This window comes from Gossypium arboreum, chromosome 8, assembly GCF_025698485.1.
Source record: "Gossypium arboreum isolate Shixiya-1 chromosome 8, ASM2569848v2, whole genome shotgun sequence".
NCBI classification, from domain to species: domain Eukaryota; kingdom Viridiplantae; phylum Streptophyta; class Magnoliopsida; order Malvales; family Malvaceae; genus Gossypium; species Gossypium arboreum.
This window is the reverse complement of record NC_069077.1, coordinates 117,773,831-117,918,009: the sequence shown is the minus strand read 5'-3', so window position 1 is coordinate 117,918,009 and position 144,179 is coordinate 117,773,831. Positions and strand designations below refer to the sequence as shown.

The following is a 144,179-nucleotide window of genomic DNA, read 5'->3' as shown; positions in this document are numbered from 1 at the left end:
AATTCAATTTGACATTTACTCGTGATCCAATTGAAAATGAGAATTTTAGTTTTCGATTTTTCTTATTAGAAAGGATGTCCGCTTTTTAACACAAGCCGACAAATTTCACCCAACATAGCGATGAAATCGATGGCTTAATATTAAATCGGTACATTGTCTTATTTTTAAATTAATTAAAACATGAGAAAAATATTCCTAAAGTGATAAATTAAAATAGATAAAGGACGAAAAAAATGATATCATTAATGAAAAATATTAACATGGAATACTAGAATATTAGAATAACAATAATAATGATATTTACAAAATAAAACAAATCATGTACTAATAATAAAATAGGAAAAATGATATATTTGGTAATAATAATATAAAATAATAATATGTACATAAAAATACATATATATATATATATGCATATAATAAAAGTATGTAACAATAATAATAATAATATCTACAATAAAAGAAAATATTAGGAAACGTACATAAAAATATATACATAAAAATTTACAACAATAATATAAAATAATGATATGTACAAGTATATATATATATACATATGTACATAAAATATACACTAATATAATAATAGTTATAATAATACTAGCAATAGTAATAATTTGTAATAATAATATATACACAATATGGTATTTAAAATATATATATATATATATATATATAATAGTATTTAAGAATATATACATAAGAAATATATAACTAATGGCATTAAAAATATATACATAATATATATAAAATACATAAAAAATTATTAATACACTACATAAGTAAATGAAATATAATAATAATACTAAAATAATTAATTTAAATAGTAAAGTAACTAAAAGAATTAAATTGAACTAAAAACAAAATATTTGGGGCAAAATTGAAATAAAAATAAAAGGAAAGGACTATATTGAACATGCATAAAACTATGGGGGACCAAAAACACAATTAATCCTCCCCTCAAAACATAACATAGCAAGAGGGACTAAATCGCAAAGCGCTACATACTTTAAGGCCAGTTTTTGACAAAAAAATCATTTTGAAGAGAGAAAAAAAGAAGGAGAAAGAAGAGAGAAGGAGGGGAAAAGGAAATCCGGCCAAGGGGGTCACCAATGATCGTCGATCACCACCTGTCGCGGCCTTGGCCACCACCACCACTGGCGAATTTTTTTTTTTCTTAACAATATATGTATATATAAAGAAAGAAAAAAACAACACAGAAAAAAAGAAAAAAGATTCGAAAGAAGAGGAAAAAAGAAAAAATGCAACCTTTTTATTGATGTTTCTTTTGTGTTCAAAATTTGAAGGGATTTTTGTGTTTGTCTCCTTTTTCAATCTTTGTAAAATTCCTCCTTACATGATTTTTGAATGGCTTTTTATAGCCATCTTTTACATGATTTTCTATTATTTCTTTTTCTATTTTGTAGGTGATGGTGGTAGACAATAGATATAAAAAATGGGAGGAAAAATGGGGCAAGTGGGAAAGTGGCTAGGTGGCTAGGGTTTCTTGATTTTTTTTGGGGGTTAGGTTTTTTTTGGGGGGGGTTTAATGGGCTTTTGAATTGGGTTTAATATTTGGGTTTTGTAATGGGTTTGGGTAGATGTAAATGAATCATGGGTTAAGAGTTTTAGTGGGTTTAGAGGTTTGGTTGGGTTTTGATGAAATCAGGCCCAGGCAATTTGGGCTTCTACAGCTGCCCCTCTTTGCTCATTGTCGTGCAACAGGAATAGAGCAAAGACTTTCAAGGAAGACCAAATTTTCCATGTCTTGCTAGGTCTTGACTTTCTTTGGAACTCTTCTTGTTTAGTTAGTCCCTTTTCAGTCCACTGCATCTTGTAGCTTTGGTTCACTCCACTGCATCTTATGATATACGCCTTGTAGCTTCAATCTATTCCAATGTAACTTCAAGGATATGAAATTTATGGCTTCGACCTACTTCACTGTAACTTTAGAAAGGTGAGATCTACAACTTCAATCTGCTCTTCTATCGCTTCAGTGAGATAAGGTTTGTGGTCTTTTCTTCTGCGACTTCAGAAAGGCAAGATTTGATGTCCTTGATCAACTCCACTGCAACTTTAAGGAGACAGAATCTGACGTCTTCAATCAACTTCAATCTTTAGTCTCTACTCGGCATGTGCTCCTGAGCTTAACTCATTTTCGCAATATGAATTGACTCTCTAAAAATAGACAATAAAAACAGAAATTGAAAATAGCTCAGCGCGTGAGCCAAGGCTCAACTCACCTCTCGCAATATGAGTCGATTTTTTTGAAAGGTAAAAATTGAAAAACAGAAATTGAAAATACCTCGGCGTGTGACCTGAGGCTCATCTCGTCTCTTGCAATACGAGTTGATTTTTTTTTTTTGACAACAGAAATTGAAATTACCTCAGCATGTCCTGAGGCTCAACTCACCTCTCGCAATATGAGTTGAATGTTTTTGAAAAATATAAATTTAAAAGTAGAAATTGAAATTAACTCAACGTGCCTTGAGGCTCAACTTACCTCTCGCAGTATGAGTTGATTTTTTGAAAGACAGAAATTGAAAATACATCAGCATGTCTTGAGGCTCAACTCATTTCTAAATATGAGTTGATTTTTTTTACAACAGAATTGAAATTACCTCAACGTGTCACGAGGCTCAACTCGCCTCTCGCAATACGAGTTGAATTTTTTTTTTTTGACAATAGAAATTGAAATTACCTCAGCATGTCCTGAGGCTCAACTCACCTCTCGCAATATGAGTTGAATTTTTTTGAAAAATATAAATTTAAAAGCGAAATTGAAATTAACTCAACGTGCCTTGAGGCTCAACTTACCTCTCGCAGATGAGTTGATTTTTGAAAGACAAAATGGAAAATACCTCAAGATGTCTTGAGGCTCAACTCATTTCTCGCAATATGAGTTGATTTTTTTACAATGAAAATTGAAATTACCTCGGCGTGTCCCGAGGCTCAACTCACCTCTTGCAATATGAATTGAATTTTTTGAAAATATAAATTGAAAAGCGAAATTGAAATTACCTCAACGTGCCTTGAGGCTCAACTCACCTCTCGCAATATGAGTTGATTTTTTGAAAGACAAAAATTGAAAATACCTCAGCATGTCTTGAGGCTCAACTCATTTCTCGCAATATGAGTTGATTTTTTTGACAACAGAAATTGAAATTACCTCAGCGTGTCCTGAGGCTCAACTCACCTCTCGCAATATGAGTTGAATTTTTTTGAAAAATATAAATTGAAAAGCAGAAATTGAAATTACCTCAACGTGCCTTGAGGCTCAACTCACCTCTCGCAATATGAGTTGATTTTTGACAAATAGAAATTGAAATTACCTCAGCGTGTCCTGAAGCTCAACTCATTTCTCTTAATATGAGTTGATTTTTGAAAAATAGATTGAAACACAAAAATTGACAATACCTCAACAGGTTCCCGAGGCTCAACTCACCTCTCGCAATATGAGTTGATTTTTGAAAAACAGAAATTGAAAATACCTCAGCGTGTCCTGAGGCTCAACTCACCTCTCGCAATATGAGTTGATTTTTGAAAAACATAAATTGAACAGAAATTGAAACTACCTCAACGTGTCTTGAGGCTCAACTCATTTCTCGCAATATGAGTTGATTTTTTTTTTAAAGACAAAAATTGAAAATATCTTAGCATGTCTTGAGGCTCAACTCATTTCTCGCAATATGAGTTGATTTTTTTGAAAGACAAAAATTGAAAATACCTCAGCATGTCTTGAGGCTCAACTCATTTCTCGCAATATGAGTTGATTTTTTTTTTACAACAGAATTGAAATTACCTCAACCGTGTCCTGAGGCTCAACTCACCTCTCGCAATATGAGTTGAATTTTTTTGAAAAATATAAATTTAAAAGCAGAAATTGAAATTACCTCAACGTGCCTTGAGGCTCAACTTACCTCTCACAGTATGAGTTGATTTTTTTTGAAAAGCAGAAATTGAAAATACCTCAATATGTCTTGAGGCTCAACTCACCTCTCGCAATATGAGTTGATTTTTTTGAAACAGAAATAAAAACATCAAAATACCAAAAGATGTCAACTGGTGGAACTCAGATGTCTTTTCCTTTGATTCAGTACAGCTATCATCACATCCTCTTGCTCTCTTCGGAATACTCAGATATGTCATGCATGATGTTATCATGATATGCACATTTTGGTCTTAAATGCCTTTATGCCTATATGGTTATACTATGCGCCTTGGGCTTGTTTGTCATATGTCCTCTTTCGTCATGATTTTTGATGATCTGTGTTCATTGCTTTGACTCTTGACTTTCTATTTAGGCCTTGTACCCATCCTCAAGCTTCATGAGTAATCTACATTTCTCAGATATCACTCTTTTGCCCCTGGTTGAACTTTGTCCTTGCGTTGAGGCTCTTGTACTTATCAAGTTCTTATCCAGGTAATGCTTAACATTTCTTTTGTTTAGAGTATGTCATTTCACTATTTATCATGAAAATAAACGACATAATGAGATGCATGAAAATGGTCAGGTAGGGACAAAGGGATACCTCACATTTATTTATTTCAAACGTGGCAATCAAAGAAAATTAACCAATGATAATGAGAAAGTGTCATAAAGAGAAAACGGATCGCATTTAATAGATACAGATGCTCTAGATATTCAACACACGAACTTTTCCACGTTCCTTCATCTAGAATCTTTTCGAGCATAGCTTCTTGTGTAGAAGATTTCGAGCTTTTCAAAAATGCTTCAAATGCTGTAGTCTCGTTGTTTGACCCACTGTTCAAAATGCCTTGCTCTTTAAGCCTAGTTTGCTTCATTAGAATGCCCTTTCGGGTTTTCATCCTAATCTTTTGTGTTAATTAAGACGTCCTTTTCAGGTTTTCACCTTGATCCCTCTCTCTTTTTCTTTTTTCTTTTCTTTTTTTTTAAGATGCCTTTTTTCGAGTTTTCATCTTGATTTTCCTTTTTTTAAGCATAAAATTTCTTCACAGCATCTGAATTCACTGAATTTGGTAACTCCTTCCCATCCATCTCAGTGAGAATCAAAGCTCCACCCGAGAATGCTTTCTTTACGGCGTATGGTCCTTCCCAATTTGGGGCCCATTTTCCTCGAAAGTCCTTTTGTATTGGGAGAATCTTTCTCAGCACAAGTTCTCCTTCGTGGAATTCTCTTGGTCGTACTTTCTTGTCATGGGCCGCGATCATTCTCTTCTGGAACATCTGTCCGTGACAAATTACCTTTAGACGTTTTTCTTCGATGAGGTTTAATTGATCATATCGAGCTTGAACCCATTCTGCTTCTTCTAGTTTCGATTACATTAAGACTTGTAGAGAGGGGATCTCATCTCGATATAACACAGCTTCCATTCCATATACCACAGAGAAAGGGGTTGCTCCCGTAGATGTCCGCACAGATGTACAATATGCATACAAAGCAAATGGTAGCTTCTCGTGCCAGTCTTTATATGTCTCGGTCATTTTCCCAATAATCTTCTTAATATTCTTGTTAGCTGCTTCAACAGCTTCGTTCATCTTTGGGCGATAGGGTGAGGAGTTATGATGTTTTATTTGGAATTGCTCACACACTTCTTTCATCATCTTGTTGTTCAAATTCAAGGCGTTATCTGAGATGATTCTTTCAGGCAAACCATATCGACAAATGATTTCCTTTTTTAAAAATCTGCAAACTACAGTCTTCGTCACATTGGCAAACGATGCGGCTTCTATCCATTTTGTGAAGTAATCAATGACCACAAAAATGAACCGGTGTCCATTGGAAGCTTTTGGAGAGATTGGTCCTATAACATCCATGCCCCACATAGAAAAAGGCCACGGAGAAGTCATGACGTGAAGGGGCAAAGGGGCTACATAAATTTTATCACCATAAATTTGACATTTGTGGCATTTTCGTGCGAAATTAATGCAGTCGCTTTCCATCGTCAGCCAGTAATATCTGAGTCTCATAATCTTCCTGGCCATAGTGAAAACCATTGGCATGTGTCCCGCAAATTCCCTCATGGACATCCTTAAGTATTTTTCTGGCTTCAACAGCATCTACGCATCTCAAGAGCACTTGATCTTTTCCTCTTTTGTACAGGATGTTCCCATCAAGAACGAATCCCGCTGCCATTCTTCTGATTGTTCTTTTGTCGTTCTCGTTTGCTTGTTTGGGATACTTTTGATTCTTGATATATTCTAAGACATCATGGAACCATGGCTGTCCATCTGTCTCTTTCTCAATGCTGAAACAATGTGCAGGGACTTCATATATGCTCATTTGAAAAGGCATTATTTCTATTTCCCTGTTTGCTTTGAACATTGAAGCCAAAGTGGCCAAGGCATCAGCCAATTGGTTTTCTTCTCGTGAGAGGTAATTAAAAGTTATTTCTTCGAATTCTTTAATCAACTCTGCCACTAGATCTCTGTATTTAACCAGTTTCGAGTCTCTCACTTCCCAATTTCCACGGATTTGGTAAATCACCAAGGCTGAGTCTCCGTATACCTCTAAAGCTTTGATGTTTCGTTCAATAGCTACACGGAGTCCCATGATACATGCCTCATATTCCGCTATGTTATTGGTACAGAAGAAATTCAGCCTGGCAGTGAGTGGGTAATGATTCCCTTCTGGCGATATTAAGACTGCTCCAATCCCATACCCCAATGCGTTCGATGCACTATCAAAGCTCATATTCCATGACTTCTCTTTTGGTGACTCGCATTCTTTTTCTGTAATGCACATCAAGTCTTCATCTGGGAAATCAAATCTCAAAGGCTCGTAATCCTCCGTTGTTCGAGTTGCTAAGAAGTCAGCTATTGCGCTTCCTTTTATTGACTTTTGACTCACATAGACGATGTCGTACTCTGATAGAAAAATCTGCCATCGTGCCATTCTTCCTGAGAGTGCAGGTGATTCCATCATGTACTTTATTGGGTCCAGCTTTGAAATTAACCATGTTGTATGATACAACATATATTGCCTAAGTCTCCGAGCTATCCAAACCAGAGCGCAACAGTATTTTTCGATAGATGAATACTTTGCCTCATATTCAGTAAACTTTTTACTGAGGTAGTAGATCGCTTTTTCTTTCTTTCCTGACTCGTCATGTTGCCCCAGTACGCAACCCATTGAATTTTCGAACACAGTCAAATACAATATCACTGGTCTTCCCGGAGTTGGCGGTACTAGCACTAGAGGACTAGACAAATATTGTTTTATCTTATCAAAGGCCACTTGGCATTCCTCATTCCATTCTCCCGGGTTATGTTTTCGAAGAAGCCAAAAGATTGGGTTGCATTGGTTGGTAAGTTGAGCGATGAATCGGGCGATGTAGTTTAACCTCCCTAAAAATCCTCTGACTTCTTTTGGCGTGCGCGGATGTGGTAACTCTTGAATAGCTTTTATTTTATCCGGATCAACCTCGATACCTCTTTCACTGACAATGAAGCCCAGCAATTTTCCCGAGGTAGCCCCAAACGTACATTTGGCCGGATTGAGCTTTAGTTGGAACTTTCTCAGTCTGTTGAACAATTTCTTCAGGTTCACTACATACTCTTCTTCCCCTCGGGATTTAGCAATCATATCATCGACGTAGACCTCTATTTCTTTATGCATCATGTCATGGAATAACGTCACCATAGCCCTCTGATATATTGCTCCAGCATTCTTTAACCCAAATGGCATCTCTTTGTAGCAGAATGTTCCCCACATTGTTACGAAGGTAGTTTTCTCTATATCCTCAGGGGCCATCTTGATCTGATTATACCCCGAGAATCCGTCCATGAAAGAAAACAATAAATGTTTTGCTGTGTTATCCACCAACGTATCAATGTGTGGTAAGGGAAAATTATCTTTAGGACTTGCTCGATTCAAGTCACAATAATCCACGCACATTCGTACTTTGCCATCTTTCTTTGGTACCGGGACTATGTTAGCCACCCATTCTAGATATTTGGAGGCTTGTAGGAAGCCAGCATCAAATTGCTTCTTGACTTCCTCTTTTATCTTCAACAACATCTCAGGCCTCATCCGTCTTAGCTTTTGTTGAATGGGCTTGCATTCTGGCTTTAATGGGAGCTTATGGACCGCTACATCTTCATCCAATCCTGGCATGTCCTGATATGACCATGCGAATACATCTTTGTACTCACGGAGCAAAGCTATCAAATTATGCCTGGTGCCCCCTGAAATAGAAGTCCCAATCTTCACTTCTTGCTTCCTTTCTTCAGTTCCCAGATTTATTGTTTCAACAGATTCTTGATGAGGCAAAATCTGTTTATCCTCTTGTTTCACCATTCTTAGCAAGTCAGGGGACGAGACATAGTCTTCAGTATTTTCTTCGATTTCAAATTCTCCTAAACAAGCAGCTTTCTTAAAATCGATTTCAGGACTCGTAACGGGTTTGTTCATGCTGTTGATATCTGAACACCTGAAAGTTGAATGGAAAAGGAAACTATAGAGGGGCATCCAAGTATTGGAACCAACAAACGAAATGTTATGGCATGGTATGAGGCAAATGTACAGATAGGCTATGAAATGAGGAGATGATTATGAAATTAGTGATAATGCGAAAGATCGTGATAAAATGCATCTTCATTGATATTCATTTAAATGATAAAGAGTGAATGCAAGCTCTTACAAAAGAGTTCTATTATATCTAAGGACATAATAGAGGGTTAATGTTTGAGCATTACTCTGAAGACTTATAAACTACAAGAAGGTCCTCGGCAGTCCAATTGTTCAACATGAAACCAGGAGGACAATGGCGTGTCGTTGAAACATCTTTAATAGCCTCACTTCCTTTGTCAATGACATTTATACTGACATTCTAAAGACCCCTTTCAATTAAAAATAGCATGCTTTGTATATTATCCTATCCGGGGTATATCATTCCCGCAGATGTAAATGTTTTTGACAAAGGAGGGTATGTTATGGGTTCCCATTCTACTTCTCGGCCCAAAGTTCCCGCAATCCTTCTCTCCTGATCTTTTTTCCACTATTTTCTTCTTTGACGCATGTCCGGCTGGAACCCCAAACAGTATCGGGCCTTGTGATGTACTGGTTTTAGAGCCCTGACTATTCCTTGCAGGTACCTTCCCAAACCTTTCCTTACCCGGGCTCCCTTTCCTACAGTCAACTTGACACCCATCTTGGTATTTCTCGACGATTTTGGCTCGGGAATTCTGTTTCCCTCAGCGACGAATGTGGCATTGACAAATTCAAGAGATCGGAAGGAACATTCTACTGCGTCTTTGCTTACTTCAAGGTATGGTGCATCAGCAGAGATAGATGCGACGATGTCTTCTTCTCCCTCGACAGTGACCAAACAACCATCCATGATAAATTTCACCTTTTGATGGAGGGATGATGGGACTGCTCCAGCAGAATGGATCCAAGGTTTTCCCAAGAGACAATTATATGATGGTGTGATGTCCATGACTCGAAACTCAACATCGTATATGTAGGGACCCACTTCTAGAGGGATCTCGATTTTTTCCCATAACTTCTCGTCTTGTTCCATCGAATGCCCTTACTGTAGAATGGCAGGGCCTTAGATAGGACAAATTTATCGGAATCCTGGAAAGTGTGGCCAAAGGCATGACATTGAGTGCCGATCCATTGTCGATGAGCATGTTCGGTATTATATAGCCCTTACAACGGGTTGTGATATGCAATGCTTTCACTGAGCCTCTACCATTGGGCGGTATTTCATCATCACTAAAAGAAATAAAATTATCCGCATTCAAGTTGTTCATCCATCTATCCAGTTTTTCAACGGATACATTGTTTGCCACATAAGCTTGATTTAACACTTTCGGAGAGCGTTAGGTGTGGTTCGAATTCAACAAACAGAGATAATACCAAAATTGCTACTGGTCGCTTACTCAATTGTTCTACCATGTTGTACTCACCGTGCTTGATAAATTTTAAGAATTCCTGTGCTTCCTCCTCGTCCACAGGCTTTTTAGCTTCTTGTTCAGGCATAGTTTCATGCTCATCTTCGGTCACGTGCATCGGTGCTTTTCCTTTCTGCTTCAAGTCAACGTTCTTCTTTATCTCCTTGAATAATATCTTCCACTACGAGTGAAATGACCTACTTCCCGACGCTTCAAATATGGCTTTGGGTTTTCATCTTCGGTGTGACGATATTAACGTCATATTTCCGTGGTACTGCTTTATTGTCCTTGTAAGGGAAAGGAGACGGTACTTCAATTATCACTTTTGGTTTCACCGGTTCCTTCCTTGTATCGTAATAAATTACGAATGGTCGATCGGCGCTATACGGACAACCTGACGATTGATTGTCGGAGGCACATACTTCTTTCTCATTGGCCTCTCCTTCATTAATGATCTCAATCTCCTTATTATCTATCCGATCTTACAGTAACCTTTTAAATTCCTCACATGATTGAATGTTGTGCCCTAAAATTCCATGAAAATCACAAAAAAATTGACATTCTTTTCTGATATTATCGTCGGGGCGATAGAGCAATCCATTCTTGACCAGTGCCTCCCAGATTTTCTGCAAAGGCGTCCTTATTTTTGAAACACATCTTCTGACTTGCCATTCATCTTCTTTCCCCACTGTGCTTACATTCCCTTCAGTATAGTTAGGGAACGGGTTCTCAGTTGCATTACTGGCACTATCGAATTGTAGGATACCCGCATCAATTAGTCATTGAACTCTCCTCTTAAAGGCTAGGCAATTTTCCGTGGAATGTCCCTGGTTTCCCGCATGGTATTCACAACTAGCGTTTGGGTCGTACCATTTCGGGTATGGGGGCCTCAAGGGTGCCATCTAATGCGGGGATATCAATTGCTTCTCTAAAAGTTTTGGGTACAGTTCCCCATATGACACAGGAATAGGGGTAAATTGTAGTCTCTCAGAATTGGGTTTTGCTGGCCTCTGCTCATTTTTGGGTTGACCTTGGGCGGGTATTGTATTTTGTTGGAATGTGGCGGTTGGTCTCGGGTTACTTATGACGTAAACTGGGTAAGAAGTGTAAGGAGGCGGTGTTTGGTAGTAAGGGGTTTGAGGAGGGTAATAGAAATTTGGAGGTGGATAATTTCGAGGTCGGGGTTGGTTTGGATATGGGTTAGGGGCATAACGGCTTCTCATTCCCACCATGTGGGCTTCTAGCTCTTTCTTCTTCATGGGCGCTGCCCTTCTTGAACTTTCTTGACCTTCCATTCTACCGCTCTTGACAGCATTCTCTATAAGCTCACCGGATATTACAATATCCGTAAAGTCTTTCGTGGCACTTCCCACTAGTTTGTCATAAAACGGTGCTTTCAAAGTGTTGATGAAAAGAACAGTTATCTCCGTTTTTGTTAGTGGGGGTTCCACTTGGGCTGAGACATCCCTCCATCTCTGCGCATACTGTCTAAAAATTTCTGACGGCTTTTTCTCCATCATTTGCAAAGTCATCCGGTCTGGCACCATATCCGATACATGCTTGTATTGCTCACAGAATGCTGATGCCAAGTCCTTCTAAGATCGAATCCTTTCCCTACTAAGCTGGTTGTACCACCGAAAAGCTGATCCTACTAGACTATCCTGAAAACAATGTATGAGTAGCCGGTCTTCATTCACGTAACCAGTCATTTTTCGACAAAACATGACAAGATGCGCCTTTGGACATCTCGTGCCATCGTATTTTTCGAAATCAGGCACCTTGAACTTCGAAGGCAGAACTAGATCGGGCACCAAACTGAGCTCTTTGGCACTTAGTGCAGAGAAGGCTTCAATACCCTCTATTGCTTTGAGTCTTTCCTCTAAGCTCCTATACTTCTCTTGAGCCTCATGATCGTCCGTTCTCAACCTGGCTATTTCCGCTAGATCATCCAAATCTGGAACAATTGGATTGGCGTGATTAGCCCTGAATTTGATATGAATATTCCTTGCCCTAAATGAGTATGTGGCACCGGCCGCTGTTCGGGTCCGTGGGTTCTCCTTGGGTGTACCCTCTTTGTCTTCTTGCAAGCGTCGGTGGAGTGAATCCAGGGGATAGGCGGGTCTTGATTGTGATTAACTCTTGATCGAGATTCCTCAATGTCAGGGCTCTGCATGGGTCCCTTTCCTTTAACTAAAGCTGACATCATCTCTATCATCTTGGCCATTTGATCCTTCTGTTCGAGCGATTCTTCTTGTGATCTCACCATTAAGTCTCTCGTCTCTTGCTGTGACCTAGCCAACTGCTCTTGTAATTCCTTTTGAATTCTCTCCATCCTTTCAATCCTTTCATTGAATTCGGCCTCTATTACTCTAGTTTGTCGGCACGTTTTATACGAATGACGTGGTTCTAGTCTTGTGGTATTGCAACTGTGAATTGTACGTTTTAACCTCAGCAAACGAGTATGGGATATGCAATGAATGAATGGATGCATGAATGAATGCATGAATGTCAAATGAATGTCAATAATGAATGAATATGCAAAAATTTGGTGTTAATTTCAAGATAGCCCCTATTTAGGCATTTTCTTAATCAAAGGAGTCTATTACACAACATTTCGGTCACTCGTATAATTGACTCCTCCATTAGAAACCCATTTTTGGCAACCAATCTCTAATCAACACCTTCCTAACAAGATGCCTTCGATGCATGATGAAAAATAGAAATACAAACAAACGACCTTGGTTAGCGCAACACAAATAAACAGAGAAAAACTGTGGAAAATCTAACAAATTAAGCTACTTGGTCCAGTGGACTCGATTCCCTTGCTTAGAAAGCACAAATGTAAAAGAAATAGAAGGTAAGATGTGCTTTTCCCGTGTACTTAATTCGGTGACTACTAAATGAGTAGAGGTTCGACATGGCTCTAGTTGGGTGGCTCGTACGGTTCACTATATGTGGTTTTGGTTCTAGATGGGTACTCGAATCGTCTGTACTGTCATCTACTAAGGTTAGTACAGAGCCTCGGTCATGGCCCATCATAGGCCTATGAGATCAATTCGAGGGATTACATTTACTTATGCCTATGCGGAGGGACAAGTTAACTCACGAAAGTATAAGTCATATGTAACCCGAAAGTATTCACTAGCTGTCATGGAGGAACGAGTTAACTCACGAAGGCGTAGCGTTTACTTTCACTTAACAGGGACGGAGCCCGGGTATAGAGCTCATGTTATGCAACAAAAATGCCCGTGCACGGTGTGTGGGGAGAAACTTGCAAACCTTTACGTTTTATTTAAAAAAACTAAACCAAAACTAAAATCACAAAAATTTAAAGCTGAAAAACAACCGGATGAAACAAGTTAGAATATATACAACACGATGCAAATGCATGATTTTTTTGAAAACAAAAAATTTGAGGATCACGACTAAATGTTAATTTGAACAAGGAACTTTGAAAATTTTGACAACGCGAGTTTAATTCAACTCGACTCTCAAAAAGGGTCCCCAGTGGAGTCGCCAGCTGTAGCGACGTAAAAAAAATTTCTCTTTCGGTTGGTCGCTAATTGGGGCGATTTATTAAACATTTGAAACCAACTTTCGATTTTATTAACAAAGGGAGTCGCCACCGATCCTTTTTTGTAGGTGCGATCGGACACCTAATAAAATTATTTTAAAACAAAAAGAAGGCCAAATTTAGGTCTACGTGAAAGTCCGAGAGAAAATTAGGGTTCGAGTCGATTCTGCGAGGAAGGTATTAGCACCCATGACGCCCAAAATTGGTATCTCATAAACATGTGTTGACTTGATTTTCAAAAATACGAATTCAATTTGACATTTACTCGTGATCCAATTGAAAAATGAGAATTTTTAGTTTTCGATTTTTTTTATTAGAAAGGATGTCCGCTTTTTAACACAAGCGCACAAATTTCACCTAACATAGCGATGAAATCGATGGCTTAATATTAAATCGGTACATTGTCTTATTTTTGAAATTAATTAAAACATGAGAAAAATATTCCTAAAGTGAGAAATTAAAATAGATAAAGGATGCAAAAAAAATGATATCATTAATGAAAAATATTAACATGGAATACTAGAATATTAGAATAACAATAATAATGATATTTACAAAATAAAAACAAATCATGTACTAATAATAAAATAGGAAAAATGATATATTTGGTAATAATAATATAAAATAATAATATGTACATAAAAATACATATATATATATATATGCATATAATAAAAGTATGTAACAATAATAATAATAATATCTACAATAAAAGAAAATATTAGGAAACGTACATAAAAATATATACATAAAAATTTACAACAATAATATAAAATAATGGTATGTACAAATATATATATATATATATACATATGTACATAAAATATACACTAATATAATAATAGTTATAATAATACTAGCAATAGTAATAATTTGTAATAATAATATATACACAATATGGTATTTAAAAAAAATATATATATGTATATATAATAGTATTTAAGAATATATACATAAGAAATATATAACTAATGGCATTAAAAATATATACATAATATATATAAAATACATAAAAAAATTATTAACACACTACATAAGTAAATGAAATATAATAATAATACTAAAATAATTAATTTAAATAGTAAAGTAACTAAAAGAATTAAATTGAACTAAAACAAATTATTTGGGGCAAAATTGAAATAAAAATAAAAGGAAAGGACCATATTGAACATGCATAAAAGCTGTGGGGACCAAAAACACAATTAATCCTCCCCTAAAAACATAACATAGCAAGAGGGACTAAATCGCAAAGCGCTACATACTTTAAGGGCAGCTTTTGACAAAAAATCATTTTGAAGAGAGAAAAAAAGAAGGAGAAAGAAGAGAGAAGGAAGGGGAAAAGAAATCCGCCAAGGGGTCACTGGCCGATCGTCGTGCATGCAGTCTTCGATCTCGACCACACGCCCACCACCACAGTGGCAGAAATTTTTTTCTTAACAATATATGTATATATAAAGAAAGAAAAAACAACACAAAAAAAAAAGAAAAAAGATTCGAAAGAAGAGGATAAAAGAAAAAATGCAACCTTTTTATTGATGTTTCTTTTGTGTTCAAAATTTGAAGGGATTTTTGTGTTTGTCTCCTTTTTCAATCTTTGTAAAATCCCCCCTTACATGATTTTTGAATGGCTTTTTATAGCCATCTTTTACATGATTTTCTATTATTTCTTTTTCTATTTTGTAGGTGATGGTGGTAGACAATGGATATCAAAAATGGGAGGAAAAATTGGGCAAGTGGGAAAGTGGCTAGGTGGCTAGGGTTTCTTGGTTTTTTTTTTTTTGGGTTAGGTCTTTTTTTGAGTGTTTAATGAGCTTTTGAATTGGGTTTAATATTTGGGTTTTGTAATGGATTTGGGTAGATGTAAATGGATCATGGGTTAAGGGTTTTAGTGGGTTTAGAGGTTTGGTTGGGTTTTGATGAAATCAGGCCCGGGCAATTTGGACTTCTACAATTTCAATTTTTAAATAAAAAATAAATACATTTTAACACATTTGAACCTTCGTACTTTTACATTGATAATAATATCGATATCAACTAAACTAAAACTCGACCGGCTATAATGTAAATTTTTTTTTTATTATTGAGGACTATTTTAACTAATCTAATGTTGTAGCTAAAGTCCTCTTTTTTTATTTTCCTTTTGTTTATTACTTTCAAAGGAAATCAAGTAAAATTTCCAAATATATTGTTTAATTAAGGCAAATAAATACAGTCAAAACTCAAAACTATCCCATTTGGGCATTGGCAAAAACAATTAGTTATTTTTCCATTTTTACATTTTCAAATTTTAAGAATATTCTTTAATAGATAAAACTAAACTAAATCTTAAAAAAAACTAATGAACTTAAGATTTTTGCTATAAAAGTTACATTTCAAATATAAGTAGTAATGATCAATTTGAATAAGTTCATGTATAACATTTATAGTATCACTAGTTATTCTAAATATGTTATTCTAATTACAATGCTCACGTAAATTTAAAGAATTGATAACACAGTTAAGTTTTTTGTTAAGTTTAAGTTCATTATAATGCCATTTTTATGACATGATTATCAAATGAGTACTTTTTATTAAATTTTAAAATGTCACATCAACAAATTTAATAAAAAATTTATAGGTGTTGACAATTAAACTTAGATTTTTAAAGTTAAAAATTAGAAAGATTAAATTTCTAAAAATAAAAACTTGAGATTAAATTCCAAATATACATAATATAAAATTTTAAAATATATTATAACTTTTAAATTTTAACTATTTAATTCAAAATAATTAAATCAACACAAAATGTGAGTCAAATACCATACTAGTTTTGTATAATGTTAAGACTTCAGATTATATTCCCCATAGTTAACTTGCCTACTTTTCGAATTTCTAAACCAAAATCTAATAAAATAATAATAGTAATAATATTTAGTTATTGCTTTCTTTTTCAAATTAACTTTCATTAAAAAGGGCATTTACAGCGTAGTAGAAAAAGTTCATTTGGAAAGTCAATGAGGTATTAATTCAATAGTAAAGTTGAAGTTTTAAAAATTTTGAGATTTTATGTTCGAGTCTAATCCCATGTAAATATATGGGTTCACCTTCATATTTAATTTGGTTGGTTAGCTAATTAGTTAGGGAAAGTTAAGTTAATTGTTGACTTAATTATTCAGTTTAGTGTTTGTAATGATCAACTATACTTGAACTGTTGTAATATAAAATTTTATTTAGAGGAAATTCGTCACATCCTAAGTCTGGCGAATCCAAGATGTAAGCCAATTCTAGTGAAATAATCTATTTGGAAAAGTATAATACATCCAATTTCTTCTTTTGGCGAACAGGTGTGGACGTATAGTAGCAGCTGTGTAAGTAAGTGAAGCTTACATTTCAAATTATTCTGCTATTTAAAGAGAAAGGTTTTGTTAAATGAAAATGTAATTATGGTATGAGTTATCACCAAATGTATAGTACGCCCTGTTTGTATTAGTACTGTACCAATTGGGTTGTAAAGTGACTTGGTTAGAAACCAACTGGGTAGACTGGTCTGATTCTATTATGCAGGGTTTTCATTTATGTTTCTCTTGGAAACTGTAGACCATTATGGAGGATATTCTGAAATTTGTTACACTTGTTAAACTCCACTAAGTAGGATGAAGCATATTCATATGTGTGAGAAGAGTTCTGTAAAAGGTTCTTCTCTCTTGAATATGCTACTCTCTGATTCTTTTTTTTTTAGTTCAATGGTATTTTTTTCCTTCTTAAGCTAGAAGCTAAGGTTCTTATTTTAATTAGTGGTCATTCCACCTTTGGGTAAGTATTACAGCTTTACATGTTAAGTTCTAAAAGAGCAAGTCTATAAGGGGTAAATGAATAGTAAGTTGTAAGCATAAGGCTTTGCATGGGAGTTGCTAGTAATTGAGATGTGTGTGAATGATTTTTTAATTTGGTAATTCTATGTTCTTTAAGTAGTTGTTGTTGCTAGTTTGAGGAGGATGCCTTGGTTTGGAACTTCGAACTACTGTAAATAAGTATTAGGTGAGTCTCTACATTGACTCTTATATGTGAAATGTTTAAATATAAGTATATATATATAAAAGGCGATGAGATCTATGACAATTGGTAAGTGTATGATTATAGTAAATATGAGATATGTGTTGTAATGATATGTACAAAGGTCCGTTGAAAATAATGTTAGTTGGTAAGCATGCAGGTACAGTTTGATATATGAAAAGTATGAATTAGTTTGGAATGCAAACAGATCTGGGTAAGTGAATAAGAAGCAATTCCCTCTGTGATGCCTTTGGTAAGGTAGTTATATTGCTAACCAGACTAACATATCACGATATGAAAACAAGTGTAAGACCATGGGGTTGAAACCCATTGCATCGTATAATATGAAAATATTCATGGTGTAGCCTCTAGAAAGATAAATATTAGACTGGAAAATCATAATATATAGAAGTATGCACATCTATATGGCTGATACCCATGTCAATATATGATTATATGAATGTTCATGGTGTAACCTTCAATAATGTGTAGATTGAACCAGCAAATCACGATACATGAACTTATGTGTCAGTCTATGAAGGAAAAACCCATAGCACCTTCTATAAAAGTCTGCCAGGATAGTAAACACGTGATTCTGTTTGGCCCTTTTGGCATATTCTGTTTGGCGATTGTGGCATACTCTATTAAGTTTGTTTGGTGGAATATGATTGTCTACCCCTATAGTAAGTTCTAGATAAATTTTGATTGCTTTATACTATTATGATAAGGTTATGATAAGTCTGAAGTTAAAGTAGTTGAATAATATTTGTGATGTAATTGAATAAGTCTTAAGGGAGTTTCTTGAAAAGAAGTGTGTACTTGTATGTTCAGAAAGGGGTATCTGCCATAATAACCTGATAGTTTGGGATTTGGGCATGTTCGTAGTTATGAATAAGATAAGTATCCATTAGTCTAAGTTTATCTGTACCATGTAGGGTCGAATTTGAGATATCTGGTATCCGTCATATTTGAACAGTATCATGTCTTCTTCTGAAATCTTACGAAATCTGAATCATCATATTTCTAAATATCTGGGGTTCTGTAATAAAATTGTTATGGAATTCATTTAAATGATCTATATAATTCATTATCAGTAGGAGCTTGTAGGGTATCAAATAATAATATGATTTGACTAGTAAATTAATAGTATTCAAATCTGCATGAGTATCCACCAAATGTGTATGTATCAGCCAGTGAACAATATTTGTAATCAATCATTTTGAAATCTATGTATGTATGAAGAGAAGATCTATATGTAACGGGCTTAAAATAGATTAAGGTAATGTCTAGAAGGATCTTAAGTTAGTCAGGTAGTTATAAGAGAATTGGTACGATTAAGAGTATAGTAGTTGGTTGTGTAAGTGTAAGCATGAAACTGTGATAGTATCCACCTAAACAGAAGTAAGTCGTTAAGAAGGGAAGCTGGCGTTCAGATGTTCTTCAAATATTTTAAAATGATATGCCAAGGTATTCTGTATTAACTCTCACTAAGTTCTCCTAAACTTACAATTTTTGTTATTGTTCCAGGTGATGTAGTAAGAGAATGTTCCAGGAGGGATTATGCCAGGAGTACGCCAAGATAGAAACAAAATGGATTATTATGCATACAGGGGAAAAATAGTGTATTGTAGGGTTACGCCCTAAGAGTCTGTCTTTAGTAAATTTATGTGTTGTAATGTGTTATACTAAGTGTGATGTAATAAATCAAATTCTAAATACTTTCTTTTTTTTTCTTTGAAATTAAGTCTTTAAAAGAAATGATAAGAAAAAAGTTTTAAGTAAAGAGTGTTTATCTACTGTTTCAAATTTTGTTAAGTGTTATTTGATGTAACACCCTAGATCTTAACTCGATGAATTGGGTCAGGTTGAGGGCATTACAAAATTCCATCCAAAAATTAGAATAACTGTAACAGCCCGATTTTGGGCTTAGTTGGAACAATGGTTTCGGGACCACAAATTCGACGAAGAAAAAAATTATTTTTCTTATATTTTTATGGTTTACAGTTTTATGAAATGATTCTGTGAAAATTTTGTTCGAAAATTTTGACATATGAGCACTCAATTTAGTTAAGAGGACTAAATTGCAAAAAGTGCAAAACTTGAGTTCTATATGCTAGAGGTGTCTAATTGCTATGAAACTTTAAATTCAAGGTCCTTAGATGGTAATTAGACCATTTTTTAAGTTAGTGGACAAAAATGGACATGAGGTAAGAGAAATTTTATGTTTTAAGTTAGGAGCAGTTTGGTCATTTGGTAAATAAATGAATTAAAAAGCAAAAATCAAGCCAAAAACCTTGTCCATCTTCTCCCCCTTGTGCCAAAAATTAGAAGGAAGACATAGCTAGGGTTTGTCCAACTTTCAAGCTCGATTGTAAGTCTATTCTTGTCCCGTTTTTAATGCTCTTTACATTTTTTGAAGTCGTTGACACTCGATCTATCTATTTCTACCACTATTTTGAGATATGATTAAGGTCTAAGGTTTGACCCATGTTAGACATGTGTGTATTTTGATGTTTAATGGTAGATTATGCAAGTTTGATGTTAGATAAACAAGTTTTGCTAAGTGATTTTTGATGAAACAAAAAGGGACCTATTTGTAAAAAGTTATAAAATGAGTAATTAGACCATTTTTTAAGTTAGTGGACAAAAATGGACATGAGGTAATAGAAATTTTATGTTTTAAGTTAGGAGCATTTTGGTCATTTGGTAAATAAATGAATTAAAAAGCAAAAATCAAGCCAAAAACCTTATCCATATTCTCCCCCTTGTGCCAAAAATTAGAAGGAAGGCATAGCTAGGGTTTGGCCAACTTTCAAGCTCGATTGTAAGTCTGTTCTTGTCCCGTTTGTAATGCTCTTTACATTTTTTGAAGTCGTTGACACTCGATCTATCTATTTCTACCACTAATTTGAGAGATGATTAAGGTCTAGGGTTTGACCCATGTTAGACATGTGTGTATTTTGATGTTTAATGGTAGATTATGCAAGTTTGATGTTAGATAAACAAGTTTTGCTAAGTGATTTTTGATGAAACACCTAAAAGGGACCTATTTGTAAAAAGTTATAAAATGAGTGGTAAAAAATATGAAATAATGGAAAATGTGGGTTGTTATAAGCATGAAAGAGGTTCAGCTAGGCTTGGGAATCAAAGAAATTGAATCCGTTTCATTTTCCGAGCCTAGGGACCAAAATGTAAAAATGTCAAAGTTTGAGGTGCAAAATATAATTTTTCCAAAATGTAAATTTTGGGCTGAATTGAACAATGTGAATATTAAATGAGTTAAATTTTCTATTCTAGATCAAGAGAAACGAGGTTCGAACTTAGATCAAGGGAAAACAATGTGTTTGACAAATAGGCCCTATTTCTACTATTTTTGTATTGAGGTAAGTTAGTATGCAAATAATGCATTATTTTAATTATGTTTTAAATGTTTTATTATTGTATGAATTGTGATTAACCTTGGCCGTATTCAAAAAAGTTCCGACAAGCATGAAATTCCAGTTGAACCTTGGGAATAGATAGGATACAAATGTCATGGCATTAGGGTTACTGAGATTTACGTATAAGACCATATCTGGGATATGACATCGATATGAGGCTTTGTATAAGACCATAGCTGGGCTATTAGAATCGATATGAGATCACATGTAAGACCATATCTGGGATATGGCATTGGTATGTTACTGTGTGTACGAAATTCCCAAGTATCCTTTAGTATTCCAAGTGGTTCAATAGGTAATTTAATGAGTATGTCAAAGGTAAATTGCGTGCAAATCCAATTCGAGATGACTTAGGTATGAACGTAAAACTCATATGTAATGAACTCGATATGTAATGAACCTTCGGTAAGGTTATGATTGAGTAAGCTATGATTACGAGATCTTAATAATATTTATACCAATTATTATCATGTTAATTGTATGTTAAATGTTTGGATATGATGCTTATTATTTGCATAGGAACTTACTAAGCTATACAGCTTACTCCCCTTTCCTTTCCCTTATCTTATAGTGTCACCAAGCTAGCTCGGGGATCGGAGACTGTCGGAGATGCACTCACACTATCAACAATTATTTGGTACCAATGATTTCAACATTTTGAGTTATGGCATATATAGGGGACTTGGTTATTTTGTTATGTGTCATAATTGAATTGGCCAAATGTGTTGGCTCATATTGGTTGATAGTTCATTTTGTATAAGGCCACTTGAAATTAGCTACAATTGGTATAAGTAATTTATATGATGATGCTTTTCATGGATGTGGAAGTTTACAAGATTTGAATTGATAAGTATGTGATGTTTTTGTATGATAAATGGTAGCATGTGAACGTTGTGTTAATGTTTTGGTCGTGGCTGAATTGGTGGTATGTATATGCTTGAGTTGGTGCTATGTTGTGTTGTGTAGGTGTATGCATCAAAGGGTGGCAAAATGGTTTGGTGAATAGCTTATTTTTGTCCACACGGGTAGACACACGGGCGTGTGTGACACACGACTTGTCCCACTGGCATGTGTTTAGGCCTTGTGTCCCCTACACCCTAATTTTTACAAAACAAAATGCTCAGAATTGAGCACATAGGCAGAGACACGAGCGTGTTCTCAGTCGTGTGGATGACATGGCCTCAGGCACGGGCATGTGTCTTGGGCATGTAAAGTCTGCACCTATTTTATGAAAAATCAAAAATTTTAAATCAACCACATGGCCTAGTACACGGGCGTATGACTTGGTTGTGTGACTTCAATTTGTTTTTGGGTGACAAATAGAGAGTTTCACGGGTTCGGGACACAAGTTTGTGTGACCACACGGGCGTGTCCCATAGCCATACGGGCGTGTGACCCTTGTTTGGTGAAAAATTTTTATAAGTGTTGAAAAATTTTCTAAAGTTCTCGGTTTAGTCTTGAATCGTTTCTAAAGCATGTTTTGGGCCTCATAGGCTCGTATTAAGGACTTTATGATTGAATGAAAAAAGTTTTAAAATTTGACAAAAATTTATGACTCGAAAATGTGTGGTTGCTTGTGTTTAAGTCCAGTAATGCCTCATACCCTATTCCGGCGTCGAATACGGGTAAGGGGTGTTACAATAATCTCTTTTATTATTATTCAATCTTGAAAGTGGAGGATACATGCACATTAAAATTCACATCCTTCAAATTAATGTAATATCAACTGAATTAAGACTTAATTAGTAAAAACTAGAACAAATCGAATAAACTTAAAACTAAGAAGGTAAAGTCTAATATATTATCTCACAAGATTATATAAAACTAAATTTATGGCACACTTATAATGTAAGTGAAAAAATTATGTAACAAATATATTTATTAAAAAATCGCATAAGAATTAATTTATGCTTTGGCAACATGAGTAAGTTAATTGTTTGTCACACATGAGTATAAATACTAAAAATAATTAAAATATAATAATATAATATATTTATTATAGAAACTAGAAACTCTATCACATACATATGCAAGGACGGATCTAGGATTTTACTCCAAGAGAGGTAAAACTTTTAATCTGAACGACCTTTATTTTAATGTAAAAAGTGTCAATTCTTTTCGGATACTTTTTTTTTTCTTATCAAACAAATCAATTTAATGTTCTTTTTTAAAAAAAAGCATGAACAATTTAATTGTAAAAAAAATTAAAAGAAAGAAATCACACTATATAAGATTAAATATTTTTTTCCAATATGCAAAAAAGAAGGTTGAGGAACCGGTTGATCATTATTGCATTCTGACACCCTTTTCTTGAAAAAAGATCCAATTTTTTTGTTGACCATAATTTAATAAAAAAACTTGAAGACTGTAATAATATATTAAATAACATAATATCAGGAAAAAGAAAAACATAATAAGTAAAATAAATAAAGAACATAATTTATTCAAAAATATTTACTGAGAGCTGTTGGAAATCAGGTTTGAAAAACGCAGCGGAAAACAAATTTAGGGAAAAAAAGTTTTAAAAAAAATTCCAAAACAAGAACTTGGTTGTGATATCTAAAATAATAAGTACTTAATCAAAATTATACATTTTCGATTTGTCTGGGATGAACACCTCGACCGAGTAGTATCCTTCGCTATCCTCAAGCTCACGTCTGCCGAGTGTGCATTCGCTTCGAATAAAAAAATTCACAAAATTACCAATGGGGTAATTTCACAATTTATCTAAACTTTTAGGCCAAGTTGTAAATAAGAAAATATTTCTAGAAATTTTTGAAACAATTTCTTTAGAAAATTTTCTCTCTACAACTTTCTCTTGAATTCAAATGTGTGTAAATAATTATCCAAGACTCTCTTTATGTAATACCCCGAAAATTTTTACAGTAAGATATTATCCTTGATATAGTAAAATAAGAAAATAAAGTGACAAAAAAGAAAATTTTGAGTTGTGTCAACCTTGGGAAGTATATTATGATATATCAATTCAAGAAAGGATTAAATTGTAAAGATGAGAAAAGTCTTGTTGCACAAGAGTAAATACTCAAAATTTGAGAGGTTAAAGTGTAAATATGAAAAAGTTAAAGGACCAATATTGAAAATATTTTAAGGGTGGAATGATCTAGAAACTAAGGAAAATGGATGAATTAGGACCAAATTGAATAGGTGAAAAATTATGAGGGACTAAATGGCAATTTTACCAAATTAAGTGATGACTCAATTATGGAATTCTAAAAGATCATGAAGGGCAAAATGGTCAATTAGTAAGAGAGAGAATTCTAGAATGTAATGATTATGTTGATGATATTTTAAATTAATTAATTAGATAAATATTATTTTATTAATATTTTTATTTAGTATATAAGGAAGGAAAGATGAAGAATTCTCATCATCTTTCCATGCATGCAAATGTTAGAAGAGAAGAAAAGAAAGAAAGTTTTCTTTTCTTTACAATTTAGTCCTTCCACCAAAAATTTACTATTTTCATCTAGAAATCAAAAGAATTTCCATAGCTACCAAGAGAGAAAAATGTTAAGGAGACTATGGGGAATTAGAATATCAAATTGGATTCAAGGAATAGAAGCTGGAGGAGAGAGAAAATCAAAATGAAGATTAGAACAAGGTAAGAACATCATGAATATTTTTAAGTTTGATATTATTGAAAAAGCATGAGATTGATGTTAATGTAGAGTTTCCTTACATATGGTCCTATGTTCTTGATATGTTAGTGAAGAGAAAATAAGAGAAAGTGATGAGAAATAGTGTAGAGAAAGAAAATAAGGTTGTTACACTTTATATTGGGAGAGTTTAGAGAGTTCAACTATGATTAAACTTAATCACATAAATATTAAATTAATAGAATATTTATCTATAAGATAAACACTAAATTAAATTTAATATTAAGATAATCACTTTAATATTAAATTAATAAAATACTATTAAGATAAGTATTTAATTTAATTTAATTTAATTTAATATTAAACCTATTAAAATAATATTATTTTTGAAATAGTTAATCTAAAATTAAATTATCGATAGAGTCCCAATAGGAGTGTAATTCTTCCACTGCTTAACCATCGAAGACTCACCGCCACCGACCATTTTCTGGCCATCGGAATGCTATTGTTGCAATCGTCATCACCCCGAGCAGGTTAGATTGTTATCACTTTGGTATGGGCTAGTAACAATTTGACCGATTCGGTCTAGAGACTGATTGGACTGTCAGCCTGTTTTCACATACCAGGCCCGATTCGACTAGTTTTTGGGTCTTGGTCTTGGTTTTGGGCTCCCAAACCCAATTTACGATCCCAAGACCAATTTTTAAGTTCAATTACCCATTAGAGGCGATAGAGTCAAACCGTGAAATGAATCTATAAATCGGTTTTGGGTAGATAAAATTCTTCCGGTGTCGGGGGAAAGCTCAGATTGTGACTGGTCTGGTAAGGGTAATTGTCTAACTTAAAAAATAATTTTCAAAAATATCATATTAATTTTAATTAATTTGATTAATTTAATTTTATTTGATCAAAATCAATTTTCTCAAAAATCACTTAGATTTTCCAAATTAATTTTTCAAGAAAATTCTCTAGTTGAACAATTCTTACGATCGCCCAATTTAATTCCACATCGAATAAATCGACTCAATTAAATTATTTCTAAAGTCGTAGAATTTTCTTCTGATTCAAATGTAGTTCGACCGAGCTTTTGTTAAGCTAGTTTTGGGACTGATAGGACATATATAATTAGAATTTAGTAATTGCAATTATGTCTAGAAGCATCATTTAGATAATTCGTATTACTTAATCATGGAGTCAGGCCACAAAAGTACTATAGTTGAAAACTCCTTATTGTATACTCTTTACGAAAGCAATTCATCAAACTACTTTGTTCAATGACCTTGTCATGTGTGTGTTACCTTCATATGATATCCTTAATTCCTTTGAGTTAAATTTGTTCACTCAATACAATAGTATTTTATCTCATTGTCACCATTATGTCTTCTTAATGATTAATATGATCACTATCAACAAATGACTGCGATAAATTGCTCATTCGAGAAAAAACAACCCGTGGTAACGTTTCATATTTATCAATCCACACAATCCCAATGAGAGGATAGCGTTCAACTCTATAATTGAGTTATGAATTCCACTTTTGCTAGTAAAGCCATTCCATACACAAGTCATGCACCCAACATACCGGCTATCAGCTCGATCATCTTTAGAACATAATCTTCCATTTATATCAAAGCACATGAGTTACATACGCATGGTCAGTGACTAACTTAGAATTTAAATAAATCACACCATGAATGTCACAAGTGAATTAATTCACAAACAAATTCAAAATTAATTCATCTTGGATCCAGTCTAATGTATCATTCTACTAATGAATACATTTATGTCTCCACCCGTGGAGTCAACTGCTCCAGTAGCTAAGACTAGTCATCTCCTCAATTGAAATTGTAGATGACATAATAATCCTTCTTAATATTTGGATCAAATGCTCACTTTGATTCTTTTACGAAATTACAAACTCGTTTAGATTACATACCGAAGTAAGTTGTCTTTCTCGTAATGTAAACGTTCTTACAATGTCACTTATCATCAATTTGGATTTAGACAATCAATGAGCTAATATTTTATTGTTACAATTTCGGTATGCATACAAAATATGAAAGAAAGAAATACAAACGACATAGCAGTGAAATGTGAACTTTATTTATTCATCGTTCAAATACATAGAAAACAATTACATGTTTACTATAATATGAACACATTTCCCAATAAGAGTTCTTCTGTGTAAAGAGCCGAGAGGAAGATAATTTGTATATTTTTTTACTTTGTGCTCTCGGTCTCGACATCAAACTCTTTTCTTTTTCTCTCGACAGTATCGACACCTTACCAGAGGAAGATAATTCTTTAGCAAGGCATACAAATCAAAATGTAGAAAAGTCATTAACCTAATATGTATGGGTATAGGCCAAATCAATTAATTCTGTAATTTAACTTTAAAGTCTATATTGAGCTCTAAGTTTTGTCTTTCAAGGCCCATCATATATTAATATTTAATTATTATTATTAAAGTTATATAATTAAAAACTGAAAAATATTTTGTTAATCTAAAGTATAACCTTATGGCTTTAGGGGGTGAATTATATGAAATACAATTTGGCCTAGGGAGCAAATGTTATACAATGTGGATACCAAATTAAAATACATGATTTATATATAAAATTCAAAAATATGAAAATTCCAAGGGGGCGGCTGCCCCCTGGATCCATCCTTATACATATGCATGTGGAAACCACGTATTTAGAATGCATACATGTGTTTAAAAATAGCATATAATAAACAATTAAATGTATGATTTGAGACTAATTAATAATAACACATGAAATATATACAATATTAAAATAAAAATTAAATTGAATTGTAAGTAAAATAAAATTTGAATACATGAATACATCATATTAAGATTAATAAATGAATAAAATTATCTATTAATGTGTTGTCATCAATTCTAAGTAGGTGTCAAGTTAATTTATGACTGTAAAAATTCATCAAGATATTATTATAAAATTACAATTATTAATGTATTTATACAACTCATACATGTATAACTGATTCATAACAAAAGAAACTAACTATTCTAACCGCTTCAACAGATTCCAACTCTTTCTACATCCCCCTCAAGTTGGAGGTATAAAATGCTTTTAACCCCAACTTGGAAATCGATGACCATGTTGTTGTGACCCCAAGGCTTTTGTCATAACATTTGCCAATTGTTCTACTGTTGGTACATATTCAGAGCTATAAGCCCTCATTGTATTTTTTCTCTTACAAAATGGCAATCAATTTCTATGTGCTTAGTCTTCTCATGATACATGTGGTTTGCTTGCAATTTGAAGGGTCGCTTTGTTGTCATAAAATAGTTTCACTGGTTCAGTTACACCTATATCTAGTTCTCTGAATAAACCTGAAATCCAAACCAGTTCTGATGTTACAGCTGCCATACTTCTGTATTTTGCTTCAGCAGAAGACTTAGATACAGTACACTATTTCTTCAATTTCCAAGAGATAAGTGAGTCTCCTAACTGTACACAAAAACTTGAAACTGATCGTTTTGACATTGGATAAGAAGCCCAATCTGAATCGCAATATGCCACCAACTGGTGTTTATTATTAGCCTTCAAAAAAATTCCAAGCCCTGGATCCCTCTTTATATATCGCACTACTCTTAATGCTGCTTCCATATGTGATTATTTTGGATTTTGCATAAACTGACTAAGATGAGTAACAACAAAGGTAATGTCTGGTCTTGTATGGGTTAAATAGATCAAGCTTCCAATGAGTCTCTGATAAACTATTTTATCTTCTAACAACTTATCTTCTTGATGCTGCTGACTGGCTTCATCAAATTCTGTTGTCGTTAGTTTTTTATTCTGCTCAAGTGGTGTAAGAGCAACCTTTGCGTCATTTAAACCAGTGTCTTGGATGAGTTCTTGTGTATACTTCAGCTGATTTAGCAAAATGCTTTCCTAAGACCTTAAAATTTCAATCCCAAGAAAATATCTTAGTTTTCCTAAATCCTTCATCTTAAAACTCTGATTTAGAATCCCTTTCAAGTCAGTAATCATGTCCATGTTATTTCCAGTGATAAGAAGATCATCAACATACACCAATATAATAACCATCTTGCCCTCTTTTTTTTTAACAAAAAAAATAGTCATGCTTACTTTGCTCAAAACCAGCCAAAATAAGAGCATCAGTAAGCTTGACATTCCATTGCCTAGATGCCTGCTTCAATCCATATAATGATTTCTGCAGCCAACACACCATATGCTCCCCCTGGCTGCGAAAACCCTCAAGTAAAGTCATCTGTATCTCTTTAGAAAGATCGACTTGAAGAAAGGCATTAGAGACATCCATTTGATAAAGTGGCCAACTGAAAGAAGCAGCAGGATCTAAAATGGTTCGAACAGTGACCATTTTAGCAACAGGAGAAAAAGTTTCCAAGTAATCAATCACAGCTTTTTGATTGTACCCTTTTGCAACCAACCGAGCTTTATATCTCTTAATTTCACCAGAAGCTCGAAGTTTAACCTTGAACACCCATTTACAGCCAATAGGAACTTTTACCCGAGGCAAAGTGACAACAGTCCATGTATGATTAGATTCTAAGGCTTGGATTTCCTCTTGCATGGCTTGAATCCAGTGGGAAGACTTTCGAGCCTCAGAATAAGAAACAGGCTCAGTAATGTTGGCAAGAGAAGAAACAAAAGCATGAGTATGAAAAGGAAAATGCAAAAAAGTATAAGTGGAAAAAACACCTGCGGATAAAGTATATTGGTAGGGATGAATGTAACCTTGTAATCAAGAAGGAGGCCTAATGGTTCGGCTAGATCGCCTAGGATCAACAACGGGCAGAGTAAGAGAGGTTGAAAGGTGAGATGTACTTATCGAAGCCGGAACCGAAATTGGTATAGCAGAAGGGGGATTTGGAGAAGGATTGATGGGAGAGGAACAAATAGAAGTGGGAGAAGGAACAATGAGAAAATCTGAATCGGATATTTCAGGAGTAGGGGGAAACAAAACAGGAAATTCAGCAAGAGTGGACCGAAAAGGAAAAACATCTTCAACAAATTTAACATTGCGGCTGACAAAAAACTTTTTAGATTCTAAACAAAACAAAATATAACCTTTTTGAGAAGAAGAATAACCCATAAAAACCGAAGGAAGTGATTTGGAAGAAAATTTATCAGAATAATAAGGTTTTACTGCAAAACATAGGTAGCCAAAAACAAGAAAGTGGGAAAAATCTGGAGGTTTTTTATAGAGCAGCTCAAATGGCGTTGCCCAGCTAAAATAGAGGAAGGAAGGCGATAAATGATGTAACAAGCAGCCAAAATACAATCACCCCAAAATTTGGTTGGAACATTCAACTGAAAAAGCAAAGCGCGAGTAATTTCTAAGAGACGCTTATGCTTACGCTCAGCAATACCATTTTGCTGAGGGGTATCAACACATGAACTTTGATGAATTATCCCTAAGGACTGAAAATAAGATGAACAAGCGGAGTTAAAAAATTCAGAACCATTATCACTCCTGACGATTTTAATAACAGCAGAAAATTACATTTTGACCATAAAAAAAATTGTTTAAGAGCTAAAATAACATCAGATTTAAGCTTCAGTAAGTACACCCAGGTCATTCTAGTGTGATCATCAACAATGGTTAAGAAAAAACGATGACCACTATGAGTAGACACTCTATAAGGTCCCCAAACATCAAGATGGATTAGACTAAATAGAGTCTCTACCCTAGAAGTACTAATGGGAAAATACAGTTTAGATAATCTTGCCATGGGACATATAGAACAAGTAAAGTCTTTATTAAATGTCAAGGTATTAAAGAAAGATAAACGATGTAACTTGTGCATGGGCACATGCCCTAATCTTGCATGCCATAATGGAATTTTAGGTGCAGTAGATGTCATATAAGAGACAGAAGCAGGTAAAAATAAGGTGGACAAAGACAAAGAAGAACCAGATGACCTAACCAGGAAAGGAGAAGACTCAAATAAGTAAAGGCCATTCGAGTGTCTACCAATCTCCTTCATCCTACCATTGGAGAGATCCTGCAAAAGGCAGAAATCAGGGTAAAAAATGACTGCACAATGCAAATCGTGAGCCAATTTGAAAACAGAAATAAGATTGTAATGAAAAGTGGGAACACAAAGAACATCAGTAAGGGTAATATAATGAGATAAAGCAAAAGAACCAGAATGAGTAATAGGAGAACATTTACCATTTGGAAGCTGAACAAAACAGGAGTTAGAAGGGTAAGCAATAGACAAAGTCAAACTCTTAGAATCAAAACATATATGATTAGTTGCACCAGTGTCCAAAATCCAGGAAAAATTACGCTCAACTGAACAGGACATAGAAGGCATACCTGCACAATTCACAGCAGGTGCAACAGGAACTTGTTTTTTATTTAACAACTCCAGGTCTGTGAATATTGTTGAGGAGTGAAAGTAGGAGCACTCTGAGGAGTAAGGGAAGAGTCATTAGAGGAAACATCAAGAGCAGATGGAGGAGCTTTCTTACGATTGAACTTAAAATCCGGTGGGAATCCAATCAACCGACAACAGGACTCTTTTTTATGGCCTTTCAATTTACAAAAATCACAGATGCCAGTGAACTTCTTACTGCTTCCATATGTAGTAGAAGAAAAAGCCACAAGATCGGAAATAGGAGTCATAACAGAGGAAAAACTTCTCTGAGCTTCTTCTTGGACAATCATGGAGTATGCCCGATTTACCGAAGGTAAAGGCTGCATCAAAAGGATCTGACTTCAAACTGCAGCATAGGTCTCATTGAAACTCATCAGAAACTGGAATAATCGCTGTTGACGAAGATGATTCGAATTTTGTTGGGCAACCTCACATGCACAGTTGGAAAAAGAAACAAGAGCAATGTATTCATCCCAAAGCAACTTTAACTGCGTGAAATAAGAAGAAACAGAAGCATCACCTTGAGTGAGATGCGCAATAGACCGATGGAGAAAGAAAATACGAGAATCGTCCACTTTGCTAAAGCGATCCTTAAGATCTTTCCAAACTGCAGCAGCATCAGAAGCAAAGACAAGTCCCGTAGAAATATTTGGACTGACAGTGTTGAGAATCTAGGAAAGTACAAAAGCATTACATCGATCCTATTGAGCACGGAGGGATTCAGGATAAACCGAATGAAGGCAAACACCATCAATGAATCCGAGCTTGTTTGTGATAGCCCTAATTTGGCCCTAGTCGAAAAGTGGTTTCGGGATCACAAAACTGAGTCAAAAAAATAATTAAATGTTATATTCTGTGGTTATTATATGTGAAAGTGCATGTGTGAAAATTTCATGCTTTGATTTTGTCATTTGAGAGTAAAATTATGAAATAGGACCTATGTGAAAATTTTTGAAAATGCTATAGGCCAAATTGCAGTGGCCAAATAATTTGTAGTGTAAAATAGGAGGATTTGCATGTCAAACCTCCCATTTTACATGTAGTGGCCGGCCATCATGTTGGTGGTAGACAACATGTGTAAATTTTTTTATTGAAATTATGGCATGAGTATGGCACAAATATTATATGCCATTTTGTGTCATAAATTGTTGGGTAATTAGAATAATAAGAGTAACAAAAGGAAGTGAAGGAAAAGTTTTGTCCATCCTTGTTCATGGTAGCCGAAAATGGAAGAGAAAGGAGAGGAAAAGAGCTCTTGAATGTTCAGTCACTTGGGGAAGAAAATCCAAGGTAAGTTCATGGTGCTTTGTTTCTATTTTGATGTTCATGGGTTTTTCTTGTTTCTACCTTAACCCATGAAGCATATTTTTTATATTTGGTTGTGTTGTGAGCATTTGGTCATGAATGGAAATGAGAGAAATGGTTGTTGTTTCATGTTCTTTTGATGAAAAATGGAGAATAGATGAAGTTGAGCCAAGCAAATGAGCATGCATGTGCCTTAGATGCTAAGGGGAAAAATCGGCTAACATGTTGTGTGTATTATGGCCGGATGTGAACTTGGATAATATTGAGTAATGTTGTGCTTTAAAATGATGAAAGGAATATTATGCTTAAGTGAAGTTATAGGTATGTGACGATTGATTTGTGATATGCATGTTTAAATAACATGCATGCAAGGTATGTGTGAAAGAGTGAATTGGTAATAAATCTGCTTGGGACAGCAGCAGTAACGTGATTTTGGAAAATCACCATAAATTTTGAGAGATGAGTTAGAAGCTGGATAAATTATGTAATTAAAGCTTAATTAGTCTAGTTTCTTATAAAAGAAACCGTGTAAGCAAAATAATTGCCGATCATGAGATATTTGAAGTGATGTGGGACAGGGTCAGAATGACTTCTAGATCCTCTATTCTGTTTTTATAAAATCATTATAAATTGTACAAAAATGGTTATAAGATGAAGTTTATATGCTTAGACTCCTTAATGAGTCTAGTTTCAAATGAAATAAACGATAACATATTTTGAATTTTGTACAATGAGAAATTTGATTCGTAGTGAAGAGTGGTCAGATTAGTCAAACAGTGAAATAAGAGAAACTTTAAGAAAAATCTGGTATTGATTGGCCAAACCAAAAATCCTTAAAATTTTATGGATAAAATATATATGGGTCTATTTTCATAGAAAATTAACGGAACTTGATTTGGAGTTTCGTAGCTCCCGTTATAAATGATTTAGTGACTGTTGCTCAGGAAGACAGCTTGCAGTAAAATTATGATTATGTGGTAAACATTGACAAAAATTTGTTAATGAGTTACTTATTGATTTCTTATAAGCTTACTATGATCAGTAGGTGTGAAAGTTGAATATATATATTATATTTTGAAAGTGATGCTTGAATAGTCGAATAATGACTAGTTTAAAATCTTTAAATTTTAAGCTCAAGAGCATAGAGGGGCAAATTCGGATAAGAGAAAAGAGAAAGTAATCGAATAGCCGTTGTAATCATTCGGCAATATTCGAGGTAAGTTCTTAAGTGTTTAAGCTTGATTCCTTTTTATATGCCCAAGAGTTAAATTAATATGGTAAAGGGAATGTAAATTTTATTTAGTTACTGTGCCGAATATGTAATGATTTAAGGCTATAAGCCGATATTGGCTATTATGCTTAAGTTGAATTGGATTTGGAAATTTGATGCACTAAATGAGTGTTACAATGAATAAACTATGCCGTATATGTGCTGGTGGAGATATCATGATTTGTGATTATTAAATACCTAAAGGAAACCATGATGTGTATAAAATTATTATTATTAGTCCTTTGTGATAGCCGAATATGGCTTGGCACTAAAGTGGTTAAATGTGAACTTCGATGAGGTAAACCATTAAAAGTGTGGTGCTATAAGACTATGGGCTAATACGATATGTGGATTCGTTCCGTAAAGTAAATTATTCAGGTATGCGATATGTACTTAGGCATGTTAAATTGATTGGAATTGAATCATGAATGTGAATTGAGAAGCATAGGTAAAAATGCCTATGACATATATGTGAGTAAGGGTAAAATCATCGTACATTATCGATATGGATGGGCTATGTGCGGAACCATCTTATAATTACTAATTTGAAAGGTTGTGTGCGAATCAGTGAGCAATATGTATATATTAGATGAATCATGACCTTTTGGTTCTACTTGAACTAAGTTGCGCGATAAATAATTTATGCATATGACTTATAGTCGAATGGTCACTATGGGTTAAGTTTGAATGGTGAAATGGAAATGTGATATGTTGAATGAAATGTGTTAATATATAATTAAATATGCATGATATTTGATGTGTATCCGGCTTAAAGACCCATGAAGCTTCGTCTTGGTGAAATATCCGAGTTAAATCCCGCAGCTTCGTCTTTGGTATTATATCCGGATAAATCTCACGAGCCTAGTCTTTGGTATTATATTCGCCTTCGTGCCTAGCGAACTTCGTCTGGTGATGTGTATTCGACTTCGTGCCTAGCAGCGTAATACTGGTGAAATGATATGTTATGTGAATTCGTGTTCCTTGTAAGATAAGGGTTTAGCCGTATGTTAAAGATGAAATGATAGTGTATTGTATCATGCTTATATGGCCTAATGGCAAGTATAACATGTTGGTAAATATGCAATGTGCTTTTATAATCGAATGATAAGTTTGAAATGAATGTGAGTGAAATGTTATGCATAAGCTATCAAATGTTAAGTGTGAAAATGAGATGAAAGAAAAATGTTTGAGATGTATAATTATATATACGTTCGAATGATGTTAGTACTCAATTGATATGAATATGTTATATGGAACATGTTGATTTGATTATTCGGGCCTTTAAGCTTAGCAGACTATAATGTCGGTAAGATACTATTCAAGCTTCGAGCCTAGCAGCTATAAAGCCGGTGAAATGATATCGAGCCTCAAGCCTAGCGAGCGAAATGCCTATGATTTGAAAAAGCCTATGACTAAGGTACCTCGTGCTAGATTGTCAAATGAATACATTTAATACGTAAAGTGGGCAGTGCACGCAGATGTACTCATATGTGAGTTTGATTTGAAGAGAATCATAAGGGAGTAATGTGATACTTATGTGAATAAATGTTAAAACTATACCTATGATCATGATACACCTGGTCAGGGTGTGAAAATATGTGAGGGTATTTGATAAAAATATGTTATATGAATTTAGATTAAGTGTGATAAGAATGCTGAACGTGCATTATGTGCTTGTGTATATTCGGCCGGATGGCAATATCCCTAGAATTTGGCCTCTTAAGAAATTAAATAATCGAAGTATAATTGCGTTTATTTGTTTGCATTGCTTAAGACTTACTAAGCTTATGAAAGCTTACTCCATTGTTACATTTCTCTGTTTTATAGATTGTTGACTTCAGTTACCGGCTCGGGTTGGAGTTCATCGGAGATATTATCACACTGTCGAGCTCACGTTATCGGTGTAAGTAAATCCTAGTATTTCGAGTCTATGGCATGTATAGGGTTTTAATGTTTTGGACCTCGTAAGCTCATATATGGGATAAATTGCATGTGAAAAGAAAAGTTTTAAATTGATTGAAATTTTTCAGCACGGTTTTTGTGTGATTGATTGAGTTTAAGTTGGGTAACACCTCGAACCCTGTTTCGGTGAGGGATACAGGCGAGGGGTGTTACATTGTTCTTCGCGAGCAAAGCAATTCGAAGCGAGCGACTCCAAACAGTGTAATTTTCAACACCGGTCAAATGATGAGAAACAAGAATCGTTCCCGGTGTATCAGAAGGATGAAGAAACAACGGGTGATGAAAATCAACATCCTCCATGAAAAACGCCAGCAAAAAAAAGATAACAGGAAGAAATTGGGGAAAAAATGTGTGCCCTAGACGAAGAACGGTCAAACAAGACAAAGAGAAAAAATGGGGAACCAAAAAATCAGTACTAACCCAAGAAGAGAGAAAAAATGATACCCAAATTACCTAGAAAATGGCTCATATGATACCATGTAAAAATTTATCAAGATATTATTATAAAATTACAATTATTAATGTATTTATATAACTCATACATATATAACGATTCATAACAAAAGAAACTAATTATTCTAACTGCTTCAACAGATTCCAACTCTTTCTACAATGACATCATTTCACCAACAATATTATTAGTATAATATATACAATTGATTGAGATAATAAAATATGCGTAATAAAATTAAAATGAATGAAACTATTTAAAGAAAACTTTAGTTGAGTGATAAATTTTAGGTTTTGCTAATCCAACCGACATAAACTCAAATCCCTTGCATGTGTATTTTTATTAATTTTTTAAAAATTAAAAAAATTAAAATATCCTCAAATAACATAAATTATTTTAAATATAAAAGATATTAAAGTAATTTTCCTTCCAATTCCTTTAGATTAATGTTTTATTCTAGTGTAGTGTATTTAACTTTCTTTTTATCTTACGATACAATATCATTGCAATATCTAATATTACTGTAATTACTACTTTTACATTAACGCGAACCATCTATTTAAAAACTTAAACTTAATTGATTGGTGGTGTAGCCAACTCAAAACTTATAAATAAATAGTATAAATATAAATATTTAAAATTTATATAACATGAATTATTAATATATGTTAACTTAAATGATAAATAAAATGAAAAGACAGGTCAACATAATAGCTTACGCAGATAATGGTGGCTGCTGTTAGTTTTATAGTATTAATAAATAGAATGGTTTTATTCAAATAAATAAATAAATAAATAAAATGGTTTTATGGGAGGTTTTTTCTTTTGGTTTTTTGTGCTTGCAAACAAGTAGAAAAGTAAAAAGGAAGTTGTAATTTCCTATTAAATTTCTGTATTTTGTTTTTCAACCATTTATCAAGAAAAAGGGGGAGAGAGAGATAGAAAGAAAACGGAAGCTAGGAATTTTGGTAAAATATAAACACAGCAACTCCTCCCCTTTCTCTGTCTTTCTTGCTTCTGCCAATAATTTTAGATCGAATCCCAAACGTAACTCTATTCTCTTTTGTGTTTTTTATTATATTATTTTTTTGTTTCGTTTCTTAGAAGGAAAAAAAAAAAGTCATTTATAAATTCAAGTGTTTGGGTACTTTGGGTTGTTTACGAAAAAGAACATGAGCAAAGAGATTGTAAAGGAAGAAGCGCCTTCGTCGTCCCCTGTTGTTTCGGGTAGCTTTGCTTCTCTGAGAAGCGTCCGATGGCGTATTAGTCTCGGTATTTTGCCTTCTTCTTCTTCAGTTGATGATCTTCGCAGGGTAACTGCTGATTCTCGCCGAAGGTGATTTTTTTTCCTTGATAAATATTCTAGTATTTGATTTATTTTTGATTTTCTTTCCTTGTAAAGATTACCAGATTTTTTTATTATTATTTAATTTTAAATCCGGAACTTTTTTTTAACTCCTATTTTGATTTTTTTGTACAACACTCGAGCTGATTCTAGGTTAAAATTTACCCCCCAAAAAGAGAGAAGACAACTGTCTTTCTTTTTTTCTATTCCTATAACTTTTTTTTTCTTGTTCAAATTAGTTCTAAATTTTGCTCCTTAAATTGCAATTGATTTTTTTTTTCGTTTTTCATTTTTTTTGGAGTTAAAAACCAACAGTTATGGCCTCAAATCTCTGGTTTTATTGTAATTTAGATATGCTGGGTTGAGAAGGTGGCTGCTAGTGGATCCACATGTTCCAAAGGATGGAAGAAGTAAATCCCCTGATCTTGTCATGGACAATCCACTCTCTCAAAACCCAGGTAATTGCCAATGGTTCTTATTATTTTTCTTCATTATATTGGTTACCTATTTGTATTGTTGATTCATCAGTTTTTGTTTTGATAAGTAGTGCTATGTTTACCTCGCTATCTTATCTTGATTCACGTTGAACTTATGTAGAAAGTGTTTATGGGTCCAATGTTCGTTTCAGTTCCACAAAAAGGAGGCAAATCTCTTTGCCTCCTTTTCCAACCCATCCTGGTTGGTTGGTTGGTTTTGAAGCCAGGACTTGGAACTCGTCTTTGTCAATGGAAAATGTTCCATTAAACTCTCCAATACGTTAGGAATATTCTTCTTTGAGAAACTTAATGTTTTTTCATCATAATATACTCCCCTTTCTTTTAAAACTCTTCGTTGCTTGATCTTTACTGAAACAATATATAATTCTTAATGCAGACAGCACCTGGGGGCGATTCTTTCGGAATGCTGAGCTGGAAAAAATGGTTGACCACGATTTATCACGATTATATCCAGAACATGGAAGCTACTTCCAGACTCCTGGATGCCAGGGAATGCTGAGAAGAATATTGTTGTTGTGGTGCCTTAGACATCCAGAGTATGGTTATAGACAAGGTTTTTTCCTAAGCACTTTTCCAGCATATTTATTAGTTTCTGTTCCTTCACATTTTAGATTTTGCAAGATTAAATCAGCAATGTGTTGCTGCCCTAATTATTGAGTGTTTTCTAGTACCTGAATCACTGCTTTTCATGGTAAGACATAAAAGTAACATGCTTGCCTTTACCTTAGGTGAAAGCCAGTTGGACCTGATAATGAAAATTTCTTTTTGTGGTCTGCAACGAAAAAGCCATTGGAAATTGTGTCACAATAAAGTCAACTAACTAGTAGTTCTTGCTATTTTATTATCCGAATCATCAAGCTGGCTCTTCATCTGTTTCTCTTTCCTGCTTGTTTGTAGGAATGCATGAACTCTTGGCACCTCTTCTGTATGTTCTTCATGTCGATGTTGAGCGTCTTTCGGAAGTGCGAAAGCTACATGAACACCATTTCATTGACAAATTTGATGGATTGTCATTTGAAGAAAATGATGTTACATACAATTTTGATTTTAAGAAGTTTTTAGATTCTATGGAAGATGAGATTGGATCTCAAGGTAATTCAAAGAAAGCTAGGAGTCTTGATGAGCTTGATCCTGAGATACAGACCATTGTATTGCTAAGTGATACTTATGGAACTGAAGGTGAACTTGGTATTGTCTTGTCTGAGAAATTTACTGAACATGATGCCTACTGTATGTTTGAGGCTCTGATGAGTGGGGCTCATGGTTCAGTTGCTATGGCAGATTTCTTTTCTCCCATTCCTGCTGCTCAGTCCCAGAGTGGCTTGCCCCCTGTCATTGAAGCCTCAGCTGCATTATACCATTTACTGTCAATTGTTGATTCTTCCCTGCATAGCCATCTCGTCGAGCTTGGTGTTGAACCCCAGTATTTTGCACTTCGCTGGTTGCGGGTTTTATTTGGACGGGAGTTTTCACTTCAAGATCTCTTAGTTGTATGGGATGAGATCTTCACGGCAGATAATAGCCCACTTGAAAAAGACTCTGGAAATGATGAGAATTCCAGTTTTAAAATGTTCAATTCATGCCGTGGAGCATTAATAACTGCTATGGCAGTCTCTATGATACTTTATGTGAGATCTTCTCTGCTTGCCACTGAAAATGCAACAACTTGTCTTCAGAGACTCTTGAACTTTCCGGAGACTATAAATCTGAGAAAACTTATAGCGAAGGCGAAGCCACTGCAAATTCTTGCATTGGATTCTAAAATTTCACCTTTGTCATCTATATTTGATGGTTCTTATAACCGTAGCAAATCTGCAGTTAGTGGTTACAATCTTTCATCTCATCCAGTTTCTCCAAAAACTCCTCTATCTCTTGTGCCCGACAGTTACTGGGAAGAAAAGTGGAGAGTACTGCATAAGGCAGAGGAACTAAAGCAAGATAGTTTAGACAAACTATCTCCAAGTGGGAAAAAAAGATGGTCGGAAAAAGTAAAGCTGGTGCTATCTAGAACTGAATCTGATCCATCGCCTGCAAGAGCAGAGAAATACAAAAGGGGCCATAAGTCATCTGTTAGGCGTAGTTTGCTTGATGATTTGACTCGGCAACTTGGCTTGGAGGAAGAAGATACCGAAAAGGGAGGCTGTTCTGATGCTTCCAACTTAGGAGATCATCATTCTACAGAAGCTCAGGTAGAGGGGCAGCAAAATGATACTAACATAGGTTCAATTTACAGAGCTGAGGAAAGATGTGAGTGTGGAAGTGGAACTGTTGTCAGTGAAGAAAACTCCTCTATTTTTTCTGACCCTTTAAGTTCTGGAAGTGGTACTAATGACCATGAAAATGACACAGAAAAAAGTAGCTTTGCATCGAATTTATCGTCAGATGAAAATGATGATCACCACCAAAGTAACCCTGAAGATTCACCTCTTCCAGTTTCCTCTCCTCCTCCTGAAGGTGTCCCTTTAAATTCTCCACATGAGAATGAATCTTCAGGGAAGCTGGTCTCAGCCATGAAAGAAAGAAGACATCTCTCAGGTAGATTTCAATGGCTTTTTAGGTTTGGACGAAACAATGTCAGTCAGGAGGCATCGGATAAAGGAGGTACCAATGAGACTGCAAAATCTCTAAATCGTGATAGCAAGAGCAATACAGCAGACTCATCAGTTGCTGGTGCTTCTCGTAATTCATCTCTTGCCAGCCAAAGAGATGTTGTGGACCAGAATGTAATGGGAACATTGAAGAATCTGGGGCAGTCTATGCTTGAACACATTCAGGTAATATTTTGGTTGTTGTAATTGTGCAGAGCTTCAAACTAATGTGGACAATACTTTTGTTGTTGAACAAAACAGTCTAGTTTTGTCTATTTTTCATGCTTTCCTGAATAGTGTGTGTTTGGATTACATGTGAAGAAAGCTGTATACAACTTGATCTATAGTCTTGTGAAGATTTGTAGATGGGTTTCGTAGATTCACGCTGTATGCCTAATTAACCTAGAAATTGAAAAGGATTGTGGGATTAGGGGTAATAGCCATCCTCAATGGTATTAAATGATGTTGGTAGTTTCTTCTGTATGTACTTATGTTATAGATCCCTCCCTTTCATGTTACACTTGTTTTCATTTTAGGCGTTCTTGGCCTTTCTGCTAGTTTATAGGTTAGGGTAAATGATCAGGATGTTTAATATGTAAAAGATATTGTTGATTGACTTCCTTTGCATATTGAAATCAACATTTGCAGGTTCTCGAGTCTGTTTTCCAGCAAGATCGAGTTCAAGTGGGATCAGTGGACAACTTGGGTAAAAGCAATCTAGTTGGCAAAGGACAAGTTACAGCAATGACAGCTCTGAAAGAGCTTCGGAAGATCAGCAACCTTTTGTCAGAGATGTGAGATTTGTTGTTCTACTTATAAAATCTGTATATACATTTTGTAGTTACATTGGTTTTTTAAATGCAAATAATAAAATGATTTTTGTTGGTATTTTTACCTTTACTAGTGAGGTTAGGTTGGTTGTAGGGTTTGCCAAACCGATGACTTGTAACCCTTATAGAATCATCCTCTTTTCATTCATCCTTGTCTGGTTATAGCTCAAGTTGTCATATACACATGGTTAGTGAGATATGAAGTACAGCCCAATTAGCCATCGCAAACCACAGATGAGGGTGCAAAAATCTTGTTTTTGTTGGTTGGTTGGTTTAGGGATGGAATGCTTTTGAGATTCATATTGTTTGACAATGACAAACAATGTTAAGGCTCCCATTTATAGCCGGATAGGAGGCCCGCATTTGATGGAGATGGTTGATTGAGAGCCTCTGACGGAATGGTAGGGTTGTCTGAGGTTGAAGATGTATGTAGACTAATACGTTAAATATGGTGGCTGTCTTGTTTCTCCCTTCAGGGTGGTTATGCTAAGATCATTCTTGCACTCCCAAAATTTCGGGAATTTTTTTAAAATTTTAATTAGTTTCCTCTAAAATCTGTTGAAATTGTTGACAATTTTAATTACTTCCAAAATTTAATATCAAAGTCCGCTGCTTTCTTGACTATGTATTATAAGGCTTTAGCTATCTTTGTCACAAGGGGTTCTCAACACATGTATTGTGATGTGATTGGCAAGAGTTCATTAATCTATTGTGGATCCTATTGGCGAGAGCTTAAGATGTCATGAGTTAAATAGATTCAGCTCAATTAAATGTCTGTTATTTGAATAAATTCAAAGGATTTTTAGACAAGTGATGAATTTTATTATCCAAAAAGAAGTTGAATTCTGCTGCAAAGTACAAAACAATAAAAAAACAAGTGAACAAATCAATACACTACCCCAAACACTCTATAATATCCCAATCCCTACAAAGTTGAAAATTAGCAACATCAACCCTATTGATCAATTTCCTTTTAAGTCAACGCCTTACAAGATCCTATATCTGATGTTAAAAAAACTTGCTCATTGTTACTCAAATTTTGAAATTGCCTTGGGTCCCTCCTTCAAGATGAAATAAATGTAAGCATTCCAACCAATTTTCAAAATCAAGATAGTTAGAGATCTCCCCTTAAGCTTGAAGCAAGGCCAAGACATCTTATGATGCCGACCAAGTACCTGTTTTTCAATCTTGCATAATCTGAGTATAGATTCCCAAATTCTCTTTGAAACAGAACATTCAATGAATGCATGATTTCTACTTTCTATTTTTATCCCACAAACAAGCATTTTTCATTAGTTACCGTCCCTCTTCTAATAAGATGATCTTTAGTTGGAAGTCTATCCAATAATGTCATCCATGTAACCAAAGAATGCTTAGGTATGGGCAATGGAAACCATCCGAAGCTATGCCAACTAACTTTATCTCTTTGAGACCTAAGCTTAACCCAGATTTTAGAGACATTAGGATCCTCCTAACTACGAGAAAAAGAGCCCAAAAAGGAAGAAGCTTTACTCCTAAGCTTCAAATTCTTCCTCCAAATTCAACTAGCCGTAGACTTAAGACTCATTCCAAAAATCAACACCCTTCAAGATATATTCTTTAAGCCAGACAATCTAAATGGATTCCTCTCTTGCCAAAATACATCGAATAAGCTTCAAAATGCAAGCCCTGTTCCAACATTCAAGTTCCTTTATCCCTAAGCCTCCTTCAGACTTTAAACAACAAACTTGATCCCAATTGACTCTAGCACATGCAGCTGCAATATCATTCCCCTTCCTAAAGAATCTAATGCATGACTGGTTTATCTTTTTAATCACTGATTTAGGCAATATGAAATGCCTACACCAAAATTTTTGAATGCTAAAAATTTCTAGACGACCAACAAAACTCAGTAGGTTTGCTACCCAACATGAAATTCTAGTTTTTATTTTCTCAAGCAATGGAGAACAATCAGTCTCAATTAATCTTCTAGTGGCTTAAGGTATTCCTAAATACCTTACAAGGAGTCTACCAAGTTTAAACCTAGTGATATCTTTAATCTCCTCCGGTGTTCCTCCATCCGTACTATCACTTTTAGCTGCATTCAAATGCAATCTAGAAAGCTTGTAAAATTGAGAAAAACACACCAAATACCCACAACAGATCCCAAATTACCTTTCGAAAAGACCAACAGATCATCAACAAAGCATAGATGAGTCAACTTAACTTTATGGCACTTAGGATGATAGTTAAAAATACCATGACAAGCTGCAGCATCTAGTAACTTAGAACGAACATTCATGGACAGAACAAACTAGGTAGACAATGAGTGTTGGAAAATTTCAGTTAAGAAAAGGGTTTTACAGGTATAGTGGAAGATTAAAATTTTTCAAAATCAAAGTTAGTTTATGATATTTATAATAATAATTTTTTTATCGAAAAGTATCTATATTTTGTGGGAGACGGATTCTGATCCCTTTCAATCGAAAAGTATCGAGTAACACGAAACAAACACAAAATAAGAAATTATATAATTACTTTTAGTAGAAAAGTAATTCTCTCAATAGAAACAGATAAAAATAGTAATTCTTGTTATTTTAATATAATATACACTCTCTCTAAGTAGAGTAGGGGTGGGTGACCCACCCTAGATTTGTCGCCCCTCTTATCTATTATAAGAGAGTTTTAGGCCTTTCATTTATTGAGTGTAATTATATGTGTTTCTTAGACTTTTAATCCAATACTTTATAAGTTAATCCAACCCAATACTTTTTTTATTTCAAAAATAAATCTTATTTATTTAATAGTTTAATTAATTATATTAATTAAATAATTTTCTCAACCTAATTATAATTCCGTTAAAGTCGTGAAAAATTTACCATAAAAGAATCTATGAAAAATATATTTAATTTCATTTTTGAACGAAGTCATAATAACTAATTAATTTAATTCCATTTTCTAACTTTAATTATTTAATTATAATAATTAAATAACAATTCAAAAACTTTAAATTAATTTTGTCATTTCTATGCTCAATGAGAAAACGCATTTATTTGTGAGTGTGACTCATTTCTCTAACTCCATTATTTACATTTATTTTTATTCATTTGGTTCTACATGAAATTCATTTTTTGTTTCAATAAACTAGCAAAAGAATCGATTGGGCATAATTAAGGCTCAAATAATTTAAAATTAAGTTCCAGCTTTTCTAAAACGACTTAATTTTCAGTGGTACCAGAAAATACAGTTTGAAAATCCTGGAAAATATTAATTTTAATATTTATGTGTATAATATATTGTTACATCAAAGTTTGGTAAAGAACCCTGATAAACCATAAAAGTAACACATTTTGATCCCATGTTTAGCATGTTTTTGGATGATTTATTATTTAATTTAGTGAATTTAATGCTCTTAATCCTTTAATTTCATGTTTTATACTTAAGAGAGCATAGGGGAACAAAAGGAGCAGAAAACGGGTCAAAAACGGACAAAACGGGCTGATTTAAAGATCCACACAGCCAAGACCATTTCCACACGGGCTAAGCACACGCTCGTGTGAGCCACACGGACTAGCCACACGCCTATGTGGTAGCTCGTGTCGATATCGCTCCTTATTTCTCAAACATGAGGAAAAAGCTAATTTTTAGGGTTTCGAGTATTCTAAAGTCTATATAAACACAATAGAAGAAGACCTAAAAGGGGGCGCACGGAGTAGAAAATAGAAATTACTCAAAGAAAGCTGTTGGAATCATTTCGGAAGCAGATCCACTTCAAGATTGAAGATCTCCATTCAAATTTCTCTAGAAGTTTATTTGAGTTTTTTTATGTCTTATTGTTTTTCTAAATTTGAGATGTTTTCCTTTTACATTATGAACTAAACTCCCTAAATACCCAGAGAGGATGAAATCTACGATGGATCTTATTATTTAATTATCTAAATTACACAATAAATATTTGTTCTTGTTCTCAATTATGTGTTCTTAATCCTTGCCTTAATATTTTCAGGATATTAATCCAAGTTAGATGAGCTTCTTTAGTGGATCAAAAATCCTTATTTAAGAGTAGATCTAGCATAATTGAGCGGAGTCGATTGCAATCCTAGATAGAACGACATGAATCTACCGGGTTAGAGTCGAATCTAATAGGGGAATCTATAGATCGAGTTAATGAGACGATAGGGGTTTTAATTAGAAAGAGATTTCAATTAATCAACCGAGAGTCAGTTGTTATTAGTCTCGAAAGAGATATTAATATAATTTAGGGATTTCTAGGATCAAGACAAGCAAACAAATAGTTTGATTCAGAGTCAGAATAATAAGTGAAGTATAGGTGGATTATTTCCTGGGTATTTTCTCTCTCATTGGTTTTCTTAAGTATTTTCCCAATTCGATCTCTGTCGCGTTCATTGTTAATTAGTTTAATTTTAGATTAAAACACCTCCTTTAATTATTAGGCTAAATAATAGAAAGATAGTTGTTACTAGTACTTTTAGTCCTTGTGGATACCATATTCCGGACTCACCATAGCTATACTATTATTCGATAGGTGCGCTTGCCTTCAAAGAAATTTTAGTTGGTTCATGAGCCATCAAGTTTTTGGCGCCGTTGCCGAGGACTAAAATATTAGGAACACTTAATTTTTATTACTTTAGCCATTTTTTTTATTTTTGTTTTTACTTTAATTTACTAACTTTTTCTCTTATTTGCTTCTGGCAGGTTCTTTTAGTTTATGACTAGAAGAAACCCGTCAGGACCTCTATTATTTGATAGTGAAATTGAAAGCACATCTCGTAAAAATCATAGAGAAATAAGGCAGAGTCTACAGTATATAGAGGAAAAGAAAAAGAACGATACCAATATTACCGAGGAGATGGCTGAAAATCATAATAATCCACTACCTCCTGTGGTTGTTGTGAATCTTGTAAATCAGAATCCTGCTCCTCGTACTATGTACGACTATGCCAAGCCTAATTTAGTGGGCCTGAATCGAGTATTGTGAGACCTGCTATTGCTACAAATAACTTCGAATTGAAGCCAAACACCATTCAAATGATCCAACAGCTTATTCAGTTCGATGGTTTGCAAAATGAGGATCCGAATACTCATTTGGCTAACTTTCTGGAGTACTGTGATATTTTCAAAATTAATGGCATTTCTGATGATGCCATTCACCTTCGGTTATTTCCCCTCTCATTGAGGAATAAAACTAAACAGTGGTTGAACTCTCTACCACGAGGGTCCATCACTACATGGGAGTAAATGACCGAAAAGTTTCTGTTGAAATACTTCCTTCCGGCTAAGACAGCAAAGTTGAGGACTGATATCTTTTTCTTTGTGCAAATGGACTTAGAGACCCTATACGATGCATGGGAGAGGTATAAAGATTTATTGAGAATGTGCCCTTTTACCCTTATGGTTACAGGCTCAGACTTTCTACAATGGTTTGAACCCCTCAACTAGAGAACTGATCGATGTAGCCGCCGACAGTACCCTAAATAAAAAAACACCTGAGGAGGCCTATGAGTTCATTGAAAAAATGTCACTAAATAATTATCAGTGGCAAGTCATGAGGACAAAGCCGAAAAAAAGCCATTGGTGTTTTCAATCTCGACATGATCACCATGTTATCAAACCAGGTAGAGCTCTTAAATAAAAAGATTGATAGTTTATGTGTTTCTGCACAGGTATATCCGATAATGCAATGTGACGTAAATAGATGAGGGAACCATCCAGAAAGTCGATCCTACAACCCTAGTATAGAAGACGAACATGTTAACTATATGGGTAACAATTCTAGACTTCAGAATAATCCCTATAGTAACACATACAATGCAGGTTGGAGGAGCCATCCCAACTTCTCTTAGGGTGGTCAAGGAAATCAGAGACCATAACCCCCTCCAAGCTTTCAACCACCGTACCAGCAGGAGAAGAAGCCGAACCTTGAGGAGATGTTGACGAAGTTTATTTCGGTGTCAGAAACTCACTTCTAAAACACCGAAACAACACTTAAAAATCAGCAAGCGTTGATTCAAGGGCTCAAGAATCAAACAGGCCAGCTGGCTAAGATAATTTCAGAAAGACCCCAAAGTAGCTTACCAAGTAATACCGAAACTAACCCAAGAGGACAACTTCATACAATTACAGCAATAGATGAAAGAGGGTTAGTTAAGTCTGAACCAAAATTGAGGCAAGAGACTATGGTAGGAAAAGATAAGGTTGAGGTGAGCCACAGTGAACAGAAACCAGTAAGTAAAGAGTATAAACCTCACGTGTCATACCCCAACGCGACGAAGAAAGACCATACCAATGAACAATTTGGTAAATTTCTTAAACTCTTGAAAAAGTTACATATTAACTTACCGCTTATTGAAGCTCTTTCGAAGATACCTAACATAGTTAAATTTTTAAAGGAGCTTTTAGCAAAAAAACAGAAGTTAGATGATGCGTCACACGTAGAGTTAAATGCAGTTTGCTCGGCCATTCTATAGAATAAACTACCCGACAAATTGAAAGATCCAGGGAGTTTTACTATTCATTATTTAATTGGTAGTTTAAATATGAACAATGCTTTGGGTGATTTAGGGGTAAGTATTAATGTCATGCCCTATAAAATGTTTAAACAATTAGGTCTTGGAAAACCCAAACAAACTAAGATGAGTATCCAATTGGCAGATAAAACTATTAGATTTCCTAAGGGTATTGTAAAGGATGTGTTTGTAAAGATTGATAAATTTATATTTCCAGTTGACTTTGTTGTTTTAGACATAGATGAGGATAGTGATGTACCCTTAATTCTAGGTCGACCCTTTTTAGCAACTGGTAGAACGATTATTGATGTTGGTACAGGTGAACTCATACTTTGTGTAGGAAATGACACAATCACTCTTCAATCTCGTGATTCTGCTAAAATATCTAGTGATAGAGATGATATTACAAGTTCTATTGATGTTAATGACCTTGTGGCTCAACATTCTTTGCAGGAAACACCTCAAAAAATCGTTATAGAGCCACGGTCCATCTCAAGCTTCAAAGACAGAACAATTCATGAAGAATGAAGGCTTCAAATCGATGAACTAGATGAATGGCAATCACATGTCAAGAAGAAACCGAGAATACACGATGTAAAACTGAAGTAACTCTTTGATGAGCTTAAGGATGGAATGAACCACTTCAAGGTTCGGGACTAGGTGTTATTAGATGGAACTGACCCTCGAATAATCACTTCAGAGCTTAACGCAAATGGAGCGACTCCTTTTATGGTACTTAATGTCTTCCCATATGGTACAGTCGAGGTAACCCATTCCCATTTCGGTATTTTTAAGGTAAACAATACTCGACTTAAACTTTATTTCAATAAAAGAAATGACGATGAAAAATAGGAGTCTCGACTCTGCAATCCACCGCGACCATGCGAATGCGAGGTAAGTTGGGCTTAGAATTTAAATAAACACTTCTTGGGAGGCAACCCGAGTACTAACATTGCTAATTTCCTTATTTTTACTTTATATTATTTCTTTAAAAATTAACTAAACATTAAAATGCAGGTTTTTGACCTATACAGCCTGGACACAAGGGCGTGTCCTAGGCCGTGTGACTTAACATGGGCGCGATAATGAGTTACATGGTTGTGCGATATGGCCATGTGACCCATACGGCCTAGACACACGGGCGTGTCCCTGGCCGTGTGAACTTTGAGACTTTTTAAAATTTTAAGGAAATCAACAGAGAGGTACACGACCTAATGACACGACCGTGTGGACCACACGGCTTGGACACACGGGCGTGTCCTAGGCCGTGTGAAAACTGAAACTAAAATTTTCAATTTTAAAACAAGTCAGAGAGCTACACGGGCAAGGCACACGGTCGTGTGTGCGACCACACAGGCGTGTGGGAAGCCACACGGGCGTGGAAGAAGCGAACGAGATCACATACGGCTGTATGACACAACCGTGTGAAAACTGGGCCTAAATTTTTTTATCAACACAGACTGAATATACAACACAGGCGTGTGGCATGACCGTGTGGCCGAACACGGGGCTCACACGACCGTGTCCCCCATAAAACTGTAATCCCCTTTTCTTTTCTTTTTATTTTTTTCTTTTTCCTCTCTTCATCACCTCTTAGCTGCCGCCATTCCCTCTCCTTACTCAATCACTCCTCTTCCGGCCACCAATAACCCCTGCCCCTTCACTCACAAACTCTCTCTTTCTCCTCTCCTCTCCACCAACAAGCCTTAGAGCCCTAAATTTGACCAGCCACCACTGTCGGCTCGCTATTTCCCCGTTCTTCTTTGCGAGTGCACATTAGCCTCCTCCTTCACTGCAGCTCCCTCATCGCACGACCCCTACCTATGACCGTACTAGCACAACCCAACCTCGCCTCCCCCATACTTTCTTTTCCTTCCACAACTGCCGCGCCTCCGACCACCACCACCCACCGTCAGTTTTTCTTTTTTATTTCTTATTTAGATTATTTTATTTCTTTATTGTTTATTATTATTAATTAATTATTTTTATTTTTATTTCTTTATGTGTTTCTTTATTTTTAGGTGTTACTGATTTTTAAATACTTTCTTATTTTATTCTTGCCTAACTAATTTTATATTCCTTCTTGAATTCTGAACAATGTTCATATATACTTTGATATGATTTTATCTTCTTTTATTTTGTTTTTCATTAGGACACATTATGCATATAGTTTTTTCTTTGATTTTTTTTCTATTTTATTTTTGCTAGTCTTGCTTCTGATTTTTTTTTAATTTTTGGTCATTCTTAGTTTATTTACTCTCACTAGGTTTTTGTTTGCTAGTTAGCAATCCGATTGTTACTGTTTTTCTGCTCATTTCATCTAATTGTTTGAGCTGAACTTGGATGGTTATTCCTTATTTGCTTGCTTATTCTATTAGTTCGACAATATTAAGTAATTTGATTGTTTTCTTGTAGGCTCATTATGACAAACACTCGAGGCAAGTCTAAAGTCGCCGTCCCCGCTTTGAAAAAATGGAAGGGCCCCGGTGAGACCTCCTCCTAGAGCGCATCGGGCGAGATCCGCCATCCTTATCTTCTATTTCTGGCGGGCCCTTAGGAGGATCTGTACTAGCTTCATTGAGTGCGACCACTCGATTTGGGTTGCTGTATTGATTGGGCCGCATTAGAGCAGGTCTATTTGGCTGATGATGTGCATGCAATTATTACTACAGCCCCGTAGGATAGATTTTTCACCATCATCGAGCCCACCTACATGGAGCTCACCCTAGAGTTTGGCACCATATTTTCGGTCCAGCAAGTCATGTCAGTCCATAACGAGCCAGGCACCATCACCTTTCACCTTGGCGGGCTGATGCAACATATGAGCATCCCAGAGTTTGGTGCTGCTTTGAGACTTTACACAGAGGAGTTCATGAGTGCCGAGGACTTTCCTCAGCTACATCGGTATATTCATCACTCGCCTTCACGTTGTTGGACTGATATCACGGGTGGCCTGACAAACTATGACGCGAGTCGCTCGAAGGCGATGTCTCTCTCTCCGGCCCTACAGTACCTTCACACCCTCCTAGCTCATACTTTGACAGGACGGAGAGAGAGAGCACAGGAGTGGTTAGTACTTATGACGCCTATTTTCTATAGAGCATGGCTATCGGACATGTTTTTGATTTGGCGTACCTCATCGCGCTCACTTTTCACCATCAAACTGAGCGCCACAAGAAGGGCTCCATCTGACTAGACCCTTACGTGACTCGCCTCTATTAACACTTCGGTATTCTCAACACACTGGAGTAATCCTTGACACTTACCCTAGTCAGTCAGATGTCCCCTCAGGGCATCTCAAGCATGATCCACATAAGGATGATTGAGTGGCGACGTAGAGTGGACCTCCCTCAGTACAGACTATTCTAGTCTGACATTCAACATAACCCAGAGGACTTCACTGATGATGTTCCTCCCTACCACGATTATCCACCTCCACCACCACCTTCGAGTCACCACCCTACTCATTCTGCTGCGACCTTTGCAGACCTTTCCGAGCGATTTACTCGCTTTGAGCACTAGTGTTTTCAGAGGTTCGACAGCATCGATGCAACTTTACAGCAGATATGTCAGCATCTCCACATCTCCTCTCCAGCGCCACCGGCTCGCAACATTGATCAGTCTGATGATAAGGGGCATTGAGTCCATTTGTCTTTAGATTTCTTTTTCTTTTTCTTTTTATTTTCTTTTAATTTTTGTTTTTATGTTTATTTTCTCTTTCTATTTTGAACTTTATTTTTCTTTCTAATAATTGTTCCTAATCGAGTTTAATCCTTTGCTCATCTTTAGTATTTATGTTTATCTTCTTATCAGTTGCTCATAATCAGCACTCTCTCTACATTTATCTACAATTCCGATTTTCATTATTTTAGGACTTTCATCCATTATTCAGGGTAGTTTCAGTTTTCTCCCTTTCTTATGATATTCTGTTTATATTATGATTATATTTGTTTGTACATTGAGGACAATGTACATTTTAAGTATGGGGAGGTTATTTATATGATTATTTGAAAACCCTTGGTAATTTCGTTATATTACTGTTAGAAAGAATTTTTTCTTGATTTATGATTCTTATTGATATGTTTTAGATTAAATTCATAGGTATTTGTGCATTGATAGTTTAAACTTTAAGACACTAAAGAATCAAGCATGATAAGTCTATTTTCAGAATTAAAATTTTTTAGGTTGTTTCCCTAAAATTGAAGTATTACCTTGAAGTTTGAAATTTGCAAGATTGACATCAAAAGCCATAATTTTTGTGAGATTTTGAGCCTTTAGAGCATGCATTTTTCTTGCTTACTTTATTATTGATTATGAGTGTGTTAATATTGATTTGTTATTCTAGAATTTGCTTCGATTATACATGTCGAGACCACATATTTGATTTGATATACTGAGATGATAAAGGCACCTAAGTTTTAACCCACTTATCTCATAAAAAGCCTACCTCAATTAACCCTTAGTGAATCCTTTTAAGCCTAACAAATTGTTTCTTGATTTACCCATTAATATTAACCCATAACTCATTTTTTATTTATTGAGAATTGTTTCCCGTTTTATTGACTCCTTTTTTGCCGAGATTTGATTTGGTTAGTTGCTTAACTATGTTCTTTTGTTTCAGTTGTTAAATTTTCATTTATTATCTATTGTTCTCAAAAAAAATGAAAAAAAGAAGTAAAAAAAATACATTATTACTAGTTCTATGTTTTTGAGCTTAAGTAGTAAATTTCATATTCTGAGAAGAAGCTCGTGTTATTCTTTAATAATTTCAATTGATGTAATTATTTAGTATTAGTTTATTTTTCTAGTTAGGTAATTTATCAATTCGATCTTGATTCTAACATTCTTTTTTAGCCTTTATCCACACCTTTAACCTAAGCCCCATTACAACCCTTTGAAGACATTTTGATTTGTGTATCATCTCATTTTGTAGTGGTAGAGTTTTGATTTTCATGCAAGCCTATGGTAATAACTTTTCATGTTTGACTCCTGAGTGCTTAATTTTTGAACCTTAAACACTTTGAGTGATTTGAGTGAATCTTTAGTGAGGATGTCAAATCTTGTCAGTTTTGGATTAAAGGTAATTATTTAGATAAAGGGAAATACTTATGTTTTCATGCTTTAAAAATGTGAGACTTGGATTGTTTGAATCTTTAGTGCTCTTTTAGTTGAATTATCAAAGTGTGATTATGTGTGAATTATGATAAAAATATTATTGATGAGAATTATGAATTGAGAAAGTTTAATTTTAATTATGGGTTGAGGATTTTGCTTGAGGACAAGTAAATGCTTAAGTGTGGTGATATTTGATAAACCATAAAAGTAACACATTTTGATCCCATGTTTAGCATGTTTTTGGATGATTTATTATTTAATTTAGTGAATTTGCTGCTCTTAATCCTTTAATTTCATGTTTTATGCTTAGGAGTGCATAGGGGAACAAAAGGACCAGAAAACGGGCCAAAAAGAGACAAAACGGGCTGATTTAAAGATCCACATGGCCAACACCATTTCCACACGGGCTGAGCACACGCCCGTGTGAGCCACACAGGATAGCCACATGCCCATGTGGCAGCCCGTGTCGATATCTCTCCCTGTTTCCCAAACACGCAAAAAAAGCCAATTTTTAAGGTTTCTAAGCATTCTAAAGTCTATATAAACACACTAGAAAAAGACCTAAAGGGGGGCGCATAGAGTAGAAAGGAAAAATTACTCAAAGGAAGTCGTTGGAATCATCTCGGAAGCAGATCTACTTCAAGATTGAAGATCTCCATTCAAATTTCTCTTGAAATTTATTTGAGTTTTTTTATGTCTTGTTGCTTTTCTAAATTATAGATGTTTTCCTTTTACATTATGAACTAAACTCCCTAAATACCTAGGGAGGATGAAACCTATGATGGATCTTATTATTTAATTATCTAAATTACAAGATAAATACTTGTTTTTGTTCTTAATTATGTGTTCTTAATCCTTGCCTTAATATTTTCAGGATATTAATCCAAGTTTGATGTGCTTATTCAGTGGAACAAAAGTCTCTGTTTAAAAGTAGATCTAGTATAATTGAGCAAAGTTGATTGCAATCCTAGAAATAGGACAGCATGAATCTGCCGGATTAGAGTCAAATCTAATAGGGGAATCCATAGATCGAGTTAATGCGACGATAGGGGTTTTAATTAGAAAGTGATTTCAATTAATCAACCTAGAATCAGTTGTTCTTAGTCTCGAAAGAGATATTAACATAATTTAAGGATTTCTACGGATCAAGACAAGTGAATAAATCGTTTGATTCAGAGTCAGAATAATAAGTGAAGTCTAGGTGGATTCTTTCCTGGGTATTGTCTCTCTCATTGGTTTTCTTAAGTATTTTCCCAATTTGATCTCTGTCGCGTTCATAGTTAATTAGTTTAATTTTAGATTAAAACACCTCATTTAATTATTAGGCTAAATAATAGAAAGATAGTTATTACTAGTACTTTTAGTCCTTGTGGATACAATATTCTGGACTCACCATAGCTATACTAATATTCGATAGGTGCGCTTGCCTTCGTCGAAATTTTAGTTAATTCGTAAACCATCAAACCCCACACGGCCATTCACATAAGTGTGGGATAAGTGAGGGGTGCTTTCGCACGGCCTATACACAAGGGCGTGTCTTAGGCCGTGTTGAAACTGGGCTAAATTTTTTTAGTTATTCGATTGACACACGGGCTGAGATAGAGCACACGGGCAAGAGACAAGGTCGTGTAGCCCAAAATGGGCCTTTACACGGTCGTGCCCCCCTTTTTTTGTCACAACTAACCTTAATCATTTTTTTCACTTTTACTTTTTCCCCCTTTTTTTTCTATTTGCATTGTTTTTCCCCCTCCCTTCCCACCGATCTCCTTGTCTTCGATTCGACCAACAGCCTCCCACTTCGCTCTTTTCTCCCTCACACGAACCTCCCTTTCTCCAATCTCTCTCCTTATCTGCCCCCTTGTCACACTAGCCGTAATACCCAACCTCTAAGACTTTTCTGTCATCACTTCCAGTCTCCGTTTACCCCTCCTCATTATCGATCGATCAACATCCTTTTACAGTCCCTCACATCACCGTTCTAACATTCTACAACCACCAAACCTGCACACCATAGCCTGAATTTTCCTCTTACTTTTTCCTCCGTCCCTTCACCGACGTTTCCACCCTTTGCTTCCATTCCACATGCCTTCACATTCCCTTTTCAGCCCCTCCTCTTTGAAACACAACCAGCGCCCCTGTCGTTCCTACCGTCACCACCATACTCGTCTCCACTGTCATCTGCAAAGCCACCCACCACCGTTTGGTCCGTTGTTCTTTCTTTATATTTTTTATTTATTTTATTATTTTACTTTACTTCATTTTTCTTATTATTTTTCTATTATATTTTTCTTTTATATTTATTATATTTAGTTTATTATTAATGCAATGCTAGTTTTATTAGGTTGTCGGTTACACTTTTGTTTAGGATTAGATTGCTAGATTCGTGTATATTAGTTATTTACTATTTTCATTATTATCTTATTATGACTTTGCTCTTATTTGCTTAGTTAGTTTAATTAATCGTCTTATTTAATTCATGTTAGCTTCGATTTAGATTTTATTGTATTTCATTTTTAGGTAGCATCTATTAGATAGGTGTTTATTGTGCGCTCGATTGGATTGGGTAACTAGATTGGGTAACTATGTTCATTGTGTATTTCATACTTCGACTCTTGAAATTTGTTTTGGGCTTGCTCTGATTTGTTTCACTCGTTCACTAATTGGTGTAATTGCTTAATTAACTTATTGATGCAAATGATTATTTCGGTTTTTTGATATACAGACATTATCAGTTATTGTAGGTACACCATGACAAACACGCGCAATAAAACTAAAGTTATCGTCCCCGCTTTGAAAAAGCGAAAGACTCTAGGCGCTACCTCATTCTCGAGCTTGTCCTCCGATGCACGCCATCCTTTTTTACAGTTTCTATCGGGTCCTCACAAGGACCAATATCAGCTTCTGAAGTAGAGACCCATGGGTTTAGGGTGTTGCACAGACTGGGAGGCATTACAGACAATACACTTTGTCGATATAGTACGTGCACTAATCGATATAACTCCATGGGACTGACTTTTCTCCACTATCGAGCCCACCTACTCGGAGCTTACATTAGAATTATGTTTGACCTTTTTCTTACAGTACGCGATAATGACACATGATGACCCACGCACCGTCTCATTTCGATTGGGTGGTACGATGTGTTATCTGAGTGTCCCAAGCTTCAGAGCTACCCTTGGACTTTACTCCAAGGAGTTCATGAGCTTCGAGGAATTCCCCACCTTATATCGACATATCCATCGCTCACCATCTCTTTGTTAAACTAATATTTTTGGGATGACGATACCATATAATCCGAGTCAGTCGAAGGCCACATGTTTACCTCCTACCCTTCGTTTCATTCATGTTATTCTCGCATATACACTAACAGGTCGTAAGGATGGTATTGGGGTCGTTAGTACGACTAACGCCTACTTTCTTTGGTGTATGACACAGTGGAACCCCATTGATGTGGCCTACTTTGTCGCTCTTGTTTGCCGCCACTAGACCGAGCTTAGCCAGAACGGTCTTATCTTTTTGGGCCCTTATGTGACTTGTCTTGCACGATACTTTGGCCTCATTGATTCTTCAGAGTAATCATCCTCATTTACATTGGCTAGACAGATGATCCCGCAGGGATAATCAATTATGAGTCACATGAGGATGATCTAACGACAGTGTAGTGTGGGTCCTCCTCGATATAGATTGTCTCATTCCAACCCTCAGAATGAGCTTGAGGACTTCCTCGACGATGATCATTTTCTCCATGAAGATTTAATCCTCGTTCTCCACCTCCGAGTCACCCAGCTACTGCTTCTACCATTATACTCAAACATCTTTCTGAACAGTTCACCAGTTTCGAGTAGTGAATGTTTAAGCAATTCGATAGCATTAACATGACTTTGCAGCAGATACGTCAGCAGCTTCATATTTCTCTTACTAGTCATGTGCCGCACGATCCAACGCACCTCACAATGATGATATCTGATCTACTTTCATTTTATTTGTTTGATTTATTTTATTTTCAGTTAGACTTCTCTTTTTATTTTCTATTATTTTATTTTTTATTTGTAAGACTTCTTTATTTTATTTTGATTTTGATTTTGAACTATATTTTTATTTTTCTTATTTTGATGGTTGTTTTTATTCCAATTTGTAACATCTAAATATTCTTTTTTATTTGTGTTTATCTTCTTATTAGTTTGCTCGGAAACATGCACTACATTTAGATTTGCTCACAATTCCAGTTTTCTCTATTCTGGCAATTTCATCTATATTCAAGGTAGTTTCAGTTCTCTCACTCTCTTTTCATATTGTGCTTATCTCGTGCTTTTATCTATTTTTACATTGAGGGCAATGTACATCTTAAGTGTAGGGAGGTTGTTTATATATTTGTGATAAAATCCCTAAATTACTTGTTATGTTTAAGTAATTTCCTCATACCCTCCATTAGAGTGAATTTTAAAAAAAAAAATTGGAATTTTTATTTATATTGTTTTGCATTTATTTGTTTTTTTTTTTTTTTTTGCATTGGTTGATTCAGTCTCTAAGACATGAAAGAGTTAAGCATGATAAGCTGTTTTTCAGAAATCATATTTTAGGTTGTCTCCTTGAATAGAATTATTATCTTGAAATTTTGAAATTGCAAGTTTGACATCAAAACCATAACTTTTTGTGAGTTTTTGAGCCTGTAGAGCATATATTTTATTTCATGATCATTTTATTATTGGTTATGAGTGTGTCAACTTGATTTGTTATTCTAGAACTTGCTTTGATTATCCATGCCGAGACCACGCCATTGATTTGATATACTGAGATGATATAGGCACTTAGGTTTTAACTCACTTAACCTGTAAAAAGATTACTTATTAAATTAACCCTTAGTGAACCCCATTGATCCTAACTCATTCTTTTATTAACCCATTAATGTTAAAATTTGTTGTAATTTTTTCCCATTTTATTGACTCCCTTTTTGTCGAGATTTGATTTAGTTAGTTTCCTAACAATGTTTCATTTTTTTTGAAATATTGAATTTTATTCTTGTTTTAAAAAAATAAAAAAATGAAAAAGAAAAAAAAAACATATATATTTGATTGAGCTTGAATCGTTAGTTGCATATTCTATTGAAAAGCTAGTTTTTATTCTTGATTAGTCTTGTTGATGTTAATTTTGTTAATTCAACAACTGATTATTTTTTCTAGTTTGGTAACTTATTAACTCGATTTCTATTATAACCAACTTTTTTGGCCCTTTTCATACCCTTAACCTAAGCCCCATTACAACCTTTTAAAGACCTCTTGATTGGTGTGTCATCTCATTTTATAATGGTGGAGATTTGGTTTTTAAGCAAGCCTATGGTAATGACATTTCTCGTTTAACTATTGAGTGCTTTCTATTAGAACCTTAAACACTTTGAGTGCTTTGAGTGAATATTTAGTGAGGATGTCAATTCTTGTTGATTTTGAATTTAAGGTAATTATTTAGATAAGGGGAGAGACCTATATTTTTGCACTTTAAAAATTTCGGCTTGAATCTATTTGAATTTTTAGTGTCCTTTTAGTCGAATTTCCAATACATAGTTGTTTGCAAATTATCTTGAGACATCAATCACACTTCTTGTATTTTGAGTCCCCTTCCTATATGCAATGGAGAAATCATATCCAAGCATCTTTGCCACCCATTTTTGCTGGTAAGGGGTGATGGCATGTTGCTAAGATAGAAACCAAAGGCTTTGCTGATCAGTCCTAATTTGGAAATGGTGACCAATCAAATAAGGATGACATTTCTTAACTGCTAGAATCACTTCCATCATCTCTTTATCATAAATAGACATGGCTTGATGCTTTACACCTAAAGCCTTGCTGAAATATGGTATAGGCTTCCTCTTCTGCTGGAAATTTGCCCCTACCCCTTGCCCACAAGCATCAATTTCCATACAAAATTCTTTCTGAAAGTCAGGCAGGGCCAATACAGGTGCTTGGCAAATAAATTCCTTAAAGTGTTAAAAGGAAGATTGGGTAGCTTTACCCCATTTACAAGGAGCTCCCTTCTTGAAAAGAGTTGTTAGAGGAGCAGTTATAACCCCATATCCTTTAATGAACCTTCGGTAGTAACTAAAAAGACCGAAGAACCCCCTTAAGTCCCTTATAGATTCAGGAGTTGGCCAAGTAAGAACTCATTCTACCTTGGACTTATCAATGCTAACAGTGCCAATAGAGATGATGTGGCCTAGATAGTCCACTTACGTGGTACCAAAGCTATATTTAGACCTTTTGGCATATAGCTAATTATCTCTCAACAGATGAAGAACCTCCCTCAACTGGCTCAAATGGTCTTGCCAGTCTTTTGAATACACGAGAACGTCATAAAAAAATCAATACTGACCTCCTAAGAAATGGCTTAAAATCTTGGTTCATCAATGCCTTAAAACTGGATGGAATATTAGTCAAGCCAAAGGGTATGACTATGAACTCATAATGTCCCTCGTGTGTTCTGAATGTAGTCTAATGGATGTCTTGTTCCCACATCTGAATCTAGTGGTATCTTGACCTAAGGTCTAACTTAGTAAAGAAATTGGCTTTTTCCCATCTTATCCAACAGCTCTCCAATCACAAGGATAGGAAATTTATCCTTGATGGTAAGCTGGTTGAGTTGTCTATAGCTTTCATCTTTCTTCTTAACCGTAACATTTTGGGATGCAAAGGGACTGTTGCTGTCTCTGATCACCCCTGCTTGCAGCATCTCTTGAACTAACTTCTCAATCTCAACTTTTTGTACAACAGGGTACCTATAAGGTCTCAACTTTTTGTACAACAGGGTACCTATAAGGTCTCATCCTTACTACTAGTTTTTCATTTTAAAGGGGTATCTTATAATCATGTGATCTGTTAGGAGGAAAGCCAGTAGGATTTTGGAAGACATCATTAAATTCTCTCAAAAGATCCTGCAAGTCTGGAAGTTAGGTAACCTATGGAAAGGATAAGGCCACTTGAGTGCAAGAAGAGAACAATATTGGACAAGGGCTATTTGTTACCATACTCAAATATTTGGAAAAGTGGTCACTAGATACAAGCTGAAGAGCTCCATGTGGTATACCCTTGAGATTACATTGCTAGCCTTGATATTAGAATTGCATGGTCAAGGAACTAAACTTCCACACTATGGACCCTAATGAAAGTGACCATTGAATACCAAGAACTAAGTCATAGTCTTTTACTATAAGTGCCAAAAAAATTGTAGTAAACTGATACCCCTGTGCTTCCCAAGTAACAACTTTACATAGCCCTCGAGTGAACAAATCCCCTCCATTAGCAGTCATAACTTTCATTTTGTTAACCGATTCCACTAGTAAGTGTAGTCTTTTGGCCAATTTGGAATCAATGAAATTATGTGTACTTCTTGAGTTAACCAACAATATAATTTCTAGCTGATCAATTCAGGCTACCAATCTCATAGTCAGGTGACCTTGAGTTCCCTTCAGTGCATGCAGTGATAACACTAGAGTAGGGGTGCCATTGTTAGGTTCCTTCATTCAAGTTGTTCAGGACAGTCTTGGAAGTCCTCAATGGTTGGACTTCTCATAATATCATTGACATCAATGGAAAGTTCAATCACAAGCTAATACAATTGTGCCTTGGTATATTTATGACCAGGAGTGTATTTTGAGGCATATAAGAAGCAGAGGTCATTTTTCCTCATTTCATCCATTCCTGCTTAACAAAGGGATTTGGTAGGCAACTTGGTACTAACATTTTCCCTGGGAACCCTCTGATAATATTAGTTCCATTCATAGTACCATGTGATTTGACCCTTTGGTAAAGTTACTTAGGAAACCCTACACTAACCCCTTGTGGAATTGGAAACAAGGTTTTTTGAAGTCCTCCCCCTCCACTAGGAACTATGTACCTCTTGTGATTTATCCCTAGTATATTCTCAACCTGTTTAGCTATTAAGTAGCCATCAACCAGGTTATGTGGTTTGAACAACCTAAGATATTGACCAATCTTAGGTCTCATATTACTAACAAATATACGTAAGGCATAAGGTTATGAAAAATGGAGTTGATTCAATAAACTCACAAATTAATCATAGAACTATTCCACTGTTCCTCGCTACTTAAGGGACACCAATTCCTCCATGGGGTCCTAATAGATCTTAGACCCAAACCTTTCCTTGAATTCTCTAGCATAAGCTTCCTAAGTCAACTGGTGCATCATTGCCTTTGAGCAAAGAAATGATGCTAATCTAAGGCTTTTCCCACCAAATGTAGTATGACTATTAGAACTTTAGCATGATCTCCCACACCTTCTACTTCAAAATGATGTTCCAACTTTGACCACCAACACCTAAAATCCAAGCCATCGAAATAAAGGTAGTCAAACTTGACTCCAACGCACTGACACAAGAGGAGGTTCCCCTAAAATGCCTTTTCCTTTGCTTTTACCCGAACTAGCCACTCTTGTCATTCTTAAACCCGGTATCCATCTTCACATCAATGTCCACTCGAAGCTGTGACATATCTTCTGCAACTGAGCCATGTCTTTCTGCAGTCTGGTGGTAACTCATTCACTACCAATGAGGAACGTAGAGGCTCTGATACCTTTGTAATGTGTCGAGCTGAGAAGAAGTTAGATGATGATGATGATGATGATGATGATGATGATGATGATGAAATTATAACAAAGAAGAAAAGAGAAAGAGAAATTGAATCCTCCAATTTCATAGCCATCAGCACCTCTCTTATCCATGCTAAAAGGAGAGAGAATAATGACCTAGTACAATTTGTCAAGCTGTTAGCCAACTATGACCATTTCACTTAAGGACTAATACACACGGTTTTACTAAACATTTCCCTCTAAACACAGCATTTGATTAATGCAATTAAAACATTATTTAAAAGTAGAAACATAATTAACGACAATACAAAGTATCAACAGTCAATTAATTTACTCCATAACATCGCCTGAATGATAGCCCCACCAGTTTCGACACGACGCTAGTAAGGACACTACTATTGGCTTTTGAAGAAGAAGTGGCGGTGGCTGATGAAAGGAAATGCACTGGAAAAGAATAAAAATTAAGTTGTGCGACTAAGAAAAAGAAAAGAGAAAGAAGCTAGGGTTTATGGGCACACTTGTATGGGCTGAGGGTTTATGTGCTTTGGTCTGGGCAATATTTGGATTTTAATTAGATAATAAGACATTAGCCCAAAAAAATTTCAATATGTTTAATAAAGAATTATTCATTAGTTTTATCAATTTGTTTATGTTTTCATTATGGCTCATGTTAAATTTGAAATTAATATTTTAAATTTAAAATGTAAATAGTTAATCATGATATTGGTTTTGACATATTTGTGAACATTTCAAGTTTATTGATACGAAGTTCAATGTTTGATTTTTGTGTTTGTAAATCTTTTCACTCTTCTTTTACATTGGAGAAATTATTTTATGGACTCTTCCCACCACATCATTAATGGTCCCTTTTTAATTATTTAATAAAATTTTAGAAATTTTTTTCGTATCATTGACACATAATTTTGTACTTTTTTACCCTAAACCCTAAATTTCAAACTCTAAACATTGAACATTAAACTCAAACCTTAAATCCAAACCCAAAACCTAAATTTTAACTTTAAACTTAAACCTCGAACCCTGAACTCTGAGTTCATGGTTTGAGGTTCATAATTTGTGTTTGGGGTTTGGGTTTAGGGGCTCATGATTTAGGATATAAGGTTTGGTGTTTAGGGTAAAAAAATTCCAAAATTATGTATTAATGATATGGAAAAAATTTGTTAAAATGTCCTTAAATAATTGGAAAAGGACCATGGATCCTGCTAAGGGGGAGCTTTGGTTGATTGCCTATTAAGTTCGTTGGCTTAAAATTGTTCTGTTCAAAAAATTGAAGGGGGTATTTGAAGTTGCTGCAATGTATCGAAGGAAGTGCCCACTTCTTTCACCACTACGATAAAACGTCAACTTGTCATATTTGGAATGTTGACAATTTATTGAGCCAAATCTTTGAGTTGTGTTGATATTGTGGAATGATTTAAGTCCATCAATAGAGATCAATTCATTTGGAAAAACATATCTAGAAGATTGGATAGAATTGATTCATTTATATCGAATCCCTTGGATCAAGGAAATTGGATCGAATAGGTTCTAGAAAACTTGTCTTCTAATAGTACTATTATATTGTATTTAGCTATTTTAGTTACAGTTTAGAAGGGATTGTGATTAATCTTCATTATGTTAGCAAGTCTTAAAAATTTATATAATTGAGAGACTTTTATAGGTTATTGCATTGATTTTTGGGAGCACTTATCTGTTTAATTAGGAACATTATTTTGTGATTGTAAAACTTTTGCGTGGTTAGTTTTACAAGCTAGTTCTCAAGGAGAGAATTTAGTGGGAAGAGATTTAGTCTTTAAAGTACAAGAGTGAGGATTCCTCATTAGGGTGTGTTAGAACTAGGACCACTAGTTATATTTGTTTCGAAGATAATGAATTCAACTCACTGAGTTAGGCTTCGCAAACGTAGGAAAACTGAACTACATAAACAATTTTGTTGTCCTTTGTTTTCGTTATGCTTGTTGCAATTATTGTAGCCCACTTTTGCATTCACTTTTGCTCATATTTCCTTTCTTGTAAATTTAATAATTGTTTCATCTCAAAAAAAAAAAAAAAGTAGAGAAATGGATTTGAATCAAATTGAATTTTGTGATATCATTTGTTTTTTTGGTTTTTCACTTGCTTTAGAGATTGCAATATGTTTAAAAAATTGAATGAAATTATTTAAAGATGGTTAAACTACAAAAAGATCTAAATTAGCTATTTTTCGTTAGACCTATTTTAGAGAAAGGGATAGAGTCATTTTGTTAGCTTTTGTTTTTCGTTTATTTGTTAACAGAAAATCAAAACAAACAAACAAACAAAAAGGTCAAACATATAGAAACATCGTAACTTTATCTGTATTTTCCAGACAAAAATTGTAGACATTTAATTGATCCTTCTGCCACTGTTAAAATTTTGTATTACAACTTCTTCTTTTTCTTATTTCTTTTTTAGAAATAAGAAAAAGAAGAAGAAAGAAATACAACGATGGGAACATTGAATACTCTTAGAAAGGCATATGGGGTTCTCAAAGACAAAACCAAGATTGGCCTTGCAAAATTCAACAGTAATTTCAAGGTGTATAATTTATTTTCTCTTAATTATTTTTAGGTTTAATTATTAATTGTTTTAATATATAATTTGTTTGATATTCATGCAGGAATTAGACATTACAATTATAAAAGCGACCAACCATATTGAATCTCCTCCAAAAGAACGGCATGTTCGAAGTTAGTTTTCCATATATAAAGCAATGGCTCTTCTACATGAGTTTATGTTTATTTTTTTAATACATTTTTTTATTAATGATTCTCATTTGGTATACGTGTTTTGTTTTTTCATTTGGAATGTTGGTAGAAATATTTGCAGCAACGTCAGTATCACGACCACAAACAGATATAGCATATTGCGTTCAAGCTTTAGCAAAAAGATTATCCAAGACTCGAAGCTGGATTGTAACATTTTTTTTTTACCTTAATTTCCTCTTTTTCTTATATTTTACATTTTTGGTGTTTTTCATTAACTATATATACATTCACAAAATTGGTCAATACAAAAATGTTTTTTTTTTATCGTGGGAATTTTCTTACGTGTTATTGTAAAATAAATTTTAAATCTTCAAATAAAATAATTTATTTTTCAATGAAAACAAAAGAAATTTATTTTCATTTAGAATTTTGAAAAAAAATTTGCAAATAATTTTTTTTCTTTCATTTGCTTATCCTTTTTGTTTTTGGTTTCCATGTGGTTTACCAAATGAAAACAGGTTGCTACAAAGATATTGATAGTTATTCATAGAACATTAAGAGAAGGAGATCCTACCTTCCGAGATGAGCTTCTAAACTACGCTCATAGAGGAAATTTTCTCCAAATATCTAACTTTAAAGATGATTCAAGTCATTTTGGTACGTTGATATTTCCAATGTCATATATCAATTTTATGTAATTTTTAATGTAAATTTGATTTTGAACCTTAACGCTGAGGTTACAATATTTTAAGTTTATTTATAGTATATACAAACAATTATATTATCCTTAAAAAATTTATTGGCCTAATAATATAAAAATATTTGAGTTTATTTGTATCAAAATTACAATTAATGCACATAGTTAAATTAAAATCAAAGTTATATATAAAAAATAGATTTATGGCACACTTATAATATGGGTGTAACAAATATACTTACTAAAATTTTATATAAAAATTAAATGATGCTTTAATTATAATGATAAAGTTAAATGTTTCATATGTATGTGTTCTTAGTTCATATTATTTTATGGTTAATTTTTCATTGATTTATAAAATATAATAGGACATAAACACTTTCATATAACTTACTTTGTATATATATATATATATATATAAGAGTTTTAGTAATTTTCCGATTGAATTGGCTCGTGACACAATATAAGTAAGCAATAGATTATATAAAATCAAAATTCACATATTATATCAAATTAATTTACTCATTTTACTTTAATATTTTTAGTCAATAAATTCTTATAAACTCTAATAAGTACGCTGGTTTTTTTTTTTTTTGAGGATTGTCACACAGTATGGGTTAAGACGTATGTAATTTTTCTAGAAGAGAGACTCGATTGTTTTAGAGTGTTACAATATGACATTGAAGCAGAACGATTGATAAAATTAGCATCCGGTGGCTCAAGCAAGGTTCTTATTTTAGATGTTATAATCAAAGTTAATATTAATTAATTATAGGATGAATAAATTTTCTTTATTTTTACAGGGACAAAGTAGAAGAAAGAGTACCGAGGAATTAATAGAGCAATTGCCAGCACTACAACAACTTCTTTCTCGTCTTATCGGCTGTCAGGTATTTGTTTTTATTTCTCATTTTAAATTAGCGCAGTATACCTTTTCATTATTAAGAGGTTAAAAAATATTTAGTATTCTTTAATACTTTGTTTATATCAATTATAAACTCTTGCAGCCTGAAGGAGCGGCTTCTGATATTTACCTTATCCAATATGCATTAGCTTTGGTATGTGCTCAATACATAGATATCCTCTCTTTTTTTAAAAAAAACCTTTATAAAATTAATAACACGTCCATGAAAAAGAGAAATTAATTTATTATTTAAGGTCTAAAGGTTATGTATTTTATTAATCAATAAATTTCAACTTTAAATTTTCAGTTGCATTTTGTATAAACCTTTTCTTGTCTGTATTATATATTGTTAATGCAGGTATTAAAAGAGAGTTTCAAAATATATTGTGCTATCAATGATGGAATTATGAATCTCATAGACGTGGTAGGTTATGTTGGCACTGAGATAAAAATAATAATAATATTATAAGTTTATATTTCATTATATATTAATGTCAAACTTTTTTTTTTTACAGTTTTTAGAATGTCACAAGATGATGCAATCAAAGCTCTCGAAATATACAAAAGAGCTGGTCAACAGGTTGATAATTTTTTATTTAAAAATACTTTTAATTTTAATATATTACTACTTGGAGTAGAGTTTCATTTTTATGTTTTTTTTTTGGAATATATATTTTTTAAAAATGTACGCAGGTAGAAGAACTGGCTGAATTTTATGAATATTGCAAAGGATTAGAACTTGCTAAGAACTTTCAGTTTCCAACATGAAGACAGGTTAAATTCTTATATATATATATATATATATAAATTATAATGCACATAGTGTCTTACACTTGTTTTTCCAATGCAATGAGCTGAAGCAGCCACCACCATCTTTTCTTGCAACAATGGAAGAATATGTAAAAGAAGCTCCACAATCGGGTTCTGTCCAAAATAAATTAGTAAGTTGTTTCAAAAAAAATTATTATTATGTGCAATTTTATTTACATATAAAATTTAAATTTTAAAAGGATTTGTTATAATGTCTAGAGTTAAAAAGAAAAACCTCAAACTAGTCAACACATTATAATAGTAATTACTATATAGTTAAAAAGAGATTGAGAGCAATAATTTAAAAAGTTGTATTTTATGAGGTGTTGAAGAAAAATATAAATTTCAGAATTTGATTCTAGGAAAATGAAGGGCGAGAGCAAGTACCAGAAGTAGCGTCAGATGAAACAAAAAAGCAAGGAGAAATTAGAATTAATAAATTATTGATTAATGACCAAGAAAAGAACAAACTGGAGGAACCCCGACAACTTATACCAATGGAAGATTTGTTGGTAGGTTTTTTTTTTTAATATGTATTTCAGTTTTCATTTAATAAATGTAATATATGTAGGTTGAGGTTTTTTTACTAAACAACTTCTTGTTTTTTCTTAAGGGTCCATATGAAACAAATCCGACAACTCTCGAAATAGAGAAAAACAATGGAATGGCTCTTGCAATTGTTCCGTCAGGTATTTTCAAATATTGCACTTTGATTTATTTGCGAGTTTTTTAAGTTTGATTTTCAATTTCAATAATCTGTTTTACAAAATTGAAAAAGTTAAATTTTTTTTTGTTTCTTGTACTTTTGAAAATAGAGAAAATAACATTATTAAACTTTATTGTTAAATTAGTGACTTGAAAATCAATTATGTAGTAATTTATATGCAAGTAATTAACAAAAATAGTATTCCAATCATTTACATGCAAAAAAAAAAAAGGCAAAATTTAACTATACAAGTTCATCTGTTTACCATCAATTGGAATAACTTTTCAATTCTCATAAAATACTGAAGATTAAAATTTGATATATAAAACTATCTCTATTTTCGTAAAATACAGAGATGAAATTAAAAATTAAATCAATGTTTTATCCAGATCAATGGTTTTTGTTTTTAAAGATTTAGGTTTCAACTTTTTTATTTAAAATCCATAAATTGATCATGTCAACTAACTTTTAATCTTTTTCTATGAAGGAACTAATTTAGCAAGTCATAATTTAAGTGAACAATGGGACCTAGCGCTTTTTACAGCACCGAGTAACAACACAACTCATGCGGTAGAAAGTGAATTGGTTAGTTTTCTTTACTCAATGTTCATTATGCTACTATTATGGGGTAGGGGGTGTGACGTGTCTGTTTTAGGGCTTAATCTCTTGACCGCATTAGTTGAACTATCGGTTGAATGTCCACATTTAACTTTATAATAAAAAACATTTACCCAAAAGATTGTGTTATTACATCCATTTAGTGGTAATTGTAGTGAATTGTTTTGGACAGGCGAATGGATTCAATAAGTTATTAGTATATAGCGTTTATGAAGATGAAGCTATTAGAAGACAAAAACAGCTGACAAATGCAAGATATGGATATGAAGGGGTGGCTATTGTTCAAAACCCATTTCAAGATACATTTATAATGCCCAACCACATTGCAGCACCAACTAATGTACAGATGATGCCAATATTGACTCAACAACAACAATATCCACAACAGCAGCAACCAATGATGATGATAGTACCTTACCGATACCCTCAACAGCTACAAGTGCAACATATAGGTCATTTTAATCCCTTTGGAGAACCTCCTCTTTTTAGCATCCCACCAAATTCAATTTTACTGCAATAGAACCATCCTACATTATTTTAAATTTTATTTTTTCTTCTTTAATTTAATTTATTCATGTATATGTTTTCACTAATGCAAACATTTAATAAATGGTATTTGAAATTATTTGGACCATGAGTAAGTTCGTTGTAATCTTTTAGACTATATTAAAATTTTTATCATGTAATCTGATTCAATTAATTCAAATAAAATTTTTAGATACAATTTATTAATCAATTTTTAAATAAAATACTACTTTTATAAATGAATCAATGTGGTACATGAAACATTTATTACATCCAATAATATGGTGGGGATGTCTTTTATCTAGATTTCATCCATCCTCTTCACTAAACCATGCTCTACAAGAATATGAAAGGGCTAGATTATTAGCCTTTGAAACGATAAAGTTGTTAGAGGCCTTCCTTCGACAATAAATGATCCAATTCAAAGACAATAGTTGCCAGATTTCTTTTTGTACAAAATGCCCATAGAATAACCACTCCAATGGCTACTTTTTTAAACCCATTTCCTTTATAGATATTTGAAAGCCATGGTACGAAGCCCTAAAAAAGTTATTTACTCATCCAATAGTAACCCATTTCCCTCCAAATTACCATTGTCGTAAGACAACCCTAAATATGATGTAATATAGTCTCAATCTCCATCGTGCATATGAAATAACACTCATCAACAATTACCAAACCATTGGTAGTGTGGTCTTAGCCTCCATCCTATATATTGAGGTTGCTTACAGTTCCTTTTAATTAATTGAATTTCTATGGGTTGTAAGTTCTCTTATTTGCTACAGGGTTTTGTTAAAACACCAAATGAAAAGCTGGTTAGAAACTTCGATTGTTATACTTCATTGTTGAACTTTATGTTATAACATGAATAACAAGAAGTTTTCTATGACATTCAAAGTAGTTTGTATTCGTGACCTTGACTTGTAAATGCTTAATGTTTTCTTTTCTTTTTTTATTATTATTAAAGGATGTATTAAGTAGCAAATGCAAGATATTTAATGTACAAAAGGAACTAGATAAAGTTTGGATAATGTCTAATCTTTTGTAGGAATTTTGAAATGTGTGAAAATTTTCAAATTTGCTTATACTTTATTTGATAAAGTTGGGCAGCTCACTTGTGCAGTAGATAACATTTTGAATTTAAAGTTAAGTATTTCAAAATTGGAGCTTTATCTAGCATAAATCAAGTTCGAAATTCAAAGATTACTTATCTTCTTGAGATAAGCTAGAAAAAAGTAGCCTATAAATATAACTATCGCAAATGATGAAAGCAGATTTTTTGAGTGCTTTATTTGTACTTTTCAAGAGTATTTTCTTTGAATTACTTGAGGCATTCTTCCGAGCATTTTACTCTCCAATTTATTTAGATATTATTCATAAAGAGATTTTGTTTGTAAAAGAGATTTTTGGGTGAGTAATTGTAATAATTTGAAGATAACTTTAAAGTTGGAATTATCCATTAGAGTGAAGGTAGACTAAGCTTAAATAAATAGTTGTTTCAAATTAATTGTTAAGTAAAATCATTCTTTGATATAGGCTCTACAAGGTACGACTATTGAATCTAAGTTGTGTTAACACAATTGGTATCTTTCTACTCTTTACTTTATTACTTAATTCACACAATAGTATCGTTGCATTCTTTGTTATAACAACAAAATTGACCAAAAACTTCATCAAAGGCAAACTACGAGTACTTTTTCAATTGGTATTAGAGCAGACTTTAAACATACTTGAAGAAGATCCTGGTCTCACTTAGCTAACATAAGATCCATGAAGGAAGGTAGTTCAATCACTTGAGTACTATTGATACTTGGTTCATTAAACTATTTGTAGTGGAAGCCGACTTTCATCATGTCAATAAATGAATGGGCTTGGAAGGCTTTAAAAGATGGGTGGACTCGACCAACAACCATGGCTACTGACGGCACCATACTTTTAAAGAAGAGAAGCAAATACACAACTAATGAAGTGATAAATGCACATAGCAATTCAAAAGCCTTAAATGCAACATTCAATGAAGTTGATATGGAGTAATTTAATATCATCTCAATGTGTGAGTCAACTAAGGAAGCATAAACAATATTGCAAAATCAAGATTAAGTAAATGATATCATACACATGTCAGAACTTTAGATTCTAAAAACCAAGTTTGAAATTTTTAAAATGCATAAAGATGAAATTTTTTTTGAGTTTTATGTGCATTTATGTTAACTTTATAAGGAAGTATTTAGTCTTGTAAACATTTCTCTAATGTTAAACTAGAGCATGAGGTTATGTGATTCTTACTAAAGAGGTTTGCTATTAATGTTACATCAATCGAGGAAGCTAAAAATTTCACCACACTCAGGAGAGACAAACTCATAGGTTCACTTAGAACCTTTAAAATGAATGTGGAGGAGACTAAAATAGATAAGATCAAACCTAAAAAGTATATTGCTTTCAATGTTCAGAAAGATGTTGTACCAAAAAGAATTAAACAATTGGATCCATTGTTGAAATTAAAGAGCAATTGGATGAACTTACAAAATATTTCAACAGGGCCTTTAAAAAATTCTCTAAAAATGAAAATGAATTCAAATGTTGTAAAGGACGGTAGTCAAAACAAGATCCATGTGGAAAAGAGTTCTCAAGCAAAGAAGACGATTCAAGGCTATAAATGCAAGGTCTTTGGACATATTCAATCTAAATGTGCTAACATCATCAAGAAGCAAAAGTCATTTGCAATAACTTGGAGTGATGAAGAAATGTTTCTAATTTAGATAAACTAAGAAACTATGTTACACTTGTTGCATCTGTTGAAAATCATGTTGTAATAAAGTCCAAAATAGTGACAAAGTTAAATTCAAATAATGAAAATGCACCCTTTGAATCGCTGGAGGAAGCTTACTACCATATGTTGAAGAAATGAGAAATGGTATGCCTGATGAATGAGTCTTTAAGGGAAGAAATTATCACGCTCAAACAACCACAAAGCTCAAATTGATTATCAAATAACAAGATGATGTGATTACTGAAAAATGTGACTCTGAAAGAAACCAAAAAGAATTAAATGATGCAAAAGTTGAGTTAAAGAGATTTGAAGGCTAAAGTGTGAAGCTTCATGAAATTTTGACATCTACAATATTCGAACTAAGCCATTGAGGATTTAATTACACTTACTTACAATGATAAGAAATTTAAATCTTTTATAATTCTTGTTAAAGCTAAAGATGTATGTTCTTCATTTGAGGAAGTGAATAAGAGATATAGAAGATTTATTTGTCACAATTATTGGATAGAAGGGCACATTAGACCCTCCTATTATAGAATGATGAGTGACTATGACAAGCAATTTCAAACTATTAAATGTAATGTTGCAACAACAAATTTAACAGGAATATTTCGATAAAATCATATTTGGGTGAAAAAAGATGAACCACTTTTTAGTTATAATGATCAACAAAATATCAATGGTCAAGAGAAACATAAATTGCAACTTATATAAATCATATTGAAGATATATCTAATATTAAACATATTATATCTAGATTTCATGAAGATCCTTATTATTCTACGAGTTACAACCCCTATTATTGATGATGTAGCATTTGATTTCATCCCTTCTAAACAATTTTATGCAATCTAGTAAGACGTAAATAGAGTAAGGGAGAGTAATATCGTTCAACTGGTGTTAATGGTTACTTATACTATGTCTTATATTTATGCTAACTATGGTTGATTTATTTTTGTTTTTTGTATGATAAGATTTGACATGATGGTTGAATTTGTTTGGCAAGTTTTTATCAAATTTGGTTTCTAGCAAGATCTAACGGTGAATAAAATTACATGTTAAGGGAAGATGAATTTTATTGTTGATCTTATTTTGGGACTATTTGGTGATCAAGTGACTATACCTGTGCATTATGCATTTGACTTGTAACATGTAAAGTATCATGATTGAGCTCTCCTTTATTATATATCATCATGAAAGCTACTTATCAAGTGCTCATCCAATGACCTTGTCATAAATGTGTTTCCCTTATAAAATATCCTTAGTCTCTTTGGGATAAATTTGTTCTCCCAATATGATCCTATTTTATTTCATGGTAATCATTGCATCTTCCTTCATCAAATGCTTGCTTTTTTTGTGTTAGAGCTTTCATACTCCTGCCAACAGCTTACTGGATTCTCTATTTTTGGGACTTATACCTCCTAATTTCTGCTCCATGTAGAGCTTACCGTAACCGTCCCATCTTTAGAGCAACAAAAAAGATGAAATAAGGGAAGAAAATAAAGTAGAATTGAGATAAATCCTCTCCTGGAAGTGACCTCTCAGCTATTTATAGCCCTTCTCGCACGGTCTCCAACTGTGTAAAATTCGTCCTTTGACAATCATTATGTTTCCCACTTACGAGTCAACTGGTTTAAATCCAACCAAACCGACCTTGGATTTCAACCAGATCCTAAGTTGGTTATTTAATCCTCCTAACTTTCCAATAAAATTCACCAAATGATGTATTCTTTCAATTTAATCCCTCAATTATTTCTAAATTTCTAGACCTAATGGAAATTAGGTGTGACATTTATCATAATAGAATCTATGAGAAAAATATATTTAATTTTCTTATTCAACAAAGCTGTGATGACTAATCAATTTAATTCTTACTTCGAACTTAAATTATTTAATTATAATTAATTAAATAATAATTTAAAAAACTTAAATTAATTTCTAAGTCATCTTTTGTACTTAGTAAGAAAACACATTCACTATGGACAGTGATACATGCTGTCTATTTCTCTTACTTATTTGTTTTCATTCATTTCATATTGTCAGTTTTACATGCAATTCATTTATGGTTATTCGAGCTAGCAGAAGGACTGATTGGACATATATAATTAGCGCTCAAATAGTTTGAAATTAAGTTTTACTTCTTTTCCTATTAAATACAACATTATTTAGTTATGAAGTCATTCCATTAAAGTATCATGACTGAGCTTTGTTTTATTATATATCATCACGAAAACTACTTATCAAGTGCTCATCCAATGACCTTATCATAAATGTGTTGCCCTTATAAAATATCCTTAATTTCTTGTTCTCCCAATATGATTCTATTCTATCTTATGGTAATCATTGCATCTTCTTCCATAAAAAGCTAAAAAGCTAAGTACTATCAAATAGTAATTAAATCATTTATCACTAAAAAAAATGACCCGTTGTCACGTTACTTTTCATATATCATGTATCATTAAGAAGATACCATTTACTTTTATTGGGCTATGAATTCCATTATTGTGGAATGATGCTACATGTTGCAAAAGTTGTATATCCAACATATCATTTTTTAGTTTCGTATCTATTTGAACTCAAGCTTTCATTTACATCAAAATATACGAGTCACGCATACATAATCCATCATCCACTTAGGATTAAAATATATCACACTATGAATATCACAAGTAAATAAATTCATAAATTGATATATAATATATTCTACTTGGGTCCTGTTGATGTACTATCAGTTAAATTAGACACATTTATATCTTTACCTTTTGGGAGTTATTCACTCTGATACCCAAGATAATTTATCTCCCCAAGTGGACTTGATAGACGAGATATTAGTCTTTTAATTGATTTTCTTAATTCTGATTAAACTTAAATTATCTACTATTACGCATTACGATCTGACCACGTAATATCGCTTAATATTAGTTAAACATTAAATAATCAATAAGCCAATATTTGCTTTTATTTTGCTTTACATGGAAAAACTATTGAGGATAATATATTAAGATATTGATTATTCTGATGGATATATTACTAAACCAATTTGTTTGAAAAATTACAAATCCATATAAATGAAACCACTTCACTAAGAGCATTAGATCCTAGCAGTTGATTCTCTGTTAAATTTGGGTTGAAAGGTTCTTTGTCATGAAATTGTTTAATATATGATAGTTTTGCATATTTCAGCTGGCCAATCTATGATTATTTGATTGCATTCTACTCCTCTAGGTACCTTTGTGAGAAAGTTGAAGCATATGTTGCTTTAAAGAAGTAAGTTTTTGTTTATTTTTATGCTTGTATTCTATGTGCAAGTTTAAAATAAGTTACCATTCCATTTTTAAATTGTAGGAGATTTTACCTAATTTTCCATTTTAAATTAATTAATTAATTCTAATTCTTAACATTGAAAACATGATATAATGAATTCAAAACTTTGATTGCTATGCTCATACTATAACATTGGGATCAAACCTTCTCCGTAGACTTCATGGATATTTAAGCTATTAATTAGGCCTCTTTATTAATAAGGAACATGTTAAATGTTGGCCAAATTACATTTGAAAAGGTGGGGAAGATTTTCAAGACAGGAGACTAGAAGGAGTTTCTAGTAATTTGTCTTGAAAGTTCAATACAGATCTTAAATGAGAATTTGTAGTTAATGTAAGAAAAGAAATTATTTATAATACTTCTGATTGAATCTAAATTGCCAAGTACCAGCATACAAAGATTGCATTATCAATCTATCCATATGGAGAAAATTGCCCCCTCTACAAGTTTTGTGGCTGATGACTCGTAACCTCTAAGCCAAGGTTCACGAGCTAACGATACAAGTTTAGCTAGGAGTAGTTATGAATCTAACATCGCAAGCTGTTGATGATCATTCCTCCCAATACAATGTTAGAACGATTGATGCGACTCTAATATGAAGTCATGTGATAGTCTTCGAGATCGAACCATTTAGTCCATCATACCATAAATTACTTTATGTTACTTTCAACTATAAGTTGCATTATGTTTTTATTCCGTGGCTTTGTATTTTACTTTTTGAACCTTAGTACTTGGGTTTAACTTTTTGTTTGGTAGATTTTATATATTTGCAATCATTTTGTTACTTTATTTACATTATGACTTTTGGTTACTTTTAATATTACCATCATGACTTTTGATGATTTTTCATTTCTTTTTTTTTGTGAAGTTTTCATTTCTTTCTTTATCATTTAGCCAAATAAAAGTAACTAAAAGCATTTTTTTGGTGACGTTTTTTATTATTTCGTTATCTTTTAGTCAAAAAAATAAAAGTAACTAAAAGTATCCATTTTGTGACGTTTTTATTCTTTCGTTACCTTTTAGTAAAAAATAAAAGTAACTAAAAATGTCTTTTTTGTGACGTTTCTAAATCGATTATATAAAAGTAACTAAAAGTGTCATTTTTAAACTATTTGTTCATGATGCTTTCTAAACATCACAAAATACACAACATTTCGCAACATTTTTAAATCATTTTTCGTGTTGATTTGGATTGATTTTTTCATGATGTTTAAGGAAATCATTTTGTAACACTTGTGTTAGGTCAATATGATGCTTTAAAAAGTAATGAAAGATAATACTTTTCACGACGTTTTAAAAAGTCACAGAAAAGATACCTTTTTGTGAAATTTTTAAAAGTCTTAACTTTTAGTTATGCTATATCCATGACGTTTCACCAAAAAGGTCATAAATGGTTAACATTTACTTTTCATGACATTTTTGGTGTAGTGAGAGTGAGGGTTAATTGAGGTTGCAATTATCCACTAGGTTGAAATCAATAGCTGTATCGAGTTCATTGTTCAGTAAAATCATTCTTTAAGCTAGGCTCCACAAAGATAAGATTGTTGAATTCGACCAACATTGACAAAGTTGATGTCTTTCTGCTATTTACCTTCTTATTTAATTCACATACTAGTATTATTGCATTCCTTGTTATAACAACAAACTTGATGGAAAACCTCAACAAAGGCAAACCGTGTATGCCTTTTCAGGGTTATTTTCAATGAAGGATAAGGATGAAAGTGGTGATTAACTAAGGCTTCAAGATGCAAATTTACTAAGGATGTTTAAATTAATGAAGAGAGAGTCATTTGAATTGTTGCTTCATACTAATCTAAACCGAAATTTGAGATCCACCGTAGGGTTCCACTTAAGAAAACAAATGTTATGAAATTTTCTAATTAGATGAAGTGGTTATTATCTCTTTAGCCTAATTTTCCTCTTTCCATCAAAAAGAAAGGGGAGAGAATAAAGAAAGTTCTCAATTCTTCTAATTGTAATAGGCAACTAAAAAAAAGGCACTGAGAAGTGAAAAAACCTCGTTGTAGTTGAGAGCCTCTATTGTCATTTCATGGAGAAATAACTAATTTTAGAAAGTGATCCTTGTCCTAAACTCATTTGGACCCATTAAATTAATCACAATTATTAGAAGGGATGGAGCTTTAAAAAGTTCTTAAGCTTTCGATTTAGTGTTAAAAGAGCAGGGAAGTATCCATTTTATGCATCCATGAATTTTAGTTGAATAATTGTTGTTAAATGTGTATTGAATATTTATTTAAGCTAGAGATCAGAACATGGGTGAATGAAGTACAAAAGGTAAAGAGAAGCTAGTGGATTGAAGTTTGATGCGATGCACCTAGTGTTTTAGAAGCTTATCAACAAATTTTGATGTGATTTATGATCTATAACTAGGAAATTAATGAGAGTTTAATGTGCTTAAGAATTAAATGATGAAAAGTGGCTTAGTGTGAGAATGTAATTGATTGCAATTAATAATGTAATTATTATTAGAAATGACTATATTTAAAATAAGACATGAAAAGATATAAAAGAACATGTTATTTGATGACTAATAGATCATGTTCATGTATGAGAAACAGAACAATAATAATGATGAAAAGTTGATAATTGACAAAAGGAGATTTAAAAATGATATGCATATAGTCAAAATATAAAAGAATAGATTATAGCCATGAAAGCTCAAGTAAGGAACCTTGAATGGAGATCGTTATAATGAAATTTTGTGACTAGTCATGTTTCTTAATTGAACTTGGAGCTTAAATTAAATTTGGTTTGCTCTTATGCTAGCTAAGTTAATGTTAATCATGATGTTTGTTAAAAGTGTTATTGATTTGCTTAAAAACAATGTTTACACCAAGCAATTACCAAATGAAATGTATTAATATTTTTTAATCATGTAATACCTTCATAAATCATAATATGAGGTTTTGAAATATAGATGGTATGCCAATAGGACTATAGCAGTACCACATTTTACCATTATGATATGTTGGTTTGTGTATGAGTGCTTGTATGAGTATGATAGTTAAAGGACATTTTTTTCATTGGATTCGTTAGATGGGGTGCAATGATCCATTAGTATCATCGAGTGGGGCACTTTGTACCAATATCGTTATTAGATGATCGTGATCTATATAATTAACTAAGTTCTATTATGAGTTACTAAAAGTGAAATTGTATTAAACAATAAAACTATATTACAGGAGCTTAATTAAAGTAGCAATAATCTAAATCATAAATACATTAACAAGCCATAGAGTTATGTGACTTAATTGTGATATATGTTCCTAAAAAGTGTTTAAAAAGATTATATTGTAATAATGGTGTATTAGTGATGCTATCTGTTGGGGTGAAAATTTATCTGAAAAGTGTGTGAAAGATTATGATCCTTGAGAAGATCACTTGAGAATGCAACATATAAAAATGATCCTAGAAAGGTTCAAAAGTTATTAGATCAAGCCCTTGACTAAGCCCAAGCCCAAAGCTCTTCTCAACCTCAACCCCTACTAGCAAGAATCACTTGCTTATTGGTTCAATGCATCTTTACAGATACTTTCATGCTAGCCACCACCAGGACATCCAACACCAAGTTGCTTCCCTATTGGTTATAAATTCAATACCACTCTAGCATTCAAGGACAAGCCTTTCAATACCAACAACTCAGTTCTCACTACACAATCCAATCTACATCAAAAAAGTCTCCTCTATCCTTATATTTCAAAACTTTTCCTTTCATATAATGTTTGAGTCCAATTACTAACTTGAACATCAAAGTTTACCTCAAAGGGAAGCCTTCCAATGCCCACTAACCTTGCCCCATCTTTCGCAAATGTCATTAGCTCAAAGATCAACCTCAACGAGCACCAAGATCATCCTCAGGTCTAACTTAGCCGATCCATTATGCTGGGTAGACCACAAATCACACCTAAATCATCTCTAGAGACTAACTCAGTTGATCCACTACCTCAGGTGAACCTTAGGTCATGCCAAGATCATCACCCAAAGACTAACTCAATTGATCTACAACATCAAGAGGACCCTAGTTCTTCTCAGGATCATCTATGCAACCGAATGTCCTGCTTAGGATCATCTGGTCTAAGATCATCTATCGAGATTTCAAGAGTTCACCACCATCCCAACATCTCATCCTTGATCATCCCTACATCGTCGTCATCGTCCGAATCAACTTTGATGACATTCCATCTTCACCCACCAGTATCCCTCCACACTTGAGAAACTATGCTCTTAGTGTTGTAATTCGAATACTTTTCCACCCTTAACACTATCAAACCGCTATACCATATTAGATTCTAACTATTTTTGAAATTAGAATGCATGATAAATACATGTTTACAAGTGAATAGAATTAAAAAGAGCATTTAGTATGATTGTTGTATTAAGATTCCATAATTAAAAGTATGGTTATGTAACAACCCTACACTGGACTTGATTGTCGGGTCAAGATATCGAGATACTATATTTGTTGTCGAAGCAACAATAGTCAAATTCATTTGGTTTTGAATACTTATTTAATTAATTTGATCAATCTAAGCTTTTGATATGCCTTAGTATCATTTTCAAGTCTTATACGGGTTTATTGTAGCCTTTAAAATAGTATAAAGAGGAACAGGGACTAAAGTGAAAGATTTTCAAAATTCTGGGGTGATTCGCAATATAGTTATTTTGTTTTCGCAATGAGAATTCTATTTCCCATGTTTTATCATATTTCAAGTTTTTTTAATATCCAAGTCCTTTTTCAAAGCTCAAAATTTAATCAATTCAACTCATTTCACATATATCATTCACATTTACGCATTTATAATCTCAAGTTTTGTAACACCCCTAACCCGTAACCGACATCGAATTAGGGTTACGAGGCATTACCAGGCAGACAGAACATTTTGGACCAATTCAAAATCACAGATATTATTTAACATCATTTCATAAGCAATCATCACTTAAGATAGTCTACGAGACCAAAAACATAAATTTAAGAACGGTTAGAACTAAACCGAACACATTCATAAAATTCAGAACATAGAAAATTTTCAGTTCTGTTAAGGTCACACGCCCGTGCGTTCAAGCCGTGTGCCTCACACGGGTATCAAACACACCTATGTGAACCAGCCGTGCCAAAACAGGGTAACTATATTGACTTTCACCCACGGCCAATAGACACGCCCGTGTGCTTTGGCCATGTGATATTTAGCTAGCTATTGACTCTAGCCCACGACCATATGACACACTCGTGTCAAGGCCGTGTGATTTTTAAGAGAATACTGTTTTGTTTACACGGCCACAAGGCACGCCCGTATTCCCTGACCGTGTGGCACAAAGTAGGCTTGATTTAAGCCAACTTGCCACCCCTAAATAGGTATTTTCTACTATCAATACTTACAACATTCATGTGACCATTAACAACCAATTTCATGCTCAAAACATGCTTCATTATAAAAAAAACATATTAGCTCATAAAACACTACAAACATACACCATTTGGCACCATCAACCAAATACCAAAACCATATACAACATTTCATTTGCTAGCCAACTCTCATGGCATAATATATACACATCAAAACTTATAAACATAGACCTTCTAGCCTATACATGCCATACTTTAAAATACTTACACTTTCAAAAGTACCAAAATGAGATCGATAGTGTGGTGACAATCCTCGACTATCCCCGAGTCTTCAGTGGCTACGATAACTGTAAAACAGACAGTAAACACACAGAGTAAGCTACAAAGAGCTTAGTAAGCCAAATATAATTGGTCTAACTACAAAAGCATATAAATACAATTCAACCATATAGATCCATAACCATTTCATAAAATAATTCATAAACTTAACCATGCTCCTTTGTTTGCATATATGTCATGCTTCATTTCCATACATATTTCATAGAGACAGAGTTTTTCATATTCATAAATTTAGTACGATACAAACGTACCTGCATAGGTTATACATTTCATATACTTAATCTCAGATTTCATACGCTATCATCAGACGGGTCAGAAATGATATAGATGCTCATAAACAAGTACAATGCCGACGTCCCAGACGTGGTCTTACATGTAACTCAATATCGATGCCTCTGTCCCAGACAGGGTCTTACACGAAATCAGATACGATGCCGATGTCCCAGACATGGTTTTATACGTAAATCTCAATCGAGGCCTGTGTCCCAGACACTTCTTACACGATGTCTCAGACAGATGTCAACTTTGCTTAGGAACATACACAGCTTTTCAAATATTATCATATTATCATACTTTACTCCAAAGATATTCATCAAGCACTCAAGGCCATCCAATACAGATTACAGTTTATACGTGCAGAATTTATTTCAATTATCACGTAATTGTAATTTGACTTACCTCGGACAGATTTCAGATAAAACGAGTCGTCTATTCAACTATTTTGGACTTCCCCCGATCTAAGTCCGATTTTCTTTGTTCTTGATCTAATACAATACAAATTCAACAATTCAATCATTCATTTCATTCAATTTAATCCATATACACATATTTAGGGCACTTTACATTTTAGCCCTTACATTTTCACACTTTGACAATTTAGTCCATTTTTCACAAAATCACCAATATGCAAAATTTCTTTGCAACAAGGGCTAGCCGAATTTTTATGGCTTCTATATAAGCCCATACAACATGTTTATTTCACAATTTAGTCCTTCAAAACCTCATTTTCACAATTTAACCCAAATAGCTCAATTTCATCAAAAACTCAAAGACAAAACTTATGAACCATCTACCAAGCCTTCATAATTCATTCAAAAACATCACAAAACTCATGATATCAAAAATGGCATTTCATGAAATCTTTAACAGAAACAAAAATTCAGACATGGGTTTTGAAGAACACAAAGCAATGATCACAGAAACGTAGAAATTATCAAAAACGGAACAAAAATTCTAACCTTAATCAAGCTTGGACAAGGCCGAACTTAGCTTGTTCTTTTTCTTTCTTTTTCCTTTGAATTTTCGGCCAAAGACGAACTAATATACATGGACATTTCATGTTTATTTTATTATAATATACATTAATATGCATTTTCCAATTTTGCCCTTTAATTAACAATTAAAAACTCCATCCACTAGTGTCCATACTTGTCCATGCATTAGTAGAATGGTCCAATTGACATGCAAGGACCTTTATTTTAAAAGCCAAGCCAAATAGGTGCTTTAGCATCTAGCACTCAACTTTTACACTTTACGCGATTTAATCCTTTTTTATAATTAAGCACAGAAACAGACAAATTAAATCACAGAAATTTTTACAGATGTAAATTCACATATCACAGACACAGAAAATAATATTAAAATATTTTTATACTTGGATTTGCCGTCCCAAAACTACTATTCCGACTAGGGTCAAAACCGGACTGTTACAAGTCCACATAATAAAACATTATATTCAATCAAAGATAGCAAAGCTATTAAAATTAACACAATTATCAAAGTTTTACAAATAAGTCCATTAGAGGACTTACACATACAAATACAGTTCACTTTTTTTACATACCATAACTATTGTCAACATATAACAATCAATTTATCAATTAGGACTACCTTAATTCATTTTATAATCATCACTCACTTAGTACCTTAACAATATATTTGAACTTCTTTTATGTATTAGTGAATCCATTATTTGCAACAACTTAGCAATATCACTCTTCTATCATTGTTCCCTCCTCCTCCTCTCCATTTCACTTCTTTAATTTATATATATATATATATATATATATATATAAATCTTTTGCTCTTAACATATGATGCTTATATCTAACATTAATTAAGGTTTCTCTAGTTACATACATACTCTTATCAAGGTTGTCCATTTGAGTGACAGTCACTAATTTATTTATATCTCAGTCTATATAATTCAAAATTAATATCTGCTTATTGTTTTTTGAAACTAGATTCAATGAGTTTTATACCATAAAAGTTTCAGAATTAAATCAATCAATACATTTTTTCTTCAAATTTTCCTATGTTCTATTGCTAGTCAACTCTAAATCTTCTTTACTAAAGACTAAATATCTTTTAGTGCAAGTCTTTTATTATGTTTCCATTTGTTTCAATTGAAAATAGATTCATTAATATTTTAGGCATATGAATTTCATCTCGTAAACATTTTTTACAATTTCTAATGAATTTTCAAAGTTAGAACAAAAGAACCTGAAATAATTCTGACATTGTCTTACAAAATTTATTATATCTTATAATCTACAATTTCATTACTTACAATGTTTCTTCTATAAAAAACTAGACTCGGTAAGATTTAATTTCATATTTTATTCAACCTCTAACTCGATTTAAAATTTTTTTGGTGAATTTTCAAATTGAATTACTACTACTAGGAGTGAGCAAAATTCGATTCGACTGAAAAAATCGAAAAAATTTGAATTTCGAATTAAACGAATCGAGTTATTCGAGTTATTTGAGTCAACTCAAATTTTTTTTGAATTTCGAGTTCGAATCGAGTTGAGTTTTTGAATTTGAATAACTCAAATAATTCGAATAATTCAAATATCAAACTATAATATTTTACATTTTTACCCTAAACTCCCAAACATTTTTACTGTTCCCTTAAAACTTTTATTCCTTCCCATTTTCCCCCCAAAACTTTTACTCCCCTCCCATCTCAACCTCTGATCTATCCAAAATCCATTTCCCACCAAAATTTTACTTTTCTATTTACTTTTTCTCAAAATTTTACTCACAAAAACCCTCAAAACTTTTTATTTTTCCCCAAAATTTTTACTCCTTCCCGCTTTCCCCCTAAAACTTTTACTCCCTTCCCATCCTACCTCCCATCTACTCCAAACCTATCCCCCCCCCCAAAAATTTTTTTAATATTTTCCTCCAAAATTTTACTCCTCCCATTTACTTTCCTCAAACTTTTATTCCCCAACCTTTTTTTTCCTCCTAAACTTTTACTTCTCACCCTTTACTCTCAAATAAAAATCAAAATTATCCAAAAAAATCAATAAATAGTAATAATTTTATTTATACATACTATTTATATTATTAAATTAAATTTCATATTTTATATTATTTATATTATTGAATTATTTAGTCATATTAAAATTGAATTATTAATTATGCCATAAAATATTCGTGTTAAAATTTTATATTGGTATCAATTTCACATTTTATCTTTAAAATAACTTTTATTAAAAATCACATTTTACATTTAAAATATTTTTAATTCTAAAATACATAGTGACAAGAATCAAAATAATTGAAACAACTAAGCAAGCAAAGAAGCTAACCCGTATATAAAAGATTAATAAATAAATTATGAGGTGAAGTTAATAAAAAAAATTGATTAAGGTGGACAAATTTTATTATGATAGGTGACAGTGGTTATAAGAACCCAAAATTATTTTTTAAAACTTAATTTAAACAAATATATTAAATTTGATTCGATTCGAATTCCATCTCACTCGACTCAATTCGAGAAAATTTCAAATCAAATCAGGATGATAAAATATGATTCGTCAACTCGATTAACTCGAAATTTTTTCGTTCGAATAGATTCTATTCGATTGAACGCTCACCCCTAACTACTACTATCCAAAAGCTATTTTAATGCTAATTTTTACTCTTTCAAGATTCTTTGTATTAATTGTCATTTAAACATACATAATCATTATACTTTTAATTATTTTAATTTAATCCTTAAAACTCACTCATCATCAACATATAATTTTATCATAACTTCTCTTATTTCAATTAAAAATTTCATAAGTTTACAATTTAATTCCTATCATTGTAATAGCCAATTTGGGTCTAAAACCCAAATTAATAAATCAAAAATAAACCCCAAACATAAACAAGTCCAAAGATTTTGTTAATAGTCCATAACCCAAATTAAAACCCAACAAGCCCAAAACAAAAAAACAAACCCTAGCCCAAAAGAAATACAACTTTCAGAAACCCTAGCCCCCTAAACTTCAGCCGTCGCACATCAGCAGGCCACTTCGCATGCCGCTCCTCCACGCATGTGTCCTCCACGCGCGTTTGACGCCGCTATTTGCAAATCAAAGCCAACACGAAAGCAAAAGAGGACAGTCAGTAGAAACAAATAAAAAAGACAAAAAAATAGAGGCAAAAAGTTTGTAACTTGCCTATTAAAGTCGAAATATTTTCCTTGTAAGTTTTTTACGCACATCAGTAAATCAAAACATAGAAGAGAAATTTAAAAAGGTTGTTGTTTTGATCCTTTTGTTTCTTTTATTTTCTTGTTTTCTTTGTTTTTTTTTTTACTTTTTTACAAATTTATTTTGAGTATAAAAAGTGAAAAAATAAAAAAGGAAAAGGGGAGTAGAAGCTTACCCGAATCTAATTTTGGCGTGGCTCCAACCACCGTCCACGGTGGAGCCAAGGCTGTTCGACGATGGTGCAATGATGGGTCTCAAAACCCTAGCAGAGGAAAAAAGAAAAAAGAGGGGTGCAGATTTTTTTTTTAAAAAAATGGGACAGAATAAATTTTTTTAAAAAAAATTGCTTTTATAGAATGGCTGAAACGGTGTTGTTTAGGGCATGTTTCAGTGGCCCCAAAACGGCACCATATAAGGCCTCTAACTCGCGCAACCCGACCCGGTCCAAAAAGGGCGATCCTCGCCTTTTTATTTTATGGGTTATTTGCACAAATGGTCCCCCCGCTTTTGTGGCGCCATTCAATCAGGCCTATTTTTCGTTATTTTCATTTTTACAGATTTTACCCTTTAATTTTGTTTAGTTTTTAATCGAGTCCCCGACCCACTGATGCTTTGAAAAAGGACACGTGTCCCAGAGATAGGGTTAATTGCTTTTTTAGTCCTCGTATGTTTTCGCGCATTTGATTTTCATCCTTTTTTATTATATTATTTAAATTGTTTGTTTTATTTTTTTTACTTTTAATTTCATTTATGTTCGATTTAGTCCTAATATGTTGGATTTTAACCTTTAATTTGTTATTTATTTAATATTTTATATATTATTTCTTTCAAATTATTTTACTCATTTTAAATTTTTAGATATTATTCATATTAAACTATTTTATTATACATACATATATATATATATATATATTCTGTTTTTAATTTTTTGTTGGTTTTAAACTCTTTTACATATAGTCTATATTAAATTTTTATATATACTGTTTATTTTAAATTTTTATTTATTATCTATTTTAATTTTTTTATATAATGTTCATTTTAAATTTTTTATACATCATTTACTTTAAAATTTTATGTATTATTTATTTTAATTTTTCCCATATATTATTTATTTTAAATCTTTGTGTATATTATCTATTTTAAAGTTTTATATATATTACTTGGTTTAAATTATTTTATATGTTATTTACTTTAAATTTCTTTTACATTATTATTTTTAAAATTGTTTTTATTTTTATATATTACGTATTTTAAATTTTTTTGACATATTATTTAGTTTAAACTTTTATATGTAATTTTAAATTGTTTTATAAATTAGTTATTTTAGATCGTTTTATATATTATTTTATTTTAAATTGTTTTGTATATTAATTTTTAATTATTATTTACTTAAAATTGTTTTTGTAATATCTATTTTAAACTTGTTTTTTTATGTATTATTTGTTTAGAATTGTCTTATTATTTATTTTAAATTATTTTATATTATTTATTTCATTTCTTTATTGTTAATGTTAATACTTAAATAATGTATGTGGTGTGATTATTGTCATTGTGTATCATATTTCGGTTATTCGTATTTTCACATCATTGTCATTCACTTGTATAATGTTATATTCATATACTATTGTTCCATGCTCATTACTATATTTTTATCTCATGTCATCGCATCGTGAATTTAGCTCCAACTTATTTATCCAATATAGATCGTTTTATTTTACTTCAAACAAAATAATGCACATCTTTAAATATCATACTCGCTATATTTCAAAATGAAAATTTTCTAAATAAGGTAATATTTCGCGTTTTAGAAAATTCGAGGAATTGTGCCCTAACTTACGGGGTTTCGATTTTCTCGTTAAACCTAAATGGCCAAATATCCTTTTAAATTTCAAAACACATGAAATTTCAATCAAAATTAAAGAAAAACTTGTGCTCGGGAGTTCAAGGTATCACGTCCTAACTTACGGGATGTAATACTCCGATATCTCGAGACGAGGAAATCTTTAGCAATCGTTTTGATCTAATTCAAGCTCTTTTAAAATCGACATTAATAAAAAAAAAAGAGGATCGTATTTTTAAATTCTTTACGGATTTTCAACTTTCGACGTTAAGACATTAATTAATCAATTAGGTACCAATTTTGGGCGTGACGAGTGTGCTAATCCTTCCTCGCACGTAACCGACTCCCGAACTCGTTTTCTCAATTTTCATAGACCAAAATCATTTGTTTTAATAAATCGAAATATTTTATTAAAATGACCAAATTTCTAGGTGATCCGATCGCACCTAAATAAAAAGGATTAGTGGCGACTCCTGTTTTAATTTTCAAACAAAGTCGATTCCCCTTTTAAAAAAAAATGATTTCGACAATCATCATGTAAATTCATTATTTACTATAATTTCACCTTAACATCACTTTGTAATTCATTCAATAACACTCAAAATTCCATTTAAACTTCCTAACACAATACTTTATTTCACACATAAACTTTTGTACACTTTACAATTTAGTCCTTATTATAACAAATTTAATGTAACTTGAAATTTTCCCACACATTCACTTTTTATATCATCACAATTTCATCACACTTCATTTGTATTCTCTTTTCAATATTCAATTTCACATAACCTATTTTTTTATTTTACAATTTAGTCCATTTTTCTACTACTTCAATCTACCAATTTAATTTTCATGCATAATATTTGCACATTCACAATTAATTCAACTAATTTAGCATACTCTATACTTGATTAAAATTTAATAAAGTAAAATTCTTAAAGTGCTTACTTTGTCTCTTTAATTTCCTCACTTTTTTCACTACTTTCTCCACTTCCACTTGCAATTTCTTTCTTCCAAGATGATATTCTAACTCTTTAATATCTCTACTTCACTTCTCATTTTGGGAGGCTATGAAAATTATCAAGAAATTTGAAAGAAAAAGTGGGATTTCAAAATAAAAGACCAAATTGTAAAGAAATGAAAACCCCTCTACATCTATTTATAACCAACGTGACATGTATGGAAGATGAGAGAATTTTCTACACTTTTCTCCAAAAACACCTCATTTAATTATTTAATTAAAATATTAAAATATCCTATAAATTAATAAAACAATCAACAAATCACAATTAAACACCTTTCATCCTTAATTATTATACCATATAATTATCTAATTTGAGAAATGGTCATTTTACCTTTCACATTTCTTCAAAATCCTTAAGTCATTACTCACTTTGATAAAATTATGATTTAGTCCCTCATATTTCTTTCAGTTATCCAATTTGGTTCCTCTATCCCAATTACATATCTTAAGAAATTGGGTTATTTACTTTTGATCCTTTAAATTTTCTCATATTTACACTTTAACCCCTTGAATTTTGAATAACTGTACTCGTACCTCAAAACTTTTGACATTATTACAATCTAGTCCCTTCCTTAAATCAACATTCTTCTTAACTTAATTTTTTTTTTTGGCATCTCTTACCCCTTTTCTTTTATCATCTTTATATCTTCTCCACATTTTACGTGTAAATCAATTATACACTATTTTAATTTAATACTACTTTTATAATATATAGATTTTAGGGGTGATTTTAGGGGTGTCACATGTTATCATTGAGAAAGTCATAAAAAATTATAAGTGTTTAATAATTAACCTAATGATTTAGGAAATAGAATAGATTTCAAAGACATTGGTATTGAAAGAATGGAAGTGAGGTAAAGACCCCAAACTTATTTTTAAAGGAATGATTAAAAGAATAAAGACTAACATGGTAAAGGTACGAAGACATAAGGCTAAAGTCTAATTAAACGAAGGTTACATATAAAAGGTCTAAGCATTAAAAGAAGAGTTGTGTCATAGACTTCAATTAAAATTTTGAGAACCATTCAATGTTAAGACTGATATTTACTATATATGGCACTATTAGAATATAATCGAGCACTACTGAGCTCTTGTAACTCAGTGCATAGTTCTTATTATCGCGCATATGTCGAAGCTGAAATTTGAGTTTCAGGTTGAGAAGAGTTGCATGGCCATTGTCAAGTCACAACCGTATCTTGACATACTCCTTTTGTTCTTATGTTTTGGTTAAAATTTGTAGAAACAGCATGTACATAATAAGGATGTTAATGTGAGAATTCAAGCCTTTGTTTTGATGATAGCTTGGCATGTAATTAAAAATACCAGGCTATGGTTAGTATGTTTATGATATGAATGCTATAGTTGGCTGGCCTTTAATTGTGATGGACGATGGATTGAAATTAAGACCTTTGATAGGTCACTAGATAGATTGCAATTTATATGAGCATAGTGAACTTTGAGATAGTTGTTTAGACGTTAAAACCTAGCCTAAAAACTCTAGAGTGACACCAAAGCTATGGTAGGAATTTCTAGCAAGGGAACCTTAAGATGCCTTACTGAGGCTTCACTGCACCTAGGCATTGATATCTTAAGTCAGGGTATCAATACTTGCAACGTCGAAACGAACTTTTGAGAGCACTATAGTATCGATACTTTACCTTTTGAGTATCAATACTTATAAACAATGAAGCAAGGATGTATAAAAATTATATATTAATAATTGCTTGGAATCTATAGTTTAAGTGGTGAGAAAGGCATATGGAATAATTTCCATGCTATGGCTACTCTAACTGATGATTTAGAAACTTGGTAGACTTCTAATCATGCAGGCACAAAATTTATCATAAAGTAACTGAAGTAATATTAAATCATGTTAGCATATTACTAGATTTTTCACACATATACTAATGTTATTTCAATTTGTAGTTATTTAAATAAAACTTTATCTTAAATAACAATTAATTTTATTTAAATAAATCAACTTAAGATGGTGTAGCTATTATTGATTTAAATTTTTAAAATGACGTAGTATATGTATAATATAGAAAATCACATACACTATTTAATAACATATAATATATGCCCAAGACCATTATCACTTACAAAATAAATGAATAATTTTATGGCATCATTATGCATATTGTAATTAAAATTGAAACAACAAAATTTGTACAACAGATCTATTTTGTTAAATATATTCAATAAAAAACTTACCATACCCATGTCAGATACATACTTGTATCCAACAATCACACCTACACATATATTTCTATTACAATAAAAAATATGATGAAATGTGTTTGGAATTTGGTGTTATAATCATAAGAATTACTTATACTTGAGGTTCACTTCCATGATTTTTAACTAATCATCATAACATGAACATGGAAATGTCAATCAGGCAACATTACAGATAAAAGAAATATTACTATCTAGAACGCACCTGATTCAACTTGCAACGCTTTCCATAGTGGCAATTCTACATTTGATGAGTTACTCAGAAAGTTGAACAATTTCTTAAGGGAGGAAAGTCTTGAGAGAGAGAGAGATGGAGAGAGAGAGAGAGAAGTCTTCAACTGATAAAAACAAATCATTCCAGCACATATATGATTCTGACTTGGACCCCGGATGCTTTTTCAGCCATTCATCAAAAAGTCGAACCATTGAATCCAAAGAATGACCGCTGCACCAATAAAAACAAGAATAGACATAAGATGAATTACTAGAAGTGATGGAGGAATTGAATGGCAATTGAACTTCAGAGCACCAATTAAAGTACCAATAACTCCATCCAACAGAAATTAATCTCGTTTCATGCAAGTTATTTAAACGCAAGTCCAATGGCATTGCTGTGTTTCAGTAACCTGATGACATAACATGTTTCTTTAGATCTTAGCATATTCATAAAATCAGAAGTTCGAATATGGATACACATTTGCACATACGAAAAGGCATGCAAGTGGACAGATCGCATGTCTTCCTTTTGGCATATATAGTAATAGGATAATGTATTTAAGATAGATAGATAGATAGATAGATAGATACGCTATGGAATCAACTTCGATTGTTCAAGATACAGTCTTGAGTTGCCCGAATTGTTTATCCAGGGAACCTTGTCATGTATCCACTCAAGAGAAGTGTAAGAATTATGACTCCTATAGCTTGTCAATCTTGTATATATGCTACAATCCAGTCCTCTCAGATAAACTTGTGCACAGTAAGATCATTTATATTTTTGAAAAAACATTTCTTATTTCTAGGTGTTCCTTCAGTAAGGAGACGACATCATGTTACATAATCAAACAGGGTAATCACATACTAATCTTTAAAAACCTATCCAACTGTTAACAGCCAAAAGTGAATTAGGATGCTTAACTCCAAGCATCATTATCAGAATCAGACAGGACAGTTATTTGTTCAGGGTTTTGAGTTTCAAGTCCATTAGTCCAACCGTTGGATCATTCAAGTCAATGCTTTGAATGAAATGTCATGTTCCCGAATGACCTCGGGGAAGGTAGAGTACAAAATAGGAGCTGGGTAGGATGGTTTGACTGCCAGGCCAGTCCAAGTTTTATAACAGAGATTTCAAGTGGCAATGAAAGAATATCCCAGTAAAAAATCCACACAAATAAGTGCTTAAAAAGCAAGATAGATACTTTACTCAATATTATGGAGTGCTAAAATGATTACTCTTAGTTTTAACAGGAAAATAGATCCAAAGTAAGATGAAATTGCTTCATCTCATTGAACCCAAAACCAAGAATTGTTACTCTATTTTGAATTTTGCTTATGCATAAGAGATCAAAATCACAACCACTTTAGAAGGAAAGACAATAAATTTCTAAAAGTCACTTGAAATGAGTAAAACTGAGGCTAGAAAGGTCTTCTTGCAAGTGATAATATCATCTGTTGGCCTCATTCTGATGAGTATGATGCAATTTTATTGCATGGCAGAGAGTAGAATCAAACCAAAGCATAGTTGAAGAATCATCAAAAGCCAAAAAGCATTGTTTGGTTCCATAGAATATCTAAAATGTGAGATATACAAACAATTTATTTCTGTTTGCCTCCTACAATATTTTGGCTAAAGTTGAGCTCAAAGAATATAAAAATTGGGTATGAATGATAAAGATTATGATTACAACTAAATAATTTACATCAGACAAAGCATATATGCGTTAAAGATTATTATCTGTGAAAAGAAGAAAATAATCCATGAATACCATGGAATGAAAAGAGTAAAAGTAGAGTGAAAAAAAAAGACCTGAACATCATAGAATTTGATGTAGAAGCGGGAGCTATCAATTGAGAGCTTGGTTTGAAGAATATCAGCTACAGTTGAACTCAATTTGGCATTAACAGAAGGTCCAAGGCCCCCAATAGAAATCAATTCTCCATAAGCAGCAGGGGCTTCCGTCCCAGCAAATGCCATGGGAACTCCGCCATTAACCAAAATCATCACGTACTGTTAACCCATTTTTACCCCCCCCAAAAAAAAAATTAACCAAAATAAAGCCATTAAAATTAAAATAGACAAGGAAAAAAAGAAGTAAATAAGAACAAACAGATTCAGGTTTGCCAATGATTTTGGCAACAGCTTTGGTGGCGTCCTTAAGGATGTCAGAGGTGGTGACGGCGTCCACAGGTACGTTGGTGTATAAATTCAAGGTGGGCATTTCCTACTTCTTCTGCTTCTTCTTCCCCTGGGTTTTGGAGTGTTAGCAGTTGAAATGAATGAGTGGCTTGAAATAGAAATTATCTTCTTTGCCTACAATATGCCGCTCTCCACCAATACACATTGCGGCACCGCCCCTTTCCCTTTAAAACAAAACAAAACAAAACAAAACAAAAGTGATGTCATTTTATTGAACGTTTTTTTATTCCGAGAATTATATGTTTTTCAAATAATTGTTACATGTCTGTCAATCCTTCTCAAAATGATTGTTTTTTCCAAGACAACACATTTAATTATTAAAAAATTATATAAATATTTTATATTATTATATCAGTGGATGCTTATTACAATAATAAGTTTGATTTATTTTGGAATTTTAATGTAACTAATTAAAAGTGAAGTTTTATATTACCTATATTTTTTTATGTGTATAAATATAAATTTTAGAGAAACATGATAATTATATTTATTCATCAAGAATTATTTGTTTATTATTTTCTTTTTTATAAAAGAATTACTTTTCAATTTTTTTACTTATAAAATATGATAAAATTAATTATCGAAATGAGATTGCATGGCCATTATTTATAAGAATAGACAAAGCAATAGTGATCCCACGGTGCCACATGAGCAACTAGTGGCACCACACTCACCTGACAACAATCATTGCGTAATTGATTAAATTTTTAAAAGATAATAATTTTTTGTGCCACCTGAACTAACAGTGACATTAGTATGTATCATGTAAAAATATGCCCTTGAAAAGTACAAATACATATCGAAAAAATTATTTTTTAATGGTGTCGTTGACATGTCAGGCGGCACCAGAATAAATTAATATACAATTTCTTTTTTTATTTTTTAAAAATTAAAAAAAAAGACTGAAAAGTCAAAAATTAGCAGAACCCGTGATTGACTGGTTACGTCGGTAGCAGGTCGTCAGGTCATTATCGCCTGACAGCTTGGCGGCACCAACCTAACGACCTGCCACCGATGTGACCAATCAGTCACAGTTATATTGATTTTTTACTTTTCATGTTTTTCTTTAATTGTTGCTATATTAAATATATATATATATATATATATATTAATTTTAGTATAAAAGGGGTGGGTTTGGTCCCCAACCCCCACACAATTGGTTAAAAAAAAATGAAAGGTCCCACCCATAGCCGACTTAAGGTATGTTAATTTTTTTTTGTAGGACAACTCCGTCAAACCATCAATTTTGATGGTTGTTGTAGCAATGTAAAAATTTTGCTTTGGTCGCTAGTTGAGGTGATTATTTGAAAATTTGAAAATCGACTTGCGATTTTATTAAAAAGGGGAGTCGCCACTAATCCTTTTTCCTAGGTTTGATCGGACACCTAATAAATCATCTTTTTTTTAAAAGAATTTTTTTTTAAAAAAAAAAGAAGGCCGAGTTTAGGTCTACGTTAAAAGCCAGAGAAAGAATAAGGTTCGGGAGTCGGTTACGCGCGAGGAAGGTATTAGCACCCTCGCAACGCTCAAAATTAGTATCTTATTAAACATGTGTTGTCTTAATTTTTAAAAATACGAGTTCAATTTGACATTTAATCATGATCCGATTGAAAAATGAGAATTTTTAATTTTTGGCTTTTTAGAAGGGTGACCCGTTTTTAACACGAGCCGACGAATTTCACCCAACATAGCGATCAAACCGATGACTTAATGTTAAATCGGTTAATTGCCTTATTTATTGAAATTAATAAAAAAACATGAATAAAAATCTTCAAAGTAGTGAACAACAAAATGATATAAAATGGGCGGGAAACAAAAAAATAAAAGAGTTAGAAATACATCGAAACAAATAATAAATATGACAATAATATTAAAAATAATAACAATGTATGCGATATTAAACATGATAACAATAATATTAAACACGAAATAGAGATGAGCATATATATAAACATATAATAATAAGTGAAGTGACGTAAACACAATATTAAAAATACTAATAGTGCTATATATATATATATATATATATATATATTAAAATATATACGTAATAATAGGAATGAAAAGTGTATACATAATAATGCTAAATATATATATACATAATATATATAAAATGAACATATACAACATATATGGGAAATACTAATAACAAAAAATACATATATTAATAATACTACATAAATGTGTATATATATATTAAAATAAATACATAATATAGTTATTAATATATATATTATAAATAATAATAATGTTACAAAACAATTATTAATAACACTGCATAAACATATACATATATATATTAAAGATATGTACATATATAATAAACATATACTAATAACAATAATAATTATAATAATAATAAAAGATGTATATACACCAAATAACACATTATAATATTAAAATAAAATAATAAATGACAATAGTGAAAATAATAGGTATAATAATAAATATAATCATATATGAAAATAATACTATGTAAAGTATATATACCCATATAATAAAATATATGTACTAATATTAATAATAAATATAATAAGGATAAAATAGATATAATAATAATATATACATAATAATAAATGACAATAGTGAAAATAATAGGTATAATAATAAATATAATCATATATGAAAATAATACTATGTAAAGTATATATACCCATATAATAAAATATATGTACTAATATTAATAATAAATATAATAAGGATAAAAATAGATATAATAATAATATATACATAATATATAAAATATATATAATATATACATATGTTAGAAATGATAATAATATAAAGAAAACTATTCATACGCTACATAAATACGTTTATATATATATTTATATATATATAAATGATAATGGTGTTAGAAATATACAATATAGTATTAGAAATATACAAACAATAGTATAAAAGATATATAACTAATAATATTAAAATGTATACATAATAATATATATAAATATAATATTAAATATATATATACATAACATATATGAAAGATATATATATCATATAGTATTAAATATTTACAATATATACATATTAGAAATAAAAAACGACTAATAATAATATTACATAAATATATACATAATAAAACATATACTAATAATAATAATAATATAAATAATGGTAAATACAATAATAAATAATATTTAAAAATAAAAAATAAAAAATGGCAAAAAAATAATATAAAAACCAAATTAAATCTGGAAGAAGGACTAAATTCGAAAAGAAAATGAAGTTTTGGGGCGAATTCGAAATAAAAAGAAAGAGAAAGGGCTTATTTGAACAAGCGTGAAACGTAGGGGGACCGAAACAGCAATATTTCCTTCCCCCCAAAATGCAGCGCATCAACGAGGACTAAATTGAAAAGCGTGAAAAATTGTGGGGCCAAATTGAAAATAAATCGAAACTTAATTGCAAAGCAATAAAAAGCGGAAGGACCACGTGTATAAATAATCCATTAAACAAAAACACGCGGATCCTCTAGCGGGTCGGGTCGGACGGATTGGGTATAGGCCAAAACGACATCGTTTTGGGGTTAAAAGGCAGCCCCCAAAATGACGTCGTTTTGGGAGGCTATAAAAGGCCAAATTTTTTGAAAAAAAAATTATTTGTAGCATTTGAGAGAGAGAGAGAAAGAGAGAGAGAGAGAGAGAGAGAGAGAGAGAGAATTCTCTCTGGCCGAGCCCGAGCTCCTGCCTTGAACTCCGGTTGTCGTCAAATCACTGGTCGCTGCCTCCGACCATCACAAGACGGTCGTAGAAAAATTCAAAAAGGTATATATATATTTTTGTATTTTTTTGTGTATTTTTAAAATATGTGTGTAAATGAAACAATAAAGGAAAATAATCTAAGTATGTAGATAGATTCGAAAAAAAAAACAAATGAATAGAAGGGAAAATAGATAATAAAAAAAAACCTTTCGTTCGAATCTATTCTTTTGTTTTAATGCTTCTTACTGAGATTTAATGCTTCTATTGGTGTTTGGATCTATCTTTTTTATTTGTGCTACTGCTATTTCTTTTTTGTATTTCCAAAAGAAAAGAAAAAACCCCTTTACATCTGATTTCTGGTGGCTTATATAGCCCATTTCTTTACAAGATTTCTATTTTTTTATGTATACTGTCTTTTTCCATTTAATTTCTGCAGGCGAACGGCGGTGGAGGCAGTGGGCAGGTGAGTGGTGTCAGAAGAGGGCAGTTGGCTGAAAACTTAAGGCGGTGGCTAGCTAGGTTTTTTAGTTTTCTTTTTTTTTTTTTTGTTGTGGGCTAGGGTTAAAAGAATTTTGGGCTTTTGGTTTAATTGGGTATTGGGTATTGGGTTTTGTTGTTGGGTCAAAATTGGGCCTCAACTGTTGTAATTCAAATGTTTTGAATTTTTGTAATGTATAGTTTAAACTTTTTAATTTTATTTCACTACAACGTTTGACTCATTTTAATGAAATGTGAAATTAAATCATGTGTTTCTTATACAATTATATATTCATGTTCAATGAATATACAATCAAGTTCATGTAAGTATGTTAGAATTTAAAAAGAAAATCATTTCATTCATTTCTTATACAAGAAAATAGATTCAAGTTCAAGGAATATATAATAATACATTTGAACATAGGATACATAAATTCACATTCCAGTCGACCGTGACGACTGTCTTAGGTAGTAGTTTCGATGTGGGAAATTGCTTTGATTATGACCTATTATTCTCCACATGCCGCAACATTCAGGGTCGACCCTCTCCCTCATGTCCATGACATTTCTTATCTGGGTGACATGTGGGTGACCTCTGGGCTTCCTGTGTAGCCCAACGTCTAGGACCAACTTGAAATTCAGTGAAGGAACTTCCCACGTTGACACATCCAGCATTGTTGGGAACTTGTTTCCCTTAATACACAATGTGAATTCTAGTGTGTGCACCTTATCAATATATTGTTTCCCTTAATGCACACTGTAGAGCATTATCCTCCTACTTATGGGTTGGGGAGGGATTATAGTTAGTTCTAGGCATTGTGTTAAAAATGAGTAGATATAATCAGAATCTATAATAAGAGTATTCAAAAAATTACTAATATAAAATGTTTATATTTATATTTATTTCATTAATGATGTTTTTGTTATTAGTATGGCATTTATTATCACTTAATTAGATTTTGGATCCATATTAAATTACACTTATCATTTTATTTTAATTATTACTTAATTAGTGTTATAATTATATGTAAATTAAATTATTTAATGCTACAAATAGAAGCATTAAGAATTATTTATTGGTAAACTACACAATTAGTCACTAAATTATGGTTAAGTTTTCATTTTAATCATTAAACTATGTGAAAATTTTCATTTAAGTCATTGGGCTATTAATTTTTTTCAAAATAAAAAGTTCCGCCAACGAGTTCCAAGTGACAATTTGACGACCGGTTCGGTGGATTAGTACCCATCACGCATAAAAGAACATACCTTAGGTCCAAGTCAATATGAAGATTAATGTCGGAGATTGGAGAAAAAAAACTCTTTGATTTTTGGTTCGTAAATTTGTGACATCCAAAGCTGTTTCATGAAAAAAAAAATTGAACTATAGAAGAAAAGAAGAAAAAGAGCTTTTGATTGGTGTAGACAATGCGAATAGAGAAAGTCATATACCATCGATTTTAACCGTCTAGTGACTTAAATGAAAATATTTGAATAGTTCAATGACCAAATTGTAACTTTTTTTAGTTAAGTGACCAAAACGGAAACTTACCCATAGTTTAGTGACTATTGGAGTAGTTTACCCTATAAAGAATTACTAAAAAACTATTTTTTAGTATTATTTGGGGTAAGCTACATTAGTAGTCGCCTAACTATGATTGTTTTTCTTTTTTGGCCACCTAACTATGAAAAGTTGTAAAATGGCTACTCAACTATTCAATTTTGTCTTTTTGGGGTCACCAACTATCTTGGGTTTTTCAGTGTTCCCATTTTTACGTTAGCCACCTGGTAACAAAAAGAAGATAAAATTGAATAGTTGGTGACCATTTTATAACTTTTCATAGTTGGGTAACTAAAACAAAAATTTACTAATAGTTTAATAACCATTTTGTAACTTTTCATAGTTGAGTAACAAAAAAAAAATCATAGTTTGGTGACTTCTATTGTAGTTTACCATATTCTTCAATAGGTTTTGTTACCAATTAGGCATTAACATTGTTGGTTAAGGCAGAGGGCTTGGGTCCATGAGCACTTGTGAATGTATGCTTACCATGGTGTTTTAAAATATTATGTTTGATCAACTAATAATTATTTATATTAATTTTCTCAAATAATTACTTATATTAATTTAAATTAAATGAAGATTTTTAACATTAATAAATTAAATGAATCTCAAAAGTACTGAGTTATGTTCGAATGAGAAGTGTACTTGAGATAGATGTATAATGTTGTAATATTATAATGTTTATAATTTAAATTTAATTATTATTCAAATTAATTTTCAGTAGTTTAGTTTAAAAATTTAAGCTATGATGTTTAATGGGAATTGTGACTATTACTTTTTATAATGAAAAATTTTATACCATTTGAAGTGAGTTTATTTTCATAAGAGTAAATTGTCATTGACTTCATATATTGTTGTTAATGAAACAACTACAAAATATTTTGTTTTCTTTGATAATTTGAAAAAGCACATAGACAAACAAATAACATAATATTAGTATTAAGTATAATTATGTTGTGACAATGAAATAGTTTTTTTTTTACTTTTTATTATTTTTAACATTAATCTTATTTATTATAAGTTTTATTATATCTGCTCTTTTTAATACAAAACCTAGAACTATTCATAGCCTATCTCCAACCCTTAAATAGGAGGATAATGTGCTTTAGTGCACTCGAACTCACGTTCTCATGCATTGATAACAATGTCAATCCCAAAAGCTAAGATTCAAACAACTTTTTATTATTGTTGTTATATATTTGTGGTTTAATTATTAATTCCAAACCAAACATTTAAATTTTAAAAAATGAAAGCATGATATAAAAAATTATCAATTATTTCAAATTTATAAATTAATTTGATATTTTGTTTAATTACTTAATTCCTATTTATTTACATTACTTTTAAAATGTTATTTTAGTTTTCGATTATTTTAAAATTAAATTTGTTATAAATTAAATGAATCCTAATATAATTAGTAAAATACATATTTTGAAATTTTAAAATATATTATTTAATTAATTAAAAAATGGTTTAGACTTCTTGCCTTGGAATAATCAACTTTGACGGCAATTGATAATAGCAACAATGGCATGAAGCCGGATTTTGACTCTCTTTTTTAAGGTTGCTTCTAGCGACGGATATCTCTTAGCTTAAGATTCTTGAAAGTTGAAAACCCTCACCTCTTACCCTAATTCTGGAGTGGAGTAATCATATTGTTCTAGAGATCTTGGCATTGTATGGCGTACGTAGACCATGCCTTCTCCATATCCGACGAGGACATCTTGGTGGACACCTCCTACGCCGTTAACAATCGGCCTCCAATCAAGGAGATCAGCCTCGCTGTGTCTCTTCTCGTCTTTGGCACGCTTGGGATCATATTGGGTATCTTCATGGCCTACAACAGAGTTGGGGGGGACCGAGCCCATGGTATATCCTTCTTTCTCTATTGAGAAAAAAGAAAATAAAAAACTTTGTTTCAATTAAGACTGAAGAGATTAGTTATAATTGTTGGTTTCAGGGCTCTTCTTTACATTACTGGGCTGTGTATTGTTCATTCCGGCATTCTATTATACAAGGATTGCTTATTATGCATATAAGGGATACAAAGGCTTCTCCTTCTCCAACATTCCCCCTGTTTAGTGTCTTCCTTCTATGTACAGATCTTTCATTTATCTACGTTTCGTTACTTGTTTGTGTATCCAGAATAACTTTAAGAGTTTATATTTTATTTGTTCGTATTAGAATTGTGAGCAGCCACTAGTCCAATTATTGTTTGAATGAATAGAAGGATAGATGTTGGAAAGTTGGCTTTTCCCCTGTTTTTATTGCCTCGGTTGTATGATTGGAGTTATCAAAGGTATATTAGAAACATTCCTTGTAACCAGGCCTCTAGCTTGCCTCCTCACAATATGCACAAGATACAGCTTCCATTTATTTGATTGTAATCACTTATCGTTTCAAAACATGAATGATAGAAAACATAATTTTTCTTTCTTTGAATTTGTTTGTACCCATAGTCTCCCCTTAATCTTTAAATAAGAACATAATACGTTTGAGTGTAATAATGCCAATGCCAACTAAACTATTATTCAATCCGCGTTGTTTAAAGATAATATTAAACCATTTCTTCTTGGAAAAAAATAAAACACGAGTAATTGTATTAGACATCCCTAAACTGTGACATAAATTCTAAATTCGCTCCCAAACTTCAAAATATTTTATTTACATCTTCAAACTATTGATGTTATTATTAATTAGGTCCTTCAATTATTAAAACCATTAAATGAGATATCATATTTTATGTAACATAATTTAAAATGAAAATTTGAAGAAAAATAAAATGTTTTCACATGATTTTAAAATAAAAATAAAGTAAAACAAAAAAGAAAGAAAAAGAGTGAGTGATAAAGCTTTTACATGAAAACTTTAAAACCAACAAAATTTTTCCAATATTCAATTTTTATACCTTTCATTTAAAAATTTAATATCTCATTTAACAATTAAATTAATAATTTTAAAATTAGGGACCTTAATGCTATAATCTTGATAGGTTGCGAATGTAAATAGTATGTTTTAAAGTTTGGAGAAAAATATAATATGAGTATTATAATTTAGGATTGTATAGTGCAATTAATTCATAAAACACAAACTATTTCAGTTTCAATGATAAAATGAGAGATTTAAGCGTAGAGTACAAAATTATGCATTTTTTATTTTCCAATTTTTTAAATTTACCCAGTATTGAATTAAAAGTTAATAAGAAATGTATTAAATGAAAAGAAAATTAGACTTTATTTGATTTTAAGAAATATAGAAAATGAAAAACATTTAAGAAAATTTAGTTAAAATTTTTAAAATTTAATTTTGAAAAGCGAAAATGAAAATATGTAAAAATTAAAAATATATTTATTGTTTTCACTAAAATGGTTAATAAAATTTTTAAAAAAGTTAAAAACAAATATTTTAATTTTAATTTTAATTAATGAACTGACGTTATCTCAAACTACAAAAACACTTGTGTTTCAACAACCTATTTTGAATCTCTATAAATGTAGTTAAAATTTATTTATTATGCTTCTATTATAGGAAAATAGATATTAAATGTTTTCATTATTAAAGGTTTTAAATTTAAAATTTGATTTTTTATAAAAAAGTAAAAAATTCAAAAAGCATGAAAGCTTATTGTTTCTTTCCATTTTTTTCATCTTTCGTACTAAGCAAAAAGAATAGAAAGAAACATAAATATTGTTTGTGCTAGGATTTCGACCCGATTAAGAAACGAATAAGAAAATAGCGGAATAAATTGAGAAATTGAACACACAAATTTAACGTGGAAAAACCCCTCCAAAGAGGATAAAAAACCACGGGAAAATATAATTTTACTATAATGGCAAAAGAACGAAGAATACAAAAGATGAAGATAAAAACTAAACCCTGAAAACCCGAAAATAAAGAACCCACAAAACGTAAATACAAAATTCTCTAAATGTGTTATGAGTTCTAATCTCTAATGGGTATGTTTTTCTAAGGTTGTAAAAGAACCTATTTAGGTCAAATAATAATAAAATAATCTAAACTAATCAGTGTTTGATTGAAACAAGTAAACAGAGTTTAACTGAAAGATTATTTCTCAAATTTGACTGAAAATAGGAGTCATATTTAACAAATCTCCACCTTGACTCATATTTTCACAATGCCATCTTTGCCAAAGCCCGCCACGAGCCTATCTTGAACTATGCAGGGAATTAACTGAGTCGAATTTGTGCTTAGAAACTGGAAGACTTCTAGCCTTCGACTTGTACACTGCCAAATAAAAACTAACCCGGGTCTGATTTTCACGAACACAGTGCCCTAACTTTTCAAAACCTGCATCTAAAAGAGAATCTCTCTTCAACGAAACAGTCATACATTTTTCCTTCCTATGACCAAGTTGTCTCCGCTCCAAACAAGTTGACTTCAACTCCGTAATGCATTTAGGACGTCTGATTTCACCGATCCTTGTATAACCTTTCGAATATAAAGACTGTCGGTTCTTTTACCTTTTAACAAAACAAGAGCTCCACGAGATACTTTAATGCCGCTCGACTTGATGTTGATTTCGCATCCTTTCAAGTCTAAAATACTTAAGGAGATGAGATTCTTTCGTAAATCAGGTACATATCTGACATCTGAGAGTGTCTTAATCGTCCCATCGTGCATCTTAATTTTAACAGTACCAATACCAATTACCTTACTAGATGAATCGTTTCCTATGAGCACAACTCCATCTTTAACCGAACTGTATGTGGAGAACCATTCTCTATTGGGACACATGTGAAAAGAACATCCTGAATCTAGGATCCACTCGGACGTGAGCTTGGTGTTATCACTCGTTGACACTAACAAGAAATCATCACCATTTTCATCGGCCAAATTAGCACCAGTTACATCTTCCTCGTTACTCTTAGCAGCTCTTTTATTTCGCAGTTTATAACAATCTGCTTTGACGTGACCTCAATTTTTACAATAGCAACACCTTTTGTCTCGTTTCTTTGATGCTACCAAAATGGAAGCTTGCCTATCTGTCTTGCTATCCAAATGAAGCTCATTGTCGAGTTTGTCTCTACTCAACAAATGACCCTTCACATCTTTGAACTAGAGTTTGTCTCTGCCATAAATCAGGGTCTCCTTGAAAGACTTGTATGAAGGGGGTAAAGAGCACAATAATAGCATAGCCTGATCTTCATCGTCAATATGAACCTCAACATTCTTTAAATAATTTAAAAGAGTAATAAATTGACTGATGTGATCTCTAAGAAGCTCACCTTCGTTTATGCAAAACGTAAATAGACGTTGTTTCAACACTAAATGATTAGCCAAAGACTTAGTCACATAAAGAGTTTTTAACCTTTTCCACAAGGCAGATGAGGTTTTCTCCATCAATACCTCTTGCAATACCGTATTCGCGAGGCACAACTAGATTGCAGACAAAGCCTTTTCATCAAGCTCTTCCCATTCTGTTTTATTTAGATTCTCAGGCTTTTTCCCGATAACAACCTTTTTCAAGCCTGATTGAATTAGAATTGCCATAATTTTTAACTTGCCACAGATTGAAATTTGTCTCACCATCGAACTTCTCAATTTCAAACCTTGTTGCTGCCATCTCTAAACTGGCTGATCTATGAAAATTGAACTAGCTCTGATACCACTTGTTAGAATTTCGACCCGTTAAGTAACGAACAAGAAAATAGAAGAATAAATTGAGAAATTGAACACACAAATTTAACGTGGAAAAACCCCTCCAAAGAGGATAAAAAATCACGGACAAAGATAATTTTACTATAATGGCAAAAGAACAAAGAGTACAAAAGATGGAGATAAAAACTAAACCCCGAAATCCCGAAAATAAAGAACCCACAAAACGTAAACACAAAATTCTCTAAATGTGTTATGAGTTCTAATCTCTAATGGGAGTGTTTTTCTAAGGTTGTAAAAGAGTCTATTTATAGGCTAAATTCATAGGTCAAATAATAATAAAATAATCTAAACTAATCAGTGATTGATTGAAACAAGTAAATAGAGTTTAACTGAAAGATTATTTCTCAAATTTGACTGAAAATAGGAGTCATATTTAACAATTTGTATAAGGATTGAAACAAGTATGGTAGTAATATGGGACAGAATGCTGCTTTAACACAATGGTCCACCTTTTAATTTACTATAATTTCGTTAATTAGATGTTTCTGTTAATGCTTGTTTAATTAAGGCAAAAACTCTACATTTTTGTTTAGTAAAACAGTGTGTAGCTAATAACTATTTTGATAGCTGTTTTTGGTTGTTACCTTGTACCCATCGTTTTTTTTTATTTGAGCAGCAAAGTAGATCAGAAAATGGTTATGAATGAACAGAATAGAATGCTAGCTTCTCTGTCCTTCATCTTCTTCTCTAAAGTTCTCATCTTTTTCCTCTTTCTCTCTTATTTTCCTATCTTCTGTGTATTACTTACCACAGGTATCAAAGATAGACAATCTTCATAGCCACCGAGGAGGTCACCACACGTATTCAAAAAGAGATGAACCAACTGCAGCTCGAAGTGACACAAATGAACACTAAACTGAAAACCAAATGCAAAGAGATGCATACAAACTTAAAGGAAGAAATATGTTCCATTCAAACAGAACTAAAAAGTGAGCTTCGTTTAGAGTTACAAGCTATTTTGGAACAATATCTAGGGCAATCTTCTCCAATAGCAACTTCAGGGGTCCAACATGACAAGGGCAAGGGTATCCTAGGAGGGCAACCTTCTGGCTCAACTAGGGAACCGCTTCTAGTCTCTCTAATGGCAGAGGTGGGGCACTATGGTCTTCCATCTCAAACCAACTTAGTAGAATCAGTGGGGAAGGATACAAAATGGAGTGTCTAAAGTTTGGTGGGGGAGATTTTAGAGGGTGGTGGTCCAAGTTAGAACAATTTTTTGAATCTGAAGTAATCCCTAATCATTCTAAGGTTCGAGCAGTTATGTTGCATTTGGAAGGGAAAGCATTAGACTGGCATCATTTTTCTCACAGAGACAGGGAGATTACAACATATTACTTGGGATGTTTATGCAAGGGGTCTGTAGAATAGATTTGGAACTGGTACCTTCTTAGACCCTATGACTTAACTAGTTACTTATAAACAACAAGGTACGGTAGAGCATTTTGTGAGTCTCTTAAACCAGTTACGCCTACCTGAAAGCTATGCCCTTAGCATTTTTATTAGCAACTTAAAAGGGGACATTACTCAATACTTACGATTATTTAAGCCTCAGACACTAGTGGAAGCTTATCAGATTGCCAGACAAGTTGAGGAAATCATAGCTAACCCTCAAAGGAAGACTCACTTCTTAGGAGGTACCACTTACTCAAAACTCTTCCTACCTAGCTCTAAAGAATACCGCCATGTGCAAATCTCTGTAGACACGAGAAAGGTTCAACCACCTAGTACACAGTATAAGTCCCCTATTAAGTCCCTCTCACAAGGTGAATAGGAAAAATGCCAAAAGAAAGGCCTTTATTTTTTGTGTGCCTCTAAATACACCATTGGTCACAAGTGCCTTAAATCACAATTATCTCAATTAGTGGTGGAAGTTGTTATATAATCAACAGAAGACTCTAAAGCATAAACTGTAGAAGTTTTTCAGGACTGTCCTGAACAGTTGGAAGGAGCAGAACCCGAAAATGAATTCACCACACCAGTTTTATCCATACATGCTCTCAAGGGGTCCCAAGGACATAACACAATGAGGTTGGTAGCAACAATTAACCACCAAGAAGTAATTATATTGGTTGACTCGGAAAGCACACACAATTTTGTGGACCATAAATTGACCAAAAGGCTACATCTGCTAGTAGAACCAGAGGAGCAACTCAAGGTTATGATTGTCAATGGGGGCAGTTTAACTACACAAGAAGTGAGCAAGTCAGTCAAATGGGAAGCACAATGGCACATTTTTTAAACCGATTTTCTGGTTTTATCATTAAAATGTTGTAATTTGGTGTTAGGTTGTGATTTGGTATTAAGCATTCAATGGTTGTTGTCCTTAGGCTCAATTATCTGGAATTTCACCACTTTTACCATGTTGTTTGAATACCAAGAGAAGTCCTGTGCTTTGCAAGGAATCATTCCTGAGGCTTTACAACTGGTAAACAGGTTCTCAAGTTTCTAAGAGCTTTACCATGAGTGACAAGGGACCAAATCTCATGTTATTGGTTGCAAGAGATCAAACATCTATTCAAATGTCTTCACTTTAAATTCCTAATAAATTACCACAACTCCTAGTCGAATTTGAGGATGTTTTCCAGGTGCCTAAGCAACTCTCACATCACACGCTACATGATCATCGAATTCCATTGTTGGATGAGTCTAAAGTAGTGAAAACTAGATCATACAGGTACCCCCTCTTCAAAAGGTAGAAATTAAAAGGCTTGTAGGGACATGTTACAAACTAGAGCAATTCAAAATAGCAACAGCCCTTTTATTTACCAGTGTTCATGGTAAAAAAGAAAGATGGCAGTTGGCAACTTTGCATTGACTACAGACAAGTAAATCAACTTACTATCAAAGACCAATTTCTGATTCCTCTAATTAAGGAGCTGTTAGATGAGCTCAAGGCAGCAACTCATTTCTCCAAGTTGGACCTCCGGTCAGGTTACCACCAGATCTAAATGTAGGATCACGACATCCACAAAACAACCTTCAATACCCATAAAGGTTATATGAATTTTTCGTCATGCCATTCGGCCTCACAAACGCCCCCTCTAGTTTCCAATCACTAATGAACACAATAATCAAAAACTCCTTTGAAGGTTAGTACTCGTATTTTTTGATGACATACTTGTATATTCTACTAGTTGGCAGGAACATCTAGCACAACTGAAAGAGGTTCTTCAAATCTTGAAGGATAACCAACTTTTCCCAAAGCTGAGTAAATGTAATTTCGGTACTTCACAGATAGAATATTTTGGACATGTCATCCATCAAGGTTTAGTATCTATAGATCCTACCAAAGTCGAAGGTATTTTGAATTGGGCACCACCATAATCTATCAAGGAAATTCTAGGGTTTCTGGGGTTGTTGGGATACTATCGACGATATATTAAGAACTATGAAGTGCTGGCTAGACCCTTAACTTCAAAGAGCATTTTTTCTTAGATACAGACGCATGTGGCTATGGTCTTGGTGCTATTTTACAACAAAAAGAGAGACCTATAGCCTTTTTTAGTAAAGGGTTAGGTATTAAACACCAAGCACTATCCATTTACGAAAAAGAAATGATAACTGTTTTGCTTGTAGTAAAAAAATGGCATGCATACTTAATTAGGAGGCCCTTCTTGATTCGAACAGACCACCAAAGTCTCAAATTCCTCTCGAATGGTCAGGCCATCACACTTTACCAACAAAAGTGGGTCACAAAAATGTTGAGGTACGATTACTTTATTCTCTACAGAAAAGGCTCCCTAAATACTGTAGTCGATGCTCTATCTAGAAGGTCCCATGTGCAAGAGGGACAGATGTTCCAATATGAAATCAGCAAGGTCTGGTCTGATATTTGGAATAGAATTATTAGCTCAGTGTTGGTGGACACAAAACTGCAGCAAGTAATCCATGAGCTGCAGCAACAACCCAATGTTCACCCTAAATATAGCTGAGATGGAACAATATTGTGAAGAAATGGAAAAGTGGTTGTTGGCAACAATATAGATCTTAGGAGGGATTTTTTCCACTATTTCCATGATAGTCCATTGGGAGGCCACTCTAGAATAAATGCCACATAGTACCGCATCTCCAGTTTACTTTACTAGAAGGATCTATCGAAGGATGTTAAGAATTGGGTGCAGGAATGTTTCACCTACCAAAGATGCAAGGCAGACCTCGCAGCCTCCCCTGGTCTCCTTCAGCTTCTACCTATCCCCTATCGGGCTTGGTCTGCCATTAGCATGGATTTCATTGAGGGATTGCCCACATCCAAGGAAAAAAACAAAATAATGGTCGTGGTTGACTGATTGGTTAAGTGTGGACACTTCTTATCACTAGCTCACCCGTTCACTATTGCCCAAGAATTTCTTTATCACATTTAAAAACTCCTTGGAGCCCTAGAATCCATTGTGTCTGACCGCGACAAAATTTTCATTTGTGCCTTTTGGCTGGAGCTGTTTAAACATATGGGAACCAAATTGCATCTCTCCACCATATACCACCCATAAACGGATAGTCAAACAAAGGTCTTGATGGAACAACCTAATTTCAGTGAAATCGGAACAGTGGTTTCGAGACCACAAAGTCGATCCAAAAATAAAGTTTATATTTATTTTATTATATGGTTCGTATTATGATAGAAATGTCATGTGAAAATTTTGATACGAAAATTTTATTGATTAGTGTTTAATTACGAGAAGGACTAAATCGCAGAAAATGCAAAAGTTGAATTCTAGTAGCTATAAGGATTAAATAGCTATGGAATTCAAAACTAGAGGTCCTTATATGGTAATTAGACCATTAAAGAAAAGTATGTAAATTTTTGGTGACTCATCCGTGGAAATTTAGAAAAAGGGCAAGGACTAAATTGGAATTTGAAAAATATTTAATTAATTAAAAGATGAAAAGAAAATATCATCTTATTTTCTCATCTTCTTCAACCTAAAATACATGAAAACCCTAGGAAAGAGAGAAGAAACTTTCATAGCTTAATTGGGTAAGTTTCCTTGTCATGTTTTTAGTAATTTTGATATTTTTGAAACCGGGATAGCTTAATCTATCTATTTGGGGGATTAATTTGAAAAGATATCAAGGTATGAAATTTGGATCATAGATGAAACTGTTGAAAATTTGAAATTTATGGTAGAAAATTAAAAGTTGTTGATAGATAAATAACTTTTACAAAATAATTTTTTATGAAAGCATGATTTATGGACTAAAATGTAAGATTGTGAAATTGAAGAAGAATGTTGAATTTTTATGAATACATGTGCTGTAAATTTTGTAATGGGATTTGGTTAGGCTTGGAATAGGGAGTAATTTGCACAAGTTTCATTTTTCGAGCCTAGAGATGAAATTGGAATTTATGGAAAAGTTAGGGGCAAAATGATAATTTTTCTTAGGATGTAAATTGAGTCCAAACGAATATGAAATGTGTGAAATTGATGATTAAAGTTATTTATATAGATCCGGACAACACAAATTCGAGGTTAAATCCAGGAAAAGATAAGGTTTAGAATTAGTAGATTTTATACGCGAACAAGTGTTAAGGTAAGTTCGTGTAACTTAATCGAGCATGTAAATATGTTAACTTGAATGTTATGATTGTATGCAATATGTTTTATATTTATGTGAATATTATAAATGTGTGAAATGATTACATGTTCGGATATGTTGGAAAAAGGGTCAAGTCTCGTTTGAATATTGAATTTCGATGGATAAATGTGCTTTCCCGAAATGAAAGAGGTCCTGCATTTATTACTGATGGGATTTAGCTCAAACGAGTAATCCTATTGATCTCATTATAGAAAGGATTTAGCCCAGACGGGTAATCATGATATAATCTCTCTTGAGCATATGTTACAATTAGGGTTTAGCCTGGATTTTCATGAAAACACTTAATATGGACCATTTTGTAAAGTTTGTTAAATGGATGGGAATTGTGTGAAATAATTGGAATTTTGAGTTGCTACAAGAGTAATAAAGGTTGGGCTAGGCTTTACTAATGAGGAAATTTGATAAAAATAGTTTTACGAGCCTAGGGGAAAAATCGTAATTTTTGTGAAAGTTTAGGGGTAAAATGATCATTTTGCTAAAGTATAAATGTAACACCCCATACCCGAGACCGTTGCCGGAGTCGAACACGAGGTGCTAACAGACTTAATTCATTTATTTGCACAGTCCATTTTAAAATTTCCAGACAAGCTGGCTAACTGCGTCACTGTCACCTTAAAAATCATATCTCGAGTTCCAAAACCCAAAAACCAGTTCTCTAAATTTTTCCTGAAACTAGACTCATATTTCCATCTACAAATTTTTTTCTAGAATTTTTGGTCGAGCCAATTAGTACAGTTTATTAGTTAAAGTCTCCCCTGTTTCAGGGTTCGACTACTCTGACCTTCATGCATTACGACTTAGATATCTCCCTGTACAGGGCTTCAATACTTATTCCGTTTGTTTCTAAAGAACCTAGACTCGAAAAGGAATCTGTACATATAGGGAATGACTTTTAATTATCTCTGGTTAATTTATAGTGAATTTCCAAAGTCGGAACAGGGGATCCAGAAATTGCTCTAGCCCTGTTTCACGAAAACTTAAACATCTCATAAAATACGGCTCATATGATCATTTCGTTACTTTCATATGAAAATAGATTCATCAAGGTTCAATTAAATAATTTATTCACTATTTAATTCCATTCCTACTATTTTTAGTGATTTTTCAAATCCACATCACTGCTGCTGTCAGCATCTATTTTTAAGGTAAACTTTACCTATTTCATGGTTTTCCATGGATCAACTAGAATTTTGTTATACATAGCACCAAAATGATCGTGATTAACCATTCCAATGGCTAATCGTTACCAAAATTTCCATACCACTCCATGAACAACATACAAAATGATTATAACGCTATGCTCAAAATATATATAAGCCATTTTCGCATGGCTATCCAAATATATACATTACCAAAAGGTACATGACCAACAACAAAAGGGTAGTCCTATACATGCCATTTTCAGAGTTCAACTAAAAGAGTACCAAAAGGGCTTTGATAGTGTGGATGACTTCGACCTTGACACTCCCGAGTCCGATAGCTGACGAACCAAAATCTATAAAACAGAGAATCAAAGAAACGGAATAAGCATATAATGCTTAGTAAGTTTTGAGTAATGAAATCATGCACAACTGAAGTATAGCATTCATATGACTAAACGAATAATTTCATATACACATATTCTCACAATCATACCTACTTCACATTTCCAACCCTTATATTTATACATAAGGAATCAACTTGACTAAAGGCCGGAAGCTTGTTAATCGATTGAGCGAATACTATTTAAAAGGAATCAATTATTCCAATTCATATACAAAACATACCTCATCGTTGGGGATTTACGAGCGTATTAATTGAAATTATTACAGCAAGATCGCTCATTCCCAAACCAAGTACCTTCGGGATTTAGCCAGATATAGCTACTCTCCCAACTGCCTTCGGGACTTAGCCCGGTTATAGTAACTCGCACAAATGCCTTTGGGACTTAGCCCGGATATAATAACTCGCACAAATGCCTTCGGGACTTAGCCCGGATATAGTAACTCGCACAAATGCCTTTGGGGCTTAGCCCAGAATTAGTCACTAGCACAAATGCCTTCAGGACTTAGCCCGGTTATCATCCGAATATTCATGCACATATCAATAAATCATGACACATCTATATTTCATTTTCATAACTAGAATTCAAACACAAGTCACTTATCAAGCATTACCATTTTCGGCTCAATAGCTACATACAAAGAGCATGATTTTGATTTGCTTATAACATGATCTCCATGCACATTCGGCTACCCGTCACAAGTATAAACTAATCACCTCAATATATAATTCAAGTAGAATCATTATATCTCCGTTTATTAGTTATGCAATATGTCATGACTTAATCAAATCATAAACTAAGTTCCATTACTCATAAACTTACCTCGGATGTTGTCGAGCGATTTCAACGGCTATTCGATCACTTTTTCCTTTCCCTTATCCAAATTTGATCCTTTAAGCTCTTGAGCTAAATCAAACAATTTTCTACCCAATCAAACACAATCACATGGCATCCATATATATTTTAGAACCATTCTTAACATACTACTCATTTACAAAACAAAACACTCATATCACATTTATAAAACTACAAACTGAACATACCTATACTTACCTCACTTAAACATCAACCCTTAATTCATGTACATTCTCGAATAGAGTAATCCTTACTTGAACTATTAGCCAACTTTATCAAATGAACAATTTTACTTAAAGTGTCATATATATATATATATATATATATCTACATAAGTGCTTAGATACCATGTTTCCAACAATTATTTCCTAGCTTAGTAGCCGAACCAATATTCAATAACAAACTCCTCTTTGATCAAATATATATTCGGCAAGGACATGATAATTTATACTACATCAATTTTAAGCATATAAATTACTCAAACATAATCAAATTCACATTCGGTCTTGGTACATAATAAGGTAGCCGATTCTTTACCCTTAGCACCCAATGCTCACATATGATTATTTGTATAGTTCAAACACTCATCTACCATCGTTCATCTAAATTTAACATGAAACAGCAACCATATATCTCTTCCATTTTCTACCATGGCCGAATGCTATAGCTACAACACCGTTTCAAATTTTTGCCATGGGTTAAGCAAAGAACTTAATGACTAACTCAAAAATGCTAAAAAGAAAATCCAAGAATCATCAATCCACCATCACATGTATCATTACAAAGCTTCACACTTAGCATGCTAATGACATCAACACAAATCCACCTTAGCCGAAACTTAACTCACACAAAACCTATCTTCAAACCATAAAATAGGTAGAATTTAACTAATCATCCAAATGGTGCATAATTTTTTTTTTCAAGAATGGCATTGAACTTACCTACCTCTTGCTATCCACCTTGGCCGAATTTCTTCCCTAAAGATTTTTCTTCCTCCTCTTTCTCTAGTCACGGCAATGGGGGAGTAAGGGTGAGACAACTTTGGTTTCTCCTCCCACTCACCTCATGTTTTATCATTCTTAATTCACTATTTTATTTTCTAAACTCATAATGCTAATAGAAAATTCATATTATCATCAATGACCCATCCATGGCTGGCCACTACTCATTATAAATGGAAATTTGACATGCAAACCCTTCATTCTTATAACATGCATTAATTGATCCTTATAGATTAACCTATCACATACTAAAAGTGTCATACATAAGTCCTATTAGCTGAATTCACATGCAATCGACTAAATCGAAGCTTAAAACTTTTACACATTCATATTCACACATTTTAGACAATAAATATCATATTCAAATACTTCGGTGATTCGGTTTAGCGGTCCCAAAACCGCTTTCCGACTAGGGTCAATTTAGGGCTGTCACAATAAATATGAAATGTATTGGTTAATATGATGATTAAAGTAGTGGATTTTATCATTATAGATCAAGAAAATCGAGATTCGGTCTTAAATCGGAAAGCATGAGGTTATGGACTAAAATGAAATAATTGGCTGAAATTTGCATTCGAGGTAAGTCCGTGTGACTAAATAAGCATATTATGTAACACCCCAAACCCGGCCCAGACGTTATGACCGGATCCGACATGCCACATCGAAGCGTTCAAAACATTTTATATTGTTGATCCAGAAAAACTTAGTTAGTGTTTTAAAAGATAATTTCATTATAGGTTAAAGTGAATGGAAGCTGTGCACCAGGTAGGAAACCGGAAAAGAGGTGGTGAGTCCATCAAACTGCTTAAGTACCAAGCTCCCATCGGATCCAATTTTAGACATGCATACCACCATTGCCACACCTTAACATCATGGATATTTCTAGGAAACCGATTTAATTAAGTCTTTTTTAGGAAAAGTGATTAATTTTGGAAAATACTTTCATTGCGGAAGCTTTGCTTGTTGTCGTGTTATTTTGAAATCAATTGTTGTTTTTGAAAACGCGCCCTAAAGCTATCCAATTTCAACAGTTAAAATAAGTAATATCTATCTTAGTAATACATATTAAAACCATCAAAAATAATTAAACGGCCTTATTACATTTAAAAACCCAAAACTTCAAACGTAAATAAAAGGATGTCCAGTTCACCAGAAGAAAATCAAACTTTCAGAACCGGTGGCCACTCCGAATTCCCTCACAGCTCCAAGCCCACTATGGTTGGAGATTTCCTGCGTGGATGAAAATAAAAGGGGTGAGTTTGGGGAAACTCAGTGTGTAAGGAAAACCCATTCAAAGCCCAAGTCAGCTCCAGCCCATTGGGCCTAATCCCATTCAGGTAACAGTGGTATTGGGCCAGAGCCCTTTTCAGATTATAATAAACTGGGCCTTAGCCCCTTATTCAGATAACAATATGGCCCATAGGCCCATTTCAAAATAAATGCAACATCAATAACATATGCAAGCCCATTTGGGAGACTACTCAACCCACCAACCACTACACTCCACCCGTACCACCATACACTCCATGTGGGATAGCTCAACCCACCCAAATTTAACACTCCACAGCTTGCGAGATTGCTTCGCTCGATTATCGATAAATTGAGGCAAAGCCTCTAGTACGTGGACAAGCCACTTTCGATACTTCCTCCGTCAATATCCCAATCCCATGCATCAGATAATAACAACATGGCATGCAGTAAATAACAACAATCAAACATGCATTTAAGTCAATTTAACCCTAGGGGTATTTCGGTACTTTATCTCCTAAGGGTAAAACTGTAAATTTTCCACTTTTAAAGGTATTTCAGTAATTTATCTATTTTAGGGTTTTTCATGCATATTCTTACCTTTCACGTACTACAGAATCACGTACCGAGGGTTCTTACCGAATTGGGCTCGTTGGCCCATCATTCCAATTTTGGTCCATTAAGCCCAAAAATATCGAGGGCACAGAAATCATGCACTTTGCAGTCCAAACATTGCAGCTTACCAAAAACATTAATCGATTTACCCCACGAGCATTCGCACACTTGCAAATCTACAAAATACTAGTTTTTGGCATTTCGGATTTTTGACTTTACTGATCTAGACTAAGAAAGAGGGTGTTAGTTAGACACCTATTTGCGACGATATGCTGACGAGATCCACACACGAACTGCCTACAATTTGATTACTAACACGTTAATCTAACTATTCAAATATGAACTACGTATTAACCCCTTACAATATTCGGCCAATCACACTTACAGATCATAGTAAGCTTATAAGAAAACAATAAGCAACTCATTAACAAATTTTTGTTAATGTTTACCACATAATCATAATTTCACTGCAAGCTATCTTCCTGAGCAATAGTCACTAAATTATTTATAACTGGAGCTACGAAACTCCAAATCAAGTTCCGTTAATTTTCCCTGAAAATAGACTCATATATCTTCTATCCATAAAATTTTAAAAATTTTTGGTATGGCCAATCAATACCAAATTTTTCTTAAAGTTTCCCATGTTTCACTGTTTGACTAATCTGACCACTCTTCATTACGAATCAAATTTCTCATTGTACAGAATTCAAAATATGTTCTCGTTTATTCCATTTGAAACTAGACTCATTAATATTTAATTACATAATTTATACAGCTTCTAACTCATCTCCCACAATTTATGGTGATTTTCCAAAGTCACGTTACTGCTGCTGTCCCAAGCAGATTTATTACCAAATCACTCTTTCACACATACCTTGCATGCATGTTATTTAAACATGTATATCACCAATCAATCATCACATATCTATGATTTTACTTAAGTATAATCTCCATTTCATCATTTTAAAGCACAACATGTTAGCCGATTTTTCCCTTTAGCATCTAAGGCACATGCATGTTCATTTGTTTGGCTCAACTTCACCTATCTTCCATTTTTCATCAAAAGAACATGAAACAACAACCATTTCCTTCATTTTAATTCATGACCAAATGCTCACAACACAACCAAAAACCAAAATATGCTTCAAGAGTTAAGGTAGAATCAAGAAAAACTCATGAACATCAAGATAGAAGCAAACTACCATGAACTTACCTTCAATTTTCTTCCCCAAGTGACCAAACATTCAAGAGCTTTCTCCTCTCCTTTCTCTTCTCTAACTTTCAGCTATGATGAACAAAGATGGACAAAACTTTGTTCTTTTCACCCCTTTTTCTTTTAATAAAATTTCATATTTCATCCATTTAATTCTTTAATACAAAAGACATGAAATGCCCATCATGGAACATTTACCTAAACTATTATCATGGAACATTTACCTAACCCATTATCATGGAATATTTACCTAACCCATTATCATGGAACATTTACCTAACCCATTATCAAATTGTATCAATTTGTACCATAAATTATGGATATCAAGTGCTCATATTGTCTACAACAACATGATGGCTGGCCACTTCATGTAAAATGGGAGGTTTGTCATGCAAATCCTCCTATTTTGCACTCTTATTTATTTGGTCACTTCAATTTAGCCTATAGCATTTTCAAACATTTTCACATAGGTTCTATTTCATAATTTCACCCCCTTTTTCTTATGGAACAAAAATTAACTAAAATTGTCGGGTTCTATCTTAAGCTTGGCTTTCTAGAGGCCCACTAACATAATTAAACTTATGCCAACATTCACAGAATTCCTGAAAATTGGGGCGTTACATATTATCCATGTTATTGTTAATATACTTGAAATCTATATTGCTATGATTGTATTGAATTATATGTTGATGATATTGAGTATGAGAAAGTGATGCCAAATGTTAATAACATTTATGTGATGATTGGATACATTGGAAATTTGATGGAATATGATATTCCATTGAAACGAGTAAGTTGTACGTATAAGTCAACTTTATTGCTAACATGTGTTGAATGATTGATTTGCATAATATGTTTGAACATGATTATGAATAATGCGTGATGAAATTAATGTGGCTATGAGTAATGTATGATGAGATTAATATGGGAAACTCCCGGTTGAACCGTATGAGTAGATCAGATATTCATGCCATGATGCTAGGGAGTTATGAGAGCTAGTGTAAGACCATGTCTGGGACATGACATCGGCTTGATATGTGTCAGTGTAAGACCATGTCCGGGACATGGCATAGCACCGATAGATGAGAGCTAGCTTAAGACCATGTCTGGGACATGGCATCGGCTTGATATGTGTCAGTGTAAGACCATGTCCGGGACATGGCATAGGCACTGATAGAAGAGAGCTAGTGTAAGACCATATCTGGGACATGGCATCGGCACCGATAGATGAGAGCCAGTGTATGACCATGTCTGGAACATGGCATTAGCCTTAATATATGAGAGTCAGTGTAAGACCATGTTTGGGACATGGCATCGACTTTAATGGGTGAGCCAGTGTAAGACCATGTCCGGGACATGGCGTTGGCACCTTACCCTATGCTTGAGGCTTATTAAATATCCTGTAGTATTCCAAATGGTTCAACGGGAAATTTACAGTTTATGTCGAAATAAGAGAGGTTATAACCATGATGTGAGTGATACAAGTACTTATATGAAATTCATGAAATGCGTGCTCAATGTATGTTGTACGATTAGTAAGGAATGAAAATGAGTAAGCTATGTTTATGATCATGTTGAAAGGGTACAGGTAGGTACTAAAAATTCATGAGTGATGAGCTCAATGTATATTGGACTTTTGGTAAGAATGTAAATGAGTAAGTCATATTTATGAGAATGAATTAGTGACGACCTTGTAAATATTAGGTCGATACCTATGGTGTATAATTATGTGGTAAATTTGATGGATAATTATGTATGAGGCTTTTAGGTCGAATTAAATTGGGACATGATATGTTTATCCCTTCACCTTATGGCCTAATGAATATGAAAAGAGAATTTATTGGCATGAAAGCCTATTTAAAGATAATTACGAAAGGGTAAAATTAGCATTGAAACAGTTTTGGACAGTAGCAATGACTTTGAAAATCCACCAAAATTGTGGAAATAGAATTAGAAGCTGAATAAAATATAAAATTAAATTCTATTGAGTCTAGTTTCATTTAGAAGAAACGTGTAAGCAAAAGAAGTTCATATTATGAGATATTTGAATTGTTGTGAGACAGAGTCAGAATGACGAAATCCCCTATTCCGATTTGGGAAAATCATTAAAAATTGTAAAAAAAATAATTATGGGTTATAATTTATATTCTTAGAATCCTTAATAAGTCTATTTTCAAAAAAAAAAGGAAACATCATTTGAATCCCATACGAGGAGATAATTAATTTTTAGTGAAGAGGGGTCAGAACTGTTAGACAGTGAAACAGGGGTGACTTTAAAGTATAAACTGTACTTATTAGCTAGACCAAAAATTTTAAAAATTTTATGGTAAGAAGATATGTGAGCCTAGTTTCAGGAAAAATTAGAGGATCTTAATTTGGAGTTCCATAGATTAAGGTATAAATAATTTAATGACTGTGACTCGAGAAAACAGCTTGACCTGAACATAAGTAAAAGTGCAAATATGGCTGTATTACTTTGAGAAGTAAGTTGATAAATTGCTTATTAATTTCATACGGTCTTACTAAGATATAAAGCTTACTTCTTTCCTTTCCTTTTCTTTAGTGTTGACAGGTTAGCTCAGGATTAGAGATCGTCGGAGGCAGCACCACACTATCAAGCCATCACCATTGAATATTGATATATATTTCAAGCGTCTTCAAGTGAGTGGCATGTATAGGGACTTGTTTTTTTTTTTTTATGTGTTAACATGACTAGCCAAATGTATTAGCCTATATTGAGTTATTTGTATATGGCCATGAAGGGTCGTTCATATTGATTATGTTTTGTGAACCTATCTATCCATGCTATGTTCTAATACTTGTGATGTGATTATGCTTGGCCGTATATGGTTGGTGTTATGAAATATGTGCATGATGAATGTTTTATGACCAATCTAAATGGTCATGGCCCTGAATTAAATGTGTAACATGGAAATAAATATGTAAAGGATTAAGGGTAACTTAAAGGCTTGGAAAATAGCCTAAGTGTTGGCCACACGGGCTAAGACACGGCTGTGTATCACAACCATGTGAGGGACACGGCCTTAGCACACGGGCCTGTGGCTTGGCAGTGTGGTCCAAATTATTTGCTGACGTCATAGTCAGAGAGTTACACGGCCTGAGGACACGGGCTTGTCGAAGGCACACGGGCGTGTTGCTGTGTTCACATGGGCGTATGACCTTGTGTCATGGAAAAATTTTCTAAGTTTTCCCCAAACTTTCTAAAGTTTTCAGTTTAGTCCCAACTACTTTCAATGCATGTTTACGGCTTCTTAGGCCCGTGTATGAGACATTATGCATGTGTAGGAAAATTTTTGATACGAATGAAATTTTATAGCCCATTTTTTGCATGTTTGTGAACGATTAAGTTCGGTAATGCCTAGTACCCTATTCCGGCGTCAGACACGGGTAAGGGGTGTTACAGCTAGCCTTTGAAGTATATCACCCCAACAAATTCAACAAGTCTCTAATCAACTCTAAAAAAATCACCAATAATCTTTACTCAAACTAAATTATTATTATTTTGAAAATTAATGAAAAATAAATCTTATAAAGAAAGAAACTCATAGGAGTAATTTATTGAATAAATTCAAATGCAAAGTTACATGAGGGAGGCCAACCAACTTTTGTTTAAATCAACAATGGAAAAAAAACCAAACAAACTGAAACTCGAAAAAGTCACCTATTCAAGAGGAGTTCTTGATGAATCGTACCTTCTTAATGAGAAAGAAACTAAAAATTCTTTAAAGAACAAGGAAAGGATTTAAAGACCTAAAGGACTCTAATATTTCACCAAGCAACAAATTTCCAAGTGCTTTAGCCAAATTTAAAAGGAAAATAATGAAAAGGAATTGAAAGAAAGCATACCCTAAGTAGGATTCTCCAAGGTAGGCCAAAGAACTTCTAACGAGAGCAAACTTTACAAATGATTTGAATAAGATAAAAATCAACTTTCTCTATCCTTATATGTTGAGATTTAGTACCCTTGGTGTCAAATGTACTTGAAAATTTTCAAATAGATTGGTTTAAATAAAATTCTATCATTTATATTAATATATTTTGTATTATGTCCTCAACGATTTTTGCACACAAAGAAAAAAGTAAGTAAATATTAGCTAATTGATTATCTAACGTTTAACTACTATTAAGTTGCATTATATGGTTAGATCATAATACAAAAAGAAAACTTATATTAGTAGATAATCTAATGGTCCATAGTTTAATCGAAATTGAGTATTGGTTAAAAGATTATCGTCTATCAAGTGCAATAAGGGAGATACTTTGTCTTGGGTACCGAAGTAGATGATTCCTAAAAGATAGGGAGAAAAATATAACTGTTTGGATTGACAGCGCATTGGACAAGACCTAAGTAGAATGAATCTATTAAACTAAGCTTTATTTGATAAAATATTTTGATATAACAAAGATATTGTTTTCGAACAAAGACTTAATGGAGTTCAAAATCAAGATTTTTTAAAACACTTTGAAAATTACTTTGAACACTTAGGAAATATTTTGAACAAGTTCAGAAACCTTTCAAACATTTTAAAACAAGTGAAAAAAAACTGCTCCTTAACACTTATAAAATTGTTTTAAGCTTCAAAGCTCAGAAATATTGAGCAAAAATAAAAATTATTGATACTTATCATTAAGTATTGATACTTAGAAATTTTTATAGATACACATGCTTGGAATTTATACGAAATTGCCATTTTGAAATTTTTGAAAAAAGTAAAAATTATCGATACTTATCATTAAGTATTGATAACATCATATTTTTATTAATACCTTTTTTGGAATCAATACGAAATTGACATTCTGACTTCGAGGGAAAATAAAGCAAAAGTGTTAAGTATTGATACTTGCAGTTAAGTATTGATAACTATAAAAAATTTATCGATACCCTCCCTTGGTGTCAATATCATTTTAAGGTTCGATGTTTTGAAATTTATTTAAGAAATTACTTGAGTATCGATACCCATAAAAAATATCTATATCTTTAATCAAGTATCAATAAATTTCTCCAGGTATCGATGTGAAAAAGGGCCAACGATTACTAAATTGAACATTAAATGCTATAAGTATCGATACCTGTTGTTTCAGCTGACATTAATGCGCTGATGTTTACATCCCCAACAGCTCTATTCAATTCTACAACAACCACAACAGTTAGAAATCAAATTGCAGCTATAAATTATCATATTTCAGAGGTTCAATAACAAGAAGAGAGAGTAAAAAGATCAAAAAGCTATCCTATCAATTATTGTGCTTCAATTCTTCATAATTTTCTTATATACACTTGTGAGCATTTATAGTTTTCTATCAACTCAAGTGTTTCTTTTGTGTTAGTGCTTAATTGACAAACATCCTAATCTTGTAAGGATTGTTTCTTGGTTTGCTTTTTTAGAGGGTTTGTATCTTAAGATTTTGGTAGAAATCTTAAGGGAATTGTAAGTTTAAACCTTGTCCTCAAAGGTTAATCAGATTAGTGAATTTGGGAAAATTCTTAATTGTGGAAAGCTAAGATAGTGGAGTAGGAAATTGGGGTCAAACCACTCTAAATTCTTGTGTTCATTATTTCATACGTTTTTCCTTTTGCCTCTACAAATTTTTAAAAAAGCCAATTCACCCCCTCTTGGCTATTTCGGTTGATCGATCGAGCTAACAAAATTCTAGATCCATTTATGATTTTTTTATTTGTCACGTTCATAGTATGGCTTACCTCAATCCCGAGTAAGTGATGGACTATGTGAGCGTAAGTCTTATACTTTGATGTATTAAAAGCCTAAGTTTAATTGGTAATAGAGCCAAAAGCTAGTACGTCGAGTATATGAATTCTACATGACATAGCTTTGCTTATGATAATGGAATTTGTAACACTCCAAAATTTTCTAATTAGACACGTGGCACTATTTCGGTAGCGGACATAGTAAATTCGTGAGAAAATAGGAAAATGAGTAAATTAAAGTATTATTATGGAAAAAAGTTGATACTTGAGATGAAAATTAATGAAATGATTTTTAGAAGTGAGAATGTGGAAAAAATGACTAAATTGCAATTTATAAAAAGTTTGACACTAAAGTGAAAATTTGGGCAAAATGAAAATTGTGAGTTATTATTTATTAATTTTAATAAGAATAAATTGGAATATGTATTGGTGTGATGAAAATCACTTTTTTTTGGGCTGAACTGGAAAAAATTAGAAATGTAATGACCCGAAAGTTAGTAGTATCAAAAAATAGGGGTGATCGTTTGATCGAATCGAACCGAATCGAATGAAAAAATTTTGAGTTAATCGAGTTGACGAATCATATTTTATCATCCTAATTTGGTTTAAAATTTTCTCGAATCGAGTCGAGTGAGATGGAATTCGAATCGAATTGATCGAATATATTTGTTCGAGTTAAATTTTAAAAAATAATTTTGGGTCCTTGTAACCATTGTCCACCATCGTAATAAAATTGTCCACCTTAACCAAAATTTTATTAATTTTCATCACCTCATAATTTATTTATTAATTTTTATATACACTATGTATTTTGGAATTAAAAATATATTAAATGTAAAATGTGATTTTTAATAAAAGTTATTTCAAAGATAAAATGTGAAATTGATACCAATATAAAATTTTAACATGAATATTTAATGGCATAATTAATAATTCAATTTTAATATAAATATTCAATATGACTAAACAATTTAATAATATATATAATATAAAATGTGAAATTTAATTTAAGAATATAAATAATAGATATAAATAAAATTATTACTATTTATGTTTAGTGATTTTTTGGATAATTTTGAATTTTTACTTGAGAGTAGAGGTGAAAAGTAAAAGATTAGGGAAAAATAAAAGTTTGAGGCAATAAAAGTTTGAAGGAAGGTAAATAGGGGAGTAAAATTTTGGAGGAAAAATATTAAAAAAATTTGGGGGGGATTAGTTTGGGGTAGATGGGAGGTGGGATGTGAAGGAAGTAAAAATTTTAGGGGGAAAGTGGGAGGGAATAAAAATTTTGGGAGAAAATAAAAAGTTTTAAGGGTTTTTAGGAGTAAAATTTTGAGAAAAAGTAAATGAGAGAGTAAAATTTTGGTGGGAAATGGATTTTGGGTAGATTGAGGAGTTGAGATGGAAGGGAAGTAAAAGTTTTGGGGAGAAAGTGAGAAGGGGTAAAAGTTTTGAAGGAAAGTAAAAATGTTTGAGAGTTTAGGGTAAAAATGTAAAATATTATAGTTTGATATTCGAATTATTCGAATTATTTGAGTTATTTGAATTCGAAAACTAAACTTGATTTGAACTCGAAATTCGAAAAAAAATTCGAGTTGACTCGAATAACTCGATTCGTTTAACTTGAAATTCGAATTTTTTTCGATTTTTTCGAGTGGAATCAAGTTTTGCTCACCCTTATCGAAAAATACGGTTTTAGAACGCCATTTCTGTTGTTTCAATCCTGTAAATATTATTATTTAATATTTATGAGGTTGGTATAAAGGTTAATTGAAAATTGACCCCTTAATTTTGTCAAATGGATAGTTAATTAAGGTATAAGGACTAAATTTGAAAAGTGGTAAAAGTTAATTTTAATTAATTGAAGGACCAATTGACCAATTAGACCTTTTTTATTTTAAATTGTAAAAATGGTAAAAGTTAATTTTTAATTAATTGAAGGACCAATTGAGCAATTGACCCTTCTTTATCACGTCAAACAGTAGTGGATGCAAATTGTCATTCACTAATTTTGTTAATTAAGTTTAACATTAAGTTAATTAAGATTTATTTAATTAATTATGTTTAATTAATTATTAACTAAAGTATATAAGACAAAAAAAAAAACAAAACATTTTATTCTCTCCATCTTCTTCAACTGTAACAAATAAAAGAAATAGAGTTTAGGGAGCTTCAAACTTTTGGCACAAAATTGGTATGTTCAATTAAGTCTTTATCTTGTAATTTTTATGTTTTTAAGGTCGTGGGAGCTTAATTTTAAACCAATTTTTAAAATTGTTAAAGTTTCTAAAAGTTGCCATTGATTAATTCTTCAATAAATTGGTATTAATTTTTAGATTTTAAGAATAAATATAAAATGACTAATTTATAAAGTGAAAATTGTTAGTTTTGAACATAGGGACTAAAGTGTAAATATTTCAAAATTGGTATGAAATTTCTGTAATTATGGACAGTAGAGGGTCCTAAAAGAATTTAATTGAGATCAATTTTGAATCGATGCTCAAATTTAAAAGATATTACAATTTTGGTTTTAGGGACTAAATTGAATAAAATAAAAAAAATTTAGGGAGCATTAAAAAATGCAATTAAACCGATACATACTTATAATAGAATGAAATAAGAGGGTTGAAATTGATAAATTGAACTGAATAATTGTATAGATAGAAAATTGGACCAAATCGAAAATAATCAAGGAAAAGACAAAATTGTTGAATAGTCCTTGAAGTTTGAACTTGTTTGTTGATTTAACTAGGTAAGTTTATATGGTATGTTGGTATTTAAATTTTATATTTTTCAATAAAGAATTTGTGAATGTTTGATAGTAATTTGAATTGTTTGCAATTTGGTACAAAATGTGAGATATGGACTAAATGGGTTTATAACTAATAAACGAAAAGTTGGAAAATAATTATAAATCATATGAGGGTAACACACTTATGATAATGTAAGCACTGAGTAGTTGCTTTCGTAATGGTATGTCATTAGCAAGAGTTCAGTCACAATACTATAGCGAAATGACATCATGACTAAATGAGTTTATAATTAATAGGCGAAAAGTTGGAAAAAAAAGTATAAATCATTTGAAACCTAATTACATATGTCCAATTGGTCCCTCCACTAACTCGTTGAAACCAAAAATGAATTGTGTGTTTGAATAGAAATGAACAGAATGAATAGGAAAAGAGAAATGAGAAACCTTCAGGAATGATTACGGTTTTTTCCAAAATGGAAAAATGAAATCATTTAGAAATTAATGTAGGTTTCCAAAATGGAAATGGAAATGGAAATGGAAACGATTCATTTGCAATTCTATATGGATTATTTAAAAATGATCGGAAAAATGAGTTTATGTTTTTGAGCTGTTTTGAAGCCCGAAAATAAAAATAAACCATTCGGTAGGGGTGTGCACAATTCGCCTAAAACTGAAAAAATTCGGTTAACCGACCGAATTCGGTTAATCGGTCGGTTAACCGAATTTTTTCGGTAGGGGATCGGTTAATAATTTTTAAAATTTTCGGTTAACGGTTAATTTGGTTCGAAACAGGTCGGTTAACCGAATTTTTTTGGTTAACCAAAAAAATAATATATAAAATTATAAGATATAAATAGTCTACTATTTAGTATTTACCCTACCCAAACCCAATCCAACATAAAACCCAATCTAATGTATTTAAACCCAAGTGGCCAACCAACCCAACCCAATTACCTAACTTAATTACCCAACCCAATACAAATAATTTAATAAATAAAAATAAAAATCTAAAAGTAAAAATCAAGTAGAACTAAAACACCCACATCTCAGTAGCTCACTACTCACACAGACGATAGAAAAAAAAAGCCCCAACTTTTCAAGTTTGAAATCCCTAATTAAAATTTTGAAATCTCTCAAAACCTTCAAAATCTCCCAAAAGGCCAAAACCTTCAAAAGTATCATAGCTGCGGCAAGCAACCCACTGGTGTTGTCGTCGAAGCAACAAGCAGGCAAGCAGCTAAGGACAAGGTGCTGGTCAGCTGGTCAAAAAAAAACGATAGGTAAGAGATGAAGGATAACAAAAATAAAAGAAGAATATTTTTGCCTCACTTTCCTTTGTTTCTTAATATTTTAACCAACCCGACATTTACAAACTAATATCTTAATTGCTTTCCCTGCAACTATTTTCTTGTAATTACTTTGGCTTCATGTATGGGACCCTTTCCAAACTAAAACATTCCCAAGGGAGGGAATAGCAGCACAAGTCATTGATGAGAGATTGAATGCATAAATTTAATAGCTTGGTCCCTCAACACACACTCTCATGGTTTTATCCCTTACTCTGAGGAGAGATTGAATGCGCTTCTTGACTCGCTAAAGAGTAATGCACCATATTGATCCTTTATATGTTAGAGGTTTTAGATTCCATGTGCATTGCTCTGGGGCAATATCTTCGGCCACTCCCCCCAATTTTTTTTCTTTTTTTGATTTGTGTGTATTGGGTGAAAATGTGTTGAGACAATGGACAAATGAGTTTCTCAATATATTTATCTTATGAATATATTAGTGTCAGGCACAAAAGTAAGGGCTAGAAAAAAGATGGTAATGTTGTCAAAAAATTTCTAAGGGAGTGGGAAAAAGGGATTTGGTTTAGTTGAGCCTTTTTTCATTCTTTGCTTTTGTTTTTGTTAATTCGGTTAATTTGGTTAATTTTTATACTTATTTTAATCAAAAATAAAAAATAAATAAATTTTGGTTAATTCGATTAACCGACCGAATTAATCGAAAAAATTTCGTGTCGCTTAATTTTTTGAAAAAATTTCGGTTCGGTTAACAGTTAAAAATTTTGAGGGGTCGGTTAATTTGGTTAATGCTATTTCGGGTCGATTAATCAGTCTGTTAACCAAATGAATACCCCTACCATTCGGTCATAGTGAACATGTTGAGTTATGAAACATTAAACATATTTTCTCGAAATTTTACCAGGGTAAAATTGTCAAAATTTTATTGGGAGTAAAATCGTAAAAATTTTATTAGGGGTAAAATAGGGATGAGAAAATTATTTAATATAGAATATTAAAGTTTATTTTGGGAAATAGAAAAATCGAATAAGGTTGGATCACACTTTATCTATACTTTTTTCTGAATCATCTGTTTTTACTTTCGTCTTTGTCTGTCAATTTAGGCGAATATATCTATACGCATAACATAATAACGTAATAAAAATAAGGATTCAATGGACCTAGCCAAGTCGAACATCATGCACATAAGGGGTATTATTTCTAATTCCTACGTCTAGAGGATTGAATAAACCATGCTCTGATACCACTAAAATTATAACACCCTTACTTGACTCGATCACTGATTCTGGATATAGAGTGTCACAATTGAACTAGTTTGATCTAATATTTTAATCAAAAATTTCACCAAATGACTTTATTAATTTATTTCGAATGTTCCTTACAATAGAACCTTAAGCCAAACTTAATTTGATTACCTTGAAAGTTCTATACTCTAAGAAAAACTATTTAATTACAATATATTTAACCTTGAGGTGAAGCCTCTGAAGGTACCTATTCTTATGTGGATGACACCATACAGACGATAATCTTCGATCTAACACGGTCTGGCTTAGTCCCTCCTCAAGATCCTTAATCACCGAACGAGTCTTGCAAACATAGGCCCAAATCTGTAAGTTCAAAAGAACTTAGTGAGTTTCTTTACTATATTACTCATAAATAGACCCTATCTTGTAGGGGTAGTAAAATGAAAAGAAACTAAACACATTTAACTCCTTGATTGTTTTGGGATAATTTCTCTTAATCTAGGATGATGGACTCCGATTCATTTTTCAAGCTTGTCTATTAGCAGATAGGCTGATAAGTGATCTTCCCTTGTTGATTTTATAGCCATCTGACTAGTTTTGTTGATTTTTCAGATGTCTCACAATAATTGCGGACTCTATCCTCTCTTCGTCTACATTCGTTCTTTCACCATATATTTAAGGTTTTCCTCTTAAACTTCCATCCTAAAGACCCTTTGGTTATGTCTTTCTTGGCGTACATTCCAAATTTGACTAGTCCTTGGTGGACTCATTTTTATTTTTATTTTTTAATTATAGTCATGAAAGACTTGCTAACATCCCATCAGTCAGGTTAACTAATAAGGACCCACGCCACTCTAGCGGACTTAATCTCATTTCACCTTGCACCCGACTAAAAAGTTGGATAGATTACTTATTACTTACTCATAATCCGCCCTTTTTGAGATACCTTGCCTTTAAGGCATAACAAGTTTGTTTATATTAGACCGTTTTAGCCCACAATATCTAATAGATTGTTATCTGAGTGACCATTTGAGTTTACAAATCCTTTTGTATATTGGTTTCCTATGGGATTAACTCTATGGCGGATATACACGCAATAGTTTGCCCTCAAAGAGGAATAGTCTTGACAGACATAACTGCCACTTGGATAATCCTATAAGTACCTCTTTCTATCCTTAGGTTCCAACTAACCCCTATTTACCAATTAGACTGTCTGGGTATATACATTTATGCATCATTGTATAAGTTACAGTTTCAACGAAGCCTTATACTGGGAGTGAATCTCTCCTTACTTTTCCAAGACCTTCCTCTAACATCCAGAGTTTCTTAATGGTGGAACCTTACCTACGATCTACAGATAGATCCTCTTTTGTTTGCCTATATACAAGGCATTATCAGTACGGCATCCCATAATTGGTTTTAGCTGGGTTACAACCATATGCCTTACCGGCTTCCTTGCTTGTCGTTTTGGTAGACATTTCTCATTTCTAATACTTTTGCATTATTCGACTGATTCCTCAATCTTGCTGGCTAGCTATCGCTTGTCAACATTTGCAATTTTCTCACTTGTGTAATTTTTCCATAATTACCGTCCTAGTCGACTACCCCATTTTTATTGTCCCGATGGACTATCCCATGTTCACCGTCCTGGTGGACTACCCATCGTTTATTGTCTCGGTGGACTATCACATGTTTAATGTCCTAGCAGGCTCTATTGGTTGCCATAGTCGAGCTATGATCTTACAGTTGTAATCCCTATGTTTAATGTCCTGGCGAACTATCCCATGTTTACTATCCTGATAGATTCTATTGGTTGCCATAGTTGAGCTATGGTATTACATCTTAACCTTTTTGAGGTGTCACCTCGAAGGACCCAATAACCGTTTCCACGATGTCATCCCAAATGATCTTACTACTATCGCAATGTTGCTCCATAGAGTCGATAGACCGTTGTCATGGTGTTGCTTTAGCAAGCCAGTCAATATTATTCTATCTCACATCTAACCTTGATGCACGAATACCGCAGTGTCCCATTTGTAAGGCCCGAAGCTCCGCATATCGTGGTTTATAACCTACAACATCAGATTGTGGAATTTAATGAAAATTTCATTTTCCTATCTATCTGCTTATTCCTTCATACAACAAATCCTACTCCATCTATCCCATCTTTAATTTCCCTCCATACTCCACAATTCATAAACACGCAGACACATGCATATCATCACATAAACAAAATACCATGATATACGCTAAGTTTATATATAGTACCACAACCATTTCATGTATACCAACACACTTGTAGACATTCATATACTTACTCATCCTTATGCATACATATAATTCTCAAACAGCAAAGATCATACCAACTATATAACATTCAAAGCACATCCATGTATGGAGTATAAAAACTCACCTGATGCTTATTTGCTTCATCAGCTTAGATTTTCTGAATGTCAGAGCTTCCATTCTCCTGGCAACTAAGCATGATAATCAAAGTCATAAAATAAATTTAACATTCCCACTTAAAAACTCAGTTTCTAGAAACATGCAAAACCCCATAAAAGTTAGGGAAATTTTTAACTTCATTTCTTAAATTTACGAACATCGGAGGACTTAGGACTTTACCAGTTCATTGGATTTTCTACTTTTCCAACTCAAATCTCATAATCACCACTTTATGTAAAGCTTCCTAGAATTATCACTTCTTCAGAGTAACCAAAGAAGAAGATGGAGAAGAGAATAAAATTAAACAAAGTAGATAAAAGTTCACCCTAGGAATTCATTTCTCAGCTATTTATAGCCCTTCACACATGATTATCAACCCCATAAAAATTATCCATCAGTAATCATTTTGTTTCCTACTGAGGAACTAGTTGGTCTTAATCAAATCGAATTAGAATTAGGACTCAACTATGTCCAAATCAACGACTAATTTTTTTTATTTTTCAGTAGAACCCGTCAACTTACGACTTCTTTTAATTTAACCCCCAATTATTCCTAAATTTCAGACTTAAGGAAAAACCAGGTGTAACAGTAAATGTTAGCTATGAGAGTGTGTTATTATTACCATATAGATACAATTAATAGATAAATGAAAATTTTGAAAAATCCAATCTAATAAATAATGAACAATTAAATAAAAAATATAGAAATTACATTAAAAAAAAAAAGAGAAGAAATCCACACTTGTCATCATTACATGGTTTTGTACCTTATTATATTAAATATACTAGTTTTCTCACCAGCACAATGCACATTAGGGACGGAGTTAGGAGGCTGACAGAGGCTCTGGCCCCCCTAAAATGTAAAATTGTAACATTGGCTTTTTAAATTTTACAAGATTTAATTGAGTAAAAGGTAAAATTATAATTTGACCCTAAAATGATAAAATTTTAATTTATTCCTTTAAAAATTAGAAAGATATAAGTTATTGCAATTGTGAAATTGTATTTTGACTCTCATAAAATATACAACTTAATTCTATTCTCTTAACAAAAATTTCTAGCTTCACACTTTATGCACGTGATAAAAAAATTGCACAGTATAATATATGCCCAAAACGTAGAAAAGATAAAATATGTGATGATATTTTGATATTAAAAACGGTTTCAGAATCATATATATTACCAACATTTACATACTATTAATTAAAATTTTAATGAAGCAATATATGAAAGAATTAATAACTAAAAATATAAAATTTGGTTTAGAAATTAATATAAAGTTGTAATAAAAATATTAAAATATGTGTAAATAATTTGGATAGAGTACATCAAATCATATATATAATATAATTTAACAACAGTGTTTATTTATAACACAATTACATAAATATATTAGTTTAATAATGTTTTAAAATAAAAAATAATATTATATATTAAAAGTAGATTTAACAATACTTAAAAGTATTTTATAAATATAGAAGCATTTTAATTAATTTCCGTATAGTGAGTGTGAAATTTGTTTAAATATATAAATCTTAAAATATTTATTTATCAAGGAAATGTATTATTTTGGTCTTAGAGAAATATTAAATAAAAATAATGTATAATGTAAATTAAAATAGTGAATTATTATTTTAAATAATTTTTTTTTAAAAAAGGTAATTCAACAAAGCAAGTATACCATTTTAAATAAACCAAAAATTTTCCTATAAAAAATATATAAAAGAAACATGATATGGTGTAATATATAATATATAAAATATGATTCTAAATATTTGAATTATGCCAACAAAGACTTGTATTTTTTAAAAGAAAAGTATATTTTGTTGTATATATACATGTGATATTGATGTGTGGAAATTAAACCCGACCCGACTGCTTTGGGAAAGAAAACAAACAATTGGAAGGATATTTGTGAGAAAACGATATTATTTGCAACTTGTTTAATTTAATTAGACGAAATGCAATATATACTGGGCCAGCTGCCACTCACAAATCCCGTGTGAGAGAAACGAGAGAAGGGAAAAAAAAAAAAGCAAACAGAAAAGGAGAGGAGACACGAACCCAGAATTAAAGAAAAACTACAGCAAAGAAAGGTAAAGATTCGATCTACAATCTTCACATATTCCAATTCTCACGCTTTTTCGTTTCCTTTCGTTAGAATTTGCAGTCCTCAAACTCAATTAGATTTGCCCATTTTTAACTAAAATTCATATGATCTGGCTTCTTGATTTTGCGTAAGATTCAGATTTAACACTTTCTTAACAAATCCAGTTTTAATTAAGCTTTTTCATACTTCTGAATTTCATTTTTGCATGTATTTATATATAACCCATAACACATTTATTAATTTGTATGTTTTACGAGTTTCAGATTCTCTTTCAATCCTTGCCAATAAAGGCCCTCCTTTCTGCCCAAATTAGAAAAGAGAAATTATATTAATTGCCTTTTATTTATACATAAACTTTTGTGTAAAGTTAGCCTGAAAGGTCTCGGAAATTTTCCTTTATTGCAAATCTTACATTCTTCTTCTTATCATTATTAATAAAATTATTATTATTTGGTATTGCCATGTTTTAGGTTCTGTGTCTCCTGTTATTGCGGTTCGAAGAGATGATGGCAATGGAATACGAGAGTAACAATTGGATTTGGGACGGGGTGTATTACTGCCCACGTCTCTTTGGTGGCCTAATGCTAACGGCTGCCTTGCTTGGTTTGTCTACCACTTATTTCGGTGGAATTGGACTGTTCCCATTGTCATATGTTTGGTCAGATTCAGGGATCTTCCACAAGAAGAAGTGTGAGAAGAAGCGCATTCGAGTTTACATGGATGGGTGCTTTGATCTCATGCATTATGGCCATGCCAATGCGTTGAGGCAAGCTAAGGCTTTGGGAGATGAATTGGTGGTTGGGGTTGTAAGTGATGAGGAGATTATTGCCAATAAAGGTCCTCCTGTTCTGCCCATGGAAGAGAGGTACTAATGTGACTCTGTCTTTTGTTCAATATTTTATTTCATTATCTGTAGTTCATTTATGCCTTATCCTTGTGTTTTGCACATATAAACACTGCTCTTTTTTGAATCTTCATTAACTCTAATCACATGGAAAGCAGTCACGATGTCTTAGCTTATTAATGAAGGTTTTGAAAACTAGCACAGCTCAAAATTCTGTGATATCCTCATATGTGAAAAAATAAATTTGTTGAAAGAAAACAGTGAGGAAAAAGATTATCTGTGTACGTGTGTGCGTGCGGGTGTGCATGCATGCATGCAAGTCTATATGTAACCAAATCTGAAGTATGAGAATCAAGAAGCCTAATAAATTGTAACAGATTAGCTGTTTTACAATGGAACCTTCACATGCATGTAAAATCAGTTAATGAACAACATGAATTGCAGAGGCTAGTTATCTGGTGCAACAATTTCTTTTTCAAGAGCATGTAGGCAAGAAGGCTGTATACCTTAGGTATTATCTTTACTTCTAACTTATTAAGCTGTATTGAATTTAATATCTCCTATGCAATAAAGTTCTCAACTTTCAACTTGATTAATCTGCATGCCGGTCTTTCCCTTGATGGTTTGTTTGTCAACTCGCTAATGTTGGTAAGATTTTTGTAATTACTGTATTGTGTGGTTCCATGGATCTCATTGAAGTTCTCTCCAGGCTGGCACTTGTTAGTGGATTAAAGTGGGTGGATCAAGTAATAGCAAATGCCCCCTATGCAATTACTGAGCAATTCATGAACAGTCTGTTCAATGAGCATAAGATTGACTATATAATACATGGTGATGATCCTTGCCTTCTCCCTGATGGATCTGATGCTTATGCCTTGGCAAAGAAAGCCGGCCGCTACAAGCAGATTAAACGCACTGAAGGTGTCTCCAGCACGGATATTGTTGGTAATAAAAATTTTTCTTGAGATGTGTTCAAGATTCCTTTGGTTGAACCCTTTTCATCTACTAGCTTCTGTAAATTCCAGTCAGTTCTAATTATTTCACTAATTATACATATGTAGGAAGAATACTTTGTTCTGTAAAGGATACTGAAGGGGGTGGAGATCATACTAGCACACTTTTGAATGGAGATTCAGGTGAAAGATGTCATTCACAAAGGGCTCAGATTTCCCAATTTCTACCAACATCTCAGCGGATTGTGCAATTTTCAAATGGCAAGGTACTATTTATTTTCACACTAGCCAGCCTAAGAGAAACTAAGCTTCATATTAAGGATCCTTCAGAACTTTCTTTGAGATTAGCTCATTGATATAGTTACTTAAGAAATTATAATCTTAGGCAGCATGAACATGGAATAAAGAGTGCACTCTTTAAAATCTGTTTGCAAGAAAGAGTTATAGCCTCAAAAACTCCAAAGTGCTTGGCGAGCCTATTACTAAAAATTATACTAAAGTTATATTACGTTTGTCAAGTTCAGTTGGTAAAGGCATACAAAGTGCTAATTTCCTCTCCTTTGGCAGTTGACAATAACAAGAAAAAGATGATTTTATATCATCTTTCTTCAAATTAGGCTGGCTGAGCTACTCATTTACCATAGCTATTGTCTTGTTATGACCAAACCGGCCGACTGCCCTTCTGGCTTGTAGTCCCTTTGCAATGTTTTATTAAAGATGTGTTCTGTAGCATCATGAACGTAAAGGTCTGGATAAAATGCTTATGTAAATCTTTTGCTTGAAAGATAATTTTTAGGAAACTGATTAAAGCAATTTATTGGACGGACTTTAAAGTATAATATGGATCAATGGTTTGGAGCATTCATCACTTTGTTTTTCATTCTCTTTTTTTTATCTCACTAGTAGTAATATTGTTTCAAAATGGCCTAAAATTCTGTCATAAGTCAATTCCCTAGCACAAGGGATGCTTGCAACCATTTCTTGTAAAAAGTTTAAGAGCTATTTTCTTCTTTATCAGACGTGGGGGAGAGTGTGGGGGTATGGATGGATGTGGTGCCAATTTAGTTCTTTTGCTTTCTTTCTCCTTTTAACTGTATGTTTTTGAGAATGCATGGCTTTCTTTGCATGCCAATCTCATTCAGTTTTCTTCAGGGACCTGGACCAAATTCTCGCGTTGTATACATCGATGGGGCATTCGATCTCTTTCATGCAGGGCATGTGGAGGTATTACATCCCTTTGATACTTTTCTCTCATCTGAATATTTTTTTTTATGTTATTATGATTCCATAAATTTGGTGATTGCTCTCAATCAGATCCACATGTTATTCCAGTGTTGTTGTAAGATAAGCATTCTACTGTCTCATTGTAGCTTCTTTTAATACACATTTTGGTGCAAAATTTGAGCATAGCTTACTTTTATCTGGCTTGGCTACCATTGTCTGCATATATGAGCTGAGCACCTAACTGATATTGTTGCTCTATGGTGAGTAAATAACCCAACTGAAACTTTTAGTCCTGATGATAATTAAAATATAGGATGCCTATCCTGTAATGAGGATCCTTTAGATGTGCACTTTCTCTATCAAATTTTAAACTAGAGTGGTGAACACAATATTGTTCAAAGGCTGGGTGTTGATGCAGCTCAATCTATTTAATAATTTAGGTTACTACCTTTGTGATAGTCAAAGGCATAATTGATTTGTAGGGACCCGTGTGGGGAATAATTACTAAGTTAAATGCCAGAAGTTCTAAATTATGTACTTCATTCTTTTGATTTAGTGGTCTCCCAATGTTGAGTGAAGTAGCATGACATATATAAGATTTAAGGTAGGTATGATTAGAAAGCAACATTACCCCTTACTTTCAAATGGGAGATTGCTATTTGAAAGCTCATTTGCGTTGTTGAAATGCTGTAATCTTCATCATACTACCAAACAGCTAATTAATCCCAATATGGCACCATCTGATGTGTTTTGTTGTAACATTTAATTACACTTTGTAATTGAGAACCTTTTTTTCAATCAATAACATGCTAGTCTGGATGTGGACATCTTCTGACTGATCCTTCAGGGAAAAGGTTAATTATTCTCATTTGTAAAGGACATTGCCTTAAATATGGAAGTGGTCTAATGCTTCATCCTTAATTAGCTGATATTATTTTTCATAATGAAGATCAGAAAATGTGCTCATATATTCATTGGTTAATCCACAACAATGTTTGGTGTTAAGAAAGCCTGTGCTGGGACTTACACTGCCATCACCACCCGCATCTAATGTTGGTGATGGACCATATATCTTGAAAGTCCTATGAATGCATTGTGATCCTTTGGTGGATCAACAAAGAAAATAGAAACTGTAACAAAAACTTGGAGGTTACTGCTAGAAATATGCAGTTAGTCATTGGAAAGGCAGAAAAAGGTTTGGAGTTAGGAAGGAGGACTGCAATGCTGAGAATGATATGTTCTTGTGGCTACTGAATAAGATTGAAGAAATTAAGAATATTAAACTTACGAGTTTATGATTTCTGATTGTTGGAGAAGAGGAGAAACAACCTTATTTATTTATTTATGTTTTTGGGTGAGGGGGCCCTGGCTGGGTGAGGATTTGTCTGAAAGAGTGAGAGAGGGTATATACCATCATAAACTTTAAGACCTGAAAAGAAAATGCTATAATTTGTGATCCACTGATCTACGTTCCATGTTATTTGTTTTTCTGGAAAAATGAAAGTTCTGCAACTGATTCCATGTTGTCCATGTTTACTCAGATCCTTAAGAAGGCTAGGCAGCTTGGAGACTTTTTGCTTGTTGGTATCCATACAGACCATATTGTGAGGTACTTCATTTATTTTATGCTTCGTTTATCTTTTTGTTTTGTTAGTATCTTTAAATTTTGTTGTAATACTTGAGTCTAGAAGGTTGAGAGTTAACTTCAGATACACGCTTGTAAATTTGCTTATCTAAACTATATTTAAGCACTTTATTTAGTTGGTGTCACCCTTAACCGGGCCACTAACTCAGCTATGAAATTATAAAAATATCTCTTCTTTTAAATTATAATTAATATTATTATGATGACACTTTTTATTTTCATACTTTTGTGTTATCTTTAATTAAAAGATTAAAAATTACAAATCCAAGGTCTGAACACATGTTCAATAGTATTAAAATACAAGTTCATTACCACTCAACTTACATTCATTATTGAATAATTTTAACAGAAAATATCTTTAACATACAATATTTCATTCATCTTCTATACTACATTTAAGCACTGTGCTGAGTTGGTGTCACACTTAGCAGCTCACCAACTCTGTTACGAGATTACAGAAATACCTATTCTTTTAAATTATAATTAATATTATTATGATAACACTTTTGTCTTTTCATACTTTTATATTACCTTCAAATAAAAGAATTATAAATTACAAATCCAAGGATTGAACATATGTTCAATACTATTAAAATACAAGTTCATTACCACTCGACCTATATTCATTATTGAATAAATTTTAACAAAAAATATTTTCTTTCACCCGCATTGTGGGTGTGACAAATTGTAGTGTTACTAAAGAGTTTCTATATAAGATATTACTCATGCGTCTACTTTGCATGCAGAGAGCACAGGGGGATGCCTTACCCAGTTATGCATGTTCATGAGCGCAGTCTTAGTGTGTTAGCTTGCCGTTATGTTGATGAAGTTATAATTGGTGCTCCTTGGGAAGTTACTAAGGACATGGTGTGGTTTTCTCTTGAATTTTATATTGCTATGTCTATAAATTAATCTGTGTATAAGATTGTACGTCCCTTCGATTACGTATCTATTTATTTGTATCGGTTTAGCATAGTTATTTCCTTGGTGGTGGCACAAAAATATGCAACAAGCTATAGTCTGTTGGCTGTAAGTTTTAACATGACCTAATCATGGTGATGAGGACCTCTATTTTCATTTTTAAGCATTTGAAGTGAGCAAAAGGAAAGGGTCTCGGTTCGATAAGGGGGAATAAGTCTTATTTTCATGTATTCCTTATTCTTATTATCCATTTTATCAAATCTTGTACAAAATAATGCATCCAGAAACAAGAATTTAGATTCAAGCCTTTTAAAGAGTAGACACATCCTCCTTATATGCCAAAGCATGTCCATCCATTAAATACTTGTGCCATACTGCTTGATGATTTAGTTGTTACTAGTTTCTGTAGTCAGGTCTTGGATTTAGAAATCCCCCCTCCTTCTCAGGCCTGAAAAAATACAAGAAATATGTTTTTCTTTTCATTTCTTTTCTTTAAGAATTACTCATTTTTGTTTGTTGTTAACTGGTTGTGCATTTCTGTACTCTCTACAGCAATTCTATTGGTAATTGCATTATTGCTGCTGCCGCTGCTACTACTACTATCACCATTGCTATTTGCTCTCTCACTCTTCAAAATTGGAAAGCTGTCATGGCTCATAATATTTCTTTGTTTTAACAGATTACGACCTTCAACATTTCTATTGTTGTGCATGGAACTGTTGCAGAGAGTAATTCTTTGTTGCCTGTAAGTTTTCAGACCCTCTTAGGATTTAATTCATTGTTATGACCCCTTGTGTCTATGGATTTGGAAGAATTGCTGATTTTGCTTTGTACAGGGTGAAACTGATCCATATGCATTTCCGAAGAGCATGGGAATTTTTCGGTTGCTTGAAAGCCCAAAAAGTTTAACCACGAGTTCTGTATCCCAAAGGATAGTTGCCAATCATGAGGCTTATGTGGTACTACTTACTTACACTAGACTGCATGGGAAATTTTATTCTTGTTTGATTATTTGATGCTTAAATAGAAGTGGAAATTGATCGGCAATTGTTCACATTCTTTCAGAACAACATTACGTGCTAGACATTTAATTTATGGATTACAGATTATATCTTGGCTATGGATATTGTTGAAACTTTTTGCATGAGGCATGCACTGAAAGGAGTGTGCTTCTAACATCAATCGCATTTTGTTGGTCATTTTCAATTAGAAGAGAGATCAGTTGTAATTTTCTAGTTCCTTTGTATCTGATTTGCGTATCAAAATGTCTTACTAGTAACCTGAATCATGGATGTTTTCTACATTTACTAGTTTCTTCATTTTAAGTCCTGCAAGATAGTGTTATTTCAGATGTTTAACCCTTTACTGAATGCTTGGATATATTTAAATATCATCTCTATCCTCAAAATTTTCTGCTGAATTTCAATGCAGAAACGCAATGCGAAGAAGGCACAGAGTGAAATGAAATACTATGAAGAGAAGACTTATGTCGCAGGAGAGTAGCTGATTTAGGTTTCTAATGTTAGCGAGTTTGGTACAGCTCTTCATGCTGCCTTAACAATTCATATTGATGTAGATGATTATATCAGCCTGTGGAAGACACAGACAGTATTATTGGAAGATAGAAAGAGTGCAAGGCATGGCATCAATACCAGAAACTTCCAAGCCAACGCTTAATTTATATAATTTTTGTTATTCCAATTTTTTTTACCCCAGTTTTCTGAGATTTAGAAGAACCCTTTAATAATTTGTTTACTACGATGCTTGTAAACAATGTAATCACTGATTACTTTACCCCTCCCTTGGGTGGGGCGCATGATTTTTGTGTGCTTTTAATTCAAAAGCAAAGGTACTATGTATATTATTTTGATTGTTTCAGAGTGGTGGTTTACGATAAAAGACGTAACAGAAAACAATCATGTAATCAAGAGTGACCTGATTTGATATTTGGTTCTGTTTTCTTTTTGCTTTGCACGAACGAACGCAGAATCTCTTTTACCGTTAAAGAAAGGAAATATGACTCACGTTGGAAGTACAGAAAAAAACCATGTGATTGGAGTGATGAATCAGTAGCCGTTGTTTTCTTGTACATCAATTGAATCGGTAGCTTCCTGGGCAGGAGCCCTCATCAATATCAGCTAAATCCACGTCATTTGCCCACATTATTTTCAATTCCAAAAACTGAACGAGGAAATCGTATCCAACCACGAAACTCGGAAACTGCAGCAGTTATTACAACATGGTGAAGAAAAACATGAACTATTAGGGGAAAAGGAGAGCTAGAGATGAGGTTAGAATTTGAACAAGATAGAATGGGAACGCAACAGAGGATTACTATCATAATGAAGAGAACTATAGCTTGTTCTTGATTCTCAGGAAAGGACTCGTCGTCCTCTATAACGGAGGGCAAATCCGGCGACAAATAGGAGAAATTAGGTCAAATTCTTATTAGACCCTGTACTTTGCTTAAGTTGTGGATTTAGTCTTATATTTTCTGAATTAGTCAATTTTAGGCCCTATACTTTTTGAAATTTAAATTTTAGTCTTGATCCAACGTGGCACTTCAATCTAATTGGTTAAATTATGCTATTAGTCACATATATTATGCGTAAAGTTACAAATTTAGTCTATATTATGTGTAAAGTCATTAAATCTATTAATTATTTTTTTGCGAGTAATTACATTTATGATAATATGCTTGCCACATTAAAATTTGAAAATAGCAAAATTAATGAAAACTTGAAATTTAGTTTCTATACTTTTATTTCGAGGAAGTTAATTGTTCTAGTTTTCGATTTCAAAATTCATGTCTAACTGTTAATCTTTGTTAAAATTATTTTATTAAATTTAAGTTCATTATAAGGTACTTTTTAGTTACGTAACTACTAAGTGATGTTTCTTTAATTCTAAAATGTCACAATAACAAATTTAACAAAAAAAACTTTGTCAATAACCTGATCTGAATTTTAAAATTTGAAAATAAAAAAGGATGAAATTCCTAAAATTAAAATTATAAAAATTAAATTTTGAAAATTTGAAGAATATATAGACTTATAACCAATTTAATAATTAATCAAAACTAAAATTTTAAAATTGTAAAAAGTAAAAAAAAAAAACTAAAATAAATTATAAGCACTAAACTAATAAGTAATAAATGATTAGGTGGACGTCCCTCTCTTCAACTTCCCACTCAAACCAATTTTATTCTTTCGTCTTTCAACAAAGAAATTAACTTTGTTGGGTCTTGAACACACGAAACATAGACTGGCTGGTAAAATAAAAATAATACAAATACTAAAAATTAAAATGATTCTTTAGTGTGTTCAATTTTGATTGGATGGGTCCAACGATTTTAAGATTACAATTTTCTTACTATTATAACTATAATAGGTGAAGAATTGAATCAAATAAAAACAAAAACCTAAGTAGATGATATATTTATGATCTATGTCAATTATTTTCCTTTTATGAGATGTATATATTTAGAAACATCATTTTGTTTTATTTATGGTTATAATAAGAAATTTGATAAATTACCTAGAATTTTTAATATATGGCTTTATGTTTCGTTTTATTCAATTTAAGGAAATATCATTGACTTACTTTTCTTTATTCACTAGAATTTGACTATAAACCTCCAGAATGGTGTTTCTAACTTTTAATACATTGTCTTAGAATCTGCTTAAAAATTCGTAAGTATTTTTCGATTTTTTTATTTAAACTCTAATTAATGTAAGTTATTTTAAAATTATTTAACCTACAAATTTAGTATATCAATATATTCTTTTTCACTCTAGAAAAATAACTCATTATACAATTAAGTATTAGTTTTTACAAATTTTCTGAGAATTTTGTATTTAATTTTGAGGGTTTTTATTTTGAGTTTCGGGGTTTAATTTTATCTCCATCCCTGTACTCTTCGTTTTCCATTATAATGAAATTATCTTTGTCCGTAATTTTTTATCCTTTTCGAGGGATTTTTCTACGAAAAATATTTGTGTTCGATTGTGTCAATTTTTTCATTATTTTACTTGTTCGTTGTTTAACCGGATTTATCCCCAACATATTGGCACGTTTATTTTTTTTATATTATGATTTTTAATTATTTTATTACTTTGGAAATGTCTTAATTAGTTTTTGACATGTTTTTATATTATTCTCGATGTTTATGTTGGTGTTATTTGCTTGTGGTAAGAGTACTCTAATTTCATATATAATCTGTGGCTTAAGTACCAAAAATGTCTAATTATGTTAAAAAATCAATTATACTTTTAACCGAATGTTAATAATCAATTTAACATTGAAATATACTTTTCCATCGAAACTTTGACAAGTCGTTAAGAGCTAACATAACAACTGATATAGCAATTGGCATGGAAAATATGATGATGTGATGGTTGCTGTTGAAAGAATTTAACATTGAAATCTTAATTGAACTTTTAATTCTTTTACAAAGACTTAAACTTTTTTAGAAATCATAAAAGAATCATAAATAATTATAAAAGAGTTATAGAAAATTATATAAAATTAATAAAATGATAAAAATATTAAAATTTATAAAACTAGTAATTTTTAAAAATTTTAAATTTTAAATTTTAATAATTTCTAATAATTTTAAAAATTAATAAACAAATTACAACACCTTTATTTTCTCTCACACATTGCTATAGATCATACCTCAGGCCATCTTAATCAACTTTCCTTGCACTCATCTCTCTTCAACCAAAACTATTTCTCATCATTCAACTTAAGCAATCGAACACTATGAATAAATTCATAGTCACTCACTCAAACCCCTTATTTGACACCTTATACAAGTCTGATCAAGATTAACTTGAAGCTTTCCATTTCCTTATTATAAAAACAAAGACTCCAAACCTTTAAAATAAATTTTTTTATAAATTTTTTATAATTTTCACTATTTTTATAGTTTCATATTTTAATCTTTTTATAAGTTCTAATTTTTTTATAATATTTTTCATAATTATTTCATATTTTTCCATAATATATTAACAGTATTTTATAAATTTAATAAAATTTTATATTTTTCTATAACTTCTAAAATTTTTATAATATTTTCAATTTTTCTTAATAGTTTTTAAATGCTTTACAAAATTGTACCCATGATGTTCGATAGTTTTAAACGAAGAATGTATTTTAATTGAATAAATTGTAAGTTATACTTTGACACTTGAAATTGATTTACATGTTTAACTAAATGAGTGTAAAGCCAAGAGTCATTTGAGTGTTTTAAAAATGGTTTGAAACCCATTGATATAATATAGTGTTGAGTTGGAAAATTTTGAAGTGTCTTTGGTAGTCCAGTAGGTGACGCCGCGACCTTAGCTTCTCAACGTCACGACTTTGTCTCTCTGCATTGCGATCTTGCATCCAATACACTACGATTTTGTTAGACAACCAATGATGCCATGACGCCCTTTGTTTTGACATCTCATGTGACAACCCGAATTAGGGCCTAATCGGAATAGTGGTTTCGTGACCACAAATCCGAGATAGAAATAATTGTTTTATAATTATTTTGGGGTTTATGATATGATTGCATGATTGTGTGAAAATTTCGTGATGAAATTCTATGCCTAAAGTGCTTAAATTGAAAGTAGGGACTAAATCGAATAAGTTGCAAAATTTGCATCCCAGAAGTTTTTAGTATGAAATTGTTTTGGAATATTAATTAGGAGGTCTTAAATAGCAATTTGACCAATTTTAAGTTCATGGACAAAATTAGGACATGGAAGGAATTTTTGAAAGTTTAGTAAGGAGGGGCATTTTGGTCATTTGGATATTAAATGAAATAAAATGGGAAAAATAACACAAAATTGGTCATCATCCTCCTTAGTTGCTGCCGAATTCTCCCTCTCTCCATAGCTAGGGTTTCTTCAATTTTCAAGCTCCATAGTAAGTGATTCCAAGCCCGCTTTTAATGTTCTTTACGCTTTTGGAATCCGGAAGCTCGATTAAGCTTATGCTAGTAATAATTTAACCTAGGGTTCATATTTGGAAAAATACCCATAGGTGAAATTTGTGTATTTTGATGTTTTATGATAGAATATGAGGTTTTAAATTATGTTAAATAACTTGTGCTACTCGGTTTTAAGTGAAAACGAGTAAAAGCAGATAATCGGTAAAAATACCTATTGTTCATAACTATATGATAGAGTGAGAATTTGATGTGGTTGTAGAAGAGAAAATGTTCAGCATATCATAAAACATAAGAATAAGGGCTGAAATTAATTCCCGAGCCTAGGGGCAAAAATGTAATTTTGTAAAGTTAGGGGCAAAATGTAATTTTTCCATGATGTGATTTTTGGATTGAAATAAATAGTATGAGTATTAAATGAGCTAAATGTGTTATTATAGATCAAGAAAGACGCGGAATTGATCTTGAACAGGGAAGGAAAAGTTTTGGATTAAATTGCAAAATTTCCACATTTTGCACCAAGGTAAGTTTGTATGTAAATATTACAATAATTTCATGTACATTCTTATATTTCAGCCTATTATATGTATATACTAGCTGATGTTGAAGTATAAATCGACTATTGGAAGAATGGAAATAAATAATAGAGAGAGATCCCGGTTGAACATTCTAAAAATCGAATAAAATAGATGGAGCGTAGCTAGGTCACATGTATGATGCCGAGTGCACATCATGTGTACAAGAAAGCTACGAGACACCCAGTAGTAGCTAGGTCACATGTGTGATACGAGATGTATCCCATGTAGACAAGAGAGCTACGTGAAAGATAAATGTAGCTAGGTCGCATGCGTGATTCCAAGTGAAGGACACCATGTAGACAAGAGAGCTACGTGAAAGATAAATGTAGCTGGGTCGCATGCGTGATTCCAAGTGACGGACACCATGTAGACAAGAGAGCTACGAGACAAATCGGCTAGGTCGCATGAGTGGTACTAAGTGTTCACCATGTGTACAAGAGAGCCGAACTAAACGAAGTATGATGGTGGGGTGTGTGTTTGAAACCATTAAATATCGAGGATTGATCCGAATTGTTCAACGGGATGGTTTTGTGGTGACATTGTGGTTTGGACCTATACTTATGGTGAATGAAATATGGTGAAAATGATTTGTGGTATATACAAATATAAGATAAAATGAGGTTAGCATAAAGAATTTGTGAAAGAGTGAAATTAGCATTAAAACTGTTTTTAGATGGTAGCAGTGACGTGATTTTGAAAAATCACCAAAAATAGGAGGAATATAATTAGAGGTTGAATGAGATGTGAAATTAAAGTTTAATGAGTCTACTTTCATATAAAA

At 32.8% G+C, this 144,179-nt stretch overlaps 5 protein-coding genes and 2 long non-coding RNA genes across 7 annotated transcripts; 4 read left to right on the top strand and 3 right to left on the bottom strand.

The window, feature by feature from the left end:
- Positions 1-36,712: 36,712 nt before the first annotated feature.
- On the top strand, positions 36,713-41,252 carry LOC108464307 (uncharacterized). Its single transcript, XM_017764537.2, has 5 exons — positions 36,713-37,270; positions 37,631-37,737; positions 38,153-38,329; positions 38,674-40,550; positions 41,013-41,252. Exons 1-5 carry the CDS (start codon positions 37,107-37,109, stop codon positions 41,160-41,162), a joined length of 2,475 nt encoding a protein of 824 aa, XP_017620026.1. The 5' UTR covers positions 36,713-37,106; the 3' UTR covers positions 41,163-41,252.
- Positions 41,253-63,601: 22,349 nt separating this feature from the next.
- On the top strand, positions 63,602-66,934 carry LOC108462819 (putative clathrin assembly protein At5g57200). Its single transcript, XM_053032084.1, is given in 13 exon segments — positions 63,602-63,983; positions 64,066-64,135; positions 64,263-64,360; positions 64,672-64,810; positions 65,323-65,333; positions 65,458-65,577; positions 65,654-65,740; positions 65,858-65,908; positions 66,113-66,182; positions 66,270-66,334; positions 66,448-66,528; positions 66,618-66,695; positions 66,914-66,934. Coding segments are annotated over 13 exon segments (981 nt in total). The 5' UTR covers positions 63,602-63,893.
- A 17,313-nt stretch (positions 66,935-84,247) lies between these two features.
- Positions 84,248-85,015, bottom strand: LOC128296538 (uncharacterized). Its single transcript, XR_008287161.1, has 2 exons — positions 84,877-85,015; positions 84,248-84,570 (listed from the first exon to the last, which is right to left on the bottom strand). It is a non-coding gene; the product is annotated as an uncharacterized LOC128296538 (long non-coding RNA).
- Positions 85,016-89,731: 4,716 nt separating this feature from the next.
- Positions 89,732-92,483, bottom strand: LOC108461669 (uncharacterized). Its single transcript, XM_017761573.2, has 3 exons — positions 92,131-92,483; positions 91,830-92,030; positions 89,732-90,248 (listed from the first exon to the last, which is right to left on the bottom strand). Exons 1-3 carry the CDS (start codon positions 92,239-92,241, stop codon positions 90,213-90,215), a joined length of 348 nt encoding a protein of 115 aa, XP_017617062.1. The 5' UTR covers positions 92,242-92,483; the 3' UTR covers positions 89,732-90,212.
- A 7,117-nt stretch (positions 92,484-99,600) lies between these two features.
- Positions 99,601-100,161, top strand: LOC108463670 (uncharacterized). Its single transcript, XM_017763565.2, has 2 exons — positions 99,601-99,836; positions 99,928-100,161. The coding sequence occupies exons 1-2, from the start codon at positions 99,647-99,649 to the stop codon at positions 100,047-100,049; spliced, it is 312 nt and encodes a 103-aa protein (XP_017619054.1). The 5' UTR covers positions 99,601-99,646; the 3' UTR covers positions 100,050-100,161.
- Positions 100,162-113,677: 13,516 nt separating this feature from the next.
- LOC128296537 (uncharacterized) lies at positions 113,678-114,641 on the bottom strand. The gene is made up of 2 exons (XR_008287160.1): positions 114,528-114,641; positions 113,678-113,870 (listed from the first exon to the last, which is right to left on the bottom strand). It is a non-coding gene; the product is annotated as an uncharacterized LOC128296537 (long non-coding RNA).
- A 16,487-nt stretch (positions 114,642-131,128) lies between these two features.
- On the top strand, positions 131,129-138,798 carry LOC108464174 (ethanolamine-phosphate cytidylyltransferase-like). The gene is made up of 10 exons (XM_017764319.2): positions 131,129-131,281; positions 131,766-132,160; positions 132,849-133,084; positions 133,201-133,358; positions 134,245-134,316; positions 135,858-135,925; positions 136,708-136,828; positions 137,562-137,627; positions 137,719-137,841; positions 138,314-138,798. Exons 2-10 carry the CDS (start codon positions 131,799-131,801, stop codon positions 138,383-138,385), a joined length of 1,278 nt encoding a protein of 425 aa, XP_017619808.1. The 5' UTR covers positions 131,129-131,281; positions 131,766-131,798; the 3' UTR covers positions 138,386-138,798.
- Positions 138,799-144,179: the final 5,381 nt, after the last annotated feature.

What these genes read in the sequence shown, in the direction of transcription:
- LOC108464307 (XM_017764537.2), top strand. Translation starts at nt 37,107, where the DNA reads ATGAGCAAAGAGATTGTAAAGGAAGAAGCGCCTTCGTCGTCCCCTGTT. An exon ending in TCCACTCTCTCAAAACCCAG is followed by an intron (nt 37,738 to 38,152) that starts GTAATTGCCAAT and finishes TTCTTAATGCAG; the next exon opens with ACAGCACCTGGGGGCGATTC. An exon ending in AGAGTATGGTTATAGACAAG is followed by an intron (nt 38,330 to 38,673) that starts GTTTTTTCCTAA and finishes GCTTGTTTGTAG; the next exon opens with GAATGCATGAACTCTTGGCA.
- LOC108461669 (XM_017761573.2), bottom strand. Translation starts at nt 92,241, where the DNA reads ATGCCCACCTTGAATTTATACACCAACGTACCTGTGGACGCCGTCACC. An exon ending in TCATTGGCAAACCTGAATCT is followed by an intron (nt 92,031 to 92,130) that starts GTTTGTTCTTAT and finishes ATGGGTTAACAG; the next exon opens with TACGTGATGATTTTGGTTAA. An exon ending in TCAAATTCTATGATGTTCAG is followed by an intron (nt 90,249 to 91,829) that starts GTCTTTTTTTTT and finishes TTATTGGTGCAG; the next exon opens with CGGTCATTCTTTGGATTCAA.
- LOC108463670 (XM_017763565.2), top strand. Translation starts at nt 99,647, where the DNA reads ATGGCGTACGTAGACCATGCCTTCTCCATATCCGACGAGGACATCTTG. An exon ending in TGGGGGGGACCGAGCCCATG is followed by an intron (nt 99,837 to 99,927) that starts GTATATCCTTCT and finishes TGTTGGTTTCAG; the next exon opens with GGCTCTTCTTTACATTACTG.
- LOC108464174 (XM_017764319.2), top strand. Translation starts at nt 131,799, where the DNA reads ATGATGGCAATGGAATACGAGAGTAACAATTGGATTTGGGACGGGGTG. An exon ending in CTCCAGCACGGATATTGTTG is followed by an intron (nt 133,085 to 133,200) that starts GTAATAAAAATT and finishes ATACATATGTAG; the next exon opens with GAAGAATACTTTGTTCTGTA. An exon ending in AGAGTAATTCTTTGTTGCCT is followed by an intron (nt 137,628 to 137,718) that starts GTAAGTTTTCAG and finishes TGCTTTGTACAG; the next exon opens with GGTGAAACTGATCCATATGC.